Raw genomic sequence first — 126,327 nt, forward strand, 5'->3', positions numbered from 1 at the left:
TCGTAAGAGCTTGGACATTGTTCTTGGTATGATTTACAGACTGGAACCTGGAAGCCAAATCAGACAGGTATGGGTTCATCTTCTACTATCTTATTCCAAGGTGGACCCTATGTTAATGTCATTTTCCCAATAACCCAAAGAATCATTAGCTGTTTTTCGTACACCATTTGCTGATTCTTGGTGATCTAAATCACATACCACTGGTATAATATCTTCTAAAGTGGTTACCTCAGCTGTAGTGGCAACAGATTTAGTGCGATGAGTTTCCAAGTGTTTCTTGCATTCTTGGGCAAGTGGTATCAGCTGCGAATGGAAGGTTTACTGATGACTTGATCGGCTCCACCTTCATATCCTCCATGTCCTGAAACAGTTTATTTCAGGTTGTTAAATAATAAATTCCTTAGCAGAAATTATACATGATCCAATGAGCTCCATAACATAATTGCAGCGGGCCACCCTTGATCAAATCAATCTATGACTACAATATATAGGATGGACCAGAGCTAGGTTAATAGGTCAGGTATAAGTCATTCACCAACTCAGAAAGAAACACAGCAGGTTGAGGCTTCGAGCATACGGTCACTAAAACCTGAGATGAACCCACTTCACAGTCCAGCAAATCAGAGTTTACAACTAGGTCCATAGGTCAGGCATTAATCATTTACCAACTGAGTGCATTTTGAGGCTTTGGGCAAGCAGTCACTAAAACCTGAGATAAACCCAATCCAATAGCAAAACTCCACAAAAGAAGAGTATTCTCTCCCAACTTTCTTCTTTTTTGATTGATATTTCTCTTTCTCCCTCTCCCCACACTTTTTGAATCCTTTTGCAGGCCTTTCTAGTCAAATAGGTGCAAAATGCATAACCAAATACATATATCTAGACCTGGAAAGGAACCAACTAAAAATCTTAACCAGATGAGGTATTTTAGAATAATCACCTGTTGAACTGTTGAAAACAGTTATGAAAATGGCTGTCAAACCTTAAACTTCCTCATCAGTTGAAATAGTTCCCATTGCAAGTAATTTCCTAACAAAAAGTAGTCAAAAACTAAAACAATTTGGATCACTCAGATGATACTATTATCAACTCAGTCAGCCTGGCCTATTTTCCATCCAGCGAGGTAATGTGGTAGTAGCAGTAGCAGTGGAAAAGATCAGGAAATCACCCTATGATAAGTTGGGTCAAAGGAATGATCGGGAATGTACAATTATTTCAAGAAGGGAGCCGAGTCTTCGGGTCTCATGGATACTGAAGCGGTGATAACAGGCATTTTTTTTTTATGATGGAATATCAGCAGGACAGGAACTTCCTGATTGAATCATGTAAGACCAACAAGGCAGCCCTTCTCTCTAGTTAGTCAGATTGAGGCAAAATTTTGGTTGCATTAGCATGGGTGTTTAGGGATTAGGGTATGTAGCTTGGAATTGTAGGATCGCACGAATCACATGAAACCATGGTTAGTAGGTTGCTTCAATCCCCTTGAAGCATGAAAAGATTGGTATCTAGCTTTTATGAGCTTGAATTTCCTCAATGGAGGAAGCAGAAACTCTCTTAACGATTTACTAGGGTTTTAACAAACTGCTATTGGAAAAGAAACGTTCTCTTAACAATAAAAAAAAAAACCCTCTGATTATATGTGCATTTCTAGGCCATCAATAGGCTACCTTAATCCAAATCCTCGTCGAACTCCAAGGACTCTTAAAAAATGTCCGGCTCTTAGCCTGAGGGCAATGGGCCCAACTACAACTATAAAAATTGTTGCAAAGAAGTGAAAACAGAAAGAGAGGAGGGAGTGACAGTCTAAGGTTTGAACATGAAAACCATTATGAAAGAGAACAGTCTTCTTCTCAATAAACAAAGTCACAATATAAGTTGAAAAAGAAAATCTGAACAATAAAATTACAATTTCCCATTTTCTGAAGAATAAACTTTTCTGGAATTAAGAAGAGAAGCACAAGTAAACCACAAAGGGCATTTGGAGGGGGTGTGAACCAGATGAGCATTTTAAGATATGAGAACAAAGAGAGAGATTCCGAGACTTCGGTTGAAGCATTGGTTCCTCTCCATGGATTGGGCTTGCACTACTGAAGATCCTAAGGTTTGAGAGTACCTCCAGATCAGCTTGGTGATTTTTCATCAGATAATTAGATCTTGGTCCTCATGCATAGTATGCATCAATATTTAAAGAATCGGTATTGGGTATTGTATTGGAAGGATCATTTAAGAGATGTATCATATCGTATCAGAGAGACACAAGATACGCTAAATATGTATGGAAATTGTCAAGAAAAAAAAAAAATAAAAATGCTTAGGATATATCCAAAATACAGTTTTGAAGTATAAAACACCATAAATAAGTAATATGTAAAATAGATCATGTATAAAAAGGAGAATACAGTACGACGAGATAAGGGCATTCAATTGATTATATATATAAAATGAGGTTTCTTACATGTACTTGTACCAATTTTTTTTAAGGTATCGTCCCGGTACTGTATTGTATCGGTACCTTAAGATACATATCGGTTAGTATCAGTGGATACAAAAGGATACATTAAACTTTGGTATACATTTATATTTCTGTACTAATGGTAGCAGTCAAGTGGGGCAACTTTAAACTCAGTCTTCTGATCAAAAACCTTTAAACTCAGTCCACTTACTTTGACTAATCTGGATTCTGAAAAGTTTCCTATAACATAAAAATGGAACTCACTTTTTGATCTGGATTGAGCTTTATGTCCGAGGTTGAATTCCCTTAAAAGTGTCCAAAAGCTCTGCTTGACTTCTTCAGCATTTGGACAGTGGCTCCAGTAACCTACAAAGGAAGAGATTTCCCAGTTACCACACCAAATCTCAGCAACAAATTACAAACAAAATGTATATCCAATTTCCAGAGATTTAGCATACAATTTTTGCCGAAGTTATATGACCTATCTCAGTATTTGCGTCACCAATATGTGCTGACAGAGCAGGGCTTCCCATTGGAAGCTCTAACGCATAATCCTGCTCATTCGTGACTTTTCCAGCTTCACCAAGTAATTTAAAGCACCCTCCTTTTCCACATGTACCACTTTCAAAAGCATTCCCTTCAAGTTTCAAAGGCTCTTCCTTACCTGCAGATTGCATAGCATACAAAAATTGTTGGTCAAGTCCAAATCACTTCAAAAGTAAAATTGAAGAACAGAGAAGGAGCATGCTTCACACCATAAGCATCAAAGAAGGATCCACTAAAATAAGCATTCAAGAACTTCATGATGGATAAATGCCACATTCTCATCAATCAAATATGGTTGGTTAGGGTCTAAATCAGTCATTGCATATTTTGTTTTCTGGTCTTTGGTTCCTTAGATACCTAAAAAAAACCCTCACAAGTCAATTGATGAGAAGACAGCATGAAACACAGGAAAAAATAAAAAAAATTTCCCATTTTATTTTCTGCTCTTTGGTTACTCAAATCTAAGCAGTAATTGGAGACCCTACCTGAAACACAAATGGGATGCTGAGAAGTGATTATAGACGCGATGCTAGGCAGCACTAATTAGCTGAAAATTTCCATGCAATTGCCATGTCGCTTTGCCTCTTCATTCTTGAGCACTTTAGGATAAACATTCCACCTTGAGAGAAATTCCTATAATAATGATCTGGTATGCATGTCTGTTGCATCATCGAGTCATGTTCTTCACATCTCGCCATTCTTCTAGAAAGACAAATTAAGTTAAATTTAGACATGGCATAGCATATCATAAAGTAAAAAAATAGTAATCATACATTTCATATTGCAGAAGAAAAATACCTCAATTAGAGTGGTTAGGCTTGAATATTGTTCGTTTGCCATCTATTAATATATCAGGGATATGGGAAATCTTGGACAATTCTTCTCCTTCCTTCTCTTTGCACCGTTGTGTTAGCAATGGACAATTCTGAATAATCAATTGTTTGAGAGAGGTTCGGTCAGAGAGTCCATCATGCAGGGATTCGAGAATTGGGCAGTTCTTGATGTCCAGAGACATAAGATTGGTGGGAAGCATGCCCTTTGAAATGGAGACGAGAGTGGGACATCCACTAATGACGAGAGATTGAAGAGTGGTGAGATTACGAAAACCCCAGTAGAGGAGGGGTTCTTGATTCTTGCAATCCATGAGAGAAGAGCATTCCACAATCTTCAGGTGTTGAAGATTTGTGAGTTTGTGCAGCTCGTTGGGCAAAAAATTCAGCTTCGCACATTTTAGAATCAGTAGCTCCTGAAGCGCGGTGGGTAACCCCATGTCTGGAAAGAACTCAAGAGCAGGGCACTTTTTGATTTCTAATCTTTGGAGGGCTGTGAGGTTGTGCAGTAATCCCATTGGCAAGGACTCTAGATTCTTGCAATCTCCAATCACCAATCGTTGAAGCGCAGTAGTGGGTAACCCTGTTTCCGGGAAGGATACAACAACTGGACAACTTGTGATTTCAAGATTTTGGAGAGACGTTAGAGTATGTAGTCCCATGGGCAGGGCTTCGAAACTCCCACAATCTCTGATCACCAATCGTTGAAGCGCAGTTGGTAACCCTGTTTCCGGGAAGGACACAAGAGCAGAGCAACTTTGAATTTCAAATTCTTGGAGACAAAGTAGATTGCACATGCTTTGTGGTAGCTTCAATAGTTTGTCACAATTGGAGATGAACAAATGCTCAAGGCTTGAAGGAAGAAGCTGGAGATCAAATCCAGTACTCTCGTTCTGAAGAAAAAGAACCGTAAGCTCTCTACAACTATAGATATACAATTCTCGAAGTACTGTCATGTGGTGCATAAACCCATCAGGCAGCGATTTAAGATTTGACAAATCATTAATAAACAGCGAGGAAAGTGATGAGAAATGAGGCACCGTTTTGTTTTTGAATTCCATCCCCTTACATCTCTCCAAACTCAAAACCTTCACAGATGGAAGTTTGGGAATGTAACAAAATTCTTTGCAATTTCTCATGCGGAGTGTCTCCAAGGAAGGAAGGATGTCTGTTAATTCTCTCAAATTGGGACAATCCGCAATTGACAGATCACAGAGACGATGTAATGAGTAATCAACACCACATGTTGTTGGTATTGTTGCTGCTACTACTGCTGCTGCTGATGATGGGTGGTGAGAGTCAGACAATGTTGTTATTTGGTCACATTTCACCAAATTCAACCTTTCAATGGATGGAAGACTTGGAAGTGCCACCAATTTTGGACATTCATGAATATTGAATTGTTGTAATGATAGAAGAAGCCTAGGTAGTTCAGTCAGGTCATCACAATATTTTATTTCCAGCTTCACCAAGACAGGAAAGCAGAGACAGATCATCCTTAGCTTGTGACATCCACCTATAATCAACTCACGGAGGCAAGGGAATTGTCCTCCATCTTTTTCTTTTTCTTCTCCAACCAATTCGGGCCACTCCTCCCACTCATCCATACTTTCAATACGTAATGTCTCCAATGCTCTAAATTGATGATTATTAGCTGAAAACTCACCTGCTCCCATCCTGTTTATAGCAATATTGCAATTGTTGATGTGTAGGTATTTGAGAGAGGGCAGTTGGTTAAGATGAGGTAGAAACCTACATTTCCGACAATTAAAGAGACACACAGTCTCTAAATTAGAGAAGGAAGGATTTTCTATCCAGCTTGGGAATCGCGTACCACCATAGTTTTGAATCCATATCGCTTCAAGATTTGTAGGAGGTTGTAATCGGTCCAGTACATCCTCCTCTACTTTTTCATTTCTTTCCAAATTAGGAAAACTATCATTGCTTGCATAAGCACTCCACCGCAGTCGTAGCCCAAGAAGGTGTGTCTTGTTCTTTAAACTGTCCATCATGGCTTCTGCCTCATTATAATAGCTTACATTTACCAAATTTGAAATGTCCAGACTCCCACGGAGTTGTTGGGACAAGTTCCTCAACTCGCTACTATTTTTTGGCCCCATAATGAATGTGCTCAATGTCTGAAGACTAGTTAAGTTTCCCACTCCTAATGGCATATTATAGAAATAATCCTCTTCTGACTGTAAAGGGAGAAAAAGATGCCAAAGGTTTATGAGGTTACCCATATCTTCAGGAAACTCTCTAAGATTCCAATAGTCATTTAGGACCAGTGTTTGTAAATTGTAAAGCCTTGTAATTGAGTTAGGTAACCCCACAATAGCAGAACCTGAGAGATCAAGAAGCCTTAGATGTTTCAACTTGCCAATTGAATTAGGCAAGTCCCTCTTTTCATAATTAGGAATTGGAATTGGAATGGTATGGTGGACAAAAACTTCCTGTAGGAATAAGGAGGGCCATCTAGATGTAGAACGGTGCGTAAGCTTTCATTCATGACCACATGTTCTGTTGTGCCAACATTAAATTCAGTCCTAAGGTAGGACATGTGACGAGCTATTGTTGTAACAACTTGGGATGACTTTTCTTTCCTACAATATATTCCATCCGAAACAAATTCTGCCAAGTCATGGATCAGATCATGCATCACAAATCCTGAACCTATGTGACTAGATGACTCAAAAAATGATCTAATGTGAATTTCTTTTGATAAGTTATGGAACTCACATTCATAAGTATCCAGTGGTAGTGGCGTATGAAAAGGGGATGCCGGATGATTAGGACGACGGTTAGATAACTCGAAAAAGGACCTCATAAATAGTTCATTAAAATACTCAGCCCCTATATCTTCCACCCGTTTCTTTCCTTTTGGTTTTGGTTGAACAATACCTTCCGCCATCCATAACATGACTAAATCAATCTTGTCAAATACGTAGTCCTTGGGAAACAAAGCACAATATTGGAAGCAAATCTTCAGAAGTGGTGGAAGATGATGGTAGCTCAACATGAGCGATGGAAGGATCTTACCCTCTTTCAAATTCCATGTTTCATTTTCCAAAATATCTTCCCACTCAATGTTCTCCTTTTTATTTCGCAAGAGGCGTGCAAGTGTCTTCACAGCCAAAGGCAAACCCTTACATTTCTTCACAATTTTTTCTCCAAAAACTTTCATCTTTCGCTTTGCGTCACATGAATCACCATCCATGAATGCGTGCTTTCTAACCAAATCTAAACAATCATCATTTGATAGACCTTTTAGATCATGATCGTTCTCTACAATGCGCACCATTGATGCAACGTATTTGTTCCTTGTTGTAACCAATATCTTGCTTCCTGGTTTGCCGAATGCAAAAGGAGTGGTTAAGGCATCCCATATCTCGTCATCCTTATTCCACATGTCATCAAGAACCAATAAGAATCTTTTTTTTTGCAATGCTTCTATAAGTTTTGACTGTAGCACATCTAGTGAATTAGAAGAAGGGGATGTCCTAGTTGCAGACTCGAGAATTTCTTTTGTTAACCTCACCACATCAAAGTCTTCTGATACACATACCCAAATTTTTAGCTGAAAATACTTCTCAATTGTGGTCTCATTATAAACAAGTTGAGCAAGGGTCGTCTTTCCAGCTCCACCCATACCAACTATGGGTAGCACCGAGAAATTTTTATCATTATTGTCACTGGAACTTGCAGTTTCGTTTGATTGCAACCATTTAACAATCTCCCACTTATCATCGTCTCTGCCAAAAATGTCAGATTTAATCACTCAAGAACTCGTTGGTGGCCTTTCACTGAATACCCTGGGCCTTGAGGATGCAGATCCCATGGTTGAGTTCATTAAACCTAGAGCATCACCTTCTTGTATTACACTTTTTAACTTCTCATTGATATCCCTTACTTTTGATCCAAACCTTTTAATTCTCTGTAGCTCTTCCCTGATATCCACAGATTTTGAACCAGACTGCGGGAAAGAAAAAAAAAAAAAAAAAAACAAGAACACAGAAGCAGTACTACTTTCACATATGGAGTGAGAGGAAAATGGTTTAAACAACAATAAAAAGCAAAAAAAAAAAAAAAAAAAAAAAGAGAGGAAAAGATTTGAGTACCTGTTGGGTTTGTTGAGAGTGGATCTGATATTCAGATTCCAATTTGAGCATTTTTAACCTCTCGTTGACATCCCCTCCATCTGATCCAAGCCTATCATTTCCCTGCAACAGCAGCATTTAGCGATGTTATAACAATATAAACCTTAAGCCTAATACCTTTTATTCCTTTTTAAGGTTTCATTGATGCCCTTTAACCATATATTATCCGATATAGATTCCCTTCCATTCTTGGACTCTCCACATCTCCTCTCACATGCGATATGGATGGGATTCCTTATAGAAACCCTTTTTCTCTTATATGTAAAGTATATATTTTATGTAATCTCTTTTCTTCTCTTAACTTGTATAGTTTGATTAGGATTCTATCATGTAATCTTCTATATAATCTCCTTTGGAGAATTGATCTCAATCAAGGAAAATATTTTACATTAACATGGTATATAGAGCCTCCTAAACTCCAACTAGTTCCCTTTTTTTTTTTTCCACCACCAGTCCTGGCTTCTCCTCTTTCAATGGGTGACAACACCATCACCATCGGTGCTGGTCTTCTCACTACTATACAGCCCTCCACTGCTCCCTCTTCTTCTCCCTCTTTTCCTAATGTACATCACTACATATCCATCAAACTTACTTCTAAAAACTCTCTCTTCTAGCAAACTCAGATTGAACCGTTTCTTGATGGTCAAAACCTTTTCGGGTGCCTCAATGGAACCACTCCCTGCCCTGCTGATCCCATTGGGGCTGCACAACGGCGTCGCCAAAATTCTATCATCCACTCTCTTCTCATTGCTTCTCTAACTGAAGAAGTTTTCCCACTGGTTAATGGTAAGAAAACAATCTGTGATATCTGACAAACACTCTTCACAACGTACCCCTCTCCTTCTGAAAGCCGTATAATGTCTCTCAACATGGCTCTTCAAGACTTACAACAAAAACTTGAAGAGCCCGTTTCTCAGTTCTTACAGTGTGCCAAGTCTATCACGGCGGAACTCAATGCTCTCGGCCAAGAATTGTGTCCAAGTGCATTTAATCTTCATATATTTCGTGGTTTGAAATCGGACTTTCGTGACATGGTCTCTTCCTTGCTCACTCGCACAAATCCAATATCATATGATGACCTTCATGCGATGCTTCTCAGTCATGAATTTCTTCATGGCACTTTGATGATAAAACTCACAATTTCTGATGCACCTGCACCTGTTGGCTCTCCTTCAGTCAGTATGGCTCTGTGATCCAACTCCTCTTTTGATTCTACCTCCTCCTCCACTCGTGGTGGACGTGGTGGCTGTGGAGGTCGCGGCTGTGGTGGTTGTGAGCGTGGCGGCCCCATTGGTTTCCAATTTGGCCCTTCTTATGGACGTTTTTGGTACTCAATTTGCCGCTGCTCAAACCACTCGACTGATTGATGCTACTACCGCCAACAGCCTGGTAACCCAAATACCCCTTCCATTTCATATTATCCCCTACCTATCCACCTACCGTCCACAACACTTACCCTACCTCCAACTCTCACTATGGCTACCCTAACCCTCCTCTATTACCAACCCCACACCCTTTCACCACTCTCCCCTGGTATCCTGACACGGGTGCTTCTCACCATGTCACACTTGACCTCCAATCTCTCTCCCAATTTGAAGAATACAATGGCATCGTTGCCTAGGACATTTGCACTAGCGTCTTCTCCGTCATATGCTGAATATTAGTGGTTTACCCTATGTTTCGTGCCGTCTTAGTGATCTTTGTACGACTTGCCAACTAGGCAAAGCCAGTCATTTAACTTTACCAGTTACTGCTAGTCGTAGTTTGTTTCCTCTTGATCTTGTTTTTAGTGATGTTTGGGGCCCCGCCCCCACCCCATCTTTATCTGGTCATCGGTTTTATGTAATCTTTGTGGACAATAATACCAAATTTATTTGGTTTTACCCCCTTGTGCGTAAGTCTGATGTGTTTAATATTTTTCTTCAATTCCAAAAGCTTGTTGATCGTCATTTTGGGCTTAAACTTAAGGCAATCCAAACTGACTGGGGTGGGGAATTTCGCACTCTTCTTGCTTTCTTTCAAAAAGTTGGTATTTCTCATAATATTTCTTCTCCTCATACTCATGAGCAACAAGGGGCGGTTGAACGTCGTCATTGCCATAGCGTTGACATTGGTGTATCCCTTCTTGCTCATGGGTCTGTTCCCCAACATTACTGGACTTTTGCTTTTGAAACGGCAATATACTTAATTAATTGAATGCCGTCCTTTGTCTCAAATGGTGTTTTTCCTTTTCAACTAATTTTCCATAAATCCCGGATTATTCTTTTCTTAGAGTTTTTGGGTGTTTGTGTTTTCCATACCCACAACCATATAATCAGCATAAGTTGGATTTTCGCTCTCTTTCGTGTGTGTTCCTAGGCTACAGCCCTTCTCATACTAGCTATCGTTGTTTGCATATTCCCCACTAATTGTTATTATATTGGTCATCATGTTCGCTTTGACAAAACTCAATTTTCTTTTTCTCGATCTATCATGGGTTCTCCACTTTCGTCTCCTTTAATTTTGCCTATTCCTTGGGCTGGTTCCCCCATTTAAGTTCCCTCTTCACCTCACTCCCACCCCCTGGTTCGCCCTTACCAGCATCAATTGTCGTTGTGCCACCAGCCAACCCCTCCTCTACCCATTCCCCGATACCCTTGGGAGATGTTTTACCCTCCCCTACACCAACCCCAAATTCCCCTCCTCGAATCATACCTTCTCCTCCACCCAAAACCAGATCCCTTCATGACATACACTCAACAACCTCTGCTGCCTCTTCGTTTTTTGCCCCCAACCCGGCCTTCACTCACCCAATGCGCCTTCGGCCTCACCCTCATGCTTTAACTGCTACTAATGATTTGGTTGAGCCTACTTGTGTTTCCCAAGCTTTGAAAAGTCCAGAATGGCGTGTTGCAATGGCGGATGAATTTAATGCTTTGGTTCGTAACGGGACATGGTCTTTGGTTCCCAGGTTACCTACTATGAATCTAATTGGTTGCAAATGGATGTATCGCATCAAGCGCACCGCTGATGGTACTCTTGAGCACTATGAGGTGTGTTTGGTTGTGAAAAGATTTCACGATCAACATGGCCTAGATTATGGGGAGACTTTCAGTCCTGTAATTAAACCCACCACTATTCGGTGTGTTCTTTCCATTGCAGTCTCTCAAGGTTGGCCATTCATCAGTTGGATGTTAGTAATGCATTTCTTCACGGGCGCCTCCAGGAGGAGGTCTATATGTCCCAACCCCCGGGTTTCATTGATTTGGCTCACCCAAATCATGTTTGTCGCCTTCATCGTTCACTTTATGGTCTCAAACAGGTGCTCAAGGCTTGGTTTCACAGAATTTCGGAATTTCTTTTGCAGATCGATTTTATTGGCTCCAAAACTAATACGTCTCTTTTTTGTTCGTTGTGCTAGTTCTGTGTGTGTTACATATTGATCTATGTTGATGATATCCTTGTTACTGGCAGTAATTCCTCTGTGGTTTCGTTTCTACTTCAACAGTTATTTGGTGAGTTTTCCATAAACGATCTTGGCCTTCTACATTTTTTCCTAGGCATTGAGGCCATTCCTCATTCCAAGGGTCTGCTCCTCTCCCAATCACGTCATATCTCTAATCTATTACGGCACACTGGAATGGTTAACTGCAAACCTATGACAACTCCCATGGCCACTACTACCAAGCCATCAGTTTCAGGGGGTGCGCCTATGTCTGAACCAACTGAGTATCGATCAGTTGTGGGTGCTCTCTAATAAGTGACACTAACTCGTCCTGATGTTGCTTTTGCGGTTAATCGTGTGTGTCACAACATGCATGCTCCCACCACTGATCATTGGCAGCTTGTTAAGCAAATACTTCGTTACTTGAAGAGTACACGCATTCATGGTTTACTTCTTGAGCGTTCACCTTTCCATTCACCTCAGGCATTTTTTGATGCAGATTGGGCAGGTGATGGTTCTGGCAGCAAGTCCACTGGTGGCTTCACAATTTCCTTGGTCCAAATCTTATTTCTTGGACATCCCGCAAACAAAAAACTGTAGCATGGTCTTCTACAGAGGCTGAGTACAAGGCCTTAGCTGACGCAGCGGCTGAACTTATTTGGTTGGAGTCGTTATTTGGTAAATTGGGTTATCCTCTACATGGTTCTCCTATCTTGTGGTGTGACAAAATTGGCGCTGCCTATCTTTCTGCAAATCCGGTTTTCCATGCTCGAACTAAGCATGTGGAAATCGATTTTCACTTTGTTTGTGATCGTGTTGCAAAGAGACAGTTAAAAGTTCAGCTCATTTCCACACATGATCAGCTCGCCGACACATTCATGAAGGCTCTTGGCATTGTTCGTTATCAATTTTTACGGGACAAGCTAGCTGAAGATTCGGTTGCCTGATTCTCCACCTTGAGGGGGTGTATTATCCGATACAGATTCACTTCCATTCTTGGACTCTCCATATTGCCTCTCACATGCGATATGGATCGGGTCCCTGATAACCTTTTTCTCTTATATGTAAAGTCTATATTTTATGTAATCTCTTTTCTTCTCTTACCTTGTATAGTTTGATTAGAATTCTATCATGTAATCTCTATATAATCTCCTTTGGAGAATTGATCTCAATGAAGGAAAATATTTTACATTAACACCACAGAATCTGTACCAGATTGATTTCAACAAATTAAGAAGATGGGTCTCTTTATGGCTAAGGAGATGGGTCTTTCTAACTTATGGATTGAGTCAGACTCGGCTTCGGTGGTGATGTCTATGCAGTCTTTTAAGTTCCCTTGGTGGATCCAGCAAAAATGGTTAGTGATAAAGCCTTTTTTTGCTGTCCTGCAACTGGAAGATCATTCACTGCTATAGAGGCAAATTTCATTGCGGATTTCCTTGCTAAAAAGGCTACGAGAACCGGGCAATCAGTATTAAATTGTACTATTCCAAAACATATTGGTGAGCTCCTGGAGCAGGACGCTTTGGGGCTGCCTAGACACAGATTTGTGTAATTTCTTTTTTCTTCTAATAAAATTGCCCTTTAGCGGAAAAAAAAAAAACACTACTACTACATTCACACTTGTTGGAGTACTGAGAGGAGCAGGGTTGCGTTCCTGTACCTGGGTTTGGTGATGGTGGGTGTGATGAGATTCATGAGATTCCAATTTCAGTCGTAGAAGATCAGTGAGAAACTCATCCAATATATCCTGTACATCATAGAGGATTTGTTTGACGGGGTTGAGCCACAGTTTCACAGGAACGTTGGTGAACTGTTTCACTTCAGCTTCATCATAAAAGGTATGAATCACGGCTAACGTCCGCTGCAGTGACTCCAGTCCATCCAAGTCGATTTCCCATCGGCCTAAGAAGTCTCGCAACTCAGGAGAGGCAAGCTTGTCGAAGGCCACCTTAAGGGAGGGGAAGGACACTGACATCTTCTTCTTCTTCTTTCAAGACACAAAAAGAGCTGTAAAGCAAAGAGATTACAGCAAAGAGAGTTCAACAAAAACTGAACCAGAAATCAGTGAGAAAGAGGAGGAAGCGCTTATGAGTGCTTTTTCTCCATTATCTATCATCATCATCTTCATATCATAAAGACATAATCATGGTTTAAGGTATCGGTATCGGATCATCCGATCCGATATGGTTGATACTGCATAGTTTTAAAGGTTATGACTACCAATACCTGGCCGATACCATATCAGTGGAATGGTACAAAAAAGTGGTAAAATAGTCGAAAAAACCCATTTTTAGGAAACCCAGGGGTAAATTTGTCTGTATGACCAATCCATACTGATACCGTATCGTTATCGTATTGATTTTGAAGATGACCGATACCCAATTCGATACCATGCACTAAAACCATGCATGTATTCTCGTAGAAATGAATCAATAAAATTCTCCTCTATTATATCAAGTCTATCAGGTTCTTTGTAATTTTTTATTAAACCAAAAAGGAAACGAAAAATGAATATCAACCCAACCATTAAAAATAGGCTTATTATTATTTGGCAGTTATTTACCAAAAAAAAATTTTTATTTGGCCCTTCAATTCGATTTTGTATGATTGCATCGTAGTCTATGGTATTATTGACAAAGGATTATCTGTTTTTTGGGTAAAAACTGATAAAGGATTATCAATTGGATTGTAAATTGTGCTTACTATATATTTCTAGTCCATCACAAACCAAATAGTGTTTCAAGGTAGATTAGGTAGGTTAAAACCTGCATGGGAAAATTCCAGGCATTAATGGATTGTGGAAAATTCCTGCATGGGAGGGAGTATATATAACCTCCATCTACCCCTTTTTGGCTTTACCAAAAAAAAAAAACAGAGAAAATTATATGATTAGCTACTTTTAGGTTTTCATTTACAAAACTGTCCACCCTATGTTTGAGTTAACAAAAGTAGACAAAAACAAGTTAAGGTTTACAAAATTGGACAAAATAGTGTCCCTCCCTCCCACACTTACTTTTTTAGATAATTTTACCCTTGTCATTGCCTTCTTGCCCAGACATCCTCTGTTCCCTACAACCCTTCCCTTGTCCCAACCACCGCCATTCTCTGCTACCCCAAGTAACAGAGGAAAAAAAAGAGATTTTGTCAGAGGGGAACTACCGAGGAAGGAAGGAGAGTCACTGTTTTGTCTAGTTTTGTAAAACTAAACTTGTTTTTGTCTACTTTTGTTAACTCAAACATAGGGTGGACAGTTTTGTAAATGAAAACCCAAAAGTAGCTAATCATGTAATTTTCCCTAAAAATAAAAAATCTATCCCTTTTGTTGGTGTTTTTTTTCTTTTTGGAACATGAATTATAAGGGCTTTGGCCGACTAGTCCTCCAGGGCTCGTGTATAACTCCGTAACACACACAAACCAGGAGATACTTGGGCCCCCATGTTCATCAGGGAGTTTCCTCTCAAGCGGGTGGTCCCAAGGGGGGAGGCGGAGTCAAACTCAAGACGTAGGATCAAGTTCTCGTATGAGAACACCTCATAGGCAGATGGAATCCACCATGTGGGTCCCACCTGGGGTGGATTCCATTTGTATGTTCTTGTACCTGATCCCTTCTTTTTTGTTTTTTGGTAAGAACCTGATCCCTTCTCAGTAAACAGAGGATGAATCTTACTGGTATTTTTTTGGGAAGTAGTTTTCTGTCCGGGAGTGTGGCCTACGCCAGAACCGGTAACTGGACCGAAACCAGTCCGCTGGGAACCGGAACCAACCCACCCAATAGCTTATTGGTCCGGTTTCGGATCTACCGATAAGTTATTGGTCCGGTTCTTGATCTACCAATTAGGAACCGGTAAAACCAGAATAAATTCACATCCTAACCATAATTCTTAAGACTCAAGGTCATGAGAGCTAAGGTCAAACCTTTTTATTTTTTTAGGTTTTCAATTTTGGCTTTACCATTTGCAATTCAAATCCTTTACGGTGCGCTGCCCATAGCAGCCTGAGCGATGCAAACATAGGGGCATAGCGCAATGACCGTCTTACCCCTGCCCAAGCGCCTTGCCTGAGCGGGGGTAAGGCAGTCATTGCGCTGTGTCCTGTGTCTGCACCGTTTAGGCTGCTACTGGCAACACACCGTAGAAGATCTGGATCCTACCATTTGTCTCATATACTATTTTACCAAAGATTTGACTGTACATTTTTAAGGTCCATTTAAGAATATTAACTTAAGAATATATCTTAAAATAATCCTAACTTATGAGGGTGGTGGTGTTCCTACTTATTAATTAATACCAAACAAGAGGTAATATAGACTAGTTATGTGATTTGAGAAAAAAAAAAATGAATCATATATCAAGTGATTATCTGAATCATGTCTGAAGTGATTGAAATTAGTGTCTTATTATAATATTAGTAAATATATGTAGCATGTGTTAGGGATTTTTTTTTTTCAAATTTTGATTGGACTGTTTGGAACCATTAAGGAACCAAAACCAGAATCGGCGCAATCATTAGTTAATGGTCCTGGATCTTAAATTTAGAACCGATTAACTTATTGGTCCAGTTCTGATCCTGATCCCTTAGGACTAAAACCTTAAAAAAATCAGACTGATAGCCCAGAATCGGACCAATTGACACCCCTACGTCCATGTGTCTATCTCTCTCTTCGTCAAAACAAGGGGGCAGAAATGTCTGTTCAAATGAGGAGGAGAGAGATAGACTCATGGGAGTGCCGGTATAGGCCACACTTTCGACCAAAGAACTTTCTCCTTTATTTTTTTTTTGGGTTTTCTTTTGAGCCTTAATTTTAGAAAAAGCGACAACTAAATTATGTTTTAGTTTTATAAAGCATAAGTAGCGACGGTCGTTGGAATCGTGTATCATGGTTTGAGGTATCGATATTGGATTGCCCAATACATCCGATATTGTACAAATTTTAAGATGATCGATACCGACATTTGGCTGATATGGTATCAGTGGAATAGTATAATGTATAAACAAAAGATAAAATAATTGAAAACCTATTTTTAAGAAAACCCAGAAGTTAACTTGTTTGAAACGACAAATTCATGCCGATAGCGTATTGTATCATATTAATTTTGAAGATGATCGATATCCAATCCGGTACCATGAACTAACCATCGTGTGTATGAAAGGAAAAAATTCTGATAATCACAAAAGATCTTCCGTGTGGGACACTACGACCCACACGTCAGTCCTTTTAGTTTCACTTTTGCTTTATATTTCAACTTCTTTGTCCTTTCTCCTTGTCCTCACCACAAAAAAACAGTGTCGTTACCATGCATTACGTACTGCTGACTGCTGACGCCACTACTGCAGTTTCTTGACTCTTCTGAGTGATATGACTTTTTTAAGTGAAGATGGGAATTGGGAGCAGTTGAATGGGTGAATAGACAGGATCTGGCTCCTGTCCAGCCGTGGCGGGAGCTGGACGGTGCAGCACCCCCTTGAGATTGCGCCACCTGGACTTAATAGCATCCAACGGTTTTAAATTCTAAGATTCGATTTAATCCCATTTGGCTCCCATCTTCCCCTCTCACCCGACCAGATTGACGAACCCGACCCGATGGGATGCTATTTTGAAAATAAACCTCAAAGCCCACGTTTCCCTTTCATCTTCCCCCCTTTCTGCCATTCTCCATTTTCTGCTCTTGAAGTTTTCTCAAACCCTAGGAACCAACAGCTCCGTCTTGCCATTTTGAACGGCGAACGGCGAACGTCAAACCAGGTTATGTGACTGTCCCCTCTCTCTCTCTCTCTCTCTCTCTCTCTCTCTCTCTCTCTCTCTCTCTCTCTCATTTTCGTTCTGAAACCCTAATGAGGGGAATTTTGTTGTTGGTACAGGGGATTTACTCATCTTATTCAAGGGATTTGGAACGGCGTGGACTAATTGGGTAACCAGGCTAACCTGGAACTTCTTTGTTGGTACAGGGGATTTACCTGGAATTTTAGTTCTTTACATGCCATGATCTCTCTCTCTAATTTTCGTTCTGAAAGGATTTCGGTTCTTGGTACAGAGAAAGAGGAAGCTTATTTTTTGCTCCTGTCCAGCCGTGACTCATCTACTTCTAGGCAAGGCTAACCAGGTACTCTGATTTTCCTTCTTCTCTCTGTATTTTTTTTTTTTTTTCATTTTTCTGTACATCAAATGCTTCATCTTCCTATTTTCAAAGTCTGGAAAACCTGTACTGCATGGCCGTTCTCTGTGATACACTTGATTTTCTGATTTTCATCTTAAATCCAGACTTAGTAGGTCACAAAAAAATGTATTGATAAGTGTTTCTCTGGTACATGTACACATCAAACAATTATTCTTTTTCCTGTATGTAAGTTAAACAGTCTTATTCCAAATTTCCAATTGGGTTCTTTTTTTCTATTTGAAAACTAAATTTCAATCCTGAAATCATATCGATTCTAGTAGGAATTTTTAGTTTTGTTCAAGGATTCATTTTTTTCTACAAGCTATATGATTCTCCTATCTGAATATATTGATTCTCTTATCGATATGGTGTTTTGATTGAGTCTTGTATTGTCAAGACGAAAGTGCAGAAGAACTTCTTAGATAACTAGACACTGGTGCTCTATTTGGTCTTTACATCATTCCATGTGTGATTCGTTAAATTTTTATTATAGACTTTAACTATAATGGTTTATGGACGTATGTGAGTCTTTAGCTCAAAAAGGAAGAGCACCTGGGTTTGTTCCCGGGAGACGATGGTTCGAACCCATCGGGACTCGTACAACCTTTTCCTCTCATCTTATTCTAATCCTGCTATCATTGTTTTAGGGCTACTGTTTGTCGTAATTTTGTGCAATCTATGTGCTTTAATTTCATATTCTGATGGACTGTCTTAATGCATGTTCCTTCTAACCCAATGTTCTATCTCCATTTAGCATGCATTATATGGATGTCTGCTTTTGTTCCTTCACACCTAGATCTAATTACGAAGAAAGAATCAGTGATGTGCTTGAAGCTAGATAGTCTTTGCTGTATCATTCTTTGTCTTACTTCTTAAATTAAAACCACGTAGTGGCTTAGTTTCATATAATTGTGCATAATATATATTTCTTAGCCTGCTCTCTCTTTATTTTTTTATCTATTTTTCTTGTTAATATTCTTACTGTAAGTTTTTTATATTTCTTATATTTGTTGAATAGGGTAGGAAATCAGGAAGCAGTGGATATTTTGAGGAAAATCCTCAGGTCCATGTTGTTTTTTTCTTTATCTTTTTTGGTAAGATCGGGTCCATGTTAATGTTCCAAATCCTCACTTCCTCTCTAGCGGGCTGTTTGGAGCTGAAGTGCTTTTACATAATAAATGATCATAGAAGGCTTGAGGAAAGCTGGCATTGAATGTTTGAAAGGGAATGGAGGATTGTTTTGTTGGACGAATTTGAGTCCACTTCTGGAGAAACCCACAAGAGAAGGAGAATTGGATCTGTGGAATTCGATAGTGCAAGTAGCAATGCTGAACATATCACCAGGATCTTCATGCCATTGTTCTGAACCAGGCTGGTTTATGTAGCAAAATCTCTTGAGTTCCAAGTTCCAACCAAAGGCAACAAATCTGGAATTGTGAGCAATGTTTGAAAACCCATAATCTGAGATGATAGAGAATAGAAGTTGGGGGCTTGGGTTTCTCAAGAAGGTATTCCCACTGCAATTTACGGAGGTTACCTCTTTGTCCTCTCTCTCATCTCCCCAACTATGTAGAAGGATATTAGAATTCAATGTTCTGTTAATCAGAACACCCTATTTGGTGATCTGGTTTGGTTTCTATGTAGAACTCAATCAGACCATTGCCATCTTCGTATAATTATAACTTCAGTTTGAATATTCTTCTGTGAACTGTTAGTGGATGGTTGAGTTCCAAATCCTACGGTCCATGTTACTATGAACAAGATGTAAGGATGGACAATACTGAAAGCATAATAAATTCAATGCAATCAATCAAAGACAAGGCAAAAGATATGATAACCAAACAGACCATAAAATTCATAGTACAGTATTGGACATGTAGAGATGTCATAGAGCCAGCTGTAAATTTTTTAAATAAAATTCAAACGAAATTCAATGATGTAAATAAAAGAGCATGCAACATCAAATAGAATATATTGCAAAACTTATGAAAATGTCCAATAGTAAAACAAGAAACTACTAAACTCTTCAATTCCAAACGGAAAAGGTTGTACGAGTCCCGATGGGTTTGAACCATCATCTCTTGAGAATAAACACAGGTGCTCTTCCTTTTTGAGCTAAAGACTCACAAAACGAGGTTTTCTTTATTTTTGAGTTTTTGGGTTGAATACAGTTTATATATTCCAACAGTTGAGCAACTTCCACTGACTTCCTCATATCAAGATTACTAATTTCGGCATACCATTCTGCCCTTTATATAACTCCAACAGTTGAGCAACTTCCTTCTCATACTTGGTCACAAACTTCTCCAAGAAACATGTCTAAATAGATGAGAAGAAGACATGAAGGATCTGTTGGTTATATACTAGTTCCAGGCACTTGCTGGTCTATTTTTTTTTCATGAAAAGAATGCCAAAGAGGGGAGTTTAATCAATTAATCTGAGCAATAACAAAACAAAAACAAGAGAAACCCAGAAACCAGACGAACAGAAGATCAAGAATAAGCTTGCAGAGCGTCCTTCTAGATCCCAAGCTAGCTTTGGTACTCCAAATTTGTCTTGGCTCTTGAGTCGATCTTTGCCATAGAATCCTCCACCTGTAATTTTCTTTCTTGGAAATAATTTGTTTCTGTCCATATTGAATGTACTAGCAGGCTATAAGGGAGATATATGAGCTGCTTGCTGATCAATTACATTTGGGTTTCAACTTAGAAATGCTACAACTCTGTTCAGCAGATTTAAACCAAGAATTTAAAGGGGGAAAATGAATAGTTGAGAAGACACTTAATAAAATATAGATTATTCGTGGTCTTAACTACCAAACCCATGTTAATCCGGAGTCCAAACCGTTCCCCTACCTTTAGTGGCCGTAAACCCACCAACAAGAATAAGACTGTTTAACTTGCTTGAGACATTTTTCTGTGACCTACTAAGTCTGGATTTAAGGTGAAAATCAGAAAATCAAGTGTATCAAAGAGAACGGCCCTGCAGTACAGGTTTTCCAGACTTTGGAAATGGGAAGATGAAGCATTTGATGTACAGAAAAATGGAATAAAAATATACAGAGAGAAGAAGGAAAATCAGAGTACCTGGTTAGCCTTGCCTAGAAGTAGATGAGTCACGAATTTTTCTCCTCTCAGGTTCCCTGGCTGGATAGGAGCAAAAAATAAGCTTCTACTTTCTCTGTACCAAGAGCCGAAATCCTTTCAGAACGAAAATGAGAGAGAGATCATGGCATGTAAAGAACCAAAATTCAAGGAAAATTTCCTGTACCAACAACGAAGTTCCAGGTTAGCCTGGTTACCTGATTAGCCCTCGCCATCCTCAAATCCCTTGAATAAGATGAGTAAATCCCCTGTACCGACAACAAAATTCCCTTCATTAGGGTTTCAGAGTGAAAATGAGAGAGAGAAGAAGAGGGGAGAGTCACATTACCTGGTTCGACGTTCGTCGTTCGTCGCCGCTTGTCGCAGTTCGCCGTTCGATGTTCAAAATGGCAAATGGCAAAATGGAGCTGTTGGTTCCTAGGGTTTGAGCAAGTTCAAGAGCAGAAAATGGAGAATGGCAGAAAGGGGAGTGGGGAAGATGAAAGGGGAACGTGGGTTTTGAATGTTTATTTTCAAAATAGCATCCCATCGGGTCGGGTTCGTCAATCTGATCGGGTGAGAGAGGAGATGGGAGCCAAATGGGATTAAATCGAGTCTTAGAATTTAAAACCGTTGGATGCTATTAAGTCCAGGTGGCGCAATCTCAAGGGGGTGCTGCACCGTCCAGGTCCAACCACGGCTGGACAGGAGCCAGATCCGAATAGACAGACCCCGTTTGTTTAGAGGTATTCATGGGCTTAGTTAGTAAGTTTGGGAACGGCAATTGGACGGGAACGGATACGTACAGCAATTAAACGGACTAGACGGTAATAATACGTTTAAAAAATCCGGCTTCATAAAACGCATACGGTAATAATATGATACGTATTTAATACGGGTATAATACGGCATAGACGGCAATAATACTTTTAAAAAAATGGACATATATTCATTATATAACATGCATTCACTACCTAATAAACAAAATAATATCATGATTTTACGAACTAAAATAAACACAATAATATAATATGCTATATAACATCTACAATTATCATTTAACATACCAAAATATCAATAATCTACAAGAAATGAATGTAGATTGTCTGAAAATGAGATGAGCAAATTGATTACCTTATCATTAAATCATTCTTCCAACATTACATTTCTTTCTATCTACAATGAGATAACCATATATTTTTAACCAGATGTGTTCTTGTGAAGGGGAATGAGTTCCCACTAATTAACCAACACAAGACAAGAGGGAGAGTTCCAGATATGGATCTCCACTGTACACATTAGCTACAAGAGACAGAAAAACAAGAATAAAATAGAATAGAGATTGAGCCGTTCGCGCCAATATCACACCAGATTCATTTGCTTCACTACCACCATCAAAGTTCAAAGACCAAAGAAACAAGAGGAGACTACAAGATAAGTGTCGCGTTGTGGGTCCCAAAGAAATAACCAAATCCATCCCTATCGTCAATAAAAGCTCGCGCATATGACAAGCTAAAGTAGAAAAAGATCCAAAAACACAAAAAGTGTCCTAACACACTCTCTCCCTCTCTCTTTCTTTATTTTCCCAAAAATTAAATTTCTCTTGTCCATCGACCTTTCTGCAATCTTCACAGAGCTGAGGATTAGAGATCTTGAGCTACCCAAAGCATTGCAGAGCTTCAGTTCTTGGTCTTTGAACTTTGTGATTTTTGGTTTGATTAGCAAACAATAGGAACTAAAGAAAGGGATGCTAACCGAACAACAGTGGAAGAAGGAGAAACATTGCCGCTGCTGTTGCCGACGAAGCTTTGTTCAACGGAGATGGGGAGGATGATCGGAGATGGAGGGCGGCTACTGTTGCCTGCTACGGTTGGATGTTCAACGCAAATCGAAAGGGACGAAAGGGAAAGTGAAATCGTTTCCCTAAATTCTAATCTTTTAGGTTTTTTTTTTTTTAAAAAAAAAAAACGTATACATCATACAATATGCGTATTATATGAGTATAATACTTGATCGATTAAAAAATCCATTTTTTTATAAAAATATGAGAAAATATGGGGATGGGAGTATTATACGTTCAAAAATTTGGGTACACATATAATACGCATATTATACGCATATTTACTAACTAAGTTCATGGGTGGGAAAGTTGGTTAGGTGGGACCCATGTGTTGGTGGGTGACCAACTTCTTTCTTCTTCTTTGGAAGGATCAGGATCTTCTCCAGGGAGCACGGAACACCCAGGGTACTGCTAGCCGTTGGGCTGTGCCACATACATCCCTAGGTGTATGCCGAGATGTGTGCGGCATAGCTCAACCGTTGGATGCCCCTGGCAGCACCCTGGGCACATGCCTCCCTGGAGACGAGCTAAAATCCCTTCTGAAACAATCTCATGGCTTGAGAGCTCTGGGATAGCACACCATCAAGACTGAAAATCTACAAATTTGAAATCGAATCGATCTCATGGCTTGAGAAATATAAAAAGCAGACACGATCGAGACTTATAAATCCTTTTCAGCCTTGGACGACTGTGAAAATGAAGGCAGGAAACTGGAATTGAAACTACAAGGGCTTCTGAATAGCTCAGATGGAAGATGATGCCCTGTTTATTTTGAAGTGTTGTTGCTGTCAAGCAGCGATGCGATGAGCTTACAGCGATGGGCAGGCAATAGATTTCCCTAGCAAAGTCCCGCGTAATTGGTGGGACTTTGCAAGGGGTAGGGTCACAATTGTTCAGATGGAACATTCCACAGAATGGATTCCATCTCAACAATTGTGAGTTGTTTGCGTATGCTCACGTAGGTGAACATTCCCTGCAAACTTCCTGGAACGTCGACCGACAATAAAAACTGACAACCTTCTTTTCTCGATCCAAGTTTCCACCCCATGAAAACAAACGAGATGCTTTGGGCAAGGGGTGGGAAAGTTCGTACAACTATTTCACCCCTTAACTCCCATCTAGGGGTGTAAATGAATAGCCGAAATTCATTTCCGTATCCGTGTCCGTATCCGTTTAGCACTATCCGAATCCTTCCGAAAGCTAAACGGATGTGGACACGGATAGGCTATAGCTATCCGAAAAGCTATATTTACATGTAAATGGATAAAATATCTGATCCGTATCTGTTTAACACTATCCGAATCCGTCCGATTGCTAATCGGATGCGGATGCGGATATAGCACTATCCGAGCCGAATCCGATCCGTTTACAGCCCTACTCCCATCCCACCAAAATCCTCCTAAACAAACGTGCCACAGTGGCTGCAAATTGGAAGAATTAAATTGTGTTTTGGATTAGAACAAGGAATTGAATTGGAATTGGCTTGTTTGAAACCGAAATCAACCCACCTAATTATTGATCAGGTTCTAATCAACAACTAAGTTATTGGTCTAGTTCAAGATCTATCAATTAGAAACCATTGGAATCGATAGAATCGGAACAAATTCACATCCTAACCCTATATATTATATAAGTTTTAACACTCAAGTTCATTAAAACTAAGGTTCAACCCCTTTATTGTTTTAGTCTTTCAATTTTGGCTGGTACCATTTGTCTTATATATTTATTTTACCAAAGATTTGGCAGTAAATTTAAAGGTCCATTTGAGAATGTTAACTTAGGAATATACTTTAAAATAATCTTAGCTTATGAGGGTGATGGGTGTTCCTACTTATTAATTAATACAAAACAAGAGAGAGTATAGATTAGTTCTGTGATTTAAAAAATAGACTGAATATTACAATATTATTAAAAATATATGTAGTATGTGTTAGGGGATATATTGTTTTGAAAAAAAATTGGACTGCTTAGTAACCGATTAGGAACTAGAACCGGCACACCCATTAATTAATGGTCTTGGATCTTAAGTTTGGAACCGATTAACTTATTTGTCTGATTCTAGTCCTAACCCCTTAAGGCTGAAACCATTCAAAATCCAGACCAATAACCCAAATGGGACCAATTGACAACCGTAGATCAAGTCGTTAGAACTTAGAATCAAGTATGCGCAAAAAATAACAAGATAAATACAAAGGAACGAGACAATGGGATCCACAAGTTTTCTGTTTTTGCTTCAATTATTTGTCCTTCTCTAGTGTCTAGTGAAATAATTATCACCTCCAATTCACGGACACCTTCAATTCCTTCAATTCCTCTAATAGGGGGGAGTGGACCCCACCTTGAGCAATGTTTTCGGATAGGGGGTAGGGTGGTCATTTCCATCCCATGTGAGGAATTGGAGGGGATAACGATTCTGTACAATGTGGTTCCCACCCGCATACTGGTGGGTTACTAACCAAAAATTATCTCCTCTAGTTTTCTGCCCGGTCCAGTTCCCCCAGTTCCTCTAATAGGGGGTGGTAGACCCCACCCGAACAGGGCTAGGGTGGTCATTCCAGTCCCCCCTTGTTAGAGGAACTGGGGAACTGGTTCGAACAAGGAACTGGAGGTAATAAAGATCCGGGTAATAAAGATCCTGTTACTAACTCTATTCAGTTTCAGACTTTTGAGTGAAGAAGGGATTGTGGAGCCAATGAATGAGTGATAGATAGTGGCTCCCAGTTGGTTGATGGCTCCCACTTCCTCCAAGTTGGAGGAAAATATATCCGTTAGCAAGATCGACTCAGGATTTTTTTAATCGAGGAAAATATAGGGACACCCCCTCAACTATGGCCGTTTTCATGTACACACCATCAGCTATTGAAAGCATGTAAATTGGTCCATGAACTAACTACTAAACGTCAATACTCACCCAACTATTTATTTAGGACCAGATTGTCCAAATTAAAAGTTTGAAGATGAAAATACCCTTTTAAGGATAAATACAACTCATTCTTTTTATTTTTCCTCGTACAAAAAAACTCATTTCTTTTTTGGCCTAGCCTATTATAGGGTTGGGTACATCTACGCTTGGGCGTGGCCTTGGTACATCTCTCCTGTACCATCCCCATGGCATGGCCCCACCCCATTTCTACTATTTTTCTTGCTCACCTCATCACTCCCCTCTACCGCCCAACCCCACCTCTATTATTCTACTTCACCACTCCACTCCATTGTACCGCTCCCATCTCCCACCTCTTTAACAAAAGAGAAGGAAATCTGATATTTTCATCAGGTCAACAATAAAAACAAATTCAAAACTAGTCCTTGCTTCATACCCTTATAAGCCACAACTTTTGACGTTTCTATAAAATAGGGATGTAAGCAGATTGGATTCGGCTCAGATAGTGCTATATCCGCATTCGCATTTGATTAGGTTTCAAACGGACTCGGATAGTGCTAAACGGATATGGATCGGATATTTTATCCATTTACATATAAATATAGTTTTTTCGGATAGATATAGCTTATCCGTATCGATATCCGTTTAGTTTTTGAAAGGATTCAGATAGTTCTAAATGGATATAGACACACCTCTACTATAAAATAACAATTAGTCTCATTCTTCCCCGGTTGCTCTGCACCAAGTTAGGCCAGGGAATAAACCAGATCCCATTCCAATGTTGAAAATAATTCCCTTTTCACATTGGAAGCTTCTCATTGAATCAAATTTCTAAATTTGAAATGGTTTACAATTTATAACAGTCAATTGTTTACTATAAAGAGATCTATATTGACATGGCAAGAAGGTTACAAACAGAATTTGTAATCTTATTTTTTTTTACCCTCACAAAATCCCGTGGCACTGTTATTTAAGATCTAATAATGTGATTTCACATTACACAGGCACATAGAGAAGCTGGCTCATTTCTCGTAGTGGATAAGCCAAGATATCAGCTTTGTACTTTGCATTCTGCCAAGAACAACTCTGTCCCCTCCATCCATCTTCTCACCTTATTTTCAGTCTAGACTTGCAAAACTCATCTCCCTCCTTCTGGCAAACATGGCCAGAAATAGCAATCACTCCTTGAGGATTCCCAGCTTGAAACTATAATTTTTTTTTATAAATCCAGCGATGGGGAAAACGAAGATGTGGGGTCTAAAGGATGGAAGACCATTTGGTCCATCAAAAAACACCCAACGAGAGCTCCGATATAGGTTGGGACTCCCGATTTAAGTTCAACGGCTAGGATTGATCAATGCCCTAAATACTTATTTTTACGCACACCTAGCAACTTTTTAGCTTTTTTTTATTTTCTTATTTGAAAATTTTTGTATCTTAAAATTTTAAAACAAAAGGTTTCGTACACAACTGTGCATGTACAGCCAAGCCCAATGGTATTATTAACCATGTTTTGAGTGTCAAATGTTTAATGTTTTTTAAAACTAAAAGCAGTTTTTCTAAACATTATCAAAATAGTAGAACTCTTCCCCCTCCTCTATTATATTTAATGAAAAAATAAATAGAAGAAGTCACAAGTTTACATTACACCGAACAATTGTCTATAATGCCAAATCAACATTTTATTAAAAAAAACAAACAATTATAACAGAAATTTCTAATAGAGAAAAAGAGTGTACCCCAAGCAGAGTTGCCCAACATGTCAATCAATCAAATATACAGGGACCACTACAACAAACCAAAGATTTTGTAATGAAAATTATCATTTCAAAAGCCCAAAGAGGCCTAAAGGCTTTTGCTACATAAACTTGTTTTTTCTTTCCTGAGTTTGCTAGAGAAACTTCGAATGTCCTAAAAATTTGGCAATAAAATCGATGACAAAAGTATTTTTGGAGACAGGAGTAGGCCGACTAAATCCCCCCCTGGGCTCATACATGACCCCCACACCAAGCACAAACCGAGAGTTTATGGGCCTTAGTGAGCCTTAGGCAAGTGGCCCCAAGAAATTATGGGGCGATGAAGGTTTGATCACGAGATCTCGCTTTCTAAGGCGCTAACCCCTTGAGGTTACACAGTTATTTTTTATCACAAAAAAATCTCAAAACAGATGTGAGACTGTGTTAGTATGTATTCTAGGTCGATTTCGCATTCTTAAACAATAAAAACAACTATTTTTAGTTTCCCTTTCTAATGGAAGTATACGTGTTTTTTTCTGTTGTCTTTTGGGTGAAGAAAGTATACGTTTCCCTTCAATGACATATGAGTTGGGACTAACCGTTCTAATGATTTTTTTGGTAATGGTTTTGGAAACAGCCCCAAAAATAAGCTTTTACTACAATAAATTTCCATCCCAATCACATATATGAAAAATTAATTTTGATGGCCTAAGCCTAACTACATAAGACACTTTTAACAACCCTTAACTACGGTTTATATCCATTCCAATTACCTCTTTTCTCTATGGTATGATTCCATGGACTACAATTCCTTTAGTTACAGTTTGTTTGTCCCAAATGCCTCTTTTGGTCACAACATTCTTTTCCATGCCATAAAACTTAGAAGATGATACCTTTAACTAAGGTTATTTTTTCGTATTAAAAGGTCTTTTTAGAACCCATAAATAAATAAATTTTTGTACATTACTGAAGAAATTTTTATAAACCTACTTTTACTATAGAATTTAAACTGATCACCGGCCTAGAAATTTCAAGAACCAGACACTACAAATATTTGCATTTATTCCATATAAATCCATAAATGGAAGAATGTTCTCTGTGCCGCAGCACAAGCTGCGCCCAGACACATGGGCCTGCCACTCAAGGGGGCAGGGTGGTCATTGCGCCCACTGCATGTGCCTGGGCGCAGCCTGCACTCTGGCACAGAGAACAGTGCACCATGATTTATATTTACAACATCGAAAATAAGCATAAAGTCCAACATTTTTCACAAGGATGAAAGAAAAATCTAGCATCTTAGTTTCCATCACTCTGCCTTTTCACATGCACTAGTACCAAAGGAAAATAGAAATCATAGAGTAGCACATTCAGAGACTTCATCTATCTCTTTGCCTCTCCCTCTCTCAATATCCTGTCATCCTCAAAGGGTAAAAGACCAAAACAAAATATTGAGGTTAGTTCATATTATGGCATAAAACAGCAATCTGTGAAGCATAAGTGAAAACAAATATTCATAAACCTAATATTTGTCCTACTTTCCTTTGATTATGAGATAAACCAAAGATCCATTATGAGTAATCATAGGAAAGATCACAATAGAAGAACTTTTTTGTCCACTGGAATATTCCACTTTGGTTACATTTTACTCCAGTCTTTCTGGGGAAGAAAGCACAAAGAATAACATAAAACTATAACCAGCAAAAGCCTCTGGGATAGTATGATCCCAGGTCAATTCAAACTACTAGGTGAGCGAGTTTTGCTAAGCCACACCATATTATCACAGAACAACAAAAGAAAAGCTTAAACTCTTCAAAACAAACTCTGACAATGTTCACACCCTAGTAGAATGGTTTAGGAAAGTTAACAATTACTTGCGCCAACATAGCCAAGGGAGTTACAGGAAGTAGTACCTTAACGGCACTCGAATCATGTTCATCAATGAAAAGAACACATATGGCTGACTGGGCTGCCTTGTCAAGTAGCTCTTGCGCGATGGCCTCACTTTCTTCGAAACATAGCCAACGGAGTTACAGGAAGTAGTACCTTAACGGCACTCGAATCGTGTTCATCAATGAAAAGAACACATATGGCTGACTGCGCTGCCTTGTCAAATAGCTCTTGCGCAATGGCCTCAATTTCTTCGAACCACATGGTGAGCAACTCTGGTGATTGCATACTGATGAAGTTGGGTTGGCACTCACTTGCAAGAAGAGTTTTACCACGTCTGCAAGGCCCATAGAAAAGGACTCCTCTAGATGGAGACATACCAAACTTTTCAAACATCTCAGGATGCTTCACTGTGTATCAAACAGTCTGTCAAGAATCCCAAAGTAGATGGTAATTCGATTGAGTACGAAATAAGAAATTAAAACAAAGATGGGTTTCTAAATTCTAATTACAAAGTAATGCTAAGAGAATGGCTCTTGCTTCAGTCTCTGCTGCAGGAAGGGGAGCTATCCGTGGCATTTTCTTATAATTAAAGCCAATTGTATCATAGCTGAAATGCCATTTTTGGCTACAATATCATAGAAACTGGATCATTTAACAGCTAATTGCAATTATAAGTTTCATCAAATAGAAATAGGCCAGTCAAGAACAGAAATTGCAACTAGATTGCATTAAAGTTTTTAGAAAGCAAACACATTCCAAAGTGGAAAGGTGGTCGGGAGAGTAGAAGGAAAAGGCTCAAACCAGACAAATGATAGCTCTTCAATATCTGTGTTCACAATCTCAAGGCCACCAATATCTAACTTTGACGGCATTTTTATATCCCTGTACTCCGTCTCTGCTCCTCTCTGTCTATCTCATGTTCAATACCCCTATCACGGTCATTATGGTGCCTCTCAAAACAGCACCTAGGTCTTTTCCTAGAATTCAGCCTCTCCAGAATCAACTGTCCCTTTTTCTTGGGGAGAAGGGTGGGAGTGGGGATGTTCCTGCTATTGTTGATGTAGTCAGCAAACGGTTGCAAATGGTGATGCCAACTTTTTAAATTTACCACAGTATGCACAATGAAGGTTTAAAACTGCAATCAGTAAAATAATATTCGAATATAGAAACAAATGAAACCTGATGGAGGTACTTATGAAGACATATATTGGTCTTGTGAGCAGGCACAATACTGCTAGTGGTTTCTGAAGTGCCATTAGGCACAACACTGTTATGTTTAACCATGACTTACCTGAAAAATAGCAACAAGAGTGAGTAATACAATTCCTGTCTGAGAACCGTCGTTCTTTTTGGCTTCTCTTGTAAGTTATTTCAGTCAAAGGATTAACTAAAAGGACAAAAAAAAATTTCAAAGGACCAAATGAAGTCAATCAACATGTATGCAGTTTTTCATCTCTCTTTTTACTACTGTAACTACATTTGATGGAAGTAAATCTGCAAGTATGCTCAGAAATAACATAACCCCCAATTACAATAGATGGTTAAATCCTTTAAATACACAAAACTCACATAGTTGAAGGGCAAAAAAAATTACCTGACCATGTACAGTTATTATCAGAGAAGTTCCAATTGAGAACCACTCATAACAAACTGCTGATTTTGTCCAATAATAAAGAATATCTGAGGAAGAAACATGTACTAGAATTAGAAATTGAATATGATGAGGAATTTAGAATTCCCAAATAGGGAGAGGGTTCCCCATGATGACGGTGTGGGGAAGAATATGCACACCACACCAATGACAGTGAAGATAACGAAATCATCCACATGGAGCCCACATGGTCAGAGTAAGAGAGAGAAAATTATATATAATCCCATGTGAGAGGGAAATAGTACTCTGGCATCGTGGGAAAGTTTTTCCCTCCTAAATATTAGCAAAATCTAACATATATCCACACAAACCTGTGTTACCCCAAGAGCTGCACCTATTCTTCAAAAATTCATTATGAAGCCCAACACCTAACGGAGATGCGATTGAAGTAACAAGGTTTACAAGACCTAGGAATTCAGGATTGAAACCAATTTTGTTTGTCCTGAAACCCAAAAAGGAACCAAACTGGAATTTAGAAACTAAAAGGAAATGCTATGGAATAATATAAATAGGTTTCAAGCATCTGTGAAGCACATCATCCTATAAATAAAGATGACCTTAGATAAATATGGTGCACAGAAACACATTGGGCTTCCTGACAGCAGCCTACATATTCTGTTTTGAGGTTTCAAGAATAATTGGGTCAGCCAGGGAAGAACATATCCTTTCGCAACAACCAACATAGGTTGTTCATTAAGAAGAAAAGCAACTGCAGACGTTATCAATGGAAGGAATGGCGTCACACCAAAACCATACCTGCAGATTACATAGCCAACAACAATGGTTGGGTTGGGTCCAAGTCAGTTCAAAAAGTAAAAGTGAAGAACAGAGAGGAAACACACCTTGCACCTTAAGCATAGACCAAGGATCCACTTAAATAAGTGAGATAATGGTTGAGCCCTAAAATAATGCTATAGACTTTGTTAGTCTTGTAAAATTGCCTTCAAGAATTTCATAACTAGGAAGCGCAATTGCTCAAATACCTTCCCCCCCCACTTTTCATTTTCTTTTTCCAAGTTTAATCAAGATAAAAGAACAAGAAGAGAGCATACACCACCTCCAAGATCAAAAGAAAGTTGCACTTCGATTCCCTGTGACTGGGAAAGCCTGGCGTCATCTAGGTTGCTGAAAACCTTTAGCTCCCTCATCTATAGGGCCCTTATTATTGACAACTGAACTTTTGCAACCTTCCTTTGAGCCAACTAGAACTCTAAAGCCTTAATTACTCTCTCTCCCTTTCTCCCTATGCCTCCTTGTCCTCTCCAAATTTCACCTGTTCCCTTGCCGCCGCATAAACAAATGGCTTCAACTGCAAACCCTCAGATTTGTGAGAGCTTTGGACATTGTTCTTGGTATGATTTATAGACTGGAAGCACTTCTGGAAGCTGGAGGATAAATCAGACAAATATGAGTTCATCCCCTGTATCTGATTCCAAGGTGGACCCTATGTCGATGTCATTTTCCCTATGATCCAAAGCATCATTAGCTACTTTAGGTACACCATCTGCTGATTCCTGGTGATCTAAATGACATACCAATGATATAATATCTTCTAAATTGGTTACCTCAGCTGGAGTGGCAACAGATTTAGCAGGATGAGTTTCCAAGTGTTTCTTATTGCATTCTTGGGCAAGTGGTTTCAGCTGCTTATCACTGCCTGAAACAAGTGGAATGTAAGGTTTACTGATGACTTGATCTGCTCCACCTTCATCTGTGCCATGTCCTGAAACAGTTACATTATTACATAATAAATTCCTCAGCAGAAATTATATATGATCCAATAAGCTCCATAACATAATTGCAGCGGGGTTACACCTGATCAAATCAATCTATGACAACAATTAGGATGGACCAGAACTAGGTTAATAAGTCAAGTATATAAGTCATTCACCAAATGAGAAAGAAACGCACCAGGTTGAGGCTTTGAGCATACGGTCACTAAAATCTGAGATGAACCCACTTCACAGTTCAGCAAATCAGAGTTTACAACTAGGTCAATAGATCAGGCATAGATCATTCACCAACTGAGTGCATTTTGAGGCTTTGAGCAAGCAGCCACTTTAACCTGAGATAAACCCAATTCGATAGCAAAACTCCACAAAAGAAGAGTACTTCTCTCCCAACTTTCTTCTTTTTTTATTGATATTTCTCTTTCTCCCTCTCCCCACACTTATTGAATCCTTTTGCAGGCCTTTCTAGTCAAATAGGTGTAACATGCATAACGAAATATATATATCTAGACCTGGAAAGGAGCCAACGAAAAATCTTAACCAGATGAGGTATTTTAGAATAATCACCCGTTGAACTGTTGAAAACAGTTGCGAAAAATGGCTGTCAAACCTTAAAGTTCCTCATCAGTTGAAATGGTTCCCATTGCAGGTAATTTCCTAACCAAAAGTAGTCAGAAACTAAAACAATTTGGATCACTCAGATGATACTACTATCAACTCAGCCAGCCTGGCCTATTTTCCATCCAGCGAGGTAATGTGGTAGTAGCAGTAGCAGTGGAAAATATCAGGAAATCATCCTATGATAAGTTGGGTCAAAGGAATGATCGGCAATATACAATTATTTCAAGAAGGGAGCCGGGTCTTCAGGTCTCATGGATATAGTAGCGGTGATAACATGCAATATTTTTTATTATGGAATGTCAGCAGAACAGGAAACTTCCTGATTGAATCATGTAAGACCAACTAGGCAGCCCTTCTCTCTAGTTAGTCAGATTGAGGCAAAACTTTGGTTGCATTAGCATGGGTGTTTAGGGATTAGGGTATGTAGCTTGGAATTGTAGGATCGCATGAATCACATGAAACCATGGTTAGTAGGTTGCTTCACGGAGATTGAAGCAGAAGTTAAAATGGCAAATTCGCTGAATTTCAGGAAGTAGGGTTCTCAAGAATCATGAAAAGATTGGTATCTAGCTTTTATGAGCTTGAATTTTCTAAATGGAGGAAGCAGAAACTCTCTCAATGATTCACTAGGGTTTGATCAAACTGCTATTGGAAAAGAAACATTCTCTTAACAATTAAAAAAAAAACCTCTGATTATATGTACATTTCTAGGCCATAAATAGGCTACCTTAATCCAAATCCTCGTTGAACTCCAATGAATTTTAAAAAATATCTGGCTTTTAGACTGAAGACAATGGGCCCAACTACAACTATAAAAATCATTGCAAAGAAGTGAAAACAGAAAGAGAGGAGGGAGTGACAGTCTTAAGGTTTAAACATGAAACTTTTATGAAAGAGAACAGTCTTCTTATCAATAAACAAAGTCACAATACAGGTTGAAAAAGAAAGTCTGAACTATAAAATTACAGTTTCCCATTTTCTGAAGAATGAACTTTTCTGGAATTAAGAAGAGTAGCAGAAGTAAACCACAAAGGGCATTTGGAGGGTGTATGAACCTGTGAAACCCGGTCAAATTTCCGAATAAATTTGAACTTTTGGAATCTGTGTGATTTCAAGTTCTAGTTCAACTTTGCCCACACTAGCCTCTAAGTTGTGGGCCGTCACGATTAAGAAATTCAGACCTACCTCATGACTCGTCTGTAAAGGCATTCCGATCAGCCAACTACCGTGGCCTTAAATGAGTCTGAGGTGTCTAGCGGAAGACAACACATAAGCTTGGCATGCTGGATTGATGGCCTGCGAAGCCTCTCTCTGTCTTAGGCCGAATCCCAGGTAAGAATCCCATTTTATATGTATGTATGTTGTATTTTTAATTAATTAGTGTATTAGGGGCAAAATAGTAATTTTTACCTTGTGGGACCCCGCACCAGAGCTACCTGTGTCGGGTCTGCTGGCTAGACAGGCTGCAGGACCTCCCCCTTAATTAAACTCAATGTAAGTATAATTTAAAATATATTTATATAACGTTTTGTACTACCAAATAGGGTTAGAAGGGTATTTTAGTAAAATTGTCACTGTGGGACCCAGTTCCCCAGTGGGGAATGCTGTTCCAGACAATTACCCGTGTTCGGATGACCTTTAATGTCGCCCGGCATCAAGTTATGGATAGAATAGACCAATAAATACGAATTCAGGTTTATAAACTATTTTCGAAATTAGTTTAAATCTAATTTCTGTCCAAAAGACAGATTTACCCCTTAGTGCTTAAGTAGTTAGATAAATATCAAAAGCCTTTCCAATTGATCACTATTCACAAATCTAAGGGAGCTAAAGAAATTCGTTCCAGCCTGGGAGAGAAGGAAAGAAAGAGGAAAAGAGAAGAGAAGAAGAGAGGGAAAAAAAGGGAAGCTTACCTTGGGGCTTGTCTTCAACAGTTGGAGCTAAACCAAGAATCTCCATTAGAAAGCTGCCTGCACTCTAAATCTGTTCCTATAACTGAGGTAAACCTTGGATACTTGCTGTCTTCCTCTTTATTTCCCTTCTTCTCCATCTCTAGTTCACCTATTAAGAATTTCTGCCATTAAAGCTTGGAGACCAAGCTTGGGTTTGTGAAATTGAGCATAATTAGACTGATTTGAAACAGTTTTTGACTCTCTAAGACCTGAAATTCAGTAATTCATCAAGTCTGCAGGCTGTATTGCTGTTTTTAATAGTATTTCATAAACCCTAATCTAGTTAATCAGGTTTAATTCTTGAAATTATAAAAATTAGGAAGTTGTTTATGAAATTGAACCCCTATGTAGGTAAACCCACCTTAATATGGTGTTGAAACACCAAGATTTACCCTTGCATGTAAGGATCTGCCCAAAAATAGGAAAAACCCCAAATTCGGACACACTCCCGGATGGAGTTGCAGGCCTAGAGGAGGTCGACCGGCTCCTTTGGAGTTTGCATCCGGCTGGTCATTTTTGAAGCCCTTGATGCCCTGTTATGTTGGGGTTTGCCCTGACACTTCATGGACCTAATAAACACTGTTTTGTCATGATATTTAGGTCTGTTTCCCTGCTGTCTTTGTGTGCTTTGCTGATCTATTGGAGAACTCCCTAGTTGAACTAGACTCCAATACAGGTAAGGGGATTCGACCTTAATTTCCTGCGTGTTTATCACATTAATTTCAACTTTATGTTGAATGCCATGCTCATGCATCATTACCTCTATACCTGGAGCATGTAGTTTTCTAGCTTTTATTTAATGCATTAGACTGCATGTAAAATAGGTTGCACAAAGACATACTGCATTGCATTTGCATTGATTATTTATATGAAGTGAATTTATGATGATGGAATTCGGTAATTTATAACTCAGATCATGCTTGCCTCATCATGTTTAGAGTCGGGCTAGGTTGATATTCATTACCCAAGATCGCGCCCCTTACCAACAGGGGAAAGTGTTGGACAACCCGTGGCGAGACCGATGTGTTAGTTCGGGATGCCATCTTTCGTCCCATGTTAGCGGGTCCCTAATTCCGTTGTGGGAATAAACAGGCAGGGTTGGTCATTTGGGGGTTTGTCGGGGTCCGATGTGTTAGTTCCAGAACTGGCGGGTCCTCACCGTGGTAGAATGGTTTCGCTCGGGTGACCGAAGGGTTAGTTCCGGGACCGAGGTTAGCATCTACCACTAGTAGTAGTACTTATACCCCATGAGACTTAGTATCTGTGCTAGGAACATGTTAGTTTAGCACATGCATCATGGATTTATTGTGTTTGTATGCTTGTACCCCCCTTACTGGGCTCAGTTGAGAGCTCACCCCTGTGGATATCCTTATTTTTCAGGTGATTTAGTTACTTCTAATGTTGGATTTGCGGCGTTGGAGTTTGAAGTGCATGATACTTCGTGCGCACATGATGATTGGGCAACCTCCTGATCTTAGCCTGATAGCCCAGGCTACCTCCCCACTCTTTTATGCTTTATAAATGCTTTATATAGTTATAGAATAGTTTCTTGTATACTTTTACTCTGTGCTACCTTTGAGAACTGTATAGTTGTATCACAAGCCTTATCATTTATATAAATGAAATATCATTTAGACTTCTCTTACTAATGATGTTATCTCTATTAATTAAATTGTTTCGCCTCGATCATCGTATCGTGAGCAATGATTGTGAATAGGGTACTGCACTTGTGATCCTTGGGGATTGGTTGGATGTCAGAGACATCCCGCCACACTTGGCCCTTAATAACCGGGCCGGGGTGTGACAGAACCAGATGAGCAATATAAGATATGAGAACAAAGAGAGAGATTCCGAGACTTCAGTTGAAGCATTGGTTTCTCTCCATGGATTGGGCTTGCACTACTGAAGATTCTAAGGTTTGAGAGTACCTCCAGACCAGCTTGGTGATTTTTCATTAGATAATTAGATTTGGTCCTCATGCATAGTATGCATCAATATTTGAATTATCGGTATTGGGTATCGTATCGGAAGGGTGATTTAAGAGACATATCGTATCGTATCATATCAGAGAGATGCAAGATACACTAAATATGTATGGAAATGGTCAAGAAACATACAGAAAAAAAATGGTTAGGATATATGCAAAATACAGTTTTGAAGTATAAAACACTATAAATAAGTAATATGTAAAATAGATCGTGTATAAAAAGGAGAATAAAGTACGACGAGACAAGGGTATTCAATTGATTAATATATAAAATGAGGTTTCTTACATGTACTTGCACCAATTTTTTTTAAGGTATTGTCTCGGTACTGTATTGTATCGGTACCTTAAGATACATATCAGTTAGTATTAGTGGATACAAAAGGATACCTTAAACTTGGGTATGCATTTTTGTGCATTTTCCAAAAGACAGAAGGATACAAACCAAAACGTAATAATACATTTATATTTCTGTACTAATGGTAGCAGTCAGGTGGGCAACTTTAAACTCAGTCCGCTTAGTTTGATTAATCTGGATTCTGTAAAGTTTCCTATGACATAAAAATAGAACTCACTTTTTGATCTGGATTGAGCTTTATCTCCGAGGTTGAATTCCCTTAAAGTGTCCAAAAGCTCTGCTTGACTTCTTCAGCATTTGGACAGTGGCTCCAGTAACCTACAAAGGAAGAGATTTCCTAGTTACCACACCAAACCTCAGTAACAAATTACAAACAAAATGCATATCCAATTTCCAGAGATTTAGCATACAATTTTTGCAGGGCTTCAAATTGGAAGCTCTAACACATAATCCTGTTCATTGGTGACTTTTCCAGCTTCACCAGGTAGTTTAAAGTACCCTCTTTTTCCGCATGTACCACTTTCAAAAGCATTCCCTTCAAGTTCTAGAGGCTCTTCTTTACCTGCAGACTGTATGGCAAACAAAAATGGATGGTTAAGTCCAAATCACTTCAAAAAGTAAAATTGAAGAACAGAGAGGGAGCATGCTTCACCATAAGCATCAACCAAGGATCCACAAAAATAAGCATTCGTTTTTTTTTTTTGGTAAACACAAAAATAAGCAATCAAGGACTTCATGATGAATAAATGCCACATTCTCATCAATCAACTATGGTTGGTTAGGGTCCAAATCAGTCATTGCACATTTTGTTTTCTGGTCTTTGGTTCCTCGGATACCCAAAAAACCCTCACCAGTCGATTAATGAGAAGACAGCATGAAACACAGAAAATTTCCCATTTTATTTTCTGCTCTTTGGGTCCTCACATCTAAGCAGTTGTAACGGGAAAAGATTGGAGACCCTACCTGAAACTAAAGCGTCACGGCAGAGCATGTTGATGGTGATCAGGAGGAAGCTGCCTCTGTTGGAAAGATCTCCAACTTCAAGCTTCTCTGTAAAATCATTGATTCCAAAGGGTTCTCAAGCACTTTTGGATAATCATCTGGTCTGCATGTTTGTTGCATCATCGAGTCATGTTCTTCATATCTCGTCATTCTTCTAGAAAGACAAATTAAGTTAAATTTACACATGGCATAGCATAACATAAACTAAAAAATAGTAATCATACATTTCATATTAAAGAAGAAAAATACCTCACTTAAAGTGGTTAGGCTTTAATATTGCCATTCGTCATCTATAAAATATCGATGGGATATGGGAAATCTTGGACCACTCTTCTCCTTCCTTCTCTTGGCACCGTTGTGTTAGCAATGGACAATTCTGAATATTCAATTGTGTGAGAGAGGTTATGTCAGAGAGTCCATCATGTAGGGGTTCGAGAATTGGGCAGTTCTTGATGCCCAGAGACCTAAGATTGGTGGGAAGCATGCCCTTTGAAATGGAGACGAGAGTGGGACATCCACCAATAGTGAGAGATTGAAGAGTGGGGAGATTGCTAATCCTGCAGTACAGGAGGGGTTCTTGATTCTTGCAATCCATGACAGAAGAGAATTCCACAATCTCCAGTCTCTCAAGATTTGTAAGTTTGTGCAGCTCTTTGGGCAAAAACTTCAACTTCCCACATTTTAGAATTGATAGCTCCCGAAGCGCTGTGGGTAACCCCATGTCTGGAAAGAACTCAAGAGCAGGACACTCTTTGATTACTAATCTTTGGAGGGACATAAGTCTGTGCAGTCCATCTGGTAGGAATTTTAGGTTCGGATTTCCATAGAGTGCTAATAATTGGAGGGCTGTGAGGTTGTGCAGTAGTCCCATTGGCAAGGACTCTAGATTCTTGCAATCTCCGATCACCAATTGTTGAAGCGCAGTGGGTAACCCTGTTTTTGGAAAGGACACAAGAGCACCACAACTTCCAATTTCAAATTCTTGGAGAGACATTAGAGTGTGTAGCTCCATGGGCAGGGCTTCCAGACTCATGCAATCCATGATCTTCAATCGTTGAAGCGCAGTGGGTAACCCTGTTTCCGGAAAGGACACAAGAGCACCGCAACTTTCAATTTCAAATTCTTGGAGAGACGTTAGAGCGTGTAGCTCCATGGGAAGGGCTTCTAGACTCATGCAATCTCTGATCTTCAATCGTCGAAGCGCAGTGGGTAACCCTGTTTCCGGAAACGACACAAGAGCACCGCAACTTTCAATTTCAAATTCTTGGAGAGACGTTAGAGTGTGTAGTCCCATCCCTTTACATACGTTCAATCTCAAGTGCTTGACAGATGGAAGCATGGGAATGAAACAAATTTCTTTGCAATCTTTGATCTCGAGGGACTCCAAGGAAGGAAGGATGTGTGTTAATTCTCTCAAATTGGGACATTCCTGAATTACCAGCTCACGAAGACGATGTAATGAGTCTCGTGGTGGTGTTGTTGGTGCTACTGCTGATGATGATGGGTGGTCAGAGTCAGACAATGTTGTTATTTGGTCACATTTGAACAAGTACAACCCTTCAATGGATGGAAGACTCGGAAGTGCCACCAATTTTGGACATTCACGGATATGGAATTGTTGTAATGAAGGAAGAAGCCTTGGTAGTTCACTCAGGTCGTAACAATATCCTATGTCCAGCTTCACCAAGCTAGGAAAGCTGTGAGAGATCATCCTTAGCTTGGGACATCCACTTATAATCAACTCACGGACGCAAGGGAATTGTCCTCTACCTTTTTCTTCTTCAACCAATTCGGGCCACTCCTCCCACTCATTCATCCACTCAATGCGTAGTGTCTCCAATGATCTAAATTGATTATTAGCTGATGATGAGCCAACCCTATAAAACTCACCTCCCATCACGTTTATAGCAATACTGCAGTTGCGGATGTGTAGGTGTTTGAGAGAGGGCAGTTGCCTAAAATGAGGCAGGAACCTGCATTTGTGACAATCAATGAGACTTACGGTCTTTAAATTAGAGAAGGAAGGCTTCTCCATCCAGCTTGGGAATCTCGTACCACCATAGTTTCGAATCCATAGTGCTTCAAGATTTGTAGAAGGCTGTAATTGGTCCAGTACATCCTCCTCTATTTTTTCATCTCTTCCCAAATCACGAAAAGTACTATCATCGCTTTTATAAGCACTCCAACCCAACCGCAGCCCAAGAAGGTGTGTGTTGTTCTTTAAACTGTTCACCATGGCTCCTGTCTCATTATAATAACCTACATTTTCCATATTTGAAATGTCTAGACTCCCACGGAGTTGTTGAGACAAGTTCCTCAATTCCTTAATAGTTTTTGGTGCCACAATGGATGCGATCAATGTCTGAAGACTAGTAAATTTACCCACTTCAAATGACATTTTATAGGAATAATCCTCTACCGACCATACGGAGAGAAAAAGATGTCGAAGACTTACGAGGTTACCCATATCTTCAGGAAACTCTCTAAGATTACTACAACCAGTTAGGACCAATGTTTGTAGATTGTAAAGACTTGTAATTGAGTTAGGTAACCTCACAATACTACAACTTGAGAGATCAAGAAGTCTTAGATTTTTCAACTTGCAGATTGAATCAAGCAACTCACAATTAATGCCAGGTATTATTAAACGTAGCACACGCAAGAATTGGAATTGGAATTGCATGGTGGACAAAAACCGCATGAGGGAATAAGGAGGGCCATCTAGATGTAGAACGGTGCGTAAGCTTTCATTCATGGCCACATGTTCTGTTGCCCCAACATTAAATTTGGTCCTAAGGTAGGACATGTGACGAGCTGTTGTTGTAACAACTTGGGATGACTTTTCTCTCCTACAATATATTCCATCCGAAACATATTCTGCCAAGTCATGGATCAGATCATGCATCATAAATCCTGACCCCGTGTTACTAGATGACTCAAAAAATGTCCTAATGTGAAATTCGGTTGATAAGTTATGGAACTCACCTACATATATAGCTAGTGGTGGTGGCATACAAAAAGGGGACACCAGAGGATTAGGACGACGGTTAGATAACTCGAAAAAGGACCTCATAAATAGTTCATTAAAATACTCAGCCCCTATATCTTCCACTCGTTTCTTTCCTTTTGGTTTTGGTTGAATAATACCTTCCGCCATCCACAAGATGACTAATTCAGTCTTGTTAAATACGTAATCTTTAGGAAACAAAGCACAGTATTGGAAGCATCTCTTTAGAAGTGGTGGAAGATGATGGTAGCTCAACATGAGCGATGGAAGGATCTTACCCTCTTTCAAATCCCATATTTCATTCTCCAAAATATCTTCCCACTCACTGTTCTCCCTTTTATTTCGCAAGAGGCGTGCAAGTGTCTTCACAGCCAACGGTAAACCCTTACATTTCTTCACAATTTCTTCCCCAAATACTTTCATCTTTCGCTTTGCATCACATGAATCACCATCCATGAATGTGTGCTTTCTAACCAAATCTAAACAATCATCATCTGATAGACCTTTTAGATCATGATCATTCTCTACAGTGCGCATCATTGATGCAACACCTTTGTTCCGTGTTGTAACCAATATCTTGCTTCCTGGTTTACCGAATTTCAAAGGAGTCCTCAAGACAACCCATCTCTCATAATCCTCTGACCACACGTCATCCAGGACCAATAAGAATCTTTTGTTGCTCGATAATGCTTTTTTAAGTTCCCTCTGGAGTGGATCCAATGAATCAAAAGGAGGGGATGACCCAGTGGCGGAAACGAGAATTTCTTTGGTTAATCTCACTACATCAAAGTCTTCTGATACACAGACCCAAGCTTTAAGACCAAAATACTTCTCAACTGTCTCATCATTATATACAAGTTGAGTAAGGGTGGTCTTTCCAGCTCCACCCATACCAACTATGGGTAGCACAGAGAAATTATTGTCATTGTTACTGGGACTTGCACTTTTATCTGATGATAGCAACCAGTTAACAATCTTCCACTTATCATCCTCTCTGCCAAAAACTTCAGATTTATCTACCAAAGAACTCGTCGTCAGTGGCCTTTCATTGGATACCCTCGTTCTTGAGTACCCAGATCCCATGCTCCAGCTCATTATTCCTAGAGCAACAACACCTTCTTGTTCTTCAATTTTTAGCCTTTCGTTGATTTCCCTTACTTTAGATCCAAACCTTTTAATTCCCAGCAGCTCTTGGGCGATGTTATAAACCTTAGGCTCAAGATTGCTTTTTATTCCTTGTAACGTTTCATTGATGTCCTTATCCGCAGATTCTGTACCACCAGACTTTGAAAAAAAAAAAAAAAAAAAAAAAACTACTTTCACTTGGAGTACTACTAGTGAGAGGAACAGAGTTTGAACCCAAAAAAAAAAAAAGAAGAGAGAAAAAGATTGCGTACCTGTTGTTGGGTTTGGTGAGGGTGGGTCATCTCAGAAAAAGTCTTAGATTCCAATTTCAGGCGTAGAATTTCGGTGGCATACTCAACCAGTATGTCCTCGGCATCATAGAGGAGTTGTCTGAGGTCGCCGAGCCATAGTCTCACAGCTTCGCTGGTGAACTGTTTCACTTCAGCTTCATCAGTATAAGGGCTGAATCTTGACTGACGTCCGCTTCAGTGACTCCACTCCGTCCATGTCGATCTTCCAACACCGAATGAAGTCCAACAACTCAGGAGAGTAAAACCTGTCCAAGGCCACCTGAAGGAAGGATGACCCTCCAAAACGCTGTCCCACAGCTGATGACATCTTCTTCTTTCAGGTATGAGAAGAGAGAGAGAGAGAGTCTTCTTCTTCCAACAAGAGAAAAAAAAAGATGTGAAGCAACTAGCAAAGAAACCAGAAATCAGTGAGAGCAAGAAAAGAACAAGAGAGAAAGAGGTAGAAGACGGAAAGAGGGTTTTCTTTTTTTTTTCTTGACGAAAGACCAAAAAAACCTATATTACCTCGAAAAGGGTGTACATGAGAGTATGAATGGTTACTAGAGTTCCTATACAAGTGATAAGTTAGACTAGTAAAGTCTTCAGTTGCATCTAAAAATGCAAATAGTAGTACCACTAAAATTGCTGCAAAATTTCTTAACTGTGTTAAATTTAGATGTTCTTCTATTGAACTGAATTGGTTGAAATTCTTTTGGAAATTTTCAATTCATCCGAAATTTAAGATTTTCTTCTGGCGTTTGCTAAATACAGGAATTCCTACCAAGGCAACTCTCTCAAAATGGATCCAAATTGACTCCTTATGTGCTCTATGTGGAATTGGTGTTGAATCTCCGTGGCACCTTTTCATTTCCTGTGATTGGGTCAAACGCATTTGGGCTGTAGGACCTTTAGGATTAAGAACGTAATCGTTGGGGTTTGACTGCCTTATGAATTTCTCTTTATTCTTTTTCTCTCTCCTTTGACCGAATAAACAATTAGCCTCGTGGGTCTTTGCTGTTATTCTGACTACCTGTTATTTTATTTGGATGGTAAGGAATCGTGTTATCTACAGGGCACAAACTCATAATCCCATCTGGGTGCTCCAATGCATACAGAAATGGATCGTTGATCAGAATTTGCATCCCCCCTGTGTATCCCCTTAATGTATCAAATAATTCTGAACATCTTTATATTACTTCTTATGATTTGAAGTTACCTATGCTCAATTGCAATGTTCTGATATGTGCAAGATACCACATCACGGGGGTAATTTTAGCAGGGTGGTCCTATTTCTTTTTGGTAGACGGCAGACTTAAGTTTTTTGACACAGGCTCTATGCAAGCTGATGACGAGTTAACTACAGTTCTTTCTGCGATCCGCAAAGGTATCGACCATGCTGCCAGTATTGGGTTGAAGATTAAAGCGATTTGGAGTAACAAGAGCTTGGTTGCCGATTCGTTTCCATCTCCCACCAAATACTTATGGCCATGGACTTTGTTTATAGACTGTTTATATAGCTGATCGTACCCAGGATATAACCTTTGAAAAGGATGGAAACAAGTTGTGTATAACCTTAGCTACAAACTTAGCGAAGAACGCTGTATCTTTTTAGTTTAGTCTAGTTTGTTTGTTTGCTCATCAAAAAAAAAAGAAGCAAATAGTAGTGGTAAAGTATTTCTCGGGATTGCGACATTATCGCAAGTAGACTGTTGCATGACTTATTACAGACCACAAACCTTTATTTTGCTTTTCAATGTTAACTAATTTCTCTCTCTCTCTCTTGCGATAATGTCGGCCAACTCTACGGCGGTTTATATATTTCTCCCTCGCATGTCTTTATGGATCTTTATCTGTTCCGTTTTCTGACCGATCCATTTTCCCAAGTTTTTCTAATGGGGATCTTTATCGTTCCTAGTATTAGGGGCATTGCTGTGCGTATTATGCGGCGCAGCAGCGCCCATGTGTGCACAATGGAGCCCACTGTGCACACATGAGTGTTGCTGCATCGCACAATGCGCACAGTAGCGCCCCCAGTACTGGGGGCAATAATTTTCCCTCTAATAGGGGTAGAAATAATCATCCTACCCCTGTCTGAACACACTTCTCGGGTGGGCTCCACCCTTATTAGAGGGACTTGGATAGAGATGTAAACTCATCGAATTCGATCGGATAGTGACATTATCATATTCGTATCCGTTTATATTCGGAAGGATTCGAATTTTAGTTTTCGGATGGATTCGGATAGTGGTTTTTTGAATATGGATTCTCCTAAATGGATATAATCACGGATCAAATACGAATTTTCGACCATCGGTGGACATCTTTATCGCTTTTATGATGATGGATTCAGAATCTCCTAAACAAATACGAATGTGGATCAAATAGACAAATACAGATTTTCGTATAGCCTTTTACACCTCTAAAATCAACCCCTATGTCCCAACCCTTTAAGGGTTGTACTTTGCTCTAATCAAGGTTCTTAAAACCGGGAAGGTTCCTACCAAAAAACAAAAAAATGGGAAGGTTCGGATATTTTGGACCCCTTTTTGGTTTGTTCTATCCTATCCGGTTCGGTTGTTTGTAGCAATGTTTTAGAAATTGGATTGGAATTGACTACAACCCTAGAAATTAGAATTGGGTAGAAGTGAAAATATCCCTAAATCTATGATTCTTTAGAAATTTTCAAATATCTGAAAATTTTTGGAGTTTTTTTAATTGAAAAGTTGTGTATATCTGAATTTTTTTCCTATGCGGTTCTCTGACCGGTGTGGTTCCCTAGTGCCTCTCACAAGAGGAAGGTGGACCCCACCTGGGCAGAGTGTTAGGTCAGGTACTCTGGGTGGGTCCCACCCCCTCTTGTGAGAGGCACTAGGAAATCGCACCAGTCAGGGAACCGTAGACGATAACGATTCGTGTATATCTTGCTAGAAGAAGTAAGTTTCATGGATTTTTTTTGTTATTATTTTACTTATTAAAAGAACGAGAAAAAATGGTCAAAATAAAATCTGAGTACATCCATGGCCGATTCAAAAGATGGGTTTAAAAATAATACATAATTAACACTGGTTCGTATTCGAATCGGCCGATTCATATCAGATTCTTTGAACCCTGCTAATCAATTTACCTAATCAAAGTCACATAAGAATTACATCCAAACCATTCAATTATTTTGGATGCCATTTAGGGAGTTTGGGTATGGTTGGAATTCTCAATTTTCTTGTTTTGTAACTGAAAAAATAGTTCTCCGATGGATCATAGTTGTAGTAATTGTTTCACTCCCAAATTGGTGATTGCAGCACATCAACTTCCCACAATTGCTTATGCTGATTTTGATGTTGCTGCCATGCATGTTGCTCCATTGAATTGAAGTTCTGACAACACACATCATTGGCTCAACTGTACTTAATACTTAGGCATCAACTCTGCAGCTAACTAAATATAAGTAAGTTACCAAATAAAATAAAATAAAATGCATAAATTACACAATGGATAAAGAAAAAAAAATGGTTAACCAATACAGAAGGTTAATCACTAATAGCAAAATCAGATTAAATTTGTTGGAAGAGCATGTGCACCGCTGCCCCGCTGGTACTGCAGAAAATTTTAATACGAAGAAATATGACACATCTACATTATTAAGCAAAGTCATACATCCATCCTGCAGAAACCTACAATTTCGGAATGCATGTCTGGAGCATACAAACTGAATAATTGATCTTCTTACAATCTTACATACATGTTAGGTGGTCTAGATTTCGAAAGGAGAAGGATATGATAATGGTATGGTGTTAGACAATAACATTTACTACTGTATATCTCCATCCCCACCACATCTTTTCCCTACCAGAAATTTTCCTTACCCTATGATTTAGTAGATAAGCACCTTTAACTGCTGTTTACATCTATCCCAATTGCCTCTTTTCCCAACAGTATGATTCCTGTGGCCTGTGATTTGTTTAGCTACGGTTTATTTCTGTCCCAAATACCTTTTTCACCATGACATTCTTTTTTTGGGGTGGCCTAAGATTTAGTAGATAAGATACCTATAACTACAGTTTTTTTTTCCATCCCAAAATATTTTTTAGAAACATTTTGAAACAATGGCTAATGGTTAATCCATTAAAAAAAAGTCTATAGTACCATCACTGACGAAAATTATAAAATTTACACTAATCACCAGTCTAGGAATTTCAAGAACCAAGAATTACAAATATATACATTTATTCCATATATCCATAAATGAGTGATATTTATAAAATAGGAAGGAAAAAAAAAGCATAGAGTTGAATAATTTTTACAAAGTTGATTAGCTTCCAATACTCTGCTGTTCCACATGCACAACAACCAACAGAAAATAAAAATCGTAGAGAAGCACTTTTGAAGACTTCATCAGTACTATTTTGCCAATTGGAATCAAGTTACTATCTCTTTCGCCTCTCCCCCCACTATCCTGTAATCTCAAAGGGTAAAAGGACAAAGCAAATTATTAATATCTGAACAAACATTATGGCATAAAATAGCAATTTGTAAAGCACAAGTGACAACAGTATTCATAAACTAATATTTGTCATAGTTTCCTTTGGATATGAGAGAAACCAAAAAAAAAAACTCAGTATCATAAAACTATAACCAGAAGCCTCTATGATGGTCTGCTCCAAGGTTTAACTCAAACTACTAGGCGAGCAAGTCTTGCTGAGCCAGCCACATCATGTTGTCAAAAAACAAAAAAGAGAAGCTAAAACTCTTCGAAACACACTTTGGCAATTTTCACACCCTTGTAGGAAAGTTTAAAATTTACTTGTGCCAAATTGGCCAAGGAAGTTGCAGGTAGTACCTCAATGGCAATCGAATCAAGTTCATTCAAGAAAAGAACACATGGAGCTGACTGGCATGCCTTGTCAAATAGCTCTCGCACATTGGCCTGACTTTCTTCGAACCACATGGTGAGCAATTCTGGTCTTTGCACACTGATGAAGTTGGGTTGGCACTCACTAGCAATTGTCTTTGCAAGAAGGGTTTTACCACATCCACAAGGCCCACAGAAAAGAACTCCTCTAAATGGAGAAATGCCGAACTTCTCGAACATCTCAGGATGCTTCACTTTGTATCGGACAATCTGTCAAGAATCACAAAGTAGAACAGAATTAGGTTGACTACAAAATAAGAAACTAAAAAGGATATGGGTTTCTATAATATAATTACAGAGAAATGCTAAGGAGAATGTCCCTAGCTTCAATCTCTGCTGCAGGAAAAGGAGCTGTCCGTGGTATTTCTAACAATTAAAGCCGCCAAGATTTGACCCTGAAAGCATTATGAAAGAGAACAGTTCTCTTATCAATACACAAAACCATAATATAGGTTGAAAAAGAAAGTCTGAATTGTGAAACAACAGTTTCCCATTTTCTGAAGAGTGGAGTTTTCTGGAATTAAGAAGAGAAGCACAAGAAACCACAAGGAGCATTTCGATGCGGTGTGACCCAGATGAGCATGTTAAATACGAAAACAAAGAGAGAGATCCCAAGACTTCAGTTCAAGTATTGGTTCCTTTTTGTGAATAGTATGCATTTTTTTGTGCATTTTTGAAAAGACGGACATATAGAAAGCTAAATGTGACAATACACTTAGTTTGATTAACCTGGATTCTGTACAGTTTCCTATAACATAAAAATAGAACTCACTTTTTGATCTGGATTGAGCTTTATCTTCGAGGTTGAATTCCCCAGAAGTGTCCAAAAGCTCTGATGGACTTCTTCAGCATTTGGACAGTGGCACCATAACCTACAAAGGAAGAGATTGCCCATTTACCACACCTAAACTCAGTAACAAATTACAAACAAAATAAATTTCCAATTTCCAGAGATTTGGCATACGATTTTTCCCGAAGTTATAAGACCAATCACAATATTTGCGTCACCCATCTGTGCTGAAAGAGCAGTGCTTCCTGTTGGAAGCTCAAACACACAATCCTGTTCATTTGTGACATTTCCAGCTTCACCAGGTAGATTAAATTACCCTCCATTTCCGCATGTACCACTTTCAAAAGCATTCCCTTCAAGTTATAAAGGCTCTTCCTCCTGCAGATTGCATAGCAAACAAAAATGGTTAGTTAAGTCCAAATCACTTCAAAAAGTAAAATTGAAGAACAGAGAGGGAGCATGCTTCACACCATAAGCATCAAAGAAGGATCCACTAAAATAAGCATTCAAGAATTTCATGATGGATAAATGCCACATTTTCATCAACCAAATATAGTTGGTTAGGGTCCAAATCAGTCATTGCACATTTTGTTTTCTGGTCTTTGGTTCCTCAGATACCCAAAAAACCCTCACTAGTCGATTAATGAGAAGACAGCATGAAACACAGAAAGAAATAGAAAAAAAAATTCCCTTTTTTTTTCTGGTCTTTGGCTCCTCACATCTAAGCAGTCGTAACGGGAAAATTTTGGAGACCTTACCTGAAATTGAAGCGTCACAACAGAGCGTGTTGATGGTGATCAGGGAGCAAGCCGCCTCTTTTGGAAAGATCTCCAACTTCAAGCTTCTCTGTAAAATCATTGATTCCAAATGGTTCTCAAGAAAGACAAAAAACCCTGATTTTTCTCTTTTAATAATTCTGTAAGAGTTGAAAACTAATTAACGAGCGAAGGTGTGTATGAGAGAAAGAGAAATTGAGGAGTTAAACCTACCCAATTGTGATTGTGGAAGTGTAGCCTGACATGATATAACTTGCGATTTGTAGAATAGATTGATTCTGTACAGAAATTCCAATAAATTTGATGACCAATTGAAAGATTTCAGATTGACAGAAACACAAATGGGATGCTAGGCTGCACTAATTAGCTGAAAATTTCCATGCAATTGCCATGTCGCTTTGCCTCTTCATTCTTGTGCACTTTAAGATAAACATTCCATCCGAGATAAATTCCCATAATAATGATCTGGTCTGCATATCTGTTGCATCATCGAGTCATGTTCTTCACATCTCGTCATTCATCTAGAAAGACAAATTAAGTTAAATTCACACATGGCATAGCATAATATAAAGTTCAAAAATAAATAAATAGTAGTCATACATTTCATTTTGCAGAAGAAAAATACCTCACTTATAAGTGCAAATGGATTTCCTCCGGCCGTGGCGGGACCTGGTTAGCTTGCAAACCACCAACCAGCTAGCAGCGGTTCTTCGCGTCCCATCCATTATAAGTGCTCAGTCTTAATCGATAGTTGTCAAATGTATCTATATCACAGATATGGGAAATGTTCGTTCCACTCTTCTTCTTCTTCTTTCTTTTGGCACATTTGTGGTAGCAATGGACAATTCTGAACACACAGTTCTTCGAGAGAGGTTAAGCCAGAGAGTCCATCTAGGGATTTGAGAATTGGGCAGTTCTCGATGTTCAACTCCTTAAGATTGGTGGGAAACATGTCCTTTGAAATGGAGACGAGAGTGGGACATCCTCCAATGGTGAGAGATTGAAGAGTTGTGAGATTACGAAGCCCCCAGTAGAGGAGGGGTTCTTGATTCTTGCATTCCATCTCCAGGTGTTGAAGATTTGTGAGTTTCTGCAGCTCCTTTGGCAAAAACTTCAACTTCCCACATTTTAGAATCGATAGCTTCTGAAGCGCTGTGGGTAACCCTGTTTCCGGAAAGGACACAACAGCAGGGCAACTACTAATTTCAAATTCTTGGAGACAAAGGAGATTGCACATGCTTTGTGGTAGCTTCCATAGTTTGTCACATTCGGAGATGCGCGAACGCCGAAAGCTTGAAGGAAGAAGCTGGAGATCAAATCCAGTACTCTCGTTCTGCAGAAGAACCGTAAGCTCTCTACAACTATTGATATCTAATTCTTGAAGTACTGTCATGTGCTGCATAAATCCATCAGGCAGCGATTTGAGATTTGACAAATCGTCAATAAACAGGGAGGCAAGTGATGAGAAATGAGGCACCCCGGTTTTGTTTTTGAATTCCAACCCCTTACATCTCCTCAAACTCAAAACCTTGACAGATGGAACCTTGGGAATGAAACAAAATTCTTTGCAATCTGTTATCTGGAGATACTCCAAGGAAGGAGGGATGCCTGTTAATTCTCTAAAATGTGAGCATTCCTCAATTAACAGATCACGAAGACAAGGTAATGAGTCAGACAACGATGTTATTTGGTCACATTGGAACAAATTCAACATTTTAATGGATGGAAGACTCGGAAGTGCCACCAATTTTGGACATTTACAGATATCCAATCGTTGTAATGAAGGAAGAAGCCTTGGTAGTTCACTTAGCTTAGGACATTCACTTATAATCAACTCACGGAGGCAAGGGAATTGACCTCCACCTTTTTCTTCTTCAACCAATTCGGGCCACTCCTCCCACTCATCCATCCATTTCATATGTAGTGTCTCCAATGACCTAAATTGATGATTATGAGCTGATGATGATGATAAGCCAACCCTATAAAACTCACCTGCTCCCATCACGTTTATAGCAATATTGCAGTTGTTGATGTGTAGGTGTTTAAGAGAGGGCAGTTGGCTAAGATGAGGTAGAAACCTGCATTTCCGACAATTAAAGAAACACACCGTCTCTAAATTAGAGAAGGAAGAATTCTCCATCCAGCTTGGGAATCTCATACCACCATAGTTTTGAATCCATAGCGCTTCAAGATTTGTAGGAGGCTGTAATCGGTCTAGTACATCGTCTTCTACTTTTTCATCTCTTCCCAAATCAGGAAAACTATCATCGCTTTCATAAGCACTCCACTGCAGTCGTAGCCCAAGAAGGTTTGTGTTGTTCTTTAAACCGTCCACCATGGTTTCTTTCTCATTATAATAGCCTACATTTTCCAACTGTGAAATGTCCAGACTCCCACGGAGTTGTTGGGACAAGTTCCTCAACTCGCTGCTATGTTTTTGGCCCAACAATGAATGTGCTCAATGTCTGAAGACTAGTTGAGTTTTCTACTCTTAATGGCAAATTATAGAAATAATCCTCTTCTGACTGTACAGGGAGAAAAAGATACCGAAGGTTTATGAGGTTACCCATATCTTCAGGAAACTCTCTAAGATTCCAACAGTCAGTTAGGACCAATGTTTGTAGATTGTAAAGCCTTGTAATTGAGTTAGGTAACCTCACAACATAAGAACGTGAGAGATCAAGAAGCCTTAGATGTTTTAACATGCTAATTGAATAAGGCAACTCACGATTGTCACGTATTCTGAAATGTAGCACACGCAGGAATTGGAATTGGAATTGGAAGTGCATAGTGGGCAAACACTGCTCAAAATAAAAAGGACGGTCTTCGATATATAGAACGGTGCGTAAACTTTTATTCATGGCGACAAGTTCCTCAACTCACTAATATTTTTTGACCCCACAACGAATGTGTTCATTAATGTCTGAAGACTAGTTAGGTTACCCATTCCTAATGGCATTTTACAAGAACCACCATGAAACCATACAGGGAGAAAAAGATGTCGAAGGTTTACGAGGTTACCCATACCTTCAGGCAACTCTCTAAGACTCATGCGACTAATTAGGACCAACGTTTGTAGATTTTAAAGAGTTGTAATTGAGTTTGGTAATCTCCCAATAGCAGAATATGAAAGATCAAGAAACCTTAGATGTTTCAACTTGCCAATTGAATGAGGCAAGTTATGACAACCTTGAAAACTTCTAAAACGTAGCACTCGCAGGAATTGGAATTGCATGGTGTGAAAAAAATGCTGCTTAGAAGGAGAATTGAGTAATAAAAAGGTGCGTAAGCTTTTATTCACGGCCTCAGATTCTGTCCCGTCAACATCAAATCTCTTCTTCATAAGATAGGACAAGTGACGGGTTATTGTTGTCACAACTTTGGATGGCTTATCATAGTCTGCTCTCCTCAAATATATTACACCCGAAACAAATTCTGCCAAGTCATGGATCAAGTCATGCATCACAAATCCTGATCTTGTGTTATTGGATGACTCAAAAAATGGCTTCATGTATAATTCTTCTGATAAATCACTGAGCCTCTCGACATCGCCATAAAATGGATTTGGCAAACGAACACTGGATGACAGCTGATCAGAAGGAGGACGGTTAGATACCTCAAAAAATGACCTCATAAACAGTTCATCGAAATATGCACCCCCTATGTCTTCTAGCCGTTTCTTTCCTTTTGGTTCTGGTTGAACAATACCTTCCGCAATCCACAACGTGACTAAATAAATCTTTTGAAAGACGTAATCTTTAGGAAACAAAGCACAGAATCCAAAGCATCTCTTAAGAAGTGGCGGATGATGATGGTAGTCAACATGGGCGATGGAAGGATTTTGCCCTCTTTTAAATCCCGAATTTCATTCTCCAAAATATCTTCCCATTCACTGTTTTGCTTTTTATCTTGAAAGAGACCAGCAACTATCTTTACAGCCAAAGGTAAATTCTTACATTTCTTCACAATTTCTTATCCAAATAATTCCAGCTTTCGATCTGCTTCACATGAATGTGCATCCATGAAAGCATACTTTCTAACCAGTGCAAAACAAGCATCGTCTGAAAGACCTTTCAAACCATGATCCTTCTCTACGGTGCGCACGATTGATGAAACACATTTGTTCCGTGTTGTAACCAATATCTTGCTTCCTGGTTTACCGAATGCAAAAGGAGTCCTTAAGGCCTCCCATCTCTCGTTATCCTCGTTCCACATGTCATTTAGAACCAATAAGAATCTTTTGTTGCTCAATGTTTGTTGAAGTTTCACGTGTAGCACGTCCAGTGAATTTGAAGAAGGGGATGACCCATTGGTGGCTGACTCAAGAATTTCTTTAGTTAATCTCACCACATCAAAGTCTTCCAAAACACAGACCCAAGCTTGCAGCTGAAAATAACTCATAACTATCTCATCGTTGTAAATAAGTTGAGCAGGGTAGCACCGAGAAGTTACAGGGGCTTGGAGTTTTATCTGATATCAACCATTTAACAATCTTCTCCTTATCTTCTTCTCTGCCAAAAACATTAGAACTGGGAAATTGCAACAAAGAACTCGTCGGTGGCGTTTCACTGAATACCTTGGGCTTTGAAGACCCAGATCCAAAGCTCGAGATCATTAATTCTAGAGCAACACCTTCTTGTGCTTCATTTTTTAGCCTCTCGTTGATATCTCTTATTCCTTGTAACATTTCATTCATGTCCTCACCCGCAGATTCTGTACCACCAGACTTAAAAGGAAAAAGAAAAAAAAAAGTACGTACTAGTTTCACTTTGAGTACTACTAATGAGAGGAACAAGGTTTCAACCAAAAAAAAGTGAAAAAGATTGGGTGCGTACCTGTACCTGTCGGGTCTGAGAAGATTCAGATTCCAATTTCGGGCGTAGAATTTCAGTGGCATACTCATCTAAGTATGTCCTCCGCTTACTAGAGGAGTTGTTTGAGGTCGCCGAGCCATAGTCTCACAGCTTCGCTGGTGAACTGCTTCACTTCAGCTTCATCAGATAAGGGCTGAATCTTGGCTGACGTCCGCTTCAGAGAATCCACTTCCTTCAAGTCAATCTTCTGTCGGCGAATAAAGTCGAACAACTCAGGAGAGTAAAACCTGTCCAATGCCCCCTGAAGGAAGGACGACCATCCAGATTGCTGTCCCACAGTTGATGACATCTTCTTCTTTCAGTGAGAGAACAAGATGTAAAGCAAGGCAAAGCAAAGAGAGTTCAACAACTGAAGCAGAAATCAGTAAGAGATGAGAAAGAAAGAGAATAAGTGAGGAAAAGCTCTGCGATTTCGATCGTTAAAAATCAACAAACTCGCTAAAATTGATTCGCCCTTCTCAATCATAATAAAGAAACATAAACGGGGAGACCCCAAGGGGTGAGCTCAATTGGCAAAAGACCAATTCCTCAAATAAGAGATCTGCTGAAGGCCTGTTAATTGCTTCTTTTTTTCTCGTTTTACTAATTTTCAAATAAGGGGATTCCAATTTCACGGAAAACAATCAGACTCAGACAGGTATATGCGTGAACAAGTTAAATAAAGATTCCAATTCCGGGCCAAAATTGATTCCCTTCCCTTATGCCACTTGCTACTATTCTACTAGGTATTCAGTAGTGAACATGTCTAGTAAGGTTCCTCTGTGTTTCTCTAAACCAAGTTGATCCATAATTTCCATAGTCTACTGATATTGAATAGGGCTTTGCTTTAGACATTTTACCTTAACAAACCCCGAATCATTGTCCATTTCAATTCGCTGTTTTTTTTAATTCCTCTAATTTCTTACATTGGGGTGGAAATCACCATCCTATCCCCTACCCAAAAACGCTGTCCAACATAGGATCCATTTACTCACCACCCACCAAAAAAATATATATATAATAGTGCTTTGATTTCTATTTTTTTAAGAAGATTCCTATTTCACGAAAACCAATCAAACTCGGTTAGCTATTGCAACTGTTTTTTTTAATAAAAAAAAAAAACCTATGGCATGCCACTTAGTACCTTAGTTAATAAATATTAGTATAATATGTGTATTTGAACGTTTAATTGAAAGAAAAAAATATGTATTTTAACGTATAAATGGATTTATATTGAAAAAAAACGCGTTTTCTAAAGGATGTTAGTATTATATACGTTTTTACATGTTTATACATTTTACTTAGGTTTGTTAGATTTAAAAAAAATCAAAATAAAAAACCCAAATCCCTCGCCCTTGGACCCCTTTCCAATTGCAACTCTCAAAACAACTGCCCCTCCCCCACCCCCACCCCACCCCACCCCCCCCCTCTCTCTCTCTTCTTCTTCTTCTTCTTCTTCTCCGTCTCCGCTCCGCTCCTATTTGTGTTGATCGATGATCGGCATGTTTACATCTAAGGCTCAAATCTAAGGAGGTTGGAAGATATTATGTCTTGCATAAAATATACCAAAGTTTAGCGTTTAATGGGAATAGGGGATAATATATTGTATTTATTTCAGTTGTGAGGTTTATGTTTTATAAAATCATTGTATACTTCTACTAAGCAAAAAACAAAGATACAACCATCGTCTAACCATGGTACATTAGTAGCCAGAGTTTGTTGTTCTAAGGACTTAAGCCAACATAACAGATGGGGGTCCGTCATGGTACATTAATAGCCAGAATTTGTTTACTAGGTGGTGCATTTTTGTTAGATAATGTATTTTTACTTATAAGATAATCGTATTAAACATGTAAAGTATTATTACCATACGGGTTCTATTATGCCAGTTTTTTGAAAAGTATTATTGAAGTCTAATACGTTTAATTGACATCTGTCTTTCAAACTAAGCTTGGTAATTGATAGCTGATAGTTGATAGTGAATGTCTTTAGGAATTTTCCAGAAAAAAAATGTCTTTAGGAAGGTTCATGTATGTTTCTCTAAGCCAATTTGATCCATAGTATCCATATTATATTGATATTCAATAGGGTTTGGTTTCTATTATTTTATTCTTATTTTTAAAGAAATCCTATTTCACGAAAACCAATCAGACTCAGTCAGCTGCTTGCAGACATTTCAAAATAAATAAATAAATAACTATGGCATGCCACTTTAAAGGGTGTAACACGATAGCAACAGGGTTTGTAGCGCATCATCCGACGGCTCATACTGTTCGGGCATACAGCCCAACAAACAAATGGGGTGTTGGGCTGCGTGCCCAAGCACTGTGGGCTGTTGGATGTGCGCTACACTCCCAGTCGTGCTACAGAGGAGCCCAATGCATCATACGATATGGTTATGAGTAATCAGAACGGTTCTTTATTGATTATGGTCTCAAGGGAGCCAATCCTAGAGCTGTCTCGTTTGCTAAACGGTTCCAAAACTAGGACGTAGTATCATTTAATTAGGGTTGTCAATTCCATGCCCGACCGTGCCCGCCTGGTTAAAGCCCAAAGCTTGATTATTAAATGTGTCGGGCTTTAACCGACACATTTATAATCGGTCGTTCCTGGTGTGGGGTCCTAGCCTGCCAGGCGCCCGATCGGACCAATCGACTATACGCCCGATCTAACCTGATTCTTTAATCTTTGATTTCAAAATTCTAAATAAATGATAGATGTCAACCTTTGATTTATGATGATCAAAACCTAAAAAATAAGGATCAAACGGACCCCAACAAGTGTATCTTCCCAAGAACAGACTATTAAAGCCCATGGTTATTAATCCCAATTTTAGGCTTTACTTATTTTTGAGGTCCAAAAGGCTCAAAAAACGTAAATGCAGAATCAAGGTTCAGAATACTTGATCCAGCCAAGCTAGCCAAGGATAAAAAATACTACCCGAAGGTTGAATCAAACCCTGCATTTGGAATTAATATTTGAATCTCGAATCAAGCAAAGACAGAGATCTTGGTACTAGGCCAAATCACACCTAATAGAAATGATTCCCGTAACCCGGTTAAGGCCCATTTGAAGACCATCTAGAGTTAAACAGGCCCATACCCCGGTTAAAGCCTGATTATAGTCCGAGACTGACCGAGCCCGTCCTAGCCTGACCCGATTAGCTAAACGGGTGGTCACGATGCTAGGCTTGAAATTGATTAAGCCCGGATAGGCCCAACCGGTTGACACCCCTACTTTTAATAACGGGATGATCAAGTTCCAGTTTCTACCGGCGTCATTTACTATTATCCTATGTCGATAGCTTGCTATCCATTATCGTTTGGGTTTTACCTGATGTCGTTATCAGGCCATCAACCGTCAGACAAAATGTGTTTCATGTCGAGGTCCATCAGGAACCACACCGGTATCATTTTCTCTTTGTTCGATGTGTGGGCTCTTTTTGCTGACGCCAGAGGAGTGTCCAACATCGGTTGGCTTGTCGCCGATTCTGGTGATTCTCTTTTGGAGCCATCTAGTACTCCTTTAGTGCCGGTAATGGCTAGTTTTCTATAGGGTCGTCGCCTCTTTTGGAAAGAGTGTTTTCAAGAGATGTTACTACTCTAACGTGAGACCCATGATTTATAGCTCAGGAGATTCACCAGCCCAAAGCAGCATTACAAATGCTCATATGGTTTAGGATTTTCATTAAGATCTTTAAGAATGTGTTTTAAAGATCTTGAAATGGTTTTGTCATGCATAGAATGGACAGCCCAAAACTCCGAAGAATCAATACCCCCTCTGGTTCAAATTCAGTATTGAACTAGGCTCAGCCCCAGTGTCAGCCTCAGTCAGTTATTAATCTAACTGAGACGAGAACTGGATGAGCTAAGGCCAGTGCCGTCATGGCCTTGGCCGGCGCTGGCAAGGCCTCATTGAGCGCGAGCTAGAATGCATCCAAAGCTGGATTCATGCAAGTCAGACACCTTGTGTTTCTCCCCAATGGTGACTCTGCTTTCTCAAGCAGTCGTTTTCTATTTACTAAATCTGTTGCACATTTTCTGTTTTTTAATGAAAGTGTAATCACACAAACCACACACCAATCCCAAAAGGTTAACCAAAAATCTGTTGCACACTTGCGCCATCTATTATGTCTCTTATTGAATATCAAACATTATTTTCTACCAAAAAAATATATATATATATATCAAACATTATCATCTTTAACCAAAAAAAAAAAAAAAAAACATTATCATCTAAGGATTACCCGTTTCTAATTTGTGATGGCTGCATAGATCCAATTTCTTATAATAATAGTTGTTAGCATGAATCTTGGCTGAAGGAGCCGTTGGGGATTGCATTGCTTGATCCTTGGATGAGAATACCGTTGCATGAACGCACAAAACATACTGAAATAGATTGTTATGTCGCTTGTGAAAAAATTCAACTAGGTTTGCTTCACCCTACCAAGATTCCGTTTGCAGATCAAGTCGCCGATCTTTTTACTAAGTCTCTTGGCCGGATACAATTTCCATATCTCATGTCCAAGATGGGCATTCGTGACCTTCACGCTCCACCTTGAGGGGAAATGTTAACGTGAATCTTGGCTGAAGGAGCCGTTGGGGATTGCATTGCTTGATCCTTGGATAAGAATGCCGTTGCATGATCTTTGGCTTTGTCTCATCCATTTGTGAATATTGTATTTATTTTGTGTAGGAAGTTTTCTCTAAGTTTCCTTTTTTTATTTGAGCTGATCGCTCTATATTTACTTGTATATATTGCAGCTTATTATTTGAATGAGATACAGATTCATACCAATATTAACAGTAGTTGGGCTTCAATTGTACTTTTTTAATCAAAATTGCATTATGGCTTTTTGAGCTATAGCTTTAAAGGACTGTTGGCATCAAAGGCCAGAGGTAACCTGCAAGATTTGCAACAAGCAATGGCAAAAAATATACAAGAAGGTAAAGTACGGATGGATAATACTGAACTGTGAACATGGCTGGTACAGGGTAATCAGGTTGCATCATGCATGGCCTTGGGAATTGTTTGGTATTCTTGTAACAATTGCTTCTATAATTTTTAAGTCAGATGTAACTTGTAAGATTGAGTATGTGATTTCAGTGGCTAGAGCAGGTAAGTTATCAGCCAAATGACAAGCTTGAGGTTCCTTTCCATCTCAAGTTCTCAACCACATATCCAAGATTCCCACCAGGTGTAGAACTTTTAACTATGAATCATCAGTAGCTAAACCAATGATGCAAAAGCTGACTTTTCAACAATTCTTTAAATCTTCATGTTGGAACATCATAAACACTTCTGGCCCGAAAAATGTAGACAGTGAATCAGATATCTCCACAAATCTAACTGCCAACTCAGATGTACTGTGTGTGTGTGTGTGTGTGTGTGGGTAGGGGGGGGGGGGGGAGGGAGCTGCAATGAGGGAGAGCTGAGGAAGAAACGTAAACGCCACAAGCCTTACTGGTGATTGGATTGGACAAGTTATAGCAAACACAAGCACTTAAAAATAAACATGCTACAGATTTTTAGCAGGCCTCTAGCAAAAGAGTTGTCAAGCAATGTGTAGGCTGTAAGAAAATTAATCGAACTCAAATCAGATATTCAAAATTTTTTCATTGTAACTGGAAACTTCATGTGTCATCATTGAAAACACTAGGAAGAAAATGTGAAAAGGAAACACAACCCTCTTTAACTACCTGAATTTAAGAATGTTTTGGCAGGACCTCTTCTTTAAATGCCTAACAGTCTTAAATAAAGCCTGATTTAGGCAGAAGATGTAGAAGAAGCAAGCTTCTTGGAACCTTCTCGCTTCTTATCACCTTCTACAGCTTTCTTCTTGTCCTTTCTTTCCCTCTTCTTTAAAGCATGCATGTGGGCTTTGAGAACAGTGGCATAAGAAGCTTGAAACCGTTGGTGATCCTTTGCCGATACCTTAAATTAACAGAACCCCGTACGTAGTTAAGAACCAGGTTACAAAAACCAACCTTAGAGAGAGACAGATCTAAAAGCAAGACATGCAATGATTGTGCCGGATTACAAAGCAAGTCCGATATTCTCAATGTGATTGAAGTTGCATAATCCTATTATGCCATGACAAAAGAAGCTTAAAAAAAAAATGAAATAAAGCCTCTTTTGGGTTTAAAACGTCAAATCTGGGATCTTAATTATCCATAAGGAGAATGGTAGTTCACACAATCAGAAAGCATCTGCAAGTTATAACAAGGATGAATCCTACGAACAAAATGGGGCTTTGCCTTTTTACAGAGCAATGAATCCCAACAGCCCATACAGACAGAGCACCTTTTCTATGGAGCTCAAGGAAGAATAGAAATAACATTGATAGAAACCATACCCTTGGTGATATGCGTGTTCCCATTGTTGAACATTACTTTCTTGTTACTTCCCATACAAGGAGAGATTAATTTATCAAAAGAGAAGGTTCCTAAACATCAAATGTATTAAGGAGGAACTGCCATATGACTAAATTAATGATTGTGATTTAGATTACAAGGTAGGTACGTCACTAGGACAACAGTCTAAGATCTCTAGGACAGTCTAGAACAATAAGCAAATCCAGCAACCAGGATATGACATGGCAAAACACTATTATGATGGGGATCCGGTCAATCAGAAATTGCCTCCCCATATCACCAGACTATTGGTATTTTTTTATTCTCCAGATCTGAATGCCTCAACAACTCTCATGAAGTCTATTAAGTTTAAAAAGAACAAGATATGACTGTATTGTAGTTGAATCTATCAAGCCAAAAAGTTTCATCCCAAGCATTCACTCAGTTGAAAAAGGAAAAAAAAAAGGCACCAGATAGCTTCTGTTAAAGCACAGGTTTTGCACCAAGGTCTTTCCTTATTGTTGCACTTGTCCTCCCCTCCTGGCGCCGGGAGGGGGGTGAGATAAATCAGTGAACTTCATCAATATATTAAAGTTGGTACAAAGCCAAAACCTCATTCTTTCATTTGTTGGATCATGTTATAACCAAAATATATCAGCCAACTTGCTTTCTTCTTCTCACATTCAAATATACCACTAGATTATTCTCCGTAGCCTTCAAATTTAGTTTTCATGCTTTTCTACTCCTGCTAGTAATCAACCCAATATCCTACCTCAGTTTCCTGATTTGTGATGTACGGCTGGCCTTCCAATTATCTCTGATAAATTCCATTTCCATTGAGATATATAAGCTTATCAGTCAAAAGAAAAATCTCTGTTTAAACCATCCAATGCTCACCTATTGGGATAGAATTTCCAGCCTCAATCAGATAATTGAACCAACTGATGCAGTTCAGAGGTACTTAAACACGTAGCATCACAGGGGTAAAATCAGAGGCAGACAGTGACTTGTGGTTCTGTTTTTGAGCCATTTCTGGTTCAAAACTGAGGCACAATTCAATATTGGTTCACCCAAACTGTGTTGGGGCTATTGTGTTGGGGCTCGGGCAGAACTCACCCTTAAAAGCTCGCCGTTGAGGAGAGGGTACCCAAGTCCTTATAAGCCTTCTTATCGGGCTACTCACATCCGATGTGGGATCGTTGCTTTCGCGTGAAAGCTAACAATATCCCCCTCCACATGGGAGTACACGTGGAAACCAAGATTTTTTCTAAAGGATTTTCACCACCCTCGGAGGCCCACTGGAGTTGTCATGTCATGCCCTAACTCTAATACCACCTGTTGTGACTTGGGTACCCCTAAAAGCTAGCCGTTAATGAAAGGGTACCCAAGTCCTTACAAGCCTTCACATCGGGCTACTCACATTCGATGTGGGATCATTGCTTTTGCATGAACCTCAACAAATAGTGGTGATCAGTTTTAGTTGTTTTCTTTATTTTTTATTAAAATCGGCAGCCTATTTTAAGTCGGTTTGCTAGAGTACTAGATAGGTAGGACTTCTCCTTATAGCCTATGATCAGGAAGCCTATTCTTATGTGCTTTAGCTATTTCTTTTCCAGGTTGTTTCCTATTGAATGATAACTTTCCTGAAGCCAATATGATTCATCCCCTGCAGTTTCTATTTAATCATGTCAGGCCTTAGAGCCTCCCCACAAGTTTACGTTGATGAATGAAGTCAGCTTTCTGCCAGTACGCTGTGTGAGACTCAGAATGGTTGCTATGAGATGCAGTAATACCCTTGGTGAGATTCTAAGTAAAGCTGGTGTGACTCCAGTCGAGGACCAAGTGAGAAGCTTGATTCATATCTTCTTTTCCTAATCTTCTTTAATTTTCCATATGCTCAGTTTAGAATTCTGGAATTTCTGTTCATGCGCACATTTTTCTATTTCTGTTCTTTTATCATAATAATCTGTTGGGGGTGTTTCAGGATCTGAAACTTCAGATTTGAGCTCAACAAGACATTACTGTACTGTTTCAAAGGTCAGCTTTACAAACCATATCTTTATGTTGGACATAAAGAGTCCTTCTCATAGTAGGATTTTCTAAGATCTTAAGTTTTAAGCTCAGATTTCAATTCTGATTTCAGATTAAACAATCAGTCCTATTGCTTTTCAGTTTCTGTTTTCAAAATCCGATTTTGACATTCTCTACTTAAGAGTCATATTGCTGATTAAATTTACTGGAATCTTCAAATCCATTCTCTAATTTCGGTTTCAAGTTCAATTTTTTTTGGGGTAAAGTCAATTCAATTTGATATTCTGTTGCAGTTGCTGATTCTGATTATTATTCTGATTATTATTACTTTTATAATTACTCTTACTATTCATTATTATTATCACAAATAGAGAGGATCTATTCTTAAAATTGAACTACCAAATGGATTTCTTATTCTTGAAATATTTTCAATTAATGCAACCAAACAATTTCTGGACAAAAAAAAACCTATTTGTTGACTTATTCAAAATAAAGGAACTCTGCAACAAGAAAGGACGCAGAAGATAAAGGAACTTAAGATTGATTGTATAAATAGAGATAAGCTGGATTGTAACATCAGGACCATTCCAACTAAAGATGAGATAAAATAATAAATAAGTGAAAAAAGAAAACAACAAAACAAGACTCCATCTTAACTTATTAATAAATCCCATATTCTTACCTCCTACTCCTACCAATATTTTAGATCCATTAAAGAAGTCTATTACAGCCAAAAAAAAAACCCTTGGACCAAAGGCCCAATACATACGTAATCCAACCAAGGCTTATTGCCACTAAAATAAGCCCACTTCTGTGATTAATCTGAATCAGTTCCCTAGTTGAAAAAAATTTATCCCCGAGTTTTGAAGTGATGAAAATCAGCACCACACGATAACCTTTTATTTTGAAATAAAGTTTTGGCTTCTCTCGAAAAAGGTGAATAAAATCAGCATCTCTGGAACCCTTCTCATCTAAGAAGTGATGGCTTTGATACCAAATAATGAAAACTAGTTCCAGACCAGAAAATCCAGCAAGAGACTAGTTTATAATGGGAGTACAGTAAAGGGAAACAAACCAGAAAATTGAATAAAAAACAGAGGTGCCGTAGGATGAAGAAGTTGACAACAATCCGATATCTGAACTTGAATTAATAAATAGAAAGATAGAAGAGATAATAGGGCAGGAATCCACCAAAGCCCATCAAGAGAATCCACTCTTCCACTAAAGAATACACCTTAGCCTTCACTTGGGACTCAGCAAGCACACAACTGAATCACCAGCAGCAGCAAAAATTCAGAAATCTGAACTAATATTTCTTCAAATCGTCTGGGGAGGCCTATGGCCTTTACACCTATTAATAACCAAAGTTGAATAACATAAGGACTGAATTATAGATAAGATTATATAGAAGAAATAATAAAAAAGAGCAACCTGTTTTACTAAACGACTTAACTCTAGAGATAAGGGAAAAATAGAGATAGGCTGGATTGATAACATCAAGCCTATTTTACTAAGGGATTTATTATTGACACCCCATAAGATGTCAAATAATTTGAAACTTTGTTTTTTTTTTTTTTTGCCTTTATAATATTACACATTTTTTCTTTTGGTGAGGGTAAAATCTTGTCATTTCACATCTATATTCAAAAGTGCAAGAAAATGACAACATTTGACATTTGACATAATGACAAATCACTTTCATATAAGTCGAAAACCCTTTTTACCCAAAAATAAAATTTTAAGAATAAGACAAGGAGCAATCAAAAGAAGGTTTTTTTTTTTTTTTTGGTAAGAAGCAATCAAAAGAAGGTTAGATGTTTTAAATGCACCTACAGAGGTGTCACTCAGACAGTCGTCACAGTCCCTCAGCTAAATATAAGATAAAATAATAAATAAAGTGATGCAAAACAGCTACTAAGACTCCAACTTAACTAATAAATCCCGAATTCCTACCCTCCTACTTAGGCCTATTAAAGTGGCATTTTCCAACAAAAACCCTGTGGATCAAAGGCCTCACACATATATAACCCAATCCAAGGCTAATTTTAGTGGAGATAAGCCTACTGTGATTTATCCGCATGACTGCATCACCACTTATATAGGAAACCAACTTAAACTAATAACTACAGCATCTTCAACAAAAGTAAAGAGGTAACTCATGTAAACTTCTCAGAACCTCAATCACCTAATCCACAAAGACAGCTAGAAAGCTAGATTAGGCTCCTCAATTTAAGGAGTTCAATAGAAAGAAACATAATGACACACCCTCGTTTAATTTAAAATAGACAATACACTACATCCCCATATTATTCTGGTGCTCCCCCACTAGAATCTTGATCTAATCACTGGTATGTAAAGAGCAAACGTTGAGCTGCTCCAAGGGACAGCTTTTTGCTGCCGGATGATGGTCTTAGCTAAATTTCCAATCTCTTTTGTGGGCCTGGATATCGGGGAGATAAGAGTCCGCCTTCCCTATTTTGAGTGGATGCTCGCAAGGGCAAAGTATCAAATTCTATTCCATGGTTAGGGGGAATAAATAGTTTAAGTGATTCACACCTCGAGGTAGAGTGTGTAAATACCCGATGCATAGGTTGAGTCATTCGCTAAACAACTATTTTGTTGGGTGATCAACAAGGTGCTCCCACCCAACTAGACTAATGAATGCCAACTGGAAGAACTCTCCTTCCTATCGTTCAGTAGGAGATACTTTCTTGTGGCTTGAAAATGATTACCTGTTGCTAATGGAGAGAGATCTTTCATTCTGCAGCTCATTGAAGCGAATGAGGAAAGGTTCGTGAGAGTCCATCCGCCGATAGGGTGAGGCATCAAACGTCTTGCATGGATGCTCCTGCATCACTATCTTCATAGTTTCCAATATTAAGTGATGCTAACCATCAAATATCCACCAAACGGAAATTTCTTAACTGCCCAACTTTGACTTCACTTCCACAAAGCCATTCTCACAATAAGTAGCACGTTCTCACACTAATAACTCTTCAAGTTCTAATGTAAGTCATCTCTCTTAACTCTTCCAAAATGTAAATAAGAAACCGACGACAATCGATATGACCACAATCATTCACTTTCTGCTGCCCACTCCTCTTGAAAGGGAGGTACAAGAGTACATTCTTCACTAGATGGTGAAATTTGAAGGAGTAAACTTGATGCTTCCGCATTATGCTTTTGTGGAAATTGCTTTCCACCAACCAATCAAAGAGGCTCTAAGATAAAAATTAAAGAAAAAAATGGCAAATTATACGCTAATTCCTATATCATAATTAGTACCCCACAAAATGTTCATCAAACACCAAATACTTTTCCTTTTAAGATTGTAAAGCTGAAGCTTGATAACCATGACAAGTAGGTTGACTCCCACCATTTAGATGGACCCTAATCATATAAATCTTATTGAGGATGGGTAGGATGAGCATCTTGGTTTTCATTATGGTGAGGCCTTCCAAAGGGTCAGTTTTGTTCAATCAACAGTCCTTTGGAAGATGATCACCACGGATAATCCCAAAATGAAGGCTTGAGATTCTAACAGCAATAAGCTATTATTCAGGACAAGCATTGCACCAAACCATCCTCTTCTAACGTTGTTAGAGATATTAACAGTTACCAAAAGCAATCTAGAGAAGTTTCAAAACTCAAAACATGCTATGCAGAAAAGTGGATATAATTCAAAAAGGGCAAGCTTACCTTAATCAAGGCTACTGTAACTGGCATTCTCATCAATTAAAATTTGTCACACTTAAGTCAAAACTGCTGTACTAGTATTCTCATCAATTAAAATTTGTCGCTCTTAAATTTTCTAAGTAGATACAGCTACGAGCATCAGAATCCAACACAAACACGAGGCATCAAACTCGGGAAGCCCCAGAAATAGGACATCAAGGACTCAGGGGCATATATAAATTTTATTCTAAAGACAAAAAAAAAATGCATTTCATATCATAAATATTTATATAAGTAATTACTTTCATGTTCTGGAAGTATCAAATCATTACACATACATATTTCTGTAACTAATATATATATATCATAGTTGTCAAGGCGTCGCCTATGATATCATAGTTGTCAAAGAGTAGCATAACAATAGTATTGCCTGTATGTCTGTGCTGTATCGGTGCAAGAATTAATGTCACCATGTTAGATGCAGGTGTGATTGCTAAAGGGTTGGTAATTTTCAAGAATCACAATAACTGGTGAACTTTTTCACCTCAGGGAATATGCTTCTCCATTGGGACTTCAAACTTGGAGTTTCTAGTATTTCATTTAATCTGACACTATCCTCTCATTGCTCTTAACAATTTTTTTTCCATATCAAAAAAGAAGAAACAAAGATGAAAGAAAAATAGAAACTTGCACAACAAAAAAGAAAGCAAACAACTAAAAGTGCAGTGCCAATAGTTCAATATTTTTTAGTGCACTACAAGTGAAACAAGGAAACACTAATTTCCCCCCACACGAAACTCTCAGATTTTCTCCCACGAACCATCAATTCTTCATTCAAAAGTTTTTAGCTTCTACTAAGTACTTATCAATAAAAAAGACCATGTGTTTTGATCTTTGGTAGTACTTGTTAAGGGTCAAATTCTTGGGACACATCATAACCCTATAATTTTCATAAGGCCCGTCAATTTCCTATATAAGGATAATTTTCGTTTTAAAAAAAAAAACGGAAGGTATAACACAATTTTGTACCTAAAGCATCTTCTTTGCATCAGTTAACCTAAGCAAGAAGCATGTCTAAAAGCCAAACGCACTAAAAAGAACTAGTCAAACAAGGACAAGTATACAACATAGTTACTCTATGAGAAACTATAGACTGGTTCTAACGGTACCCATTCACCTGCTACAAAACTAAACTGCTCAAAAAGTACACATTCACCTACTAAAAAATTATACTAGGATTTCATGAACATAACCATTATAGCCTTCAGCTACCCAATTAACCTTAACTGGCTTCAGCCCTTGGATCATTGCCTTTCACTTGGGTATTTGATGCAGGAAAATCACAGAAAGGTGTTTATTTTAGTGGAAATAAAACTGAGGTTGGGTTCTATACATGTTGGGCCTATGGTGAAATGAGTGTTCATAGTAATAGGTCACTTTAATGGGCCTATAATAAAGATAGGAGTTAGGAAGGATCATAATTATCACAGCATCTAGGTAACCCAAGGTGTTGGAGGGGGTCCAGACACCAGAGGCAAGGCCTCCAAGGCACCTAGGCAAGGCCTCCAAGGCGCCTAGGCAACGCCTTGACAACTATGTGAAGGATTTACTTTATTATTTAATTTAAGTTGGATTCCTAGTTAGAATAGGAGATGTTTTAAATCTTTTAATGGTCAATTAAGTACCCAGTTTGGCTACAAGTTGGCTTAAAATATCTCTAGCCATGTTAGGAGTTGGATTTGAGAGTGTGTATTGATATATATATATATATATATATATGCAGCCAGCCATTCAGGCACACGAATTTATTAGCTAATGAACTTCAGTTTCTGAAAATTTACTGGTGTGGATTCAGTAGTGTACTGGATGGATTCTAAGTGCAGGCTTTGATGGGTTACTAGGGGTATAGGTGAATTCCTAACCTGGTATCTTATCCTTCTTCTATCTCTTCTGTATCAGTCAGGTCAGAATTTCTACCCTGTTATCTGCGATTCTGTTTACCAGAATTTTCAGTTTCAGCTTTATTCGTTAGAATTCTAGTTGTTGAATTGATTACTGGTATTATCTGCCCTATTATGATTTCAATAACAGCTTTATTCCAAGAATTAAATTCTGCACTAAAATCCAAATTTCTAATCAATTCTAGTTTCCCTAGTGATGCAGGTCCAAGTACCCGCAAGAAGAAGAAACAGCCCTAGAAATAGGGCTGAATGTTAGTTTGTTGGAGCCTAGTTTTAATTTTCAATTTTTTCAGTTCTATACTTAGTTTTTTTTTTTAGTACTTAAATTGAACCATTGGTCTGACCGGTTCAATTTAAGTGACTCTTTCTGATTGGAAGGATTTTCTTTTATTCCTATTGGTCCTTAGAGGATCTTTTTCAGTTTTTGTTTTTAAGTTATTTTAGTCCCCCTCCACGATTCTAAAGAGGGCAGACTTAGAGTTGTAATAGAATTTCAGGCGCTATTCCTGATCTGATTAGGTGTAAGCATAGTTGTCACGGCGTCACGGCGATCCAAGTCGGTGGAGGGGTGTCACGTCGATATATCGACATGTCGCCCGCCATGGCGAGCATGTCGACCATGTTTTATTTTTTATTTTCTCTATTTTTAATGTCATTTAGTATGATATAATATATATCCTATAACATCAAAATCAACATGAAAGTGTACTACTAATATACTATGGTTTAATTCATGAAAGTGTAATATCCATTAGTGTATATGAAAGTATGAAAACATAGATTAGTGACTGTGCAAGCCTGCAACTGCAAGGCAAGAAGAATGAAAAAAAAAAAAAACTGAGAGAACTACTTGCTGTAAATCTGTAATAAATCCCTGCCCCCACCTTCTGTCTCTCGATTCTTTCCCTGTCTCTGTGTGTGTAATTGCATATGTGTGGCTGTATGCAGGGCAAGAAGAAGGGGAAAAAAACACCTTCTCTGTCTATGTGCAAGCCTGCAACTGCAAGGCAAGAAGAAGAAACAAAAAACCGAGAGGTCCATGATTGTGTGCAAGCCTGCAACTGCAAGGCAAGAAGAAGAAAAAATGAAAAAAAAAAAAAAAACAGCGACTGTAAGCAAGCCTGCAACTGCAAGGCAAGAAGAAGAAGTTAAGAAGACGAAGAAGTGAGAAGAAGAAGAAGAACTGATGGAGAGAGTTGCCGGAACTGAAGAAGACGAAGAAGTGAGAAGAAGAACTGAAGACGAAGAAGAAGAAGAAGAGTCGCCGGAGGACGGAGGAGATTGGAGAAGAAGAAGAAGAACCAAATAAATAAAAAATAAAAAATTACTTACCTGGAGGTTGCCTGAGGGGTTCGAACTTGCCGAGAGTTGCAGCTTCTGTTCTTCTTCTTCTTCTTCTCACTTCTTCGTCTTCATGACTCCATCAGTCTCAGTCTCAGTCTCCGTGTCTCTGTCTCACGAAGTCTCTCCTCTGTCTCGACAAATCACTTTGTGATTTCTAAAATCTCCCAAATGCCAATTCCAATTCCAATTAGGGATTAGGGTATAGTAGTAAAGTGTACTGTTTAATGTTTAATGGTTTTAATTTTGTATGTTAATGTGACCAATACAAATCAAGGAAAAAGCATTTAAGCTTTTAAATGGTTTTAAAAAAATAATATTAAAACCTAAGTTTTTTACACAAATATCGACCGATATGCCCATATATTGTGGTATGGCGTCCATATCGGGCGATATTTATACATAAGCCATGTCAAAGCTCGATATGCCATCTTCTCCAGCGCCAGGACGCCATGGCGACGCCATGACAACTATGGGTGTAAGGCCTTTGGCCATGAATTATAAATAGTACAATCATGGGAGGCTCCCCCACAGTTCAATTTTGCAAATCTGATTCCAGTCTAAGCTGTCATTGCTGCTGCTGCTGCTCTACTCCTCTGTGAGTTGCCTTGTGGATCTCAAGGTGAGGGGATTGGTGGACTCCAGTCGACTCCTTGCATCTGTTCAAATCGGGAGGCTCTTCTACAAGCTGATTCAAGTTGCTGCTATTGAGTTCCTACAAAACCAGTAAGTTATTTAAATTTCCCTGCAACTACCTTTCTTTTCCTCATCCTCCAACCTAAGCCTACATCCCCATAATCGATTCCCATAAACCCTAGCTTCATCTAAATCCTGTCCAGCCCAATTGCTTCCATCAATTATAACCAAACTTCATCCACAGCATTTTCACCCTCCCCCTAACACTCGACAGCAACCTCTCCCCCATCCTTCCATTAAACCCTAGAATTCCCCAACATCCTCTAAACTCAAAACCCTAGAATTTCTAGATCAGACACTTCTGCCCATCCATTCAACCCCATATTCTGATCGAGCGTCCTTCCCCATCATTGGGAAACTCAACCAAAACCCTAGCCCTAAACTCCTACTACAAAACCCTAAAAACTACTTCACTTCCCTTACCCAAAAACCCAAACCTGAAACCCTAATTTCATTAAATTCAAATTTTCAACCAGATCCTACTTATACCATTAAACTCCTACAATCTTGTGATGCAGCTCCAAGAAGGAAGAAGAAGAAGAAGAAACCCTAAACTTAGGGTTTAAATAGGGAGCCGTAGGCTAGGATTTCTATTTTTCCATACTTAGTTATTTTTCTGTTTTTTAGATTGAACCGGCTTAAATTGGTTGCATCCAATTGGTTCAATTGATCTAATTTAAGTGAAATGTTCCTATTGGCTAATAGGTTCTTATATCCTATTGGCTAGTATGGAATCTTCACTTAAGTTAATTGTTCTAAGTTAGATTCTTTTATTTTTAAGTTAGTAGAGGTAGTTAAGTCATTATACTGTTTTAAGTAATTAATTAGACTTAAACCTCTCCCTTCCACGTTTTTGTGAAGGAGAGGCATTTAATTTGTAGTAGGAATTGGCCTATGGCCTTATTATAAATATAAGAGATCGTGGGAGGCTCCCCCACAATTGAAATTTGAATTAAAAGACTGTTTTCTGCTGCTGCTCCTTGCTCTTCAAGAGTGTTTGCATCCTTGTGGGTACATCAAGGTGGAAGGGTGGGTGGAATCCTGCGACTCCTTACGCCGTGACGGCTGGGAGGGTCTCTCTTCGAAGGTGATTTCATCCTTCATCCCTTAACTTGCTGCCGGTGGAATCCTATAGTAAGTTGAGATTTAAATTTCTGTTTTTAGTTTCCTTCCCTCCCCCATTCGATCCCTCTTGTTTTTCTATTTGAATTTCCAAAACCCTAGATCATCTAGGCATTATCCAGCCATCATCCTACCTCTGTTTTACACCAAAATCAGAGCACAGCCTTCCCGTACCATCTCCCCCACTCGACCAGACTTGCTGCCCATTCTGTCCAGCCAAACCCTAAGATCCCTCTTCTCCATTGAACCCTAAAAACCCTAATTTTCTGCTGGGACACATTCAGCCATTAGAAACCTTCTATATTGCAACCGAATCTTCCCCCCTAGCCCCTCTAACAGTCGACCTTAACCCCTGCCCCTGAATCCTACTGTAAACCCTAGTTTTGGCTATTTTCTTAATTTAAAAAAACCCAAAACCCTAACCCTAAATCTGCAGAATTTTGAAACCTACCAAAATCCAGAGATTTTTATACCATAATGACCCTCTAAACCTGCAGATTAAAACCCTATAAACCCCATTCCCAAATTCCCATCCTAAACCTTAATTTTGCCCTAAAACAGCCCCTAATCAGCCCTAAACAGCAGGCTTGACCAAAGCTTGATTCCAATTGGCTCCTAGTAGGATTATCACCTATTCTAGGACTACATTATCTTGCCTACCTTTACCAAATAAAATCCCATTCACTTTACCTAAGCCCAATCCTAATTCTGTCCAGAATTTCCAACCCTGCCCCAATCGGCCAGCAGGTTTTGAAGATTCTGATTCATCTGGCTCCTAGTAGACCTTTGTCTATCTAGGACTACAGTACTTAGTTCAAGTCAAATTCTGTTCACTTACAAATTCTGATTTGCCCTACTAATAATGAATATAGTTTAGTGCTTTATTCTTAGCTAGAATCCTTAACTGAGTTTTGTTTGAATCTCTGAAAATCCCAATCAGTTCTGCAGATTTGAGATTTCCTAGTTGATGTAGGTTTTCTCCATACTTAAATTGGATCAAACTTCGCAAGTCTAACCTATCTGATAGAGTGACCTTTAGGTTAAAGTTTTGGAGTTCGGACCCATTAGATCTGATTTGTTCACATTATTGAAGTTTCTTAAATTCTGGTTTGATTACCTTTTTCTTGTGATCCTAAATTTTCTGGTCTTCTATTAACTTAAACCTGTTTGGATATTAGAACCCCATTAGTATTTGAGTGCCCCATACCATCATATCAACTCATAATTGTGCAATTGTCACTAATATGATTGCTCATAGAATTATTAACTGGCCCATGCATGAGCAGAAGGTTTTACTCAAGGTAAAAGATGAAATTACCACAGCTACTACAAACAAAGACACAAAAGAAGATCTGACAGAAAACATACCGAGGTTGCAATAGTCTTTTTACCGTCAGTGGCCCGAACAAGGCATCTATATTCAATAGCTTCACCAGCACTTTTCATTTTATTCCTCTTCACCTTAGACTTCATGGATGCTAGAGAACCAGACAGTCACACAACCAAGACCCAATAAAAAACCCAACAAAACAGGCAATAGTTCAATGACCATAAGAAATGAAATACAATAAGGAAGCAGTAGAAGAAACAAATTTACAGCGTTTAAGGGTGACCCAGACAGAGCCTTTTTCAGTGCTGCGTTCATACATGCTTGTAAGCTCATTAAGGAATGGGTCTGGTTGCAAAAGAACCTAATATAAATCAAACAAAAAATCACGAAAGGTACTTCAGTCATCAATGAGCTTAATTTCATTAAAAAAAAAAAAAAAAAAATGCCCCCAATAGTTTTGAGGTAGCAAAAGAACTAAATGGACAAGCAAGACTTTGAAAAAAAATTGCCCTTTAAAAAAAAAACTCAAATATTTTCTGCAGAAACATGAAAACAAAAAACAAAAAGAAGAAACTCCAAAAACAAATTATAAAGTCACAAACCACCAAATCTCAATATCAGGCCAATCTCCATGTCAATAGGATCAAATCCAGCGGAAATACACAAATAACGAAATTTTAACAATGTGGAACTATTTTTGGAGAGATCAAATAAAAGGATTTCCAGACATGCAAGAAAGTTAGGGTTTAGCAATTATGTCGCAGTAATCGAACATAGCTTAGATCAAATAAGACGAAAATTCACCAAAAGCCTGAAGTCTGAACGCTAAAACACGAGCAAAAACACTGAAAGCTTAAAACCCAGGAAGAAAAATGGGATCTACCATGGCGGATTGGAGTCTTCTTCTTCTTCAGCTGTAGGAGAAGTTTCTGGTCTTCAAGAATTGGCTTCCTACACTCTCTTCTCCTTGTTGAAATAAGGCTTTCTGTGTATTCTCTGTAACTTGCCTGATTTCAGGATTATTTTCAATCTGACGCTCATATGGATACTATTCATCATGAAACAAGATAGAGAGAGAGGGGGAAAAAACAAACCTGTGATGCGATTAAGGAGGGAAGACACTCGCAGCCCGCAGGTAGTATTATTGAAAGTCCTAGTCTCGTAGATGGCTAAATTCAGAGGAAGTAATCCCTTGGCTGATGAGTTTCTTCTTCGACAAGAGGAAGGTCCGCCCGCAAGCCTGGAAGAAATGAAGAATGAGAAGAAGAAACGAAGAATTGTAGATCGAAAAATCCTAGAAGACAATGGAGGTCAGAAGAGGAGCCGAGAAAGGGAACAAGAGAGTAGGGAAGGGTGTCGAACGGGACGGTTCTGTAACCAGGACCGCTTCTTTCCAGTTCCGGCCAAGCCAGAACCGTCCGTTTACTAAACGGTCCAAAATTAGGAGCCAACCCAAACTAGTGAGTCAATATGATATGAAACTAACCCTAACTACTGAGTCGTGAACTTGAATTTCAAATTCTCCAACTTCAATCCACAATCTTGCTTACGCCCTAAAAAAATCCTCAATTCTCATAAAAATTATAGACCAAATATGGCTTAACAACCAATATACTTTATTCCTATAGGAGTAGAAAGAGCAATATCTACCAACAAATAAATCATTATAAATGATGGATCGGAAGATGAAAAAGAGGCTCCGTTTGTTTTGGCGTAAAATTTTATCTGAAAAATCTTACTTTGAAAAAATTGATTTATAAAATTTACCGTGTAAATTTTTTTTTACGCTAAAACATATAGAGTCGAGTAATATCAATTATTTAGTTTAGAAAAAGAACAATATAGCCCATAGTTTTTTGTTTATAATTAGACATTATCTTTGTATTAGTTACTATTTTTTTATCCAAACAAAAAAAGTAACTATTTAAGTATGAATTTTCTTATTGATACTGTGAATATACATTTATAATTAAGGAGAGGGTTTTCTGACCAAGCAGGTTACACTGCACCCTCTCACATTGTTTATTTAAATCATTGTTTCACTCTCTTTAAGATAATCAATATAATAATGAATGTGCGGAGGCAAAGTGTACCTCTTTGGCTCAAAGAGCCTGAACCTAGACACATGGGGGCGAAATGACTGCCCCACCCTCATGAAATGTGCAAATGACATCCCACTTGATGCCCCGGGCGTGCTCTCCCTTGACCTGATTGTCTTATTTGAGACCAAATTGGTGAAACAATGTACTTTGAAATGACCAGCTTATTCGAGGGACTACCATGGTTTAAGTAATCGGTATCGGCAAATCTATTTTATCGACAGAGGTTGATACCGTATCAATGTAATTGTATGGATAAAAGTTGACAAAAAAATTTTTGATTTTTTTAAAAAACAATGAGGGCAAAACCATCCGATATGAGCCTATCCAGATCAATCCATATTGGCCAATACCATACCAATATTAGTCTTAAAAGTCGATTAACCTTTTGGAATTGATATGTGATTTGTGTAATTAAACTTTCATCACAAAAAAAAACATCAATTACTTAAACTTTGGGGACTGCAAAGATGTTGCGTTTATTCCATGCATTGGATTAAGAGAATTATGGATGCTCTCATCAGATGCATTTAAAACTAACTTGCTTCATGATCATGTGATCGTTTGTCATTTATCCCATCACTCTAAAGGTAAAAAATAAAAAATAAAACAGAGATTGCAAAATCGATTCTGGCTAAATATTCATCCAATTCTCAAACAACAGCTTACCAATGAAATTCTCACTTTATTATTGACAAGGTCAAGGGGTTATAAACTATTACCAAAAGAAATTGGGTTGTGTGTAGGGATGTAAATGAATAGTTAAAATCCGTTTCCAAATTCGTGTATGTATCCGTTTAGCACTATCCAAATCCATTCGAAAGCTAAACAGATACGGATACGGATATGAATAGACTATAGCTATCCGAAAGCTATATTTACATGTAAACGGATAAAATATCCGATCTGTATCCGTGTCCGTATCCGTTTAGCACTATTCGAATCCGTCCAAAAGCTAATCGGATGCGGATGCGGATATAACACTATTCGAGCCGAATCCGATCCGTTTACATCCCTAGTTGTGAGCACTAGGTGTGTGGTTCAGTCCCACATCGGGTGTGTGAGTGTGGTATGTGTTGTATATATTTGCCACTAATCCGCGATCCTAAAAGTCGATTAACCTTTTGGGATTGACATGTGATTTATGTGATTACCAAAACAAGGGGTTAACAACCAGGAATTGGGATCCAGGTTGGTCTCAACCAACTTTGATTCAGATTAGATTGGATCAAAATCGTTGGCAATCAGTCAAAAAACCCCTAAACCCCAATTTCCGTACAGAACTAGTCTAATCCGAATTGGCCCGAGTCTGGTTACAATTCTTTTTTTGTTTTTATCAATCCTAATTTAAGCTACAAAAGGAAGGCTAAGACAAACCAACAGAATCCTACAATTACCAAGGGGGGGAAGGAGAAGGGATGTCTTTTTTGGCACAATATGTAAATCATGAGAGTCGATCCCTTGACCTCTTGGAAAAGCATACACTCCAACCGACAAACCATCAATCAACCGACCAAACGGTTGTTTGCGCCGGTTACGATTCCAAAGGCCAATTTTTTACGACCAATATCATTGTCGCCTCCCACAAAGAAGTATTCAATGAGGAAAATGATGAATAGTGTTTAGGTTATAAACTTTGCTTCCATGTGTGAAAGTGTGCCACGCGTACAGTACATGCACCTTGGATTGGAATCTATGGCCTGATAGTGAGCCATATTTGTTGTTATAAACAATCCCGTCCCAACCTCAACTTATCCAAGCCATTAACATCATCAACGGGACAGATTGGATTGCATCTCACAACAAGGTTGTCATCAGTCAATTGGAAGCTATAAAATAGAATCTTTCTTCATTTAGGCTGTGTTTGGTATGCATTCTTAGAATGCATTCTCGGACGATAAAAAGAGTTTAATCGAGAAAATTAAGTGACATATAGATTCTTAAAACTCGCGGACAAATTTTCTTCCAAATGGGGAGAGTTTTGCAATCTTGGAAACGAGTTTATTACTTATTTTGATTTTTGATTAATTGTTATTTGTACTTGGGCTTAGATTTAGGACTTTAATTAATTTGGATACTTATTTTAGTCAATAAACCCATGAGTTGTTTTATATAGCACATAACAAAGTAAGTTTAGGCAATTGCTACTTCGGTGAAGAAATAAAATAAGAATCAATTCTGAATGTGAATAACATTATTTTACAGAAAATTTTTAACCCTTCTAGGCTAGATACAGAAGCTTCACCCCTTGAACAAACTTCTAGTCAATGTGCATCAACATGTCTAAGGCAAAACTTGAAGCAACCACACTTCTTTTTTTTTTTTTTGGTAGAAAGCAACCACACTTCTAAAGCAAGGTGTTTCAAAATACCCGAGATTCAGGCACACGAATATCATCATCATCAAAAAGAGAAATAACAGCAGTTGCTACAAGCCTGCAAAGAATCAATAATTTGCATGATCAGTGTTGAGAGAGAAAAAAGATAATTGATAGTGGACTAAATTATCTAATTCTGAAAAACTATGATGAAAATACAGCAGCAATAAAGCAAAAGCTTGCATATCTTGAAAAACTACAAAAGCAACAAGTAAAATCAATGCAACAAGAAACCCTAAAAACCTTCTACCGATTTTTTTTTGTTTTTAAATTGAATTAATTTTTCAAGCTTCCATTGATTATTGATTTTCAGAAACTGAAACCAGAGTAACAGACCCATCAGTTGATACTTATTATCTATCTGGGGAACTTCATGGCCACTTAATACTCTTAGATTTGTAAGATAATTAAAAACTTTTACTTCAGGATCTTATAATATCCTTGAATAGATTATGCAGGATTAGCTTAAAAGCGTAATTAGCCTAATTAGGTCTTGTTAGAGGTGTCGAGTGGGGCCCACCTATGGGTCTCGGTATTAGCATCTGGAGCCAATACCGAGATACCTTGTGGGTCTCGATTTGTGTTTCTTTCATTCTGGTCTTTTCCAGATTTGCTCCTATCCCTATTTATATTGTATTCTTTTCATTATGAGATCAATAGAAAGTTGTGGCTGCTGTTCCATTCTCTTCTTCTCTTCTTCCTCTTCTCTAATTTCCTATATTACATGGTATCAGAGCTGAGTTACTAGCACTGGTACACAGCCATATGTAGTCCCCTTTTCTTCCTCTCTTTTTTCTTTTTTTTTTTTCCTTCTATTTTCTGTGATTTCTGGTAACCTACCAGAGACTTGCGCTCTTAAGGAAAAAGGGGTGATTTCACCCCTCATCTTTGCTGGTTCATGGATTGTGGATTTGGTTGTTGCAGCAATGGATTAAATCTGTTACTCTAAGTAAAAAAAACACAGAGCAGATTTCTGAAGTTTTTTTTTGGTGGTGCTATGGGAGATTTGATGGCAGCAAGCTATTGATTAGCTTGATATATGTTTTATGGTGATTTGACTGGGATTGGTGGCTGCATTACTTTCAGGTTAGTGACAGCCTTTGGTGTGTTTTGATTATTTGGTGAGAGATTCTCAGTTTTTGCTGGAGTGGTGTATTCTCGGTTTTTTGCTGGAGTGGTGTGTTCTCGGCTTCTTTGTTGGTTGGTAATATTAATGTAATTAGATTTATTTCATGTGCCCAACATGCTTAGTGTAATTACACTAGTCGTTTTGAGTCAATTAATTACAATAAAAGTCTTCCATTGTCTTCTATTATACTTAGATTTGATATTTCCGATGTATGTTACCTTATGGTAATAAAGTCTTAGCACTCACATCATAATTTACTTATATGTACTAGTACATAAATATAATTTAGATTGTATATTAATATAGCACAGTACAACCTTAGTTGCTAATATATTACAACCTTTAATATGTATATACATAATAGTCTAATATATTATTAGCACATAACATAGTCATAGTATACTGCATTCGGTAATCATTTTAGCTTCCGGATGCAAAATTGCTTTATATCAGCGCAAAAAGAACCAAGAAGGCTTCTCAAATAAGTCCCAAGTCTACAAAACCTCTCATAACTCTCTAGCACCATTGGTAGCTATAAAGCCAAGGGAGAAACCTATATGGCAAGAGTTCCTGTAATTGGTGAATTTACAATTGGTAAGTGACCTTCATATGAGATCTTCTGAAAGACAATACGTGATTTTATTTTTTATTTTTTTAAATCCTTGATGTCTGGCTCTCTCTTAAAAACAATTAGTTGGCATAAGGCTTTGTTGAGTTGTGAGGAGTGGATGCCTGGTTCTCTTTTAGGGGCTAATAGTTGGTATTGTCTGCCACGATTTGAAACATCACATGTTTCCTTGAAGTTTGTTTTGACTCTGCGGTCAAATATTTCCCGTTTTTTAATGAGTTTGGAAGATATTATAGTTGAGGATTTCAGACTATAATGAGTCTTCCCTTGTATATTAACTGCCACATGGCATTTCGCTACGGTGATGATAAAGAGTTGGCTCTACGGTGGTATTATGGTGATTACGATTCTTTCCCCCTCTCTGGGTGTTGTCTCCACTGATTGAAGTTTATTAGGTGTTTGGTGTATTGTCATCTCTTGTGAAGGAGTGGTAGTGGCTAGCTATATCTCAACCAGAATACAGTTGAACCCTCAGAAAGTCGACTTCCTTGCCTGAACAGAATCACAGATTGGCATTTGCAACTTGAAACTTCTGTTACCCATGGGTTTAATCAATATACAAGAGTAACTTCTCAGTGCCAGAACGGAAGTACAGAAAATTAAATCAGGAAAAAGAAGATCAAGTAATGACTGGGATAAAATCTGGCACAGAATATCTCACCAACAAACAAAGTAATATAATTGGCTTCAGCTAACTTATAAGCATCAACACACATGAGCAAGTAATTAGAATTTTATGCACAACAAGCAGGGAAACCCTTGCAGCATGGAGCACTGAATCAGATAAATGTGCACCAAACAGGATGTTAGATTGTTAGTTACATACAATCAAGTGAAAAACATACCTGTAAACCACTGAGAAGAAGAGAAGCAAATAAAAGGCGAGCTTGACCATTCTATGTTTTTTCTCACCATTAAGTAATCTAAAGATCTCGGTGACATCGATAAAATGCTGTCTTTTCATATATCTGAAACATCAGCAGAAGATCAGAAGTGTGTTGTCTTGAAGAACAGAAATAATGCTATCCCATGTTTTGATAGATTAGGGATTAACGGAATAGATGCAGTTGATATGCAGGGATACAATAATAATAACTAGAAGCAGAACCAGAACCAGAACCATAGATACAAAACATGCAAGTAAGAAAGCTAACAGGGTTAGGGTTTTCAGAAGAACAGAAGCCTCTGGTCGAGTCACAAGTGTCAATCTGAATCTGAAGAACCTCTGCAAAAGTATCTCAGAAAACAGAAAAGGAATCTGTTCTACCTCTATTTTGTTTGTTCTATTGGAATTTATTATTCCCCCCAACAAAAGGGAATGGGCATTGTCTTCTTAATGTGAGTTTGTATTCCGAGATATGTGGTGAATAACAGCAATCAAGTTCAAGTGAGACAAAGCGTCCTCTTCTTCCTCACAAGATCTACTGAGTTACCACAATTAATTTAGATGGCGATAATTGTTGGCACTTTGTTGACGAATGTGCATTTCAGTGCTGAGAGTGAAGCTGAAGTTTACCACTAGCAATTCCCATAGACATGCTGACACAGATTATAAAGAATGGACACAAGATGATTTATTTGATTATGACCAGGTTGTGGACTTGCATGGAGCCATCTTAGCTTGTAACTTTACGTTCTTTAACATGGCAAAGCAAGCATGGACTATTATTACAATGTATTCCATGGGAAGATATATTTCCTGCACCTACAAGGCATTTGAGAATATTTTCTTCCAGAGCTAGGAATAGGAAATAAATATCTAAATGACTACTTTATTGCTCTTTGAAAAGTGTGGGGAAAGCTGAAATCTGATGTCTTAGAGGAGTAATGAGCCAAATGTAGAACCAGGTTTGACACTGAAGCAGAGCGTTGAATGGTAGCTTATATAGCTTGTGAGATTATGTGGATAGATCACTTTTTATACAAGTTGGGTTTCAAAACTGCAGTCCAATAACTTCATGATGGCTAAGTTATCATCTGCGTTGTGAACAATTTAGTTTACATAAGAGAATGAAACATATTGAAGATTGCCATAGACTTCGTGATGAGAAAGACAACAATTTTTTTGAGTAAGAAAGAAGATAATTGCTCCTTACATAGATCAAAAGGGCAGCAGGCTAATGTGTTTATTAAACATTGTCCAAGAATCCATTTTAGGTGTCTTCAAGAAGATTGCATGTTAGATTCCTATGTTCCACCTTTCAGAGGAGTGTTGAAAGTTCTTTGGAGTATATCATGTTATATTGATAAGCGCAGGGAAATTTTTGTCTCTTCAGGTTATCTTTTATAGTTTAAAAGGTGGATGAGCAATATTTTAGAACCTCTTCTTTTCTTTTCTCAACTTTCTACTTAAATAGTTCCAATTATGACAAGAAGATTTATTTAGCAAACTCTATCCAGTTAAAAAAAGTTGCACTAAAAACATTTCATTTGAAGCTATAACCTTTTACATAAGAAAATAACAAACTAACAAACAAATCTCAAATGCAATCTACTTAATAAATAAGCAGAGAGTTGATACGTACAATCTTAGATGATAATACATAACAGGTGCTGTTATCAGGAACATGAACCAGTGCCATGTCACAAGGTAAAGAGCACATAATGTTCCTTGCACTATAAACTCAGGGATAACCACCGCATTAATGCGAGATGACGAATCATAAGGATTTATGCAATCAAACTCCAAATCTGACAGGCATATAAGCTGCAGATAACATTTTTCAAAGTTTTAGAAACATTGAACATAAGCACCAGTAATATTAACTAGACATCTGCAACAGCCAAATACACGGAGTCACACTTTTTTATGAGGCAACAGATACTAGAGGATGGAAAGACAAATCAGTGCTAGAATTCCACCCACTCACTTCCCTTTCAAGGAACCCTCTCAAGGAACCCCTCCTCTCTAGCCCACTGCTAAACCAATTCTCAGTTGCGAATACAAGAGAAAGAATTCCATGTAATATCTAAGAAGAATATTAAGCACCCTTTGCTCAGAAAACCAATTAGAGAAAACGTATAAATTCAAATTGCAAAAAACAGGTGAGAAAATTACTAGGAATGATAAAAAGCTTATAGAATCGAGTAAAAGATGTACATAACAAAAAAAAGTTACTAGAAAATGAACACAGTTCTCTGCAAATAATTCTGGGGAAGCAATTTGGGCAGTTGAGAAGCATGTGACTCATAAAACCTAGTTACCATAGCATAAGGACTCAAGTCCGCTCCACAAAGCCTCATCCCAACATGTAAGATCAGCCACAGCAGTCCTCTTCACCCATTACACCACTTACCCACGATGTGACAAGCTTGAAAAAATGGTAATATTTGTCTACTACCACTTCTACATGACTCAATGTATATAAACCAGTGTTTGAGAGTGCAGTTAAATTCCTTTAGGAAGAAAAAAATTGACAAGACTATTCCTTGATCAGTTACAGTGATTTATCCAATAAAAAATATTGCTTCTTAATAAATCTCTCCACATGACATGGTAACCAGTCCAAAGACTGACCGGTGAATCACTGATCAAAGAGCAAGCAGCCACCAGGTTTACTGATTTGCTAGGATCCATAGATGTTGTGGCTGGTGAACCACTTCTTCCACAAAGATTGACAAAACCAAGATTGGATGTGTTAGAAGTAATCGAATAAAGGGGAGGGAAATCGTGAATAGCGCTAGGCGCAAGTCATGATTTCCCCAGGGACTGTTTTGTCCTTTTATTTTGTTGGTTAAATTCCTATTATGTCCTTGTATTAGTCAATTCTATATATTGAATGAAGTGGGCAGTCTCAGCATAAGGTTGTGACTCCCATGGCTGCAGCCCCCTCTCTTCTTCTCTCCCTTCTTCTCTATCTTTTTTATTATTATTTACATGGTATCAGAGCTTGATCCTTAAACACTAAGTCAAGTCTAATATTACATCCAGGGTAACACCACATCGAGTTTTATTCCTCTTTGGTTGCTGCTGATTTACCTCACAGGTTTCGACTACTCTTAGAGGGGGTGATTTCACCCCCTGGTTTGCTGATTTTGGTTCAACTGCAATGAAGACTTGATTGATCAATTAACATTAAAGATCAATCAATTTTTGGAGGGATCGATTCAAGAGGGATGACCATTGATCGATTGGTTCTTTCTTTTTCTGGAGGTTGGAGATCGATTTCTTGCTAGAGTTGATCAAGGTTTTGCACCCTGTCAAGGTTTTTGTGGGCTCGATTTTTGGAGGGTGCTGCTTCTTGGATTTCCCTTTGTCAGGGTTTTGGGAGATATTTTTTGGGCAAAATTTTGTGGATCGATTGTTGGTTAAATTGATTGCTTGCTTGCTGATTTCCCTATTTCAATGACCGAGACAAAGAATGTGGTGTCTGAGGTTTTATCCTCATCCTCTCATAGGATCACCGAGAAGAAACTTGCAGGGGTTGCCAACTTTCACCAATGGAAGAAGATTGTGCAATTGATTTTGGCTGGTCATGAACAACAAGATCATCTAACAAAGGTAAAACCTGCTGAAGACACTACATGGGATACTGTTGATGCTCGAACTTTAAGGCAACTTCTGAATTCAATAGATAATTCTATTGTTGATCTTTTTACCCACATTGACACAATTAAGGAGTTGTGGGAATATTTGAATGTTCTTTATTCTGGACGGAACAATCTTTCTCGTATCTACGAGTTGTCCCAGGAATTTTATTGGGTTGATCAAAAGTGTCGCCCTCTGACTCAGTACTTTGCTGATTTTAAGAGGATGTATGATGAATTAAATTCTCTACTTCCTATAAGTAGTGATATAGACGGTGGGCCTTGGTGCAATGGTAAAGGTTGCTACATTGTGACCAAGTGGTCATGGGTTCAAGTCTGGAAACAGCCTCTTTGCAAAAACAAGGGTAAGGCTGCGTACATTATGATCCTCCCCAGACCCCGCAATGGCGGGAGCCTCATGCACTGGGTATGACCCCTTTTTTTTCCGATTAGTAGTGATGTGCAGCAGATGCAAAATCAGCGAGAGCAGCTCACGGTAATGGGTTTTTTGGGTGGTTTTGAAGCAGAGTATGATTCTGTTCGTTCTCAGATTCTTGGAGGCGACAAGGTAGCCTCTCTTGCAGATACCTTTTCCTAAGTTTTACGGGTCTAATGGGAAAGTTCTCATGATCCTACTCCAGTGGACAGCTCAGCTCTTGTTTCTCAGACTAACAATTGTGGTTCTGCACGTAGCACTGGTAGTGGGAATGGTAAAGGGCAACCTAGTGGTAACTCCACTTCTACAGATAGTTCAAGAGCAGCACGGACATGCCACCATTGTGGCAAACCAGGACACATGCAACATTTTTGTTGAAAACTTCATGGCAAACCTCCTCAAAAGCAGTTTGCTAATTCAGCAGCAAGTACTGAGCTTTCCACCCAGCCTGGACACTCTAAGAGTAAGATGGTCATCATGACCGATGAAAAATTTACATGGTATAATCAATTTCAGACTTCTCAGCCTGCTCCGCCCTCCACTGCTATTTTTGTCCAGACAGTTAATGCCATTGCATGTCTCTTCACTTCTCGTCCTTGGATCAATGATTCAGGTGCTTCGAATCACATGTCTAGTGTTTCAGGTATTTTTTCCTCTTTCCAAGAATCTTCTTCCGTTATCACTTTGGCCAATGGTTCTTTGGCGAAGGTCATGGCACTGGCAGTGGCACTGGCACTGGCACCATTCATCCTACTTCTTCTTTGTCATTGTCGTCTATTCTTCATTTATCACAATTTCCTTTTAATCTTTTATCTGTAAGCAAGCTTACATGTGCCTATAATTGTTCCATAACCTTTTACCCCGATTCTTGTGTTTTTCAGGACCTTAAGACGAAGAAGATGATTGGTAAAGGCCGTGAATCGGGGGGCTGTACCTTCTTGAAGACGATTCTCCTTCCGTTGCATGCTCCAATGTATTGTCTCTTCATCAAGTTCAGTGCCGCCTAGGTCATCCATCTCTACAGAGTCTACAAAAATTGGATTCTCATTTTCATTCTCTTTATAGTTTAGATTGTGAGCCATGCAAGTTTGGGAAACTTCATCGTGTGAGTTATTCGCCTCATGTCAATAAGCAGTCTGCGCACCCTTTTGCTGTGGTTCATTCTGATGTATGGGGTCCTTGTCCTGTTACATCTAAGTTGGGTTTTAAATATTTTGTTACTTTTGTTGATGACTATTCAAGAGTCACATGGACATATTTAATGAAGAATAGTTCATAATTGTTTTCTATATTTTGCGCTTTTGTTGATGAAATTCAAAACCAGTTTCATATGTCTATCAAAACTTACGTAGTGCTTGGCTTTTCATTCATACCTTTAGATACACTCAGTACAAAAATCCCATGAGACAAGTACCCCTTCCCAACAAATACATCATTCTTTAACATAATGTCCTTATCCACCTCAATTGGAAGTTTTAGTCCTGCCTTGTTGAGGATGGTTCCCGACACCAGATTCCGACGAATTATCGGCACATGCAGAACATCCTTAAGCACAAGGGTCTTTCCCGAAGTTAACTTCAAGACAACTTAACACTTCTCCATGACCTAAAAAGTTTGGCTATTTCCCATGTAAAAAAAGTCCTTCGAACCAACCATTGAATAGTTAGTAAAGGAGTTTCGGTCCCTCACAAATGTGCTTGGTAGCACCTATATCAATGACCCATCCCTTTGGTCTTTCAACCAAGTTAACCTCAGTCAAAACTGCTGCAAAGATTTGGCTTCCATAAGATTAACCTTGGCTTTATTGTTGCCTTTCTTCTTGAGCTATTGGCACTCACAGAAGTGTACCAGTTAGTCGCACACGAAGCAGTTCCGTTTCCTTCTATACATGAAGGTTCTTCTTAAAATGTTTGTTCTTTTCGCACTCAACAAGATTGGCCTTGAATTTAAACTCCTTAGCCTTTTCAACTTGTCCTTTTCCCGGTTCTTTTCCTCAATCTTCACCTGGATGATTATTTGGTTAAGTGCTCAATCTTTTCTCTTGTGCTTCATATTAGATTTGAAGTCATTCCAAGACACTAACAATTTCTCTAATAGACAACCACAATATTATCAGGCAAGACCATTCCTTCCTTTGCCAATTTGGCAACAAGACTTGAAACATATCAATTTGTGTAGAAACATTCATATCATATCTCATTATAAAATCAGGAAAATTAGCAACAAGATATTTCTTACTACCGGCATCTTCCAATGCATAATTCTCTAATGCAGCCCATGTAGCATTTGCATATTCATAGGGAGCATATACATTATATAACTCATTTGACAATGAATTCAAAATTGTATCTGCTTGTAACCATGCTTCCTTCTTGGCTTTGAGAGCAAGATCATTGCTCTCTGCCAGTATAGATTCAGTTAAAGCAAAAGAAACCATCAACTTTCCAAATACAAATCTTATCACTTGTTTCGACCTCTTGCAATTAGAACCATTAATTCTCAAGTTCTCTATTGCTGGAACAACGGTAGTATTGGAAGAACTTTGAGCCACCGGTCAATCTCCTTAAATTGTAATCCCCTCCCCCCCCCCCACACATGGTGCAATAATTGGTTCTTACGAATTGATCTCTAAGATGAAACAGCCCCTTTAGGCCCTTACCAGTAGATGTTGCACTCACTTACTAGGAGTTGTGCTTAACAAATCAATGAAAGGACCACTAAAAGCTTGACAATATCATAAAGAGAGTATGGGGAGCAAGAGAGCATTCAAAGATCTCTCCCAACAGCCAATTCATCCTCCATTTATAGAAGGAAGGTGTCTCTTGGACAATGCCTGTCCAAAAGACCCCAATAGTTGTGACTCCCGCAATATATTTTTAGAACTTAACCGTTGCTGGTCGACCGCCTAGTCAGGCCGGTCATCCTGCTCCTCCCACGGTCATAAGATAAGGTGGGGGGGGGGGATTGCTTTGGTAAACATCTTCCAGACTTCAGCCAGACTACCGGGACACCGGCTGGTTGACAGTCTCTTCGTTCGGCAGTAAAAAAACATGAGTGTGAGTCAGAACTATGCATGTACCTTTGTGGCCAATCAAATTCTTTATAAATCAAAACATGTAATGAGGTGTTTTGAATCTTAAAATTCATTTTAAAAACTTATAATATACAACAGATTAGCAGCAGAAGAAATTCACGACGCACTACTAACTCTTCAAACGGGAAAGTATAACTACAGTCACCCGAACAAAATTTATTAACTCATAGAATATAAAAATCATTAAAAAGGATCATGGAATCAAATTCAACAAAATAAAGTCCATGTAAGCAGCAAGAGCAGCCATAATAACATACACACAACATTACAATAATAATTTGTTAAAATTTTATCAAACAGTAAAGTTTAAAAAACAGATCTTTAAGATCCCTAACCCCCCCCCCCCCCAATAAAAAAAAGATAAAGAGATAATTAGACAAAAACAAAATATCGGCTATGGAGCCGAAGAATCGGTGATCTTCTGAAGAAGCGTAGGTCATGAGGAACTTATAAAATACCTGATAAATGACCACTGCGAGGAGAGCCATAGAGACGAAGAAAGAGATCAACCAAAGAAACAGATCCCACGCCATGGTAGCCGGTCAAAACACAGTTTTACACTTCAAGCTCTGCAAACCCTGAGAAACCCGAACCATTATCGTTTTCGGATCAACTGCATTGTACAGCGACGAATATGAAAGAATCCTAGTAGATGTTCGTACTAATGGCGGATCAATGTGACGTTGTTATAAACAAGATTATCGTATAGCACCATATGAGGAAGCAACTAAAACTTTCCTTTCTCCGAATCTCCGACGAAGCAAAGGACTTTGATTGTGGTTCCACAAAGGACTGCTCATGTAAGCTCTGGTTCAAGAAAAGAAAAACCGGGACCCACTAAAAAAACGCATCTTTCTCAGGATTCGTTCCGGCCAATGTTTCAAAAATCGAAATTGGACCAGTCAAATCCGGGGATTCGGACTGGAATTGGCATTGATCAATTCTTTTTTTTTTTGGGGTAAATTACACGGTCACCCCCTGATTTTTAAGCGAAACTCAGATCACCCCCTGATTTTAAAAAAAACTCAAATCACCCCTTGGTGTAGACCCCAATATGACAAATTAGTCCCTACTATTAGTTTTATGTTATAAAATGATGATGTCAGCCAGTTAAATAAATTTAAATTCCTAAACTACCCTTGACCAATGTTGAAGATGAAGGAAGGGTAGTATTATAAATTTAATTCTAATGTTTCAATACAAGGGTAAAATAGTCATTTCACACCAATAACTAACAGTAGACTAACACCGTTACTGTAGAGGGGACGATTTGAGTTTTTTAAAAAACCAAGGGGTGATCTGAGTTTCGTTTGAAAACCAAGGGTGATGTGTAATTTACCCTCTCTTTTTTTTATTACGAGGGATATCCACACACATTGGCCTGACTAATCCCTCTCTGCAACAGGACGGCCACCACGTCTACTGTGACACTAAACCTCCGTTACAACGGCTAACTGGCTTGAGACTGAGTGATGGCTGGCCCAAGGTGAGGTTAGTGGGATTTGGAACTTAGGACGTCCAAGTTTATAGCTCGCCACTTAGCCAACACCCCTTGGGTTGCATTGATCACTTCAATCCTCGATTCCGATTTCCATAACATTGACTTTCCTTCTCCCTACCCTCTTACCCCTCGAGTACAGCTGAGGTGCGAGAACCATTCTCATACGGCCTTAGCTGCACATATTGAATCCAAGGGAGGTGGATCCCATATCTTGATCCTGTATCTGCGGCTCAAGAACCTAAACTAGCCTCTTCCCCCTCACCCAATTTTTAATTTGATAATGTCTTGTGAGATTTTAGCTACAACTACTAGAATGTGAGGGAAACAAGTGGGGGTGCTTTATTTTTTATTTTTTTTGGCACGAAAAACCTCGCAAGCGGGGCAATATAATAGGCCTCGGAGGGCAAAAAGGAAGTTACAATATTGAGGAGGTCCTCCGGAAAGGAAGACCCACAAACCCAGATAAGGGTAGCACAACGCCCACTTAGAGATAGCGTGGGCACAAGCATTGTCATCTCTACCAACAAAAGAGAAAGAGATAGACTCAAAGCATGAAGAGAGAAACCTTAAATCCATCATAATGATGGAGACTTCAATCGGGGGTTGGAGTAAGGGGTCCAACAGACACTTTACAAGAACTTGACAGTCGGAATGGAGAACAACTCGACGAAGCCCATCATTAACTGCCGCTTGCAACCCCAGACGGATTGCTCTAGCTTCCCCAATAATAGCTGAGCTGGGGAAGTCGTGCTCAGTAAACACCATGTACAGCCGTATAGGCATCCAAGATCAGTAGTGATAACCGCCCCCATACCCATAGCCCTAGGCCTATCGGATAGGGAGGCATCAGTAAAAATGTAAAAAGCCCCCACCACCAGGCAAGGAGAGGGTCGGGGAATAGGGGGTGGCGGGGGAGCAAGGGGGATTAAGGATCAATAATGATTCAGCCACACACTTGTTAACAGAAGTCACCCAAGATCGAAAAGCTGGGACACTTTCTGGAAAGGCCATAGCATTCAGGTGCTTCCATATCTCCCAAAGGATGATCGCATGAGCAAAGAAGCATTCCCTTTGTTCTTTTTTCTAAAAGCCAGGAAGGAGGCCCCAATGCACTACCCAATCTGAAACTGACCAACTAGGGTGAGTCAATGCCCGCAGAGAGACATAAGAAGCAAACCACGCTTGAAGAGCTTGGGGGCATTGCAGGAGAGCATGCACACCAGTTTCTGAGCCTTCCCCACAGCCCGGACATAAGTCGAAAGCAACAACGTTCCTGGGATGGAGGTTAGCCAATACCCCAACAGCATTAACACACGCTTTCCAAACAAAGGTTTGGACTTTTGGAGGGATACTAGATGACCAAATAATCTTCCAGACAATCTTTGGAATAGAGAAAATCCTAGTTCTAGAGAAGGAAGAAGGTGGAGAGAGAGAAGCTCCCAAACCGTAAGTAGACTTTACAGAGAAGAGCCCCTTAGTGTGGGGGCCCCAGCAAACCCTATCCTGGCAGTCATGACGGCTGATAGGGATCTTCAAATCGCTTCCACTTCAAGAGAAGAGAACAAGGACCTAAGCCTGACAACATCCTAGGTTTTATCTGGAGCAATCAACTCAGCAACCCAATAATAAGGACATAGCGGTGGCTGGGCGGATAAGATCCTGGACTCAGGGAGAGAGGGAATCCAGGGGTCTCGCCAAATACTAACACTCCTTCCATTCCCCACAATCCAGATCAAGCCTTTTACTAGGAAACCCCGACCTTTTAAGATGCTTTGCCATGCCCAGGAGAGGCGGGACCCAGACTACGCTAGGAAGAAGTCACCATCCTGAAAGTAAATGCTCCTCAAAAGCCTAGCCCACAAAGAGTCATGGTTATGAATCAGTTGTCAACCCAGCTTTGCCAGCAATGCCAAATTCTGAGTACGAAGGTCGCGAATCCCAAACCTACCCTCCAACTTTGGCAAACGGAGACAATTCCAGGCAACCCAATGGATTTTTCTCTCATCCTTCTTCTGCCCTCATAAAAATCTACAACCCTCTTTGTTAATCTCATCTAGCATGCCATCTGGCAACTTGAAGTGAGACATAGAGTAGGTAGGGGTAGCTGTGGCAACGGCTTTCAAGAGAACCTCCCTACCAGCAGGAGACAACATCTTACTTTTCCAACCTACAATCTTGCCAAGGGTTCTATCTTTGATATCCTGGAAAGTTGCCATCTTCCCCATGCCCACAATAGAAGGGAGCCCCAAGTAGGTCCCTGGAGAAGAAATAGTATCAACCCCAATAATCCAAGAAAAAAATCGTTGAAGTCTGATAGGAGTATTTAGACTAAAGAAAGCTGAAGATTTCTGCAAGTTTATAGCTTGGCCAGATGCCTCACAGTAGAGGCTCAACAAACTCTTGAGGGACCGAAGAGAGCTTGATGAAGGCTGAATGAAGAGCAAGCTATCATCAGCAAAGAGGGAGTGAGTAATCTGTGGACTGCTTCTGCGGACCCCAATACCTCGAATGGTTTCCTGGGAAACTGCTACTGAGATAAGGGACGTGAGGCACTCAGTGCACAAAATAAATAAGCTGGGAGAAAGAGGATAGCCCTGCCTCAAACCTCTAGATGGAATCAAATAACCCTTCTGCATTCCATTAATAAAGAAGGAGTAAGAAACAGTGCTAATACTTTGCTCAATAAGCCTAATCCACTTCTCACAGAGTCTTAACTTTGACAGCATAGTAAGGAGAAACTGCCACTCAATCCTATCGTATGACTTTCGCATATCCAGCTTGAGCGCTGTCAGAAACTCCATGCCAGAGGTCCCACCTTTCATGTGGTGGAAGACCTCATGAGCAATCAGCACATTTCCAGAGATACTCCTTCCTTCTACGAAGACAGTCTGCTTAGGAGCAATGATGTGATCAAAGAACCTTCTTCAATTAAGATGCCTTCGTGGAAAGCATGGAACCCTGTGGGAGGAATGGAACCCTATAGAGTTCAAGTTCCTAGGGATGACATATTTTTGGAGCCACATGAGAAATGACATGATCTACCTTTGTTAAAAAAAAAGGTAGGTAACAACTTATTATTTTCATTAACCTTTGGTTAAAACAAGATTTTTCCTTGAGTATATATCTATATTTTACTCTGAACTTTTATAAATTAACAAATATTAAACATGTACCGTCTATTTTCCTATGTATTTTTTTATACAAAATTTTTAAATGCAGTAATGACATGCAACTACTTAAGCATTAATCTATGAAAACTATTGTACCAAAAAATGTGAATAAATTACTCCCGCCCTCCCTCAATTATGCTCGAATGACAAACCCTTCCCCCGCATATTGAGTGATAGCTCTCCCCTCCCCTGAAATCAAAAGATTCTATCAACCGTACCCATTTTGTGAAAAATCATTGTTAAGACTGGACACGTAGTTAGGCTACCTAGTCATGTGTCTGTCTCTCTCCTGACCCATGTGAAATGACTCCCTTGCCCAGCCCAGCCCAGCCCATCCCGCACTCCCAATTGGGCACAAGGTTAGGTTGTCGTCTCATAGAAGGGATGTATGAATAATTTTCTACTGAGTTGCACAATTCGTATGGTACCAGCAAAAAATAAAGAAAATGGTGCTTGCAAAGGCAGTAGGATCCAAAATGTAAATGCCAATGTGGAACCACCTTGAGGATAAAGTTGCTTCAACAGGAGGGGAATGATATGTAGCTTATTTTATGCTATGTTACTTTGGGTTGTGCCTCTTTTCTCTTTCACTTTTTTTTTTTCCCCCTCACTTTCACTTTTTAGTTTTTTACTTTTTTTGTTTGATTGGATCCATGTAGCCGACCCCTTTAAGTTGGGATAAAGCTGAGTTTGTTGTTGTTACATGGTGTCTATTGGTTGAGTCAATTACTTAGTAGTTAGCATGTGTTGTGAGTGTTTGTGGGTAAGTAGGAGTCAGTGTAGCGTATTGTAAGCTGTTGTGTGGAAATGAAGAGCTGAAATGGAAGTTATCAAGTCTCATACATATTTAAAATGCAATAGATTAAAATGGAGTTCAAGTTTTGGAATCAACAATGGCTTTCATTAGAGATTGGCTTCCCTTGAAGAAGACATTAACAAAATTATCCATTCTCATAGAAAGAAGAAATAAGCTCGTAACAGAAACCTTTCCAACACTCTATAGATTGTGCATGTTAGAAACATTTTGTTTGTAGGGAAAAGGCTGGGTATGCTGGCGGTATACGTATGCTAGCACCCTTTGTATCTATCCCTCTCTTCCCCCCTTTGATGGGTAAGGAAGTTATTTCAAAGGGTGGAAGAGAGAGATAGACACATAGGGTGCTACTTATGTTATACCACTAGCATACCCATCTCTCTCCCTAAAATTTATTTAGGGAAGAGTGAGAACAAACCTAGCACGCGAGGCAAATGGGAGCACGGGTAGAAGCATCAATAAGGGGCAAGTGGAAGAGAGCAATAGACACATAGGGTGCTAGCACATGGTATACCGCTAGCATACCCATCCCTCTCCCTAAATTTTGTTTGGGGAAAAATGAGAACGGGCCCTGCGTGGAAGCATGCATAGAAGCATCAACAAGAGGCATTTCCACCTTTCATGGAGTGGGGCGGTCATTTTGCCTTGTTCTATGTTTGACGTAGGGGCCACACGATGCATACTCCCCGAATAGAATCACTTTCCCCAAATTATTTATTTATTTTTCCAAGAGGGCATGAGGGTTCCTACCAAAAACAAAAAAGACAGGTTATGAGGGAGCATATTCTAATATAAAATGAAAAGGGATCTGGCTCTTCTCCAGAGAGGCCTAGGGAGTGCCAAGGGGCATCCAAGTGCTGGGCTGTACCGCGCACATCTCGGTGCTTGCCCAATGAACCATCAGAATGTGTGTGACATAGCCCAACAGCTGGATGACCCCGGGGCAGGCCCTGGGCGCTGGGCTCTTGGAGAGAAGCTCAATCCAATGAGAAGCCGGGCTCGGGGCGCGGAGACTTGGGCATGCTTAAATATGCCTTGGAAAATTTTCCTGCAGATCCTTGTTTCTGCCATGCAATTCAATACTTGCAAATGCCGGTAAAAAATGAATTCTCAGTTACTTACAAACAGCCATAGATTGCCAACTTCGACAATATTCTCTCTTGCAAGAACAAGCGTCAGCCATACCAGGATCCTGGATTGTTGTTGTATTCAAGAGAAGCAAGACCTCAAAGGCCAAACTGTTGCAGTGAGCGATTTTTCCTTTCTTTTTTAATCTCTATCTTTTGGGTTGTCAGCATTAATTTATGAATACCGTATTCTATGGAAATGCTTCTGAAGGGAAGCCGAGAGGACCAAATGAAGTGGGTGAGCAAGCCAGTTTAGCAACTTAGCTGAAAATTGACAATTCCTAATTCAGGTGACCGTGCTATTTTGCAGGTTGTAGGGCTGGGAGTATCTGGAAGAGCCGCTGCAAGGCTTGCTCTTGCTAGAGGTGCTTCAGTCCTAGCCATTGACAGGAATGAGAATTTGGCTCCTTTGGAAGTATGTCATGATTCTTTAAGTTCAAATCGAGTTTTTTCTTTTCAAATCTGATTTTTGTTTTAAATTTCTGTGTTATTTCCGGCGATTAATGCCATACATGTTACTTCACTGCAGCATGATCCTCTATTTGAGAAACAGAATGACTTGAGAACCATTCTTGGCTATTGTGATAGAGAGCTCCTAGAGGATGTTAACAGAGTGGTAGTTTCCCCTGGGGTTCCCCTTGAAAACTATGGTATTTCCTCGTTATTGCAATCGGTAAGTCTGTCTTTTAAAATAGACACGGGGTGCTTAGTTTTGAAATACAGGAGCCAACTCATTGATATCCTAAATTATCTAAATTAATTGTTCCTTTTTTTGTTTTTTGTTTTGCATAGTCCAATTGTTCTTTTTAAATGCTGTCATGTATAATTTTGTAAAATATACATATTTTTACTGAAATGCTTCATGTTTTGCGAATCCATAACTACGTACAGAACTACAGACTTATGATGCATTGTTTAAATGCAGGGAAGATGGGTAATGTCTGAACTGGATTTTGCAGCAGAAGCACTTCCCCGTAGCATCAAGGTTTTAGCAGTGACAGGGACCAATGGAAAATCAACTGTCACTACTTTTGCTGGACAGGTATCCATTTTATTTTTGAGATTTTAAAATTTGTTGTTTTATGTTGTACTTGGGACTAATAGACAAGAATGTCCAATCTGCTGTTGAATGATAAGAAGCTATTCTATTACAAAATGAAATGAACAAAAGATTAAGTTGCAATTGCAGAAATCTGCACTTATGCTTATGAATTAAAGGGATGCAACCACAATTTTATTGAAGCAACCAGTGCTTAAAGATGAAAGATGCTTAAAAGATGCCCCTAACTTGGGCTGACTTCAGAGGATACTGCTAATAAATATAACACATGGGTGAACATCTGACAATTATCTCATATACTTACGCACCTATGCAGAAAAATAAAGAAAAGGAACAGATTATCTCATGAGAGAAATTTAATCTGACCTGCAAGTTATGACAATATATTTTACTTTTTTACAGCTGCCATGTGAATTGTCATTATGCTTCTATTAATTTACATATTGTCTAACTTGAACTATTTTGGATGCAGATGCTTTCTCATTTGGGTGTCAAGGCATTTGTTGGAGGAAACCTTGGAAACCCGCTTTCAGAGGCTGCTATTCAATGCTTAACATCATCCTCTATGGATCCTAAGTTTCAGGCAAGTTTTTGTTGTTTGTGTGATTTTGTCTGTTGATACAACAACAACAACTCAGCCTTATCCCAACTAAATGGGTTCGGTTACAAGTATCCTTGCCCTTCAATGAGTTCTGTTCGAGGTCACACTTGATACAAGGCCTAAGCTATGCATGTCTTTCCTCCACTTCTCCTAAGGTCATTTTAGGTCTGCCCCTGACTCTTTTATTTCCTTCAATTTGAATCAAATTACTCCTCCATACTGGAGCATCCGAAGGCCTTCGTTGAACATGGTCATACCACCTCAAACGACTTTCTCGTAGCTTATCATGTATTGGAGCTACTCCTAAATCAGCTCTAATATGGTCATTCATTATTTTATCCTTCCTAGTTTTGCCACTCATCCATCTTAACATCCTCATCTCCGCTACACTGAGTTTATCTATAAGATACTTCTTATTTACCCAACATTCCGCAGTGTACATCATAGCCGGTCATATGAATGTCCTATAAAATTTTCCTTTAAGTTTTAAAGGAATACGTCGATTAGACAACACTCCGGACACACCTCTCTACTTCATCATTCCTATTTGAATTCTCTGTGAAACATCATCCTTTATATCACCTTCTTTATTTATGATTGGGCCTAGATACCTAAAATAATCACTTTGCGGAATCTCCCTCTCATCAATTTTCACTACCTTATTAACCGTACTAGTGTAACTCTTCATTTTACTTATCTTTAAACCCTTTGATTCCAAGGTTGATCTCCATAACTCTAACTTGGCATTAATTCTTGCTTTTTTTTCATCGACCAAAACATTATCATCAGCAAAAAACATACAACAAGGAACCTCATCTTGAATGTCTCTAGTTAAATCATTCATGATAAGCGCAAGCAAATAAAGTCTTAAAGCCGATCCTTGATGTAACTCAATTGTAATTGGGAATTCACTACCTTGGCCTCCCTCAGTTCTTACACTTGTCACCACACCATCATACATATATTTAATTATGTCCACATATTTACTTGAAACACTTCTCTTCTCTAGTACTTGCCATACTTTCTAGGGACCCTGTCATAAGCTTTTCTAGGTCAATAAACCATATGGAGATCCTTCTTGCAATCTCTAAATCTTTCCATAAGTCTCCTAAGTAAGTAAATCGTGGATCTTCTTGGCATAAACCAAATTGGTTTTCCGTAATAGTAGTTTCTTGTCTCAGGTGGGTTTCAATATCCCTCTACCATATTTTCATGGTATGACTCATTAGTTTCATGTCTCTATAGTTATTGCAGCTCTGAATACACCTTTATTTTTATAAATCAGAACCACAATGCTTTCTCCTCCATTCATCTGGCATTTTCCTTGTGCTCATAATCTTATTAAACAGCTTGGTTAGCCAAGATAAACCACAGATTCCTAAGCTCTTCCACACTTCTATTGGGACCTCATCTGGGCCTTGTGCCTTGTCTACTTTCATCCTCCTTAAAGCTTCATTTACTTCAGACACCCTAATTTTTCGTATATATTTACGACATGTGGTGTCTTGATGGGTAATGCAATCTTCCGAAACACTATTACTCGAAGTGTCTTCATTTAGTAGGCTGCAAAAATAACCTTCCCATCTCTTCTTAATGTCCTCATCCCTTATTAGTACTTTACCATCTTCACTTTTAATACATCTAACATTGCCTGTTGATACTTTCATTAAATTTTTTACTATATCTACCGAATTGCTGAATTTTCTACTTAAACATTTTTCATTTCTCTTTAATTGCTGAATTTTCTGCTTAAACATTTTTCATTTCTCTTTAATTAAGCTGTGCTGCCACCTTTTATTTGGTGATGCTCCTAGGCATTCCAGTCTTTAATGGCTGACTTTTTATTTTTGTTGTCCCTTAATTGTGATAATTTATTTTATGTTTTAAGGTCCATATAATTACTTTTTTTACCCATGGAAAATTTCTTCATCGACATATTTAAAGGTTGCTGTGGTGGAGGTTAGCAGCTATCAAATGGAAATTCCAAATACGTACTTCTGTCCGTCAGTAAGTGGATTACAGAAGATAGTCGTGCTGATGTAGTTATTCTCTCTCTCTGTAACATCTTCCATTTGGTTCATTTTTAGGTTGGTGTGGTTCTAAACCTTACTCCTGACCATTTAGAGAGGCACAGGACAATGAAGAAGTATGCCACTGCAAAATGCCGCTTGTTCTCTCACATGAACAACGAGAAGCTCGCTGTTATTCCAATTGGTACGAGCTTTTCTGTTAGTAGGTTTTAAATCCTTTATTTTGTTTCAGTTTGCAAGGCGTTTCACTGATGTGTCTGAGAAAAAACTGTTGCTTAAATGGTTCTATTTATTTGAAGTCTTGTACTTGTCCTAAAAGCATTTTGGTTTCTAATGCGTCTGAAACTTATTACATGACAACTAAGGAATAACCAAGTGTTTTACCCATGTCAGCACGAACAGACATGTTGATAAGATCAACTCTTTAAATCCATTTATAGATGTGAGAGACACAGTCGTTTTTTGATATTGAAGGCTCCCTTGCTGTGTCACTTTTCAGAATACTCAAACTCACTAGTTTACATGTGACTTTCAGTGCAACTCTAGGCTGGGATATTGTTTGACATCTAATATACAGAACTGTTCAGGAAATGAGCATTTGAATGAAGCTTTCAAAGATCATGTGAACAAATGTAATCTTGCTTGGATAGGGGACTTTCCTGGTGTGAAAGTAAGAAGGAATTCCTTCTCTTTTTATAATGTTTTGCATTGTTGATCAGATTTCATTACTTGAAAAATAGTTTTTGAGAGTAGTAACTTCTGTTAGACAGATTGACTTGGAAGCAAAGATTGCATATTTGAAAATTCCCAGTACTGGGGTTGTTACCCAGCTACAGCTTGGAGCAATGAAAGCAATGGGGACACACAACAATCATAATGCTGCAGTTGCAGCATTTTCTATTCTTGGATTAGATGTTGGAATTAATCCTGAAGCCATCAGTACAACATTAACTGCATTGAGTGCCCCACCTCACCGGATGCAAATTGGTAAGTTTAGTGCCTCTGAAGTTGTTGTCATCATCATCATCATTGTTATCATTATTGTTGTTGTTTCTGTTCATAAAAAAACTATATCTGCCATACATCTATCTAACATTCTTCCAAACCCCCCTGGTTGGTAACTCCTGAAGGCTTAGTCATTTATTCCGTAAAGATCTGCAAAGGGAAAATCTCATGCTATTCTCTTTTATATACTTGGAGTGGCAAGATATCATCTTTGTCTCTGTTGGTGTGAGCTGTGTGGGACTGAAGCAGGGAAATACTTAGAACTTTTCAATGAAACTTTGGGGGATGCCTATTTAAGCATAAATACACGTATGAATTATAAGATATAAAAAGAACCACCCAAAGTGATGGTTTGGTTTTGTACCCTATTCACCTATACAAGTTATTGTGCATGTAATCAAAATATTGACTTCAATTAAGTTATTCAAACCAATGTCTGCATTTTCATGGGCAATCAGAACCTAGTTTGTCTAACATAATAATATGGGCCTAACAAAGTCAATTCCGGTAAAAAGTCATTTGATTCTGCGAGTACTATAAACAACATTTGGTGCAGTGCATATCCTCATGGTTCAGCTGTTAACTAGTGTGGAAATAACCGAGCTCAGCCAAGTCTATCACCTAGTTACACATAAGCCATGTCAACTACTTATAACATCCAATGCTAGAGAGATGGTGATAACAAGTAGCACATTGGTCTACTTGGGGTAAACAAATGCTGGTACTTGATCAGTACAAGTTCAGCCTGCGATGAGTAGGATGTCTACTTAGGTAGCTCATTCAGATACTGCTTCCAACTTATTCAGAGGCATTCGTACTGATTGTCTTCATCAAGATTGGCATCCTCTTCTGTTCTTTTGCTCTGTGCCTCTACTAATCATTGTCCTATCTTCTTCCTTCTGCCAATTGGAGTGGAAATACTTATGCTCCCGGTAATCAAGGGCCCTCTGGGATTTGTGCTGCAGTTTGGATTGAAATGTATTGCACTAAGATCTTGTGGGGGGAAGGGGACTCCATGAGCTCAGAGTTTTCAATCTTTTTGATTGTGGTATCTTAGAGCAAGATTCAGACAAGTAAATGTGTAGATGATTCTTCCAATGTATTGGATGGATTGGGAGAGAGGTTTCAGGTTCTTGGCACTTTTTGTATCTCATGAGAAATTCTAGATGCCGAGGTCTATTTCTAACACCATGTATCTCATTCTAATGGGATCCCATATTTGCAAACACGGTGGTTGATGATTTTGCAAGCAAGCGTTAATGCGGTAAGGATATGTAATAGGCAATCTATCCCATTACAATACTTTCCGCTACCTTCTTTCTTTCAGGTTGAGAGTGGCCACTGGCCATCTAATAATTGATTGGGCCCTGTACATAACTGTCATCTTTTCCTCCTTGCAATAAATTCCTTAGTTTTTTTTTTTTTTTTTTTTTTGGATGAGAATAAAAAGATATATTACCTAAAGAAAAGAGTACATCTAGATAGCCTTGGGTTCACCACTGGTTTGAATCCAAACTCAAGATCTTGGAAGAGATTCATAGCCTTGACAGGATTGAGGCAAGTAGAGTGCATGGATAAAGATGACAGTTAAAGTCAAACAATCTTTAAGTTTGCAATTGATGAGGAAGGGGAAGTATCAATTGGGGACAAAAATCTAACTGAAGTGAGTCAAATATGGTGATGGGACCATGAGGTTTTCTCCATCTGGTTGCTAAGGGAGGAGGGGAATTTCATCTCCAAGGCACGCATTTGAGGTAAGTGGTTAATGTTCCTGGGGAAGTGAAAAAAGAACTTGTCAATTGGACATTAAGTGTTAGCCTACTTTGACAGAGGATTAAATTTCATTGATGTATAGTTTGTCTCATACAGATCAGGATGGCTATTTTGTCCTTTGAGAATATGAGGCTTTACACCCCTAATTTTCTTTGTCAGCCCTTTTTTCCCCCCACAAGAATGCATAGTTTGAGAACTCGCCGAGTTTCTCGGTTTTTGGAAAAGCCGAGACAATACTGCCTGCGAGTCTCAAAAGTGCAATATCTCGGCGAGATCTTGGTGAGATCTCGGATCTCGGTTTCGACCCATTTTTTTAACCCACCTACCACTTAAATACCTCACCTAACTCGACAGAACTCGATATATCTCGGCGAGATCTTGGATCTCGGGTTGACCCAAAGTTGAGGCTTCGAGTTGGAAAAAAAAATGCACCAACTCGGCGAGATCTCGACTCGTCTCTGTTTTTCCAAGAGCCGAGTTGGTACCGAGACCCGAGTTTTAGTACCTTGCAAGAATATTTTCACTTCTTGAAACACAAACTTTATAAATGTTTCTTGGGTGACTTCAGAGAGGCATTATTAGCTATGACTATGAGAACATCCTTATCCCTAGAGAGGCTGCTGCTTCGAACTTAAATATTTGTATCCAATTAGTTTCATTAGAACCGTCACAAGATTATCTCAGAAGTCTTTTTCTTGCCATGAGGATGCAGTCCTTAATGTTGGTTTCCTGGCCCTTATGAGCTGAGAGGTAGACAAAATCATCATGCAATTCTCATTGATAGTGTAGAGGGTAGGACTTAGGGCTTACCAGGGTTTTATAAAATTGGCTTGTAAAAAATCCCACGATCAGATTAATTTGGCAATTTCTTATCTTTAAGCCGTCTTTTAGAAGTTCTGGACAATGGTGGAGGGAATGGATCAAGGATGTGTTTGTTCAGCTTATTGTGTCAAGGTTCACTTTTCCATGTATTTAGTGTTTTGAGGCTCTTTCAATAACATCCTGAAGAAGACTGACTTTGAATAGAGTTGAATGGTAAAACAGTATTCTCATTGTTGACCTCATTTAGTTGAGATAAGGCTTAGCAGAGTCAAGTTGAATTTATTTTGTTGATCATTTCGAGTGTTATTGTGAGAAGAACTAGATGAGTATCTCTGACTTCCAATACGTGGTTGACACCATTTTGTTCTTGGATGAACATGAGGGGTGCAAGGAATAACCAATTACAGTTGGGTTACATCAAGGTTAATCCCTAAGCCCTTATTTGTTTGCGCTTATCATGGATGAATTAACCAAGAACATCCAAGACGAGGTATTGTGGTGTATGCTCTTTGCCGATGATATTGTTTTGGTGGATGAGACAAAAGCAGGGATAAATGCTGAGTTAGAGTTGTGGAAATCAATCTTGGAAACAAAAGCTTTAAGATTAGTAGATCAAAGACGGAGTATATGATGTGTAACTTTAGTCACACTATGAGGGATGATGATGACATAGTGAAAATTGAGGAGAGAGAGATACTACCAAGTGACTATTTCAGATATCTGGGGCCTATCATACACAAAGAAGGTGACATAGATGATGATGTTTCACAAAGAATTAAAGTGGGATGGATGAAGTGGAGAGGTGCGACTGACACATTCCTTTAAAGCTTAAAGGAAAGTTTTACAGGACTGTTGTCCGACCTGCTATGATGTATGAGGAAGAATGTTGGGCAGTTAAGAAGTGCCATATAGTGAAGTTATGTGTTGTGTAGAGATGAGGATGTTAAGATGGATGTGCGGCAAAACTAGGAAGGATAAAGTGAGGAACGAACGTATTAGAGCTGATGTGGGAGTTGCCCCGATCAGCAACAAGCTCCGAGAATGTCGTCTGAGGTGGTTTGGCCATGTGCAACGGAGGCCTGGGGATGCCCCAGTAAGGAGGAGTGATCTGATTCCGATTGAGCTAAAAGAGCTAGAGGTAGGCCTAATATGACTATAGGTGAGGTTGTGAAGAATGACATGCATAGTCTGGTCTTGTGCCAAGTTTGACCTCAGATAGAGCCTATTTTGGAGGGCAAGGATCCGCGTTGTCGACACCATGTAGCTGAGATTTACCTGGGCTATTCTCTTTCCTCTTACTTTCTTTTTACATTTATCACTTTTCTTATCTCATTTCTTCATTTTTATTCTTCATCCCTCTTACTTCCTTTCCCTACTTTGTTTTGAAAGGATCCATGTAGCCGACCCCATTTGGTTGGGATAGGGCTGAGTTGTTGTTGTATGAACATGAGGGGTGCAAGACAAATATAAAATGTATCTTCAATTGCTTTAAAGTAGTTTCAAGCGTTAAGGATGGTTGGTAAAAGTATGTAAAGGATCAATGTGTGAACCTTTGATGACATTTGTAGTATCTTTATGTTTGAGACATTGGTGTCAATGTCTAATTGATTTATTGAATTGGCCTACCCAGTTGGTGCTATAACTTTGAAGATCAGTGGTTTGGTACCTGAACACTTCAAAATGAAGCCATGTTAAGGTTGTCAAAACCTAAATCGAACTGGTAAAACCGTCCCGTCCCGCTTGAACCCGATCCAAACCGAAATGAGGACTTATTGGTTCGGCTTCGGTTTTCGAGTTAGAACATATTTCAGTTTCGGCTCGGTTCGGGCTAAACTGACGGGCCACCGAGGCCTGCCCGATAGGACCGAACCTGAACCGAATACTAAAGCCAACCCCCAAACCTTAAAACTCTACCTTACCCTTCCCAAAACCAGCCTATACCCGGGTTTTAAACCGAACCGAACCGAATTGAAACCGATAGCACAAATGAACCAAATCCGAGTCCAACCCGAACCGAAACCAAAAAGTCCTTATTGGTTCGGTTTCGGTTTCCCTAAAACCCACACCGAAAATGAAAAAACTGAACCAAACTGCCCGATTGACACCCTTAAGCCACGTGGAGTGTTAATTTATAATATTAAAAATAATTAAAAAACCCCTCCTATTCTAAACATAATATGTAAAGGAAACACAAATAGTACAATTACATGCACATAAATAATTTATCTCCTTTGTAACACTTTCAGAATTTACCCCAAGGGGGTAGCTCAGTTGGCATGACCTTGCTTCAAAATTAAGAGGTCATGAGTTCAATTCTCCTTGGGGCCTACCTAAAAAAAAGAGCGTACCTAGTGCACAAGGCTCCCGTCACTGCGGGGTCTGGGGAGGGTCATATTGTACGCAGCCTACCCCCCGCTTTGGGGAGAGGCTGTTTCCCGACTCAAACCCGCGACCACTAGGTTGCAATGGAGCAGCCTTACCGTTGCGCCGAGACCCACCCTCACTCCGTGGGGCCTACCTATCGGTGGAAGAAAACACTTACAGAATTTTGTATGTGAGACCAACCCTGAAGTAAATATAATATGTGAAGACAACACGGATTAGTTGGTGAACATGAGTATGTTTAAATAACTCGGTTCATGATATTAACAGAATTATTTATATCAGTACATGGTTCAGAAAAAAATTTAATCTATCTAAAAATAAAATTATGTATACTGCCAGAGTCCCCAATCCTATTTTAGGGATTTTCCAAGTCTAACTTTTATGTTGTTACATTTTTACACCTGCTCCCATAGCCATGTGAGGTAGTAGTTTGGTTGCTAACTGATGTCCCTATGTTATGGCATTACTATTAATTAGAATCATTATGCCATTCCCTAAATTATCTAATATGTAATAGTGAATTGAGGGCTTAGAATGTCCTGTCCATTGGGACAGAAGCCACAGTGTTTCAGAATCAAACAACTTTGATAGAGCCAAGTCGGGGCCAACCGTGTCTTTAGCGCATACTTTGTAAGTGCCTTTTTGATACTTCATGTTAGATATATGGGCCAGAATACCGTGGGGGTATTCTGGACTTTTTCCCTTTATTATTTTGTTAGTTTCTTGCGTGTGGTTTAGTCCCACATTGCTCATGTAATTGCGTTCATTCTTTCATTATAGTTATAAATACATATGTGCTTGGGATGAATTGATCATCCAAGCATCGAGTTCTAATTCTGATCCCCTTAACACTTCAGAACATGTGTCGCTATTAAGAAAAATGACAAAGGAAAATACTAGACAATTACCTGGAAAATTTTAAGTTGCTTCTTACACACTTAGGTTTGATGCCTTTAATCCTTTCATTACCTAAAGTGGTCTTTAAGCTGGTCTAAAAAAATAAAGATGCTAACCATTATGATAAGATACCTTAGGTGCACTGGACAACTTCTAAGCTGAAGTATTAACAATATTTAGATGAATAATTTACAGTTGTATTTGAATCTGAATTTTTGACCATGATATGCAAACACATCAAAATGTTTCAACTTGTTTTAAAGTTCCGAAATATGTTTGTCAAGTGCTAAAACTGAATTCAGACCTTGATATGTGCAAACCGCAAAATTGCCATTTGTTGTGAAGGAAACATGTGGTCGTAGAGTGTTACAATTGCCAATTGGAAGCACGAGATCCTAAAATATCCATCCTTTTGTAGAAACTCTGACCATCAAATGAAATGTGAATAACCTGTCCTCCTCTCATATGTAATCTCTGCCTCCAGCGAAACTTAATTTTGGGATGATCCCACGGGGGGAGGGGGAGAGAGGATGTTCTATGAGCTTCTCATTAGAAAGTCAATTAATGTTGGAAGAGAAGAATTTGATACTTTGACCTTTTGAGCATCCAATCAATTAGGGAGGGCGAACTTTGTCTTAGTTATGATGCAGAAAATAATTATTTACCTTAGCATCTACTTACTGTTTGTTCTCTGATAGATTCCTTGTTGAATGTATTAAAAAGTTTAGAACTATCAATGCAGTACATAGAGATTCTCGTGGAGTAACATGGGTAGATGACAGCAAAGCTACAAATGTCGAAGCGACTTATGCTGGACTGATGGGTCTGAGAGAGCAGAAGTCTGTGGTTCTACTTGGTGGTCTAGCAAAGGTAATATTACTTCCTGTAATTTGTCATCATTTTCATCATTGTGGTTATCTTTTTTACTTTATGATTACAAAAAAAAAAGCAGATAACTTAACACTTGTTGGAGAATATGTCTGATTTATGTTATTATATATGCTGGTTGGTAGAAATATAGTGATGCAATTGTACTTCCATGGCTGGACTGACCTGAGCCAGTCTAGACACCGAGACCATAAAAAACTGGATCCAAACCTGAATTTTGGTCCAATGGGGGTATTTAAGGATTTATTTGCTGGGGTTATATTTGTACCTTGATAATTATTATTATTTTAATTTTGATATCTGTTGATATTAGAAGTTAGAGTCCCAAGTTGACTTTAAGTGCTGTCTTATGATACAGTTAGGAGTCTTTCCTTTTTTCCCCCCTCTTTATATATGTAAGCGCCCCCATCGAGATAGAATTAAGTTGAGTAATTGAATGAAATATTGAGTTGAGTTTTCCTCTCACAGTTGTGGAGCTGCAGGTCTGTTATCAGATCTGGTCAACATCTCCTATTCTTTCTCTTCTGTTCTTCTTCTTCCTCTTCTTTTCTTCTTGATTTTTCTCTAATGTTCTGCTTATTCTAATTTCTCATTCTTCATATACTTCCCTCATTATCATCTTAAATTCTCCGTTTTTGCTGGCTATACTCATAGAACTAAAACTCGCGAGATCTCGACCGAGATCTTGGTTTTCCAAGGGGTTGAGATGAGACTTAATACGAGTTCTAAAAGTGCAATATCTCGGTCGAGATCTCGGGTAACTCGAGATCTTGGGTCGACCCAGATCTCGATCCATCTTATCCTTTAAAAGTATCGTGACTCGACAGAACTCGAGATATCTCGATCGAGTTCTGTCCAGAACCTCTTTTCTTCCCCTGTGAAGGCTGTGAGCTCATTTTACCTCCGGATTTCAACGTACAACCTGCCGGAGAGTTGATTCAGCTACACAATTGAAGGATTCAGCTACAAAATTGAAGGATTCATCTCAAATTTGAAGCAGTTTTCAAAGGTGTTAGTAAATCAGATCTTGTAATCAGATCAGAGAACAAAGAAAAAGAAGAAAAAGGGAGAGAAGAGAAGAGGAGAGAAGAGCCACGCAAGTCCAAAGAGAGGAGAGGACCTGCGGACAAAATAGAATAGACTGCCGCAGGTCTTCTCCCTATATAATTATATTAGAATCAATAAAATATTAAAATAACAAAAGGACAATTATGCCCTTACATAAACGACTTAACAGAGAACAGAAATAAACATAAAACCAAGGATTGTTTTGCCCCTATAGCAACATATTTCAACACTCCCCCTCAAGTTGGAGCATATATATCATCGATGCTTAGCTTGTTACAACATGACCGAAAACCAGGAGCAAGCAAAGACTTGGTGAACACATCAGCAATCTAATCAGACGAAGAGACAAAAGGAGTCTCAACAAGCTTCTTCAAGATGGCGCTGCGAACAAAGTGACAATCCACCTCTATATGCTTAGTCCTCTCATGAAAGACGGGATTACTAGCAATATAGATGGCTGCCTGGTTGACATAAAACATCTTCATAGGGGTTGGAACGGGAAACCCCATCTCAAGAAGGAGAGATCTAATCCACATCAACTCTGTAGTAGTATGAGCCATGGCCCTATACTCCGCTTCAGCACTAGACCTGGCAACAGTGGTTTGTTTCTTGCTTCGCCACGTAACCAGGTTTCCTCCAACAAAGGTACAATACCCCGTAGTAGACCAACGGTCACTAGCCGAACCTGCCCAATCTGCATCAGAATAGGCAACAAGCTCCATATGTCTATTTGGATGATAAATCAGTCCCTTCCCAGGGGCTCCCTTCAAGTATCGAAGAACTAGAACTGTTGCATCCTAGTGAGACTTACACGGGGATTGCATAAATTGACTGAGAACCCCAACAACATAGGATATGTCTGGCCTAGTGACTGTCAAATATAGCAACTTTCCAATCAAACTTCTGTAGGCATGTACATCGTTAAGACCCTCACCATCATCAGAACCAAACTTGTGATTAGGATCCATAGGAGTGTCTACTGGCTTTGCAGCAAGCATACCAGTTTCGGTCAGGAGATCTAAAATAAATTTCCTTTGGGACAAGCTAATTCCCTTTTTACTTCGGATAACCTCAATCCCAAGGAGGTAGTGAAGCTGGCCCAAGTCTTTAGTTTGAAAATGCTGCTGTAAGTAACTTTTCACCTCCTTGATCCCACTTTCATCATTTCTTGACATAATGATATCATCAACATAAACCACCAGAACCACCAACTTCTCTCCTTGGCGGCGAACAAACCCAGAATGGTCTGAGAAGCACTGAGTAAAACCAAAATCAATCACAACAGAGCTAAACTTCTCGAACCATGCTGGGGGGACTATTTCAGCCTATAAATAGCCTTGTGTTGCCTGCACACACGTCTACTAATCTCCCCCTGAGCAACATAACCTGGAGGTTGGTCCATATAGACCTCTTCAAGCAGATCACCATAAAGGAAAGCATTTTTTATGTCCAATTGGTATAAAGGCCAATAAAAATTCACAGCAAGACTGCAAGAGAAATAGTAATACAAACAGAGTTCAGTCTAGCCACAAGAGAGAAGGTCTCAAAATAATCAACACCATAGGTCTGGGTGTACCCCTTAGCAACCAGACGGGCTTTAAGCCGCTCAACAGACCCATCAAAATGATACTTAATAGTGTACACCCATCGACACTTGACTAGATCTTTACCAGGAGGTAAATCCACCAACTCCCATGTATGCCGAGTCAGTAAGGCATCCATTTCTACATCCATGGCATTCTTCCAAGCAAGGATAGTAAGAGCCTCAGTGTGAGTGCGAGGCACAGTATAAGAAGACAAGGAAGTAGAAAGACTATAAGGACAAGATGGAAGATGGGACAAGGAGACAAATTTCTCAATGGGATAGGCAACTAAAGACTTTTGAGTACAAAAACGTTTACCTTTCCAAGTGGCAATTGGTAAGTCATCAGGACTTGGAGCAGCTGGGAGGACAGGAAGAGTAGGTAAGGTCGGATCTTCACCAGAGGAAGGTACAGGAAGCGATGCGGAAGGGCCAGTCTGATCTGAATAAAGCTTCCCAATGTGCCTCTTGCGCCGGTACACCTGTAGTGGAGGAGAAGACAAAGGAACAATGGTGGGAATGGGAGGAGGGTCAGACATAGCTAATGGGTCACTAGACACGGTAGGCTGATCCAAAAAATAGGATGTACCTTCAAAGAAGGTGACATCAGCACTGACAAACTGTCTTCTAGTAAGAGGGTCATAACACTTATATCCCTTCTGGGTCCTAGAGTAACCCAAGAAGATACACTTGGTTGACCGAGGGTCCAATTTATCACCATGGAGATGGTGATTATGAACAAAACAGACACACCTAAACACACGAGGTGGCAAGGTAAAACTCGAAACATCTGGAAACAAAACAGAGAAGGGAGACTTGTCACCAAGAACAGATAATGACATTCGGTTAATACAAAAACAAGCAGTAAGAACTGCATCACGCCAAAAATGTTTGGGCACCTGCATATGCAACATGAGGGCCCGGGCAACTTCAAGTGTGTGCCTATTTTCCGCTCGGCTACCCCACTTTGTTGAGGAGTATAGGAGAAACTAGTTTGATGAATTATTCCATTAGTAACAAAAAAAAGGATACCTTAGATTGAACAAATTCCAAAGCATTATTAGACTGAAATTTTTTTATAGAAGCATTAAACTGAGGAAAAACTATCTGTAACCTAGATAAAGATAAATGGCCTAGCCCACAATACCATCGAAAAGGGGACTATCCATCAATAGTAGTAGTTGGAGCTAAAGCAGAAGGGGTAGCACCACTCAGATAATATAGCCCATCTTTTTCACACCCTCCATCAATCGTCTTCCTCGTGTGAAGATCCTGAAAAACACAGTAAGAAGGGAAAAAGGTCACAGGACAATGCAAATTCTTTGTAAGTTGACTCACAGAAAGAAGGCTTAAAGGAAATTGGGGAACATGTAAAACGGAAGAAAGGGAAATATTAGTGTTGGAATATGTACATCAGAATACCATGGGGGTATTCTGGTCTTTTGGGTGTTTTATTTATTCTTTATTTATGTATTTATGAGCAAGGGTAGAAATGTAATTAGGGTTGTGACTGTTCATGTGAACAGTGTTTCCCCTTGTAATCTCTTTTATTATTATAAATAGAGAGCTTGACTGATCTCATTGATCATTCAAGACATTCTCCCATTCTCGGTTCTGCTAACATGGCATCAGAGCCAATTCTCTGATCTAGGTTAGAAAAAAACCTTCTTTTCTTCCATCACCTTCTCCCACCTTTCTCTCTCTCTCTCTCTCTCTCTCGGCTTCTCCTTCTTCTGTTTTTTCTTCTTCTCATCCTTGTAAGGGGGCAGCACTAATGAGGAAAAACCTAATCCAATGATTTAGTTGCTGCCCTCCTCCCAATCTGTTTTTTTTTTTTTCATAACCTAAATTCTAATCGATACTGTTGGAACCATACCTGCGACATTGGAGCTTTCCAGAATTTTGAAGATCAGATTCCTCACATGAAGGCTGATCCTCCATTGTTGGAGCTCCCTCTGCTTTCTTTTCCAGCACCTATCTACCTCTTTTATCTACTACACTCTCTTTTCTTTTCCAGCTTGATTCACCCAATCGATCTCACCTTTTTAGGGTTTTTCAAAACCCTGACTCCAATCGATTTTAGGATTCCTCCTTCCAGTTGATGCTGATTTTTTCTGGGTTGTTTTCCTCCAATACAAGGACCACTTGACCTCAATATTGCACCTTTTCAAGTTTTTTTTAAGACCCCTACCCCAACCGATCTCTACTTTTCAGGGTTTTCCAAAACCCTGACACAAATCGATTTTTTGGGATAGGGATGAGCTGCTATAGTGCTTTGGAGGTGGTTCTAACATTAAAAGAGACACTCTAATTCATCAATTCATGGCTTGAAGAAGGTCTATTTACTGCGATAGCTGCTGCCCTACTTTTCTGCAAATTTTTTGGTGTCTCTCCCTCTTGAAGACCAAGTCTCATTCTAATTGGAGATTGGTTGTTCGCATTGGAGGTCCCATTCAAGCAGTACTAATCAGCATCTATTGCAAGTCTACATCAGCAATTGAAGCCCCCTTTCCCTATATCGATCTCAATTTCAGGGTTTTCCAAAACCCTCCTTAGGGTTAGGGCTGTCCTATCAAGCTGATTTTTTGAGGGGAGTCTTATACATACCGGAGGAGTGTTCGACCCAAATTTCAGCATTATCCTTGGAGTATTTTTTGAACAAATTCAGGTTTCTTTCTTAGGATCGATTTCTCCAACTATCAACCTATTTTTATTTGGTTCTTCTGTGACTGGCTGCATCATTTCCTATTGGATCTGCTGAGTTATTGTCTTCTACTTGCTGGTTCTATTGAGCTTTACTACATCCCTTACTGGTTCTGTTGATTGGCTTCTGTAAGCATGACTGGTTAACTTGTTACTACTGCCTTTATGAGGACTACTGCTGCCCTGGTTTTGAGACTGAGTATCCTACTATTGGAGATCGAAGTTCTTTTACATTGTTGAAGAGTTGAATCTACTACCTTGGAGATCAGTTTATTTGGGATAACAACAGTGTGTTCATGGTTATTGGTTGCGACTATGAATCTATTCAGTTGTGTGAAGCTTTTCTACTGGTTCATATCCAGCTTACTTTGAGAACTTGATCCAAGCATTGTTCTCTAATTCAGATCTGGTCCAAGTTTTTCTAGAAGCTTATTACATCAATTCTGCCCAGATATCTTCATCAGTTCTATTAAGCATATGGGAGTTTATAGATTGGAGTTTTGCACACTGGTTCTTCCTTGTTTGAAGATTGCTCAAGCCTTGAAGATTGGAGCCTTTCCTTGCTTCAAATCAGACCTGTTTTCTTATTAGATCTGCAAATTGGAGTAGGGTGTTTCTCCCATGCAGGAGTTTCCATCCAAGAAGTTTGTTTGATCGATTGAAGAAGGTCGAAAATTGCTATGTTGCATTGTTTTTTCTCCATGATTCTTTATCCCACTGCCTTTTTCACTTACCCATCTCCCATATCGTACCTTTGGCATTTACCCATAACCACTTTGAAAGTTTATGGTATACTCTAATTTTCCATTCGTTCTTTTTTTAATTACCCATAGCACCTTTGGAAAAATTCTAGAACATCATACTTTTGCCCTATTTCTTACATCATCTTCGTTATTTGTCCACGTGTACTACTACACGTAAGGGGGGGGGGATTATGTAAAATACACCTGTAGACATTGCAGAACGCAGAACTTGTAGGAACATTGGTGCAAAACATAGAAGATTAGTGTTTCTCCACCATTGCCATTGGGTATTCTTTGTTGTTGGGTTGAGTTTGCCGTAAGGGGGAGATTGAAGTATTGAGAGTATTGAAGATATTTGGTTGTTGCCTGCCTATTTGAGGATTATAGTGCCTATTTGAGGATTTATAGTTGGGTTGATTCAGTTGTTTCCGCTGCTTGCTGCCCTAGTTTTTCACTTCAAGATTTTACGTCATTATGACACTCTGAGATTCATCACTGGACAGCTATTGAAGATTGGTGAAAACTTTGTTGATCAAGTCTGCCCAGGTTTTGAAGATCAATTATTTCAAGTTCTTGAAGGTTTATTTGGGAGCTTCATTCATCCGTCTATGTGTCAAGCTGGAATGGAATTTGCTACAACTCTGTTACTCCCTATTTTGTTCAAGTTGGGCATTAGTGCCGTATATGCGCCAACTTGAGGGGGCGTGTTAGAATGTTGGAGTGTTAGCATTTTTTTTTCTTATTAGTTCAAGCTAGAGCTTCTTTACTTATTTGTATACTCCAGCTTGAGGGGGAGTGTTGGAATATGTATACTAGAATACCCGGTCTTTTGGGTGTTTTGTTTATTCTTTATTTATGTATTTATGAGCAAGGGTAGAAATGTAATTAGGGTTGTGACACTGTTCACGTGAACAGTGTCGTGAATAGTGTTTCCCCTTGTAATCTCTTTTATTATTATAAATAGCGAGCTTGACTAATCTCATTGATCATTCAAGCCATTCTCCCATTCTCGGTTCTGCTAACAATTAGAATTAAGGCAAACAGTACCATGACCGGTAACATGTGTAGAGGAACCGTTGGCCACAATAACAAGAGGGGTATGAGAATCAGATGAAATAGAACTAAAAATTGATGACTCCCGGTCATATGAGCGGAAGCTCCTGAATCAATGATCCATGGTGTGGAAGGGGAAAAGAAAGCAGCAGGTGTACCTGCATGAGCCAATGTGGCAGCGGTAGTGGATGCCCTAGTAGTGGAAGTGGATGACTCTAGACTCTTGATACGACGCATGAGGTGTTGCATCTCATCACGGAGGTTGGTAGAAGAATCTCCCATGGTCGAACCAGCCTTAGCATCATTAGGAGTAACAAAATCAGAACCATCTTCTGGAGCTGCATGATTGGCCAAGTTTTGAGCCCATTCAGGTTTCCCATGCTTGGACCAACAAGTATCAACAATGTGATTTGTCTTCCCACAATAAGAGCATAACCGGGCTGCTTTATCAACATGCTGCCCACCAGAATTTCGACCACCAAAACCACATCCTCCCCCTGAACCGCGGCCTCTAATAGTAGTAGTAAAAGCTGAATTCTCCTTAGGGTTGGTTTCAGGCTTGGAACTAGGAGATACGATGCGTTGGAGTCGAGAGAAGGTATCATTCAAGGTGGGGACAGATTTATCGGCAAGTAGATGTCCCTTTACAGCTTTGAGACTAGGATTCAACCCAGCCAAAAACTTAGAGACAAAAAACTCATTCCTTTGGGCCTTCAACTTCTCAATATCAGTGGTAAGTGGCTGGAAAACATTGAGTTCTTCAACCATGCCCTTAAAGGCACTGTAGTAATTCCGGAGGGATTTGTTGGCCTGCTGAAACTGAAATAACTTCTCATAGAGCTCGAAAATCCGGGTCATACTCTTCTCTTGAGAGTATGTTTCCTTGAGGTCATCCCACACTCCCTTAACCGTGGTGTGGAACATTACATTGGCAGCAATATCCGGCTCCATTCTGTTCCATAACCAAATTAGTATGATCGCATTCTCCTTATTCCAGTTGCTGTAATCCTTGGAATCAGGTTCTAGAGGAGGAGATATAATGTAGCTAAGCTTGTCCTTAGCTATAATGTAAACACGGACAGCTTGTGCCCAAAGTAAATAATTGGAATTCCCCTTCAACTTGATAGAAGTAATCTTAACATTGACATTGCCATGAGGTGTCTTTGAATCAGCCATAGCAGACAGACTTAAAAAATCGAGTAGGACAAGCACCCAGGGCAGCAATCAAATCTGAAGTAAGGAAGTAGATTGCCGCAACCAAACCCAGCAATAACTGATCATAAAAAATATACTCGGCAGTAGGACGTGAAGTGCCAAACAGCAGCAGAATCACAAGTGAAGAAGCGCCCCCAAAAAAAATCGATCTCAGAGTTTCTGGGAGAAATCGATTGCAGAGTTGCAGCAAAGTAGAAGAGGCCTTCGATGAAGCAGTAAACTCAGTCAATCCAGGTTGTAGAGATCACCTGAAGCAGCAAACATCAGGTAGAAGCAAGGCTGAATCGAAGAACTCAAGAAAAAATCTCCCAGAAAAAAAATCGATTATTGTTAGGGTTTTTGTCCTGACATCGATTCAACAGTCTTCAAAGACAAGTAGTGTAGATCTCCAATCAGCCATTAATAATAGGTAAAACTTAGTAGAAATCACTCCATTAATCTGCAGGAAGGAGTGTTTTTAAACCATAAGAAGAGCAGCTATGGGTGGCTGCACACCACAAGGAAAACTCAAGAAAGGGGAATCAGAAGAAGATCGTGAGGAGCACTCTAATCTGATTAAAAGAGCTCTGATACAATGTTAGTAAATCAGAATCTTGTAATCAGATCAGAGAACAAAGAAAAAGACGAAAGGAGAGAAGAGCCACGCAAGTCCAAAGAGAGGAGAGGACCTGCGGACAGAATAGAATAGACTGCTGCAGGTCCGCTCCTTATATAATTATATTAGAATCAATAAAATAACAAAAGGACAATTATGCCCTTACATAAACGACTTAACAGAGAACAGAAATAAACATAAAACCAAGGACTGTTTTGCCCCTATAGCAACATATCTCAACAAAAGGTAAACAATTTTTCTCCAAATCTATATGTCAGAGGAGGGGCGTGTGCATCGTGGTGATCCTGGTGGTGGTGGTGGTGGTGGTGGTATGCAGAGTGGTGGTTATTATGATGATCGTCATGAGGGGATGCACGAGCAGCACCAGTATGAGGTGGGAACGTAGGCGGATCCTGTGCGTACACAGGTGAGTCTCAATTTATGCATACCACACAGGATCGAGACCATGGTGCCCCCGCTACGTACAAGAAAAAGAAGGGTCACAATCATTCACAGGCTCAGGATGATAACAAGAGTATGCAGACTATGCTTGCAAGTTTCGGAAGCATGAGTATAGATAGTACTAGTGAGCGTCAGTCTTGGCATTCATCTCAGCCTCATCATGACTATGATTATAACCAGGAGAGCACCGGTTCCGAATATAGTAGCTATGGTCAGTTTAGGCAGTCAACACTTGAGTTTTCGGCCCATATTCCCAGTCCCAAACCAGCCACACCCATACATGCCTCAATATGACAGTAGCAGTGGATCTCACGCCTCATGGCAACCGTCTCCCATGTACCCTAGGATAGGGGAATTGGCATATATTGATGACAACACTTATATAAATGTTGTGGCAAACTATGTGCAACACTATGACATGAGAATTCTATGTGGATAGTTTTGGGACTGAATTCATTAATCAATCACATTTTATGTAATGTAACATTGTTAAACAAATTGATTTATTGTACACTTTAACATTTCTAATGCTTATTTAAGTTGTTTTACATTAATTGAATATTTTGATTGCTTTCTATTACTAAACTATGTGTAGAGTAGGGTATTTTAGTACGTCGTCGCTTACCAACCTAGGGTCCGAAGTGAAACTCATATTTGGACTTTGTTTTTGCAAAATCCAAAATAGGTCCAAAACCCACCGAAACCAGATTTCGAGTTGGAAATGCACCAACTCGACCGAAATCTCGAGTCAACTCGGTTTTCCAAGGGGTTGAGTTCCGAGTTTTAGTTCTATGGCTATATTCTGTTTCTAGGCAGAACTGGCACCCCCCAAACATTGAGCTCAAACTCCCTGGTATTCAATCGGTTTGACCTAAAATTTTGAGGGTTAGATCACTACTTTAGGGCGATTCAAATTTTGCGGTTTCGAATGATTCTTAGCTGGGGTTCAGAGTACAGTGGGTTAGCAATCTAATCCTAAAATTTCATCTTGATTGAGTTTGATTTGGGTCTTCTCACCTGAAACCAAATCTGTTTTCCACCCCTTACTATTTGTCGAAAGGCATGGGGTGAATTTCTTTTATTATTTATAAGTAAGGCCAGAAATATTAAAATTTGCACAAAGTCCCTTTCATTCTTAATTTGTTTCTGTTTATCTCCAGTCTTTCACTGAAATTTCAAAAAAAAAAAAAAGCTCTTATTTTCAAATTCTAATTACAGTTTGGTTCTAATTCCTATTTGCTTTACTCATGAGGGTTCTGAACTGTTTCTGAATTTACGAAATTGTCACTATCCCTATTATTTAGTAATTATCACCCATAGTGGGCCCATAGCAACCTATCTTAGGGTTTTGTAACCCCAGGTTCATCATGTAGTGATGTAAAGAAAAGCCAAGCAATCAATGGCATACAGCGTTTAGGCAATCCTAGGGGTTGGAGGAGGGGAAAAATCAAGGCAACACCAACAAGACGTCAAGGTGTCTTGACAACTATGATCAATGGTCACCCCTTACCAACATCTAAAATGTTAAATAGGCTTCTCTTGTCCCAATTCCAAGCTGTGTTACCCAGATATGGTAAGAGTATGATTTGGGCACGGCATTGTATAGTTAAAATTGTTGATCACAGGTACAACTCCTATTTTGAAATGTTGGGTAACGGAAACTCAAAAGATATGATGTTTAGCATTGAGAGGTATCTAGTCTTTATGGCATGGAAACTCTTTCTTTTTATAAATGGCTTAGTTTTCTATGATAGTCGCCAGTCAGGTCACATAAAGCTAACCAGTTACTGTTATAATTTTTATGAGTAATGTCTTACACTCTTACTGCTCTGGCAGGTCCTTAACACAGAAGGATCCAATGGTTTTGAAAAGCTAGTTGAGCCTCTTAAGTGCCATAGATGTGTCATAACTGTAAGTGATACCTTCCTTTCTTGTAGCTATTCTTGCTTCATTTATCTTCCTTGATTATGAGCTTAGAAACTAATTGTATCTGTGGGATGGATGTCATAAGTTTGGATCTTCAGGGACAGAGATACAGAAGACACTTTTTGCTGGTGGTCTTAGCATTCCTTGTTTTAGGGCTAGAAGTATGGAGAATGCTGTCAACCTTGCAATGAGAATGGCAGGATATGGTTAGTCCTCTCTTACCCAAGAATATGTAACAAGAAATCTTGGAATGATTTCAATTTCAGTTGCTTTCCTTTAGTATATAGTGCAGCCAATAGTTTTTGCAGAAATGTCTAAAGGCTATAGGTGCTTGAAAGAGACTGTGATCTTGGTCTATGATTAGGAGATAATTCCCATGGGTGGTTAATATCAGCCTGAAATATCAATCAATAGGTATCACTACAACAGCAGGTACCAAATGAGGATCAGAAAAGTTCTTACAATGAGGAGTTAATCTCTATAAATTGTTTGGCTGGGTAGGTTGGGATCTATGTTTTGTATCCCAATCACCCACTGGATGCAGCTTTAAACCATGGAAGGGTCTATACTTGATTATCTATGCTGGCCCTCAGTGAACTTAATCCCCCTTTAGCTCGAAAGGGATGATCAGTCTGGTCCTTGTCTGTACTGCTGTGGTTAATTCAGATAAAGAGTAGAGGAAATGGTGAGAAACTTCCATCTTCAGCTTCACCAATCAATGGAATGCCATTAGTCTGGCCATATCTTTAGTTTATAGAGACCATCAATTCCCATTGTCTCCATTTACTAAAAGGAGCAGCAAAGTGATCTTAGTAGTTTGCAGATGGGCTGGATGCCATTAGTCTGGCCATACCTTCAGTTTATAGAGTCCATTTTCAACTGAAGGTATATTTTTATTACCAGCTGAATCATATTTTAAGAGTTTCGGATTCAATAATGCAATTTCTGTGAGGAACTGTGTAACTGCAGAAATAGTTTTTATATGCATTTGACCTTAGCTTCTTATGTTAAAAGAATGTGGATCTGGTTTTTCCTTCATGTATATTCACTGTTAACCATTCATGGGTGTGAAAAAAAGCATCTTGAGGGTAAACAGGTTAATACCTGCTGGGTCCAGTGAAATGAATTAATGTATTTACAGAAATCACCTCAAGATGCATTTTCATGCCCAAGAACTAGGCTGCAGAAGTGGCCAATCAGGAGTAACAGGAGTTCAGGATTCATATTTGAGAAATGTCTAATTTAATGACCCCGATGCTGGATATTTTATGATCTTTTAGAATTTAGTCAATTGTGAATTTGTATCTGGGTTAGGATAATGGAAACTTAAGATGTCAAGCTCATCCCATTGTTTTGACATGTATGCAGGTGATGCTATTGTTCTTAGTCCAGGTTGTGCGAGCTTTGACGAGTTTAGAAGTTTTGAGCACAGGGGGAAGGTATTTCAAGAACTGGCTTTCTCATCTCAGTAGTTCTGTCTGAGCTGAGAGCCTGAGACCACTCTCCCCTAACAAGTTTTTTGAAGAAGGTAATTTAAGTAACTGATTGTGCATTACCTGAACTTTGATAGTTGATCGAGAGAAAGAATTATAGTTCTAATCATGTTCTGTGTATTAAGATTTAAGAAATCAAGAGATTTAGCAGTTGAAATTGAAGATACGAAATCTACATCACTAATCTTGAAATCAAACAGAAATCGCATGTTTTCCAAATGCAGGGAGGTGTTCTAGTTTTTATATGTCCAGTCTTTGATCTATTATGCCGAAACTAACTTTTTATCTCAGTGTTCTGTTTGATCTAAGAGCCTGAGACCACTCACCTAACAAGTTTTTTGAAGTAGGTAATTTAAGAAACTGATTGCACATTACCCGAACATTGATAGTTGATCTAAAGAAAGAATTATATTGCTAATCAAAGTTGTCAAAGCATTGCCTAGGCGACACCTAGACCTCCAGGTGTGATACGGCTAAACCTGAAAAAATGATTGATGCTAAATGGAAGCTCTTGGATAGTTAAGCCCTAGGTTTTCTCTGGTAATGGCTGGATGATATAGTTTTCTTGTATCCATAGAGATGTCGGCATATTCACTGCGGAAGAAACTTGTTAAAGACTGCTACCATGAGGGGTTTTTGTCATTGTTACTGTGAGGGGTAGTGTCCCTATCGTGTTTATGTTTAGTTGTAGGGTTATGTTTAACTTGTGTTAATTGTTTCCTTCGTCTAGTTATTTACTCTATTTACATTCCTCTTGTAATTAGACATATACTCTTAGTAGGATTCCTACTAAGAGTCTATTACTTTTTCTTATATATATTAGGGGTCAACCATGATAGGTGTGATTCTGAGTTCTATCATGGCCTAGCACTTTCCCCTTTTCTCCTATCATCTCTCACTCTCTCTCTCTCTCCCTCTTTCTTGCTTCTCTTGTTCTTGTTCTTCTTCACAGGTTCTAGTTGTTGAGGTTTTGTCAGTTGTCACATGCTATCAGAGCTACGAAGATATATATATATATACACACACAACAACAATAACAACAACAACAAACTCAGCACTATCCCAACTTAATGGGATTGCCTACATGGATCCAAACAAAACAAAGTAGGGAAAACAAAGTTCTAACCAAAAAGGGAAACAAAGATGGGAAAAGAGGGATGGGGAAAGAGATGGGAAATGAAAAAAGAAAAAGAAAAAAAACAAATGAAAGATGGGAAATAAATAGAAAAATGAAAGATGGAAGATGAAAGATAGTAAGAGGAAAGAGGCACAACCTAACACGTCAGGAGATTCTCAGCTAAATGGGGTCTGCGACATGGATCTTTGCCTTCCAATAGGCTCTGTCCGAGGTCATACTTGGTACAAAACCTAGACTATGCATGTCCTTCCTCACCACATCTCCTATGGTTGTATTAGGTCTAGCCCTAGTTCTTTTAGATCCTTCAATTGGAATCATACCACTCCTCCTTACTGGGGCATCCCTAGGCCTCCGTTGAATATGACAATACCACCTTTTTTTGGATGAATAATAATTTAATTGCGAAGAAAAGGGGGGCAGGGATATACAAGCCCGAAGGCCAAGAAGCCCGAAGCTAAGTAGGGCGCAAAATAGTGGAAGGGAGACCCCAGGAGACAACAATAAGTCTGTTCCTTGGGGAATCTATCACACTAGACAGGGGGAGGGAGTTAGCTTTAGATGAAACGTTAAAGAAGATGGCCTTCCAAATCTTGTCGAGAGAGCGGGAGTTGGGCGTCCATCTTCTAAGATTACGCTCCATCCAAATGTGGGATATAGTAGCACAAAAGGCAAGCTTTCCAACCGTGTCACAAATCGAGTTGCCACCAAATGTCATATGAATCCAAACCCATTCCCGAGAAAGCGGAAGAGGTCTTCTATGAGCAGGCCAGCAATGGCGGAGAACCCGATTCCAGATGGAGGCAGCAAAGGGGCAAGTGAAGAAAAGATGATCTATGTCTTCGTGACCATTCCAACAAAGACAGCATCTAGGAGAGACTTGCATGTGGCGGTGGATGAGAAAGGCCTGAGTTGGGAGACAATTTGCTAGGGCACGCCAAGCAGTGAAGCTCTGCCTAGGGATGTGGCCTTTGTACCAAACCACTTTTTGCCAAGGACAGGGGGTCCCTCTATGTCTAACCATATCCCAAGCGGAGTAGGAGCTGAATGTGCCTGTGGTGGAGGGAAGCCTAAGATGGTGTCCCCCCCGCCTCTATGACTAGGAGGAATAGGGGGGAGGGAACTCCAGAGGTCGGCAAGGGGGGGGGGGGGAGAGGTGGGAGGGGACCAAGAGCCATTGGTAATGGACAATACCACCTTAAATGACTCTCTCAGAGCTTGTCATTGATCGGGGCAACTCCCAAGTCCGATCTTATATGTTCATTCCATACTTTATCCTTCCTTGTTTTCCCATACATCCATCTGAACATCCTCATATCTGCTACACAATGCTTATCAATATGACACTTCTTAATTGCCCAACATTCTGCCCCATACATCATGGCCGGTCGAACAACAGTCCTACATAACTTTCCTTTAAGCTTTAAAGGAATACGTCGGTCACTCAGCACTCTGGACGCACCTCTCCACTTCATCCATCCCACTTTAATTCTCTGTGAAACATTCATCCTCTATGTCACCTTCTTTATTTATGATTGACCCCAAATATCTAACATAATTACTTTGCGGTATCTCTCTTTCCTCAATTCGCACCATATCACTATCCATCATAGTGTGACTAAAGTTATACGTCATTTACTCCGTCTTTGTTCTACTAATCTTAAAGCCTCTTGTTTCCAAGGTTAACAGCCAAAGCTCTAACTTAGAGTTAATCCCTTCTTTCGTCTCATCCACCAAAACGATATCATTGGCGAAGAGCATACACCATGGGACCTCGTCTTGAATGCTTTTGGTTATATCGTCCATGATAAGCGCAAAAAGGTACGGACTTAAGGTTGAACCCTAATGTAAACCAATCGTAATTGGGAATTCCTTGCCCTGACCTCCCACAGATCTCACACTAGTCACCACGCCCTCGTACATATCTTTAATGGCATCCACATATTTACTTGACACCCTCTCTTCACTAGAACATGTGGGATTAGATCTCTAGGGACTCAGTCATAGGCTTTTTCCAGGTCGATAAAGACCATATGGAGATCCTTCTTTCCATGAGCCTCAATAAGTAGATAGCTTCTATCGTGGATCTACCTGGCATAAAGCCAAAGTATCTTCTCAAAAGGGCTTCAAAAACCTTCTCCCATAATTTCATAGTGTGACTCATTAGCTTTATGCTTCTATAGTTATTACAGTTTTGGATCACCTTTATTTTTGTCGATCGGGACGACAATGCTTCTCCTCCATTCATTTGGCCTCTTCCTTGTGTTCATATATATATATATATATGAAACCCTAGTTAATCCAATATAAAGAAGAACTGGGGTTTTTGCCGTTTCGATGGTGCCTTGTTTTTCTGTTGTGCCTGTGACATAGTGTTGCTCTTACCCGTTTGCCTGAGCACAAATCTCTCCCTTCGACTTCTTCATCCCTGCTCATTTGGGCCTGATATTTCGGCGGACATGGGTAGCTCATCCTTAGACAACTCGAACCTCGACAGCTTGATGTGAAGACAACTTTTCTCCATGTTAATTATACAAGCGATGACATTAGAAATTTTCTTTCTTGTATGAGAGGTGGTTTCATTGACCATGTGGCAATGATTAACCCGAAATGCTTCTCTGGATCTACCTTAATGTTTTGGTTATTCACTGAATGTGAGAAGCATCATTTTCTTCCGGAAGAAATCAAAGAATTTCTTGGGACTCTAATCCCAAATTGATTAGTACAATCCTGGAAAGGACTGGGCCACTTTGGGTATATCTGGAGTTTACCCAGGTCTGGCCAACCGAGTTCCAGGGATTATCATCAGGTCTTGGGATCTGGATCTAGATCACACCCAAACCTGTGCTTGGTGGACCAATTATTTCTTCCAGATGACAACTTAGGTGCTTCAAATTTTAAACGTATAACCACTATATGATCAGACAAATTGGACAATGGTTCAATTGGTTTTTGTGGGAAGGTCACATAGTATCGTAGTATATGGAGAAAACTCCAATAAGTGATACACTTCACAGAGCAGCCATGAGAAGTTGACTTTCTCACTTTCAGATTATATTTTCTTCACCTCATTTCCATTGAAACAAAGCAAGGAAGTTCATTTAGCTTTAAATAAGAGTGACCACTACAGGGTAGATTTCTAATTCTGACCTTTTCGGCAAACGAGTTCGGAATGATCTGACTGAGGTATCACCACACATGGAAAATCTTACAATTGAAAGAAAGTACATCTGTGAATGTTTATTCTAACACAACCTACACAGTTAACCACAAAAAACACACTACTCAAATGAATAATTCATATTTCTCTTTCCTCAAATGGATCTTGCTCAGGAAAGCCTCCAATCTGGAAGTTGCTAACTCATAATTAACCTTCTGAATTCATGAAAAGTTGAATAACACAATAAACAAATCTTGCAATAAACTAAGGACAGACATAGGCAGAGAACTACAAAAACATAGAAACATCTTCTCTTCATAACTATATTAGGTGGAAAGAGCCAAAAGAAAGCTTCTAATGCCTGAAAAAATTTTGCGGAGTGGGTGGGGTAGAAGACTAATAGTGTTAAGTATTGTCTCTGTCTGTGTGCTTGATTCAGGACGACTTAAAGAGAGTATTTTTCAAATTTTCAATTATACCTGCATCGTTGGGATCACGATTTTAGATATTGGTATTGGATAGGGCGTATCAGTTGATATGTATCGGTATCGGCTGTGACCAATACTGATACCTAAAACCGTGATGCCAACGGCGCAGGTATATTTGAAAAATACTCTTTATGCCCTCCTGAATCAAACATAGACAAAGACAATACTGAGTATCGGTCGATCGTGATCATACTTGACTGACACAAGTCGACCGATACAGTATGGACATCTTTTCTTTGTGAAGGATTAGATCACATAACATCTTGAGAAACCTCAAGACAAGTTCTGGTATCTCCACTACTTGCTGTTGGTTGAAGACCAAAGTCAACGAACACTCTCAGCACTGAGTTTGTGATTGCAACCAGTCATTTCAATCTGTTTTGCCATTTCCGCCTTGGCAGCCTCCAAAAAGCTTTTCGATTCGTTCGCCACCACTTGCAGTTCCACCGATTCCCACTGATTCTGATCACTTTTTCGGCTGATTCCCATTGATTTTGATCACTTTCAGCTGATTCCAATCCAAATTGATCGGAATCAGCTGAAATGATATGTATTTTTTAGGAAAGAGAATACAGAGGACAAGCAAATCAGTAAGCAATGGGAATGACATATCCTTGAAGTATGAGCGAATGATTCTTATATAGGCAAAAGAGGGGAAAAAACAACCACTGTACAAAACCATGGTCTGATTTTAGTGGATGTAACCTCCATTCAAAGCTAAGAATGGATCATGCTTGTACATGCAGGTGAATGTACACGTGAGAGGTAACCATTTGTCCTTGAGGTAGCACCTACAGGTAGTGGTAGATAATTTATCATTTTCTTGGTAACATTGTCTTTTTTTTAATCATTGTGTATTAGGTGAAAAGTTATGGGGAGTTCAGATCTGCTACCCACATGGGGATGGGTGGGGGTGGGGCAGATCTGAATCTTTCATAGGGTTGTGGGACCCGCCTCTAGGGTGTGGGACCCACGCCCCATGGAGGGGTCAGATCTATCCCCACCCGTCCCGATGTGGGTAGATGATCCGGATTCAGTTATGGGAGTTGTATAATATAATATAATCAGTTTTAGGAAGTAGTTGTTGACATGATCTACCAGATTCGATTCTATAATTTGAACTGGTTGTCTGGGCTTCTATAATTAAGGCAATCATAGTGATTCTTTTTATGGATTTTTCATGGAAATTTTGAACTTCGAATAGAAAGAAAAAGAAGAACAAAAGTGAAGTCCCTCTGTCGCATTCTCCAACACCTAGAGGAGTTCGGATCTGCTCTCCATATGGGGCGTGGGTCCCACACCCCAGAGGTGGGTCGCACAGCCCATGAAGGGTTGGGATCTATCCCCACTGCTCCCCATGCAGGGCCGGAACTAAACTCCCAACAATAACATCTATATATTAAAAAAAAAAAACACAATTAATGAAAGTGGCCACAATAAGGAATACACCAAAAAAAAAAAAATTCCTCTCTCTACGGTAAACTAAGCATCAAAAGGATTGATGAAATAGTATGTAATATAAATGCAAGACTGCAAATAGTAGCAATTTAAGAGATAGCCCCCCTAGCTAAAGCATGTGTTCTACAGATAGGGCATGTCCATCTCTCCATAAGCCATTGCTTGATACAAACTGCATGAAACTCATGGTTACACCGTGGAAGAACCCAACAGCGATCGCCTTCTCGTAAGCACTCCTGACAGATAACACAAAATTTTCTCATTGCCGTCCAGTCTTTGGCATTATTTTCTATTATTGCTTTTGGGAATGTACTTAATAAAGGTAGAGAAACCGGTACTGTTACAGTAGAAAGCCTAGGTTGGTCTTCTTCTTGCCTGCTGTGTATGTTTGTGGAGGCCCTCTCTGATCTGTTGATGAAGAGATTCATATATCTTCTATGCACTCTATCCAGTTCTTGTCGCTGTGACTCCTCAAGTACTGTTTCTCGCTGAGGTGTGGATGTGCTCTCTTCTCTGTGCTTGTGTTTATAGATGTACGTGATTCCCATTAACACAAAGGTCACAAAATAAATGAAAATAAGGAAAATTAAATTAAATTGAATATATTCATGATCAGGATCATAGGCTAGAAGAGGAGGAGAAGCTGAAGGGGGAAGCATAGTAGCCATGATTGATTTCTTGTTTCTCGTTTCTAAAGCAAATTTTTAAGAAGTTGAGGTTTGTGGGGATTCATTGTGGAGTCTTTGAAGGAGAGATCAACTTTGGAGTTCTGCCGCTCACTTTATATAATAAATCAATTTGAAAGATACAAAGAGAGCTCACACTTTGAGCAACCAAATTGGAAACAAATCCTATAAACAATGAAATAAAATATCTTAAGGAATCCTTTACCGACTCAATGTTATACACATGGAAACCAGAATCATATGGAATAGGAATGAGATCGACCACTGAATGGCACATGTGATAAACGGATTTTTTCTCCTCTCTCCATTTCTTAATCTGTAAGATTTTGTAAGTTCTCCCCTGTCTGCGTGACAAGTGGCACACTTTAATCTAATGGCTACAATGTAAATCCCACCTTTTATTATTAACTAACCCTGGTTACACCAACCTCTAGGCTAACCCGGAACCATGGTTTAACCAAACAAAAAACGATCATTCAGAAAGGGTTTTACAGATTTTGTATGAAATCCATGGAACACACTCTTCAGTTTGCTGACCAAACTTCTAAGCAATATGGTCTTCCACTCTTCTTGAACATCAAGAAGGAACACATGATGTTTGTGATTAACCAATCATGTCCAAAATTGAAACAAGTCTTTAATTTTAAGCCCTACGTAACTTCAAACTCATTTTGCTGAGTCAGTGTTACCTCAGTTTTGTCAACGCAAAAAAACAAAAAAAAAGATTATCTGAGTTTTTCACTAACACATACTTAATCCCCCTACTAATTGGGTTTGGAAAAGAGAAAATAACAAGGATTTAAATGGATAAAAAATATTGAACTGTCTTTAAGTCTTTAACCAATAACCATGGATTGATATTTTGAATTATTAGTCTTCTATCATAACCAGTAAGATCCACGTTTGAAAAGGCAATAAACCCTTTCTGAAGAATCGTTTTCCATATTAATGGTTAAACCATGGTTTAGGGTTAGGTTGGGTCACACCAACCCGGGTTAGCATAGAGGTTGGTGTAACCTTGGGTAGTTAAGAGTTAAAACTAGGGATTTAAATTCTGGTCGTTAGATCAAAGTATGCCACATGTCACACAGACAGAGGGAACTTACAACAACTTACAAATCAAGATATGGAGAGGAGAAAAATCCGTGATAAACATGTACACATCCAGCTAGAACCATCTCGGTTGATACACTCCTTCAATCTGATGATGAAAGACTTTGAATCTTCATATTGTTGCGAAGAAATGTGAACCGAGCAAAGTGGAAGTTAATTTCCATGTGTTTGGTGCGCGCATGAAACACGTGATTGGTAGACAAATAACAACGGGGCCATGTGAGCTCAAGGCGCCTTGTATTCGGCCTCAGTAGAAGAACGAACATCTCTCTTTTGCTTCTTAGATGCCCAAGAGATAAGATTGAGGCCCATAAAAAAAAAATTATTTTCGATGGGGTACTCTCCTGACACATGTCCTATTTGTTGATCGACAACATATAGATGAAGAGACTCCCATGTGTATAAGGGGGGGTTGTATGGTAAAAACCTGTAAAGTTTTCATTCCAGAAGTTCGAACTACTAGGTAGAGAGGTGGAGACTGGAGAGACACCTAGGTGCACGTATATAAGGGGATATAGACTAGCCGATGTGGG

At 39.2% G+C, this 126,327-nt stretch overlaps 5 protein-coding genes and 1 long non-coding RNA gene across 10 annotated transcripts; 1 reads left to right on the top strand and 5 right to left on the bottom strand.

Moving 5' to 3' along the window:
- Nucleotides 1–3,797: 3,797 nt before the first annotated feature.
- LOC122642316 (putative disease resistance protein RGA4) lies at nt 3,798–42,720 on the bottom strand. Its single transcript, XM_043835754.1, has 4 exons — nt 42,700–42,720; nt 42,474–42,586; nt 6,568–7,751; nt 3,798–6,172 (listed from the first exon to the last, which is right to left on the bottom strand). Exons 3-4 carry the CDS (start codon nt 7,475–7,477, stop codon nt 3,798–3,800), a joined length of 3,285 nt encoding a protein of 1,094 aa, XP_043691689.1. The 5' UTR covers nt 7,478–7,751; nt 42,474–42,586; nt 42,700–42,720.
- Nucleotides 31,650–49,040, bottom strand: LOC122641931. 3 transcript variants are annotated; one of them, XM_043835271.1, is made up of 6 exons: nt 48,997–49,040; nt 48,882–48,915; nt 48,618–48,791; nt 48,396–48,495; nt 48,097–48,137; nt 38,682–38,836 (listed from the first exon to the last, which is right to left on the bottom strand). In XM_043835271.1, the coding sequence occupies exons 1-6, from the start codon at nt 48,998–49,000 to the stop codon at nt 38,698–38,700; spliced, it is 492 nt and encodes a 163-aa protein (XP_043691206.1). In that variant the 5' UTR covers nt 49,001–49,040; the 3' UTR covers nt 38,682–38,697. The 3 variants fall into 3 exon arrangements, 2 of the variants coding, with proteins under 2 accessions (XP_043691207.1, XP_043691206.1); XM_043835272.1 differs by lacking the exons at nt 38,682–38,836; nt 48,097–48,137 and adding an exon at nt 31,650–32,371; XR_006329983.1 differs by lacking the exons at nt 38,682–38,836; nt 48,882–48,915; nt 48,997–49,040 and having other exon boundaries at nt 48,092–48,137; nt 48,632–48,788.
- Nucleotides 49,041–51,328: 2,288 nt separating this feature from the next.
- On the bottom strand, nt 51,329–59,552 carry LOC122641932. Its single transcript, XR_006329984.1, has 3 exons — nt 59,540–59,552; nt 52,806–52,818; nt 51,329–51,775 (listed from the first exon to the last, which is right to left on the bottom strand). It is a non-coding gene; the product is annotated as an uncharacterized LOC122641932 (long non-coding RNA).
- A 125-nt stretch (nt 59,553–59,677) lies between these two features.
- Nucleotides 59,678–73,589, bottom strand: LOC122641438 (signal recognition particle 14 kDa protein). 2 transcript variants are annotated; one of them, XM_043834672.1, is made up of 4 exons: nt 73,435–73,589; nt 72,819–72,912; nt 72,594–72,699; nt 59,678–59,980 (listed from the first exon to the last, which is right to left on the bottom strand). In XM_043834672.1, the coding sequence occupies exons 1-4, from the start codon at nt 73,435–73,437 to the stop codon at nt 59,809–59,811; spliced, it is 375 nt and encodes a 124-aa protein (XP_043690607.1). In that variant the 5' UTR covers nt 73,438–73,589; the 3' UTR covers nt 59,678–59,808. The 2 variants fall into 2 exon arrangements, with proteins under 2 accessions (XP_043690607.1, XP_043690606.1); XM_043834671.1 differs by having other exon boundaries at nt 59,678–59,976; nt 72,590–72,699.
- Nucleotides 73,590–76,770: 3,181 nt separating this feature from the next.
- On the bottom strand, nt 76,771–87,562 carry LOC122641513 (protein cornichon homolog 1-like). The gene is made up of 5 exons (XM_043834769.1): nt 87,300–87,562; nt 81,310–81,491; nt 79,630–79,752; nt 77,000–77,085; nt 76,771–76,964 (listed from the first exon to the last, which is right to left on the bottom strand). The coding sequence occupies exons 1-4, from the start codon at nt 87,372–87,374 to the stop codon at nt 77,013–77,015; spliced, it is 453 nt and encodes a 150-aa protein (XP_043690704.1). The 5' UTR covers nt 87,375–87,562; the 3' UTR covers nt 76,771–76,964; nt 77,000–77,012.
- Nucleotides 87,563–93,407: 5,845 nt separating this feature from the next.
- On the top strand, nt 93,408–117,973 carry LOC122644250 (UDP-N-acetylmuramoylalanine--D-glutamate ligase-like). 2 transcript variants are annotated; one of them, XM_043837886.1, is made up of 13 exons: nt 93,408–93,572; nt 93,764–93,868; nt 93,983–94,126; nt 94,379–94,495; nt 94,986–95,096; nt 97,059–97,121; nt 97,202–97,328; nt 97,732–97,814; nt 97,915–98,131; nt 104,769–104,896; nt 116,172–116,246; nt 116,347–116,467; nt 117,630–117,973. In XM_043837886.1, exons 1-13 carry the CDS (start codon nt 93,429–93,431, stop codon nt 117,731–117,733), a joined length of 1,539 nt encoding a protein of 512 aa, XP_043693821.1. In that variant the 5' UTR covers nt 93,408–93,428; the 3' UTR covers nt 117,734–117,973. The 2 variants fall into 2 exon arrangements, with proteins under 2 accessions (XP_043693821.1, XP_043693822.1); XM_043837887.1 differs by lacking the exons at nt 116,172–116,246; nt 116,347–116,467.
- The last annotated feature ends 8,354 nt before the right edge of the window (nt 117,974–126,327 follow it).

Source organism: Telopea speciosissima, chromosome 10 (genome assembly GCF_018873765.1).
Source record: "Telopea speciosissima isolate NSW1024214 ecotype Mountain lineage chromosome 10, Tspe_v1, whole genome shotgun sequence".
NCBI lineage: Eukaryota > Viridiplantae > Streptophyta > Magnoliopsida > Proteales > Proteaceae > Telopea > Telopea speciosissima.

Excerpts from the sequence above, each read along its gene's own strand:
- LOC122641513 (XM_043834769.1), bottom strand. The coding sequence starts at position 87,374 with ATGGCGTGGGATCTGTTTCTTTGGTTGATCTCTTTCTTCGTCTCTATG. Across the intron at positions 81,492-87,299 it reads TCGCAGTGGTCATTTATCAG|CTTATATGCCTGTCAGATTT; the intron begins GTATTTTATAAG and ends TGTTATCTGCAG. Across the intron at positions 79,753-81,309 it reads ATGTATTATCATCTAAGATT|ATATATGAAAAGACAGCATT; the intron begins GTACGTATCAAC and ends CTGATGTTTCAG.
- LOC122641931 (XM_043835271.1), bottom strand. Across the intron at positions 48,496-48,617 it reads AGATGGGTGACGCAAATATT|GTTATGGTGCCACTGTCCAA; the intron begins GTGATTGGTCTT and ends CTTCCTTTGTAG. Across the intron at positions 48,138-48,395 it reads AGCTCAATCCAGATCAAAAA|AAAACTCCACTCTTCAGAAA; the intron begins GTGAGTTCTATT and ends TCTTAATTCCAG.
- LOC122644250 (XM_043837886.1), top strand. The coding sequence starts at position 93,429 with ATGAATTCTCAGTTACTTACAAACAGCCATAGATTGCCAACTTCGACA. Across the intron at positions 93,869-93,982 it reads AGAATTTGGCTCCTTTGGAA|CATGATCCTCTATTTGAGAA; the intron begins GTATGTCATGAT and ends ACTTCACTGCAG. Across the intron at positions 104,897-116,171 it reads TACTTGGTGGTCTAGCAAAG|GTCCTTAACACAGAAGGATC; the intron begins GTAATATTACTT and ends CTGCTCTGGCAG.
- LOC122642316 (XM_043835754.1), bottom strand. The coding sequence starts at position 7,477 with ATGGGTGGAGCTGGAAAGACGACCCTTGCTCAACTTGTTTATAATGAG. Across the intron at positions 6,173-6,567 it reads ACCACTGGATACTTATGAAT|GTTCTGCTATTGTGGGGTTA; the intron begins GTGAGTTCCATA and ends TTGATCTCTCAG.
- LOC122641438 (XM_043834672.1), bottom strand. Across the intron at positions 72,700-72,818 it reads CTGGGTCACCCTTAAACGCT|CATCCATGAAGTCTAAGGTG; the intron begins GTAAATTTGTTT and ends CTGGTTCTCTAG. Across the intron at positions 59,981-72,593 it reads GGTAAAAAGACTATTGCAAC|TAAGGTATCGGCAAAGGATC; the intron begins CTCGGTATGTTT and ends GTTCTGTTAATT.